The sequence below is a fragment of the Panthera tigris genome, chromosome D4, assembly GCF_018350195.1.
Source record: "Panthera tigris isolate Pti1 chromosome D4, P.tigris_Pti1_mat1.1, whole genome shotgun sequence".
NCBI lineage: Eukaryota > Metazoa > Chordata > Mammalia > Carnivora > Felidae > Panthera > Panthera tigris.
This window is the reverse complement of record NC_056672.1, coordinates 84,679,993-84,821,718: the sequence shown is the minus strand read 5'-3', so window position 1 is coordinate 84,821,718 and position 141,726 is coordinate 84,679,993. Positions and strand designations below refer to the sequence as shown.

Genomic DNA, 141,726 nt, shown 5'->3' with positions numbered 1-141,726 from the left:
GCAAGATGACTGTAAACCCGGGAAGGTAGAACCTAAGCACGGAAATCATGAGGAACTGAGAAACCCACATTATCAACGTCAAAGAAACTTCAGTTAAAGACTAAATACAGGTGCAATAGGGAGGTTAGGGATCATTCGGATCAGATTTGTCTGTTTTGAAGATGTTTGAAGCATTTTTTAATAAAGATTTTATTTTTAAGTAACCTCTACACCCAATGTGGGGCTCGAACTTACAACCCCGAGATCAAGAGTCACATGCCCCATTGATTGAGCCAGCCAGGTGCCCCAATGTTTGAAGCATTTAAGAGCACTGGAATATTAAGAGGGGTGTGATTTTTAACTAGATGTTTAAGAGGATTTGAGAAATATTATAATCAGTTTTTCAAAATTTTTATTTATTTTTGAGAGAGAGAGAGAGAGCGTGAGTGGGAGAAGGGCCGAGAGAGAGGGAGACAGAGGATCCTAAGTGGGCTCCAGGCTCTGAGCTGTCAGCACAGAGCCCAACGCGGGGCTTGAACTCACACGCCATGAGATCATGACCTGAACCAAAGTCAGATGCTTAACCGACTGAGCCACCCAGGCACCCCAAGGTCTGAGTACTTTTTTTTTTAATTTTAATTTTTTTTATTAAAAAAATTTTTTAACGTTTATTTATTATTGAGAGACAGAGCGAGACAGAGCATGAGCAGGGGAGGGGCAGAGAGAGGAGACACAGAATCGGAAACAGGCTCCAGGCTCTGAGCTGTTAGCACAGAGCCCGATGCGGGGCTCGAACCCACAAACCGCGAGATCATGACCTGAGCCAAAGTCGGATGCTTAACCGACTGAGCCACCCAGGCGCCCCGGTCTGAGTTTTTTAAGCTGGAAACTTGAAACCTGTTTCTTCCCCAAATTAATATTTCCATGCAATTACCATAAGCCAATATTGCAATAAAGGATAGTCTTTACTAAAAAGATGTATATAATTAATGAATATATATATAATAAATGAGTATAATCAAGGTTCAAGAGAATTTGATACATTTACAAGTTTTGACTGAATAGTTGCATAAAGATGTTCAAATGTTTGTGGAACTTTTGGTTAAGAAATTTACAAGTTTAATGCATTTGATCATGAAATGTATAAAGAACAAAACGACATTTATGGTCTACGTCAGGCCCTGTTCTAAGCATCTTAAATGCATGAATTCATTTATGCCTCATCACAAAAGGTATGAGGTAGGAGCTATTATTATCCCCATAATATGGATGATAAAACTGACGCACACAGAGGTTGAGAAATCCAGCCAAGGGCCTGTGGACGTACAAGTGGCAGAAACAGATACAAACCAGGCAGTCGGGTTCTGGCTGAGCCTCATGCTTAACCATGAAGCTCTGGAGGCTGCCAGATCGTAAAGACCGTGCAACACCAGCGACTAACAACCTGTTCCCCTAAGCTGGTGGGAAGTGGCTGCTCTTCTTTACAAATGAGTCTTAACTGAGACCATTGAAGTGGGTGAATGATACACAGCAACCCTCAAAACATTCACATCTTGTGCCCCTTCGAGAGGGCTTGGTGGGGGCTTCCAGCCTGGGTACCCGAAGTCAGGGGGAATATCTGAAATACTTCACAAGTGGTAGGTCGAAGGGCAGGCGAGGTCAGGACGCGTTGGTGGTGTCTCACTCCTGGCTGGCGGTGTCCTTTGAGATCTTGTGCCCTAGCACTGCCCCCCTCTTCCCATTTGGCTTTTCTCTAGTTCTCTGCCCTGATTGGCCCCTCTGCAGTGTTCAGGAACCTGGTTTCTGATGGGCAAGTGTCTGTGGCCAAAATGTGGCACCTGCTACTTGGCAGCTGTAACTCCTCTCTCCTTTCTCATTAAAATTCATTTCAATTACAGAGGAAACACATGCTCGGTGCAACTAAGTCAGACAATAACAGAAGTGTAAAAAAATAAGAGGTAAGACCCCAACGGAAGACCTACATCTTTAATAATCTTGTCTACACTTACAACACTCACTTGTTTTACAAAATTGGGATCATACTAATTTCATAATGTACAAATTCTTTATTTTTTAAAGTTTATTTATTTTGAGAGAGGGAGAGCGAGAGGGGAAGGGGCAGAGAGAGAGAGAGAGAGAGAGAGAATCCCAAGTAGGCTCTGTGCTGTCAGCACAGAACCCGACGTGGGGCTCGAACTCACAAACTGGTACATCATGACCTGAGTCGAAATCAAGTGTTGGATGCTTAACTGAGCCACCAAGCCACCCCCAAATTCTCTATTAACTTAATAATATATTGTGGGCATTTTTCCAAATGAGTAGTCACTTCCTCACTCTTTTACAGGCTTCAAAGTATCCCATCTGTGTTTAAAACAGCAAGGTCCAAAAGAAATATAATGTGAGCCATACATGCAATTTAAAATTTTCTAGTGGCTACATTGAAATAAAGGAAATGGAACAAGTGGTATTGATTTTAATACTCTGTTGTACTTAACCCAGTAGGTCCGAAATATTTTCACTTCAACATGTAAACAATATATCATCATTGAGATTTTTTTTACATTATTTAAAAATACTCTTTGAAATACAGCGTGTATTTTACACTAACAGCATGTGTGAAAAAGTCACATTTCACGTGCCGGGTAGCCACACGTGGCCAGTGGCTATCGTACTGGATGGCATAGACTTCAACCATAATTTATTTAACTGTGTGTCTGCTGATGAAGACAGAGATTGCTTCCAATGTTTGCTATTGTAAGCAATGCTACCATGAACATTCTTATGCTTATCACGTTACACACGCATGTGATTATTTCTGGTAGGATAGATTTATAGAAGCGAGGTTTCTAGGTCAGAGAGTTTATGCATTTTATAGTATAATAGATATAGCTAAATTACTCTCTAATAAGGCTAAACTAATTTATACTTCCAGCAACAGTACATAAGAATGATCATTTTCCCACATTCCTGCCAAATTGGATGGCATTCCTTTTTTAAAAATTCTCATTTCTCTCTGCCCTTTTGCATCTGTATGCTAGCACACTGCATTGCATCATGAAGGGGAGACCATTTCAAAGCTGGATTTTTTTTTTTTTCTATTGGCTGCCACTATCAGCCAGATAGAAGATGTGTCTGGCTGTGTAGGTGAAAGAAAACCCAGTATACATTGGCTCAAATAAATCATCTTTTTTTTCTCACGTAAAAAGAAGTATGGAACAAGGTGGCTGCTCGTGGTGGTTGACCCAATGATCACTGAAACCTTCAAAGTTTTTTTTCTGTCTTTCTAATTTAATATTCTTAGCTGGTGGGCTTTTCTCTCTTCGTGGTTGTCATCTTATGGTCACAAAGTGGCTGCCACCACTCCAGACGAATGTCTGTGTCCCAGGAAGGAAGGAAGGGGAGGTAGATGGCACTAGCTACTTCTTACCCAGCCACACTTGGTAGGATTCCAGACCTTCAAGAATCTGTGAGGTAAAAATGTTCTTGTTTCAAGCCCCTAAGTTTTGGGGCAACTTGTTATGCAGCAACAGATAGCTAACAGAGTGCTCTTGGAAGACCATCTCTTTCCGAGCTACCGACTCCCATCTCTGTATCATTTTCTTGCCCTTAAAAAACTCACTCCTTTTCACAGGGCAAGGGCAGCTGTGGTTGAAAGGGAAAGGTAATTTACAGCCATCCAGAGAGCAGAGAAGCCCTGGGCAAACTTTCCCCATCTTTTCACGCTTTCTGATAAGTTTCTTGGGATTTCATCTCAGAAGAGAGGCCAGGGAAGGAGATACTTTGATCTCCACATGGACTCAGGTTTCTGTGACGAACCCTCCTGGCCTCCCTCTGCACCCCTCACTGATTCTGCCCCAAGGGAGGTGAGACTCGATTGGTGCACCATGCCTCACCCAGCCTCCTCTGGGCTTTCTGGACTCCGTAGGCCTGCCTGCAGGGAGAATGCAGGGGTGGTATAGCTTCCCAGAAGCCTCTGCCCACAAACAGAAAGGGAAATTCTGATCAGAGGGAGCATATGAGACAGTCCTCTGGGTGGCTCATCTCAGCCATGCCCTCCAATTGGACTCGATGAGTAAGTGAGCTGGTTTGATCTATCTCGGTGTCTAAGTTCTCATTGGTTCCAAGTCACGAGGGAAGGAGAGGTTCTGTTTGTTGTTTCCACCTCGAATATATATATCCGAATATATGTGTGTGTGTGTGTGTGTGTGTGTGTGTGTGTGTGTGTGTGTATGAACATATATATATATATATATATATATATATATATATATATATATATGTATGTATATATTCAAAGACACTGCACTGCACTTTTTTATGAAGATATAAAACAAGTTTTATATAAGGGAAGGATCAGGCAACTGGGTCATTGTGGGTGTGTGGTGTGAGGCCGGTTGGGACAGAGGTTGCAACATGTCTTGGTTCAACCTGTGTCCCCGATATTGAGGGCAACTGAACGAGTGTGTCTACACCCATTCGTCCCTCTGATGTATCAAGGACAGTGAATCCTGGGTCCCCCCTTCCAGCTCATCCTTCCCTTCTCTGGGCAGATCTCCCATGGGCCTGGGGGGCTGGGCTTTGACCCCACCTCCCTTCCCTGCAGAGAGGACAAGGACTCAGTGAGGCTCTGACCCCACAGGGAGGGTCTTGACTCCTGCATAGCACCTGCCGGCCACAGCCCCGCTTGGGACCTCACGTGGAGGGTGTGGAGCAGCGTCCCCCCCACCCCCGAAGCTGCACCGGCCCCTGCTGCTTCCCGGCATCCCCGATCTCTGTTCAATGCGTGATTTTTTACGATCGATCTTATATCCGGCACAATCAGATTTATGGCTCCTGCATCTTATGAGATTACACAGATGTTGCTTCTCTCCAGGACAGTAAAAGGCAATAACATTCTTGCAGATTTCGACAGCAGGCAATTCAATAAAGGGCCATGTATATTTTATAAGTACAATAAAGACAAGGCTCTCTGCCCGCACTGCGGCCCGCCAGGACCCAGAGCTGCACTGGGCGGCCTCCCGCACCCCCCTTCCTGTCTGTTTGTCGATCAGGTCTCTCCCACTGCCACATGGGGGACCGGGGAGATTTATCCCCTTTCTGATCCATTATTTAAGTTTGGCTCCAGGGACCCTGCAATGGGGGCTGTTTAAAATTTAAAGGTGTTTGTGGAACTTAATACTTTCCTCCTCCTGATTTGCACTATAAAATTTTATCTATATTTTTGTTGCCCCATAAAACGTTTCTATCTTATCGGGATGGCTTGTCCTTTTACGGGCAAAGCCATAAATACCTGATGAGGTGAGGGTTGGTGGAAGGTCTCATAGAGGAGTCCTAGGGGGAGACAGGAGAAGACAGCCTTCCCCTGATCTGCCACAGACACCCTGGGTGGCCGGAGGCCGGGGAGGGGGCTGGGCACCATACTGTTCGGAGGCTCGATTTCTTCACCTGTACAGTAGGGAGAACCATGGCACTCACCAGATAGGGCTGTTGCAAGGATTTGGGGACACGTGGCACCAGGAGTGTTTGCTGGGTGCCGGCCACAGCGTGTGCAAAGGCCCAGAGCTGTGAAGAGTGGAGGGAAGGGGCTCCGTCTCCAGGGCAGGATTGCAAGGTGCCAGGCCAGGCTGGGAGCAAATACCTGTGGCCAGCTCAGCATTCACTCACCTCTCTGTGCCTCGGTGTCCTCATTTATACCATCAAGGTCCCTGCCTCACGGCAGCGCTGTGTGGATTAATGACTTCATTCCTGCAAAATGACTACCTTGGTGCCCTGCACACAGTAACCACTTGGCGAGAGTCAGGTGTGGCTTTTGGTATTTTTACAGGCAGGGCAGGCAGTGGGGCAAGGCAGGCGACATGCCCAGGTCACAAATTGCAAGGAGGCCTCGCTCTCAGAGGTGTGCAGGTGCAGGGTTAGCACCCGAGAGCGAGGCCTCCTTGCATCTCGTGCCCTACGTGCCTCCCTTGCCTGCCTTAGCCCTGGCCCTGCTACCGAGGCCTCTTCCGTGGAGGCAGGTATGCAGACATGGCTGAACGAAAGCAGAACCTGGGATGACGGTGGCGGGGGAGCAGTGTTCACTGTCAGTGGGAGCTCTAGGCCTTGCTGGAACGAGATGAACGGCTTTTGGTGTTCCCCAGGCCAAGCCAGGCTGGAGCTTTCAGCTCATACTCACCGATGCCTGCTCTGTGCCAGGTACTTGCTGGGCAAGTCAAGCCTGAACTCCACCCTCAAGGAGGACCCGGACAAGTTGTAGGGACGGACACAGACAGGCGTGGGCAGGGATCAGGGGCTGCGGTAGGCACATGGGAGCGAAGGGGCTTCTTTGGGTGAGGATGTGAGATGAGTCAGGAGAGGCTTCTCAAAGGAGGTCTCCTGAGCTGGACCAAGAAGGACGAGGAGGAGTTCGCCAAAGCGAGAAGGGCACTCCTCCCGGGGAGGGCAACGCGAGCCCAGGCTCGGAGTGTGAAATGCGTGATTGATAGGTACCAAGATGGGAGGTCAGTGTCTGGGTGGGGAACCTTGTTCCTTGAAACTTCTGGTTACAACAGAGACCTCAGCTGACATCAGCAGGAGTTCTGGAGCCGGGATGGCCCCCAGAGCCACTCCAGGCAGAGGCAAGGAGGCCAGACCTTGTACTTCTGTGCTAAGCAGTCACTGGACCGCCATCCCAAGGCGAGGAGTTAGGTCCATCAGCCAATGGTGATTTCGGGGCATGAGTTTAGTGCGAGCCGTCAGCAGGCAACACTCCTAGCAGCTGAGGGAGTGGACGCCCTGGTCCTGGGGGGATCTCAGGAGCTCATCACAGCCTCCAGGACACCAGCCTCACCCTGTCAGGGGAAAGGGCTGGGTGCCCGTCCCAACAGAAATACAGACAGACCTGCCACATCATATTCACTGGGATGTCTGCTATCCATAAAACCAGAAAAATAGCATGCATGGCTGAGGGTGTGGAGAAGCGGTGGTAAAATACACACAGCATAAGCTTTATCATCTCAACAATTTCTAAAGCACACAGTTCAGTGACGTTAAGTACATTCATAGTGCAAACGGGTTGTAGTTGGTGGGAATGCAAAGCGCTGCGGCTCCTCAAAGAATTAGAATAGAATTACCACGTGATCCAGCCATCCCGCTTCCGGGTATACGTCCAAGTGGATCGAAAGCAGAGACTCCGAGAGATAATTGTACGTCATGTTCATAGTAGCATTACTCACAGTAACCAGAAGGTGGGAGCTATCCACGTGTCTACTGATGGATGAATGGATACATATATATAATAGGATATCATTCAACCTTAGAAAGGCAAGGAAGGGGCGCCCGGGGGCTCAGTCGGTTAAGTGTCCGACTTCAGCTCAGGTCATGATCTCGTGGTTTGTGAGTTTGAGCCCCGTGTCGGGCTCTCTGCCATCAGCCCAGAGCCCCCTTCAGATCCTCTGTCTCCCCCGCTCTCTCTCTGCCCCTTCCCTGCTCACGTGTGCACTCTCTCTCTCTCTTTCAAAAACAAACATTAAAAAAATAAAATTAATAAATTTTTAAAAATTCCACAGGCATCTTGGTGGCTCAATTAAGCATCTGACTTTTGATTTCGACTCCGGTCATGATTTCACAGTTCATGGGTTCAAGCCCTGCTTTGGACTCTGCTTATGATTCTCTCTCTCTCTCTCTCTCTCTCTCTCTCTCTCTCTCTCTGTCTCTCTCTCTGCCCCTCCCCTGCTTATGCACACTCTCTCTTTCAAAATAAATAAACTTTAAAAATTAAAAAAAAGAATTCCAGAACTAGAGGTTATAGGACAAGGAGTGCCCTGGGCCATCCCTCTTCTGGGCATGCAGTCTTTGTGAGAGCTGCTATTTTGTGCAAGGTCATCCTAACCCCTGGAGCTCAGAGAATGGCCAACAGGCGGGTGCTGTGTCACTTGGGTCCTCAGGGAAGCAGGAGCTGAGAGGGTTAGGAATGCAAATGGTCCTTTGGGGAGTAAGCCCCGGGAAGGGAGCCGGGAGGAGGAAGCAGGCATGGGAAGGGGACCACTGATTGTGGTTTGGGCCTGACATAGGCTGTGTCCCCAGCCAAAAGCTCTGGGACAAAGGCTGTCAGTTGAAGGAGTCCCATGTTGGATCCTTCTACCACAATCTTGCGGGCCGCCGTCGTTGGCTGCTGCCACCTCAAGAAGAACATGACCTCGGCTCAAAAGCTGAGGCAGACTTGAAAGAATTAACAGCTGGAGGCTGGCAGCTGACTTCCTTCCCCCCAGCTGGGCAGTGAGTTCTTCCTTGAAGGGAATTTCTGAGCAGGGCATCTCCACGTCCTCACAGCTGTCTACCCACTCTGAACCGGTGAGTCCTATCCTAGGACTTAGGATCTCGGATCCTAAGTCAGGCTCTCTGGACAGCCAGAGCTGTGACACGGCCAACTCTGGAGCCCTTGGTGGCCACGTTCTGTCATGTGGACCGTAAGGGTTGAGGGCAGGGGAGGCAGGTTTGTGGAGGGAGAGGGGGTGAAGCAGGGGTGCAGAGAGAAGAAACAACGAGATGGAGAGAGAAGCCCACAGCACTCATTTCCTGGTGCCAATTTTAAGGCTTAGCTGCCCTGCCCCCACCCCCCCAGCCTGGTAGTTCACCATGTTCTTTCCCAAGATTCTGCTGTCCCTCCTTTTGTTTAAACCAGTCATTAAAATTTTTTTAAGGTTTTATTTTGTGTTTGAGAGAGAGACAGAGAGAGACAGAGAGACAGAGTGTAAGCAGGGGAGGGGCAGAGAGAGAGAGGGAGACACAGAAGCCCAAGCATGCTCCAGGCTCTAAGCTATCCGCACAGAGCCCAATGCGGGGCTCGAACTCACGAACCGCAAGATCATGACCTGAGCCAAAGTCGGACGCTCAACTGACTGAGCCACCCAGGCGCCCCTAATGTTTATTATTTCTGAGAGAGAGAGAAACAGCGTGAGCAGGAGAGGGGCAGAGAGAGAGGGATTCCGAAGCAGGCTCCAGGCTCCAAGCCATCAGCACAGAGCCTGACGCGGGGCTCGAACTCACGAACCATGAGATCATGACCTGAGGCGAAGTCGGACGCTTAACTGACTGAGCCAACGAGGCGCTCCTAAACCAGGCATTTAAGAAAAATCACTATAACCCAGACCTTTAGCCAATCCAGGGAGGATTTGCCAGGGCTGGAGGAAGGGGAGGAGGAAGAGAGTCAAGAGGAGAATACAGAAGAGCTGTGGCTGATGGCTGTCCTGCCCCTCCACAGGCATCTCTGGGGATTCATTGCGACCTTTCTCAGACTGTGGATGATCCTTCCCAGATTCTGGGTGCTGACAAGTGAAGACACAGATCGGACTGTCCCAGAGCCTTTCCAGGGCTCCCCGACTTGAGCCATTAGGGTCACATTGTTGCTGCATTCTCACTGGTCAGTGGGCCAGGAGGCCTGTTTCTTTGGCAGAAACTAACTGGGCACTGAAACTCACCATCCCTCATCAACCCCTGGAGATGACAGAATAGGATTTATAAAATTGAAAAAGAAGAGTACTCGAAAGCAATGAAGAGAATGTTCTGAGCCATGGAACCCAAGGACTGTCACCCAGCTGGATTCCATTGGCCAGAGCCCGTCATCAGGCCAGCCCAAGGCCAGCAGCCACAAGGATGGGGAATGAGGCTCTGCTTCTTGATGGAAGGAGCTGCAGGGTCACATGCAAGAGATTTCTGCCCTCGTATTTTTTCTTTTCCATTTACCGTGCCGTGGCAGATTGCAAACACAGTAGATTGCCCACCTTAGATGCCTGCCTCTTCTTATCCCCATGCTACAGATGAGGAAACTGAGAGTCAGAGAGTTTCAGTGATTTCCTCAGGGTCCCACTGCCAGCAAAGAAGTGAGTAAGGATGTGGGACTGGAACGTAGTCTAATTTCAAAACTCTTGTGTCCTCAATGTTAGCAAAAGGCGAGAGGTGGAGAATCACTCCGCCCCTTTGAGGTGGGTCACTCACTGGCAAAGGCTGTGGCCCTCACAGGGAGCGGGAACGCAGAATTCCAGGGGAACTTGACCCTTTCTAGGCCCCTGCGTTTTCTTAGTGGGCACTTAATTTCCAAAGGAAATCTCTTGAGGAAAATCCTAACTTTGTGTTAGATGAACTCAAAGGCAAGGAGCTTTTGCTTCATACAGAGAACATGTGGGGCTTTGAGAGGTCCAGGACAGACGAATGCAAGAGGGCAGGAGGACCAGAGTGTGTGGGACAGAGAAAAGGAAGTAGGAGGGGAGACCGAGGTGTCGGAAGAAGGGTGATTTTGAGAGAGAAAGAAAGGTAGCTTGGTGACAGACAGATAGATAGATACGGATGTAGAGTCACAGAGAAGCATTTAAGTGAAGATGGAAATTGTGCAAAGGATAGAGTGTGAATTGAGAGAGAAAACAGAAAAGCAAAGTGAGAAGAGAAAATCATTAAGAAACAGAGGCACAGAAATATAGAAAACAGCAATCGATGGACGGAGAGAAGGAATTTAACATAAAGGCACAGAGCCGAATGCAAGAGAGAGACATCAAGAAAGGAGGAGAGAGAGAGAGATGGGGGAGAAAGAAAGAAAATGTCACAATAAGAAAGAACAGAACAGGTGGAGACCAAAAGTAATGAAGACATAGGCAGAGAGAGGGAGGGAGGGAGGAAGAGAGAGAGAGAGAGAGAGAGAGAGAGAGAGAGAGAGAGACAGGAATGACAGGAGGGGGCAAGGAGACAGACAGGAGGGAAAGAAGGCTGCCCAAGGAGGAGGCGGATGCTGGGAATTGCCCTCCCTCTGCTGTCTGCAGGGAGGCTGACACCAAGGGGCGGCGACTCCCCCTCCACTGGGGACGACCCGCCCCTGCCACTGCAGCCCGGAAGCCCCCTACCCCCACCCCCGCGGTACCAAGAAATCAAAGACAGGAGGTATTTGGGTGCAAGTATCCCTCATTCTGAACAGAACCATTAATGTATTCTAAAAAGCTTTTTAGCTGTGGCCTGCTCTGCATGTTATTAATTTCTTTATTACAGATCTTGTTATTTTCAGAGGTCCCCGGGGACCCATTAACAACAGGTTTTTATGGGAAAGAAGTCGGTTAAAGTGGTGGGAATAACTGCTCCTCAGCCCTGAGTCAGTAATCGGAGTTGCACCGAGGATAATGTAGGCTGTTTTAATTTCCAAAATAGCAACAGTTCAGACATTTAATTGCAGTTTTATGCCCCTTTTTCATGCTGCCGAGTGTAAAATATGTGACCAGTAATATATAACGGCTAACCACTGCGCCCCAGCCTGCCCCAGCTTCCTGGTCTCTCCTGGAGAGGGACGCAGGGAGGAAGGAAAGAAAGAAGGGAAGTGGGAGGAAAGGAGGGGGAAAGAGCGAAAAAAGTCCCTCGGTGGCTTTGCCGGAGCTCGAACCACTATACGGATTCAGTTCTGCCTCTCCCCTCACATCCTCCCCGACCCTTTCTCCAGCTCAGTGCCCTTGACTCGAAAACTTCATATTCCACCACCCCTCCCCCATTTTTTCTCTGCCGTTTCTACCTTCCCCACAGGTTGTGAGCACCTGGCCCAGGTGACCACAGGGGACCAAGTGCGACAGGGTGATAGGGTTGGCCTCTGTCACAAGTTCCCCTTCCTGCCCTCCCCCAACCCGTGACCTACAAACTCCCAAGGAAACGCACCAATGAAAGTGCATGGATGGCACGCACCAGTGACATTCCTTTGCGCCTTTTCCTGGGCAGGCCACCCTGACCCCCAGTAAAGGCACGGGCCACCCATCCTTGCTGTCCTGACTCCCCACCTGCTTGGTTGGGCCCGCTGCCCTGGGCTTTGTCTCTCTAGGACCCGTGGGGTCCTAGTGTCTTACACTCTGTTTTCCTGAGCCTCTCCTGTGTCCCCTCTTGCGGCCACACCCAACTGACCATCCCCTAAAAGAACACAGAACAATCTCTTAATGTGGCAACAGACGGGAAGCCTTTTCTGAGTGAACCGCGCGAGTGTGTCGGGGGCTGATGTACGGAGACCAGGCAGCTGGCTCAGCGATGAGCACCCCGCTGGCCACTGTGAGGTCTGGACAGTTGAAAAGCTGCTTGTCTGGTGGGTGACACCAGCCCGCGTTTCTTCTCTGATCCCTTCCTCCCTTGGGGGCCAGGAAAACCTAGTCGCGCGTGAGCTCCGGGAAAGCTGACATGGCACTAGAGGGCAAAGCCCAAAGCAGGTGGGGCACGTGGTGCAAATTTATTGAGCCAACGACAAGGATTTCCCTTTCCCCCTTTAGTTCCTGCCATCCTGGCACCCACAAGTGGAGTGTGAGCTTCCCTCCTTGGATACCGCTTTACTCTCTCTGCGAACAAGGTGCCTCATGTGAGCAACAGGCAATTCATCAAAGTTCTTGATTTTACACAACCCCAGCTGTGGGGGTTCGTGCCTCGGCTTTGCGTTAACTCTCTTCTCTGAGAACTGCCCCTGGATTTCCAGGGGAGGGCATCCAGCTGTGTTTTACCAGGAGACTCGTGTCCCTTGGGCATAGCTAACTGGACCAGGTGTGGACACGTGACCCAAGGTGAGATTTTCACAGAGCAAAGGAGTCTCAATCGATGGCTGAAATTATACCTTGCTTAAATTTTTTTAACGTTTATTTATTTTTGAGAGAGAGAAAGAGAGAGAGCGAGCAGGGGAGGGGCAGAGAGAGAGGGAGACACAGAATCAAAGCAGGCTCCAGGCTCTGAGCTGTCAGCACAGAGCCCAACGCGGGGCTCGAACTCTTCAACCGCAAGATCATGACCTGAGCCGAAGTCGGACGCTCAACTGACTGAGCCACTCAGACGCCCCTGGAATTATAACTTCGACACTGTAAACCGTAAACTTAGAAACTGTAGAACCATAATATTGCTTGTGCTGGAATGTTCTATTGTTAACTTGGGTAAGCTACGAACTACCTCTCCCAGAATCTCTTTCCAGAGTAGAGTTGTCCGAAAGAGGAATTTGGAAGTGGAAATGCAGTAGCTGCTGTTGTTCTATGATGGTCTTTGTGGTCAAATATAGTGATGACAGATGCTGAGGTGTCCGGGTGATCATGTTACTTTTGTCCTATAGTCTATTAACATGGAGTATAACATTGATTGATTTTCATATGTTGAACCAACCTGTATTCCTACAATAAATCCCACTTGGTCATGGCACATAATGTTTCAGTTGATGAATTTTTAAGTTGATGAATTTGGTTTCCTAGTATTTTGTTAAGGATTTTTACACATATGTGCCTAATGGATATTGGTCGATAGTTTTTCTTTTCATGTGATGTTTGTTTGCTTTTGGTATCATGATAATTACTAGCTTCACAGAAAGAGTGAGAAACACTTTCTCCTTTTCTATTTTTTGAAAGAGTTTGTGAAGGATCTGTGTTAATTCTTTAAAAGTTCAGTAGAATACACCGGTGAAGCCATCTGCTTCTAGGCTTTTCTTTGTGGAAAGTTTTTGATTACTAATGGTTACTGGTGACAAGTCTATTAAGTTATTCAACTTGAAAAACAAAAAAGCCAGTGTCAATAGTTCGTCTTCCTAGATGTGTGTCCATTTCATTTAGGAATTATTTAATTTGTTCATAGTATTCCTTTATAATCTTTTTTATTTCTACAAGGTCAATAGGGCTATCTCCTCTTTAACTTCTGATTTTTGTAATGTGAGTCTTCTCTGGGAATGAGACTTTGAAGGACACCCACCCATTCTGCCCCTTCTAACGGCTGCCAGCTTTTTACAGTAGTCACAGTAAAAGGGCTAATGCAGAGCCAGGAAGAGGGGAGATGAGAAGAGCGAACGTTAAAATGCCATAAAGCTTGCTGTTCCTACTGAGGTGCAGCTATTGGCTTGAAAAAAATAATAATAAATGCTTCCCAGATTGCTGCAAACCTTTGGTTAATTTCCCGAGTTCTGAAAAAGTTGTTTCTGACAATTCTTGCCAGTGTTTTCATTACTTTTATGGCAGAGGGAATTTTCAGAGGTCCTTACACTGCCATTTTTGCTGACGTCATTCCTCCTTTTTCTTAGAGGTACCTAAAATAATAGTGTTTCTTACAATTGTTGACATCTTAGATTTGATAAAATATGGTAAGCCTTAGCTGTAAAACACAGCTAATGAACTAATGGGAGAGTTAAGGATAAGGTGACACTAAATGCTACACAATAAAAAAAATAGGGGGTGGGGTTGATATATAAATTAAATGTCTTAGTCCTTACATTGTTGTGGAAAATAATAGAGATACTGATTATTAACCGATAAAAAGGAAAACAGAAAAAAGGCAGGAAGAAAGAACAAAGAAAAGCCAAGTGAAGAGACACATACAGACACAAAATAGATGTTATAAATAATTACAAATAAAATAATAATCACAATAAATGTAAATAAATTAAATTCATCCATTAAAAGATATTTTAATTTTTCAGATTGGTTTAAAAATTCAGCCGTCTACCCTATTTATAAGAGACACACCTAAAAAAGTGAAGTAGGTTGTAGTAAATGTATAGATAGAAATACACAGTAAGTTATGAGTAAATACTAACCAGAAAGGAGCTGGTATAACAATGTTGATACTAAACCAAGTAAGCTTTAAAGAGCAATATTAAGAAAAGTGGGTGATATTTATAATGAAAAGAACAACTTTCTAGGAAAAGATAACACTGAACTTGATACAGCCTAGAATTCATTAAGCAAAAATTGACAAGTCCCCAGTTATAGTAGGAGACTTAAACACATTTGAGATGGAAGAAGGAGAAAAAAAAAACTAGTAAGAATAAAGAAGATATAGAAGGGGCACCTGGGTGGCTCAGTCGGTTGAGCATCTGACTTCAGCTCAGGTCATGTTCTCACTGTTCGTAAGTTCAATCCCCACATCGCTCACTGCTGTTGGCCTGTCAGTGAAGAGCCCACTTCCGATCCCCTGTCCCCCTTTCTCTGCACCTCCCCCATTTGTGTTCTCCCCAAAATAAATAAATATTAAAAAAAAGAAGATATAGAAGACTAGAAAACAGCATTGATAAGCTTGATATAAAGAACCCCTGTAGAATACTGAATGTAGCAAATGGAGATATATAGTCTCTTCATGTATATGAGGAATGTTTATAAATATCAACCCATTCTAGTACATAAAATTGTTATTTCACAAAAAATAACAGAGAAACACTATCACACAGACCTCATAAAATTAGAATTTAATAATAAAGGCTAGCTAAAGTGGAGAAACATCTCTAAATAGTTATGGATTAAAGAAGAGATTATAACACCAACTACAAATATTTATAACTGGACAATTTTTTAAAAACATTTTTAATGTTTCTTTCTGAGAAAGAGAGACAGACAGAGTGTGAGTGGGGAGGGGAGGAGCAGAGAGAGAGAGAGAGAGAGAGAGAGAGAGAGAGAGAGAATCTGAAGCAAGCTCCAGGCTCTGAGTTGTCAGCACAGAGCCTGACATGGGGCTTGAACCCATGAACCATGAGATCATGACATGAGCTGAAGTTGGAAGCTTAACTGACTGAGCCACCTAGGCGCCCCTAACTGAGCAATTAAAACTCTACACATCAAAACTTGTAGGTTGTGTTAAAGTGGAAATTAGAAAATTATAGCCTTAAGATAACTTGAACCAAATTTTCAACGCAAGAAGATTAAAAGAAACTAGAACAAAGAAGCAACAAAAGTTAGCAACAAAATCAAATGTTGATTCTTTGAAAGGACTAATAAAACAGATAACCTCTGGTAAGGTTAATGAAGAGAAAAAAGAATTTTTTTTTAAATTTTTTTTTTAACATGTATTTATTTTTGAGACAGAGAGAGACACAGCATGAACGGGGGAGGGGCAGAGAGAGAGGGAAACACAGAATCGGAAGCAGGCTCCAGGCTCTGAGCCATCAGCCCAGAGCCCGACGCGGGGCTCGAACTCGCGGACCGCGAGAGCGTGACCTGAGCCGAAGCCGGACGCTTAACCGACTGAGCCACCCAGGTGCCCCAAGAAATTGTTAAAAAAGGGACATAAGTACAGACACAATAGAGATGAAAAGGATCATAAGGCAATGCTTTGAATAACTCTATGCTAATACATTTAAAAACGTATATGGAATAGATATCTGTTTTATATATCTAAAATTGATCAATATTAGCTTCAGAAAAAAATAGAAAGCACAAATAGATCTATAACCACTTAAGAATTTGACTACAATGAAAACATCAGAACTTGGACATTTTTTCAGATGAATTTTACCAAAATTTCAAGAAATAGGTAATGCCTGTCTTGAACTGTTTCATGAACAGAAAGGGAATAAAGCTTCATTTCCATCTCCTTTTCTGTGGCTGAGATGACCTTGAAGTCAGAATTGGAAAAAATAGTATACAGAAAGAAAAACAATAGGCCAGTCTCACTTAAGAACCTAGATGTAAAAATCCTTTTAAAAAGTTAGTAAAATGAAGGGTGCCTGGGTGGCTCAGTCAGTTAAGCCTATGACTCTTGATTTTGGTTCAGGTCATGATCTCACGGTTCGTGAGTTCAAGCCCCACATTGGGCTCTGTGCTGAAAGTGTGGATCTTGTTTGGTTCTCCTCTCTCTCTCTCTCTCTCTCTCTCTCTCTCTCTCTCTCCCTACCCCTCCCCACTTTTCTTTCTCTCTCAAAATAAATAAACTTTTTAAAAAGTTATCAAAATGAATCCTAAGTTTTACACTAAAAACACACCAAGATGAAATTAAATTTATTATAGGAAGACAATGATGGTTTAGTATTAGTAAATCTATTGGTGCAGTTCACCACACTAACAGATTAAAAATAAAATCATTTTAAATTTCAATAGATGGAAACAAACCATTTGAAATAATAGTAAAATAATTAAACTCTTAGAAAGCTATTAATATAAGAATTTTTTTAAATTTTTTAATGTTTATTTACTATTGAGAGACAGAGAGAGACAGAACATGAGCAGGGGAGGAGCAGAGAGAGGAGGAGACACAGAATCCGAAGCAGGCTCCAGGCTCCAAGCTGTCAGCACAGAGCCCGACACGGGGCTCGAACTCATGAGATCATGACCTGAGCTGAAGTCGGACGCTCAACTGACTGAGCCACCCAGGCGTGCCAAGGAAAAAATTTTTAACCTACCTTTGAAATATTAGAGGCAATCCCTTTACTTTTGTACTGAAGAGAAACATGTGCAACACCAATTATATCATCCATAAAAAAAATCATTGATAAGCTGTACTTCATTAAAATTGAAAACTGCTCTATGAAAGACAAAAATCAAGAGAATTGTAAAAACATACCACAGGTTGGGAGAAAACATTTACAAGAGAAGTATTTGATAAAGACTGTTATCCAAAATATACAAATAACTCTTAAAACTCAACAATAAGAAGACAAACATCCCAATTTAAAGAATGGGCAGAAGACCCGAAGAGATACTTCGCTAAAGAAGATACCTAGATGTCCAATCAACATATGAAAAGATGTCCCACATTATATATCATCAGGGAAATGCAAATTCAAACAACAATGTGCTATCACTACACGCCCATAAAAATGGCAAACATCCTGAACACCGACAACATAAAGTGCTGACGAGGATATTGAGCAACAGGAACTAATTCGTTGCTGGTGGGAATGCAAAATAATACAGCAACTTTGGAAGACAGTTTGGCAGTTTCTTAAGAGAACTAAACATACTCTTACCACATGACTGAGCAATCACACTCCTTGGTATTTACTCAAAGGAGCTGAAAACTTATGTCCACACAAAAACCTGCACAGGGATGTTTGTAGCAGCTTTATTCATAATTGCTAAAACACGGAAGCAACCAAAATGTATTTCGGTAGGTGAATGGATAAATCAACTAAGGTACATCCAGGCAATGGAATAGTATCCAGTGCTAAAAAGAAATGAACCATCAAACCATGAAAAGTCATGGAAGAACCCTAAGTGCACATTGCTAGGTGAAAGAAGCCAGTCTGAAAAGGCTACATGCTGTATGTTTTCAACCATATGATGTTCTAGAAAAGGGAAACTATGGAGACAATAAAAAGAAGAGTGGTTTCCAGGCGTGCAGAGAAGGAGAGATTTTTAGGGCAGTGAAAATAGTCTGTATGCTATTGTCGTGATGATAATAGGTCTGAACCCACAGAATGTCTGTATAACACGAAGAGTGAACTAGCCTAAGGTAAGTTATTGACTTTGGATGATTATGATGTGTCAATGTAGCTTCATCTTTGGTTAAAAAAAAAAAGTTCCATTCTGGTGAATAAATGTTGACAATGGGGAGGCTATCCATATGCTGGGACAAGGAATATAAGGGAAATCTCTGTACCTTACTCCTAATTTTGTTGTAAAGGCAAAACTGCTCTAAAAAAAAATTGTTTAAAAAAATTGTTTTTTTAAAAAAAGAAATACGTGGGAAAAAGAAAATAAAGAAAGACACTGAACTTGATACAGCCTAAAATGGTAAAGGTAATATAGGTAATGGTAAAGGTAATAAGAAAGGTAAGAATACATTCAACATTATTCATGAAAAAAATACATATATCTATTAAGCTAAGCACTGGACGATACAGAAGCAAGGAAAACAAAGTTCCTGTTCTTAGAGAGCTTACATTCTAGTGGAAGGAGGCAGACAAAAGCAAACCAATAATGTGTAATATGTTAATCCTAAAAAGAGAAATAATGTAGGGTAAAGGGGATAAAGAAAACTGTGTGTATATGCATGTGTGTGTTATTTTAATAGGGATGGGGAAGGCCTCACTGATTCCATGCTAGTTTAAAAAGACCTGAACTTCATGAAGGAGTGAACCAGGTTGGATAAAGTAGCTCTAGTCAGTGGGAATAGCAAGTAAAAACATCTTTTATATGATTTTTTATGTAGAAAATTCAAAAAAATATACACCATTAGAACTAATAAGAGAATTTAGCAAGGTTGCCAGATACAAGATAAATATATTCAAAAACCACTTGGGTTTCTATGCAATAGCAGCTACCATTTAAGACACAGAATGTGAAAAAGCAAAAGACTTCATTTACAACAGCAACAAAATCAGCATAACTATGACTAAATGTAACAGAAGATGCATAAGACCTATGTAAAAAAATGAATTATATACCTTTTTTGATCTAATAAAATTGAATCAAATAACATCTAATATCATCTAATAAAGAATATCTAAATAAATGGATCATGTTTATAAATGGAAAGACTCGGTATTGTAAAAATAGCAAGCTTCCATATATTAATGTTGAAATTAAATGGAATTCCGACCAAAGACACAGCAGTTTTTAAAGAAACTTGGTAAACTGAAGAGTGACAAGGGCATAGTGAGGTACTTAGCCATACTGCATTAGGGTGACAGTAGCTAAAACAAACTTCAATATCTTTGTTTGTTTAAATAAATCCCAAATGGATGTTTCTGATCAGTGGACATCTCTCCTACAAGCAGCAAGTTGTGGACCCTGGCTTATTCCATTTTTGGTTCCCATCTTTCACTGATGTTTCTGATCAGTGGACATCTCTCCTACAAGCAGCAAGTTGTGGACCCTGGCTTATTCCATTTTTGGTTCCCATCTTTCAAGGTCACCATGCATATTTGCATCAAGCTGGTGGAAAAGGAAAGAGAATGAGGGATGATGCAGCGAAGTTTTTGTAAGCAATGCCTAGAAATGGGGTACATTGTTTCCATTCACATCACTGGCCAGAACTCACTCATGTGGCCACACCAACTGCCAGGGAGGCTGTGAGATCGAGCCCATCTGCAGTCCCAAGAACAACAGGGAACAGGTAGGGTGAAAAGCTAGCCAGTCTCTGTCATACCTGCCATATCCAAGACTTCATATACAGACAAAATCATCGAAACTATGTGGAGTGGCATAGGGATAAACAAATAGATCAATAGAACAGGAAGCAGAGCCCAGAAACTGAATTACACATGTATGGAAAATCTCTTCATGACAGTGACAGTTTCACAAATCAGTGGGAAAGTGAGGAGCCATGTCATAAATGGTGCTGGGACAACTGGCCATCTGGACAAGAGCCAATATAAAATAATATATATGGAAGGCCAGACATAAAAACCTAGGTGACTTGAGATCCTAAACATAAAAGAGCAAAGACTTTAAAATAATTAGAAGAAAGTATCAGAGAATATCTTATGGTTTCATTTAGGTAAAGATTTCTTGAACATGGGAAAGACAGAGAGGGAGGGGAGGAAACATCGACCACGAAGGAAAAGACTGGTAAATTTGACTCTCCTTTCTGCTTCATTGTTTTACTTGTTTATTACTGAGCCCAGACCACTAACATCCTCAGTATAACATTTTTTGAACCACAAGTAAGAGAAAACATTCTCAAAGTAAAAAACTGTAAAGGGTTATATTCAGGTTACATACAGAACTTCAACAAGATGAAGGCAAATGGCCAGCAGAAGAGTAGAAAAAGGACAACTAATATGCAAAGGAGAAGATGGAATTTCCTATAAAAAAAAAAGGCACGGATGGGGGTGCCTGGGTGGCTCAGTCGGTTAAGCGTCCGACTTAAGCTCAGGTCATGATCTCACACTCCGTGAGTTCGGGCCCCGCTTTGGGCTCTGTGCTGACAGCTCGGAGCCTGGAGCCTGCTTCGGATTCTGTGACTCCTTCTCTCTCTGCCCCTCCGCCTCTCACTCTGTCTCTCTTTCAAAAATAAATAAACATTAAAAAAAATTAAAAAAAAAAAAAAGGAACAGATGCCCAACTTCACTGATAATTATGGAAACACACAAGAAAGATCAACAATAAGATACCCAAACACATCAATCAAGTGGGCAAACATTTTAAAGTCTGGCAGTATGAAGCATTAGTAGGAAAGACGTGGGGAAATGGAGGCTCTTGTGCCCTGCTGGTGGGAAGGCAAATTGGTGCAAACACTTTGGAAAACAATTTGGAAATACAGCCTGACAATAGACACACCCTGGGGCCTGGCGATTCTTCTCTTTGGCATGTGCACCAGAGACATTTTGCTCTTAGACACAAAGAGACACGCATGAGGATATTCATGGGAGGATTGTCTACAGTTGCAACAAAATCAAGAAACAATCTGTCTACGAATAGCGGAATAGAGAAATCACAGTGTTTTCCTACGATGGGCTTCTCTTCCTCAGGTAAAATGAACGAACAAAGGCTACGTATAACAACGTGAACAAACCTTGGGAAAATAACGCTGGATGCAGGCAAGTGGAGAATGATTCCTTTCATATAAATATGTACACAGTGGCATGTAACAGCTGATATAAAAATTAAAAATACACCAAATAATACTATGTTTTTTATGGACAGCTACATAGTGAAAGTATAAAAATGTGGATGGGCAGGATACACACCAATTTAGAGTTACCTATGAGTCAGTGCCGGTGAAGAGGGTGTGGAAAGGAATCAGGATGAGGGTAAAATCATATAGAAGTAATATGGCAGGGGCGCCTGGGTGGCTCAGCCGGTTAAGTGTCCAACTTCGGCTCAGGTCATGATCTCGTGGTCCACGAGTTCGAGCCCCGCGTCGGGCTCTGTGCTGACAGCTCAGAGCCTGGAGCCTGCTTCCGATTCTGTGTCTCCCTCTCTCTCTCTGACCCTCCCCCCATTCATGCTCTGTCTCTCTCTGTGTCAAAAATAAATAAACGTTAAAAAAAAATTTAAAAAAAAAGAAGTAATATGGCAAAATGTTAATGGTTGCTAAATATGGGTGATGAACAGAAGGGTTTTGTTATATTACTCCCTATTCTTCCACGTGTGAAATATTTTGTGTTTAAAATTTTATTAAAAAAATTTTTTTTAATGTTTATTTATTTTGAGGGGGGAGGTAGGCAGAGAGGGGAGAGAGAGAATCCCAAGCAGGTTCCGCGACATCAGCTCAGAGCCCGATGTGGGGCTTAAATAGACAAACTGCAAGATCATGACCTGAACTGAAATCAAGTGCCAGATGCTTAACCAACTGAGCCACTCAGGCGCCCCCTTGTGTTTAGAATTTTAATAAAATAATTTCTAAAAATCTTAGGGAAGGATTCCAGTTGGCCTATCCTGAGTCACGCCCATTTCTGAACCAATCAACTGGAAGAAAACGGCGGCTCTTGCTATAGCGACATATACGTAGGTTCTGTGGATGTGGATAGTGTTACTGAGAAGGAAGAGAGGTAGCACAGAAGGTACCCAAGTTGCCTACTCTGTGCTGGTCCCAGGACATAAACAGTGAAGATATCTTGGAAAGGAACTAGGGAGCACATTGGAATCCCCAAGGAGCTTCTTTCAGGAATCAAACCCCAGCCTGCTGAGTCAGAATTTTCCAGGCATTCACATTTCAAAAAAGCCTTCCATCTGGTTCTGATGGGAAGCCCTAGTGAAAGAATAGTCACATAAGGTCTTGGGTTCAAAGCAGTGTTGAATCCCTGGCTCAGGTGAGCAGGGCCCAAGCCTTTACCCACCCGCCATGTGTCCGGGTAGGGACCCCTCCCCTTTGAGAGACAGCCTGTGGACAAAGGAGAGAGGACGCACACAGGTGGACTGGTTTCTAGGAATGTCCCATTTCCAGATTTCATCCTCCAGTGATACCCTTGGCCTTAACCACCCACTCTGGTTCCTCTGGGGTTTGGCGTTAGGAGGTAGATTAGGGAGAGAGGAACTTGAGCTCCCCCTAGAGGCCAAAAGTGTTATTGTTGGAGATTCTCCAAAGCTCTTTTGCGTGGTTAAAAATAATCGTAAGTAAAACAATGGCTTCCCCCACCCTTAGTAAATGCCAGACAGTGTGCAGAAATGATGTGCCCAAAGTCCTTAAGCTAGGGCGTGGCACATCGGGGATTCAAACCCAGGTCTGTCAGACTACCAGAGCCATACCATGGGGAATCTTGGGTCTTTAAAGATCCTCCATAGCGTGGCAGCAACCGGCCACCTCTCCCTAGGCCTGCCCACGATGACACCTCAGAGTCTACTCTTCTCCAAGTACACGGAGCACCACGTGGTGGTGGTGATGCTGTTCATGCCTCCATGCCCTTCTTATCGCTGCCCTCCCTGCCTGGTGTCCCCTGTGTATCCTTTCTACCAAAACACCTATGTGGCAAGTCCTACTTGTTCCTCAAGGCTCCGCAGCATGTGCAAGAGCGATGGTTGTCCGCCTGTCTCCCCCGTTCCGCTGTGCACTCCCCCAAAGCGGGCACCGATTTACTCATCTCTGTATCGCCAGCTGATGACAGAGTGAGGGGACGAACGAACACACCAACAAGTGAACGAACGTATGGCAATGGCGATGGCAAGCAAATGGTAGCGATTGCGGAGGAGGGATGCCTGTAGCCATAGTAACGGTGATGTTGCTGTGTGATAGTGCTAGGGGATGGTAACCATGGCGACACTGACGGTGAGGCCTGTTTGGACAGTCCTAGCGCTGTCCACTGTCCCTGTCCATGCTAAGCCTGACCTAATCGGTGGCCAAAGGAGACGAGCGCAAGCAGCAGCTGTTGTCCTGGTCTCCAAGACCCCCGCCCAGGGCTGAGTTTCACAGTGGTCGGATCCCCTGAATGGTCTCTGAGACTCTAGGAACACCGTGTTGGGGACGAGGGGGTAGAGTCTACCTGGACGTGTGTGTATCTGTGCAGGCAAGAGGCAGTTGGACGCGCAGACGTGTAAGGTGGAGTTTGCGCCGAGGCTAGTCTTGTTGTTGTGAGTGCCAGGCAAGGGTCTGTGGCCAGTGTATTGGGGGGAAAGGGACAGCCCCCTATATGAGGGTGGGTACCACCAGATGCGTGGGGTGTTGCGGGGAGGGTATCAGTCTGCCACGAGAGTGGCCTCAGAGCTGTGTTTCTGGGAGGGGCGGTGTGTGTGTGTGTGTGTGTGTGTGTGTGTGTGTGTGTGTGCGCGCGCGTGTGTCCACGTGTGTGCGCGTGCGCGCTTGTGAGAGCGTGTGCGCGCGCGCCCGATCGCTGTCATAGGGGGCGGGGTCCCAGGGCTGCGGGGCGGGGACCCTTGGCCGCACAGCTTGCGCGACCGGGAGGGGGGGGGGTGTGCTCCTCCCCATCCATCACCCGGAGCGCAGCGAGCGAGGCGGATATCACGGTGTCACGGGCGACTCGGCTCGCAGATCTTATCCTCTTCATTTCCGCCCGAGCCCAGCCCGCCCGCGCTGGCTCCCTGAAGGCTCCATCCATCACGGGGGAACGCGGGGGGCTGCAAGGGGTGGGGGGGGGTACTCTCAGACGGCGCGGAGAGGGAGGGGCGGCAGGAACCAGAAGCACCGTCCGACACCCGAGGAAGGACAAGTGGGGGCTGGGGGGCTTCTGAGTGCGCTGTTCCACGTGGGGGAGGGGACGCTCTCTGCCCTGGAGCGGACGAGGGACAGAGGCCAGGCGCGGCCCTAGCCTGGGACACTCGGCAGGTTGCTGAGGCCCGGATCCCTGGGCGCCTGGCCTCTCTCTCTCTCTCCCACGCTGGGGGGCAGCTTGGGGAGCGTATCTGTGCCCCAGGCCTGGGAGGGGGTGCCGAGCGCCGGGCCCGCACCTGGACCCTGCGGGGCGACCCGGGGCCCGGGCCCGCGGCGCGGGCGGGGGCGAGCGCCCCGAAGGGAGGCCTTATTTCATTTCCCCGCGCTGCTGAGGTTTCTGCGCAGTGTCTCTCTCACCTCTTTAAATTTTACGGCGCTTGGCTTGTGGCCGCCGGCCCCGCCCTGGGGAGGAAGCGGGTGCTGGGTCTGGGATCCTACACCGGCCGAGGGGTGGCCCCACCAGGCAGGGCGCGGGTCAGGCCCGGGGCGCCCGGACTCTGCGGGGCGCCCGGCCTGCGAACCCCTCTATGGTTCTTCCCTGGGACCTTCCAGGAAGGTGGTGTGGGCCGTCCTGGGCCAGGGGGCGGGGTTTGCCTCGGAGAGACTCAGGTCAGGCCCCGCCCCCTATCCCGACTCCAAGGCTGGACACGCCTCCCTACTCTCCCAGAGAGTATTGGGGGGTGTGTGGTGGTGGGGACCGCTGGAAGAGGGCATAAGAGGAGCAGAAATCGATGCCAGCCTTGGGTCCCCTTTGCGGTGCCAAATCCACCCCACCCCAAGCTTCCCCTGGGGCAGGATGGTACCCCCAAAGTCCAGAGGCGGGGTCAAGTACTCAGGCCAGGCAAACTCTGGTCGCTGATGGCCAGGCCCAGCACCTGCCTGGAGATCAGGTTGGGGGGCTGGAGATGATGAGAGAGGGGTGAAGAGGCCCCCGGCCCCCACATGATTCCCTCAGGAGCCTGAGATTCCCTCAGGAGCCTACCGGGGTCAGTCTGGGGTAAGGGTAAGGGGTGTGGCCCTTCCTGGAGAGGGGTGAGGGAGAAGAGGGGAGCATGAACAACAGACACCTGTGAACATGACAGAGGGAGTGAGGGAGGAGAGACGTGTGAGCAGGATATGTGAGGATATGGAGTATCTGTGGATCTCATTAAGTGGGGGAGACGCTGCCCATAGACACAGCCGTTAGGGTAGAGTCAGGATTCGCACACAGTTCTGACTCCAGAGCTACCTTCTTAGATTTGCAATCATCACCTTGACTTCTCTACAATTCACCTTTTTTGGTTGTTGTTTATTTATTTTTGAGAGAGAGAGAGAGAGAATAAACAAGCATTGGAGGGGCAGAGAGAGAGGGAGACACAGAATCTGAAGCAGGCTCCAGGCTCTGAGCTGTCAGCACAGAGCCCGATGCATGGCTTGAACCCACGAACGGGAGATCATGACCTGAGCCGAAGTCAGACGCTTAACCCACTGAGCCACCCAGGTGCCCCTCTATAGTTCACTTATTAATACAGCCCCAGGCTGCACAATCGAGCAGCCACCCACGTCGCTGTGACAAGTACGTAACCAGAAGAGAACAAGGCACAAAACAGAAATTTGGCTCCTCTGGCCTCCAAGATGGGACCATCGGCCCAGCAGTGGGAGACACCAGCCGCCCAGGATGCCCCTTGCAGGGGTTCGGGGGAACACCAGGGCTGGTGCAGTTCAGAGCAGGGGTGTGGGGGCAGTTCTGGGGGGCAAAACTGTAGCTGGAACGGCCCACCTGGTGGTTGAAGGCTGCTGGAAGCCTCTAGGCTGAAGAAGGCTCTAAAACATTTTTTTTCTCCATTGACCTGGAGAGGAAATGTCCTGGATATCACACTCTAGGGAGCTCAACCACCGGCATCTTTATGAGGAGAACTGGTCACCTCCACATGACCCAGCAAGGGCCTGATACGGCCGCCCCTCCTCTATTCCCACTCCTGCTCCTGCGGTCTGTCTCCTGGTTAATGCGCCCATCTTTTTCACGCTCCTCACGTACAATCTCTCGCCACGTCCTGTTGATTTGCTCTTCTCCACATCTCTCAAATCTGTCCCCTTCTCTCTTATCCCTGCCACTAGTCATCGTCCCCGGGTCTTATCCATCCTCCAGACTGTGATGACAGTAGGGCCGTGTCATCCCCTCGTAAAACTCTTTAAGGGCTGCCTGCTGCTCCCAGGATAAAGCCCGAGTTCACAGCATCACGTTCAAGGCCTTTAAGCTCTGGTCTGACTCCCCTCTGCGGCCGCCTTTCCTGTGTCCTTAAGTCGCTTCACTCTTGCATGCTTCTGAACCCATTGCAGATAATTTCCTCTGCCTGTAATGTCCTTCCCTCCCTTCTCTACAGGGCTCGCTTCTTGTCACACTTTGAGGCCCAGCTCAAATGTATCTGTCTGCTTAGGGAAGCCTTTCTGGAGAGAAACAGTTCTCCGTACTCTCATGAACTCTCTGCTTCCTTGTCCCCTGGTTAGGAGATGTCTGGCTCTTGTATGAGACTGCCCACCGAGGGCAGGGGTCCTCGTTCATCACAGGAGCCCAAGGACCTGGCAGAAAGAGGCATGAGGGAATTGCTACTGAATGAGAAAGGGGAACCTGGTTTAGTTTGGGACCTAATACCAGGCTGCCTCCAGCCTGTTTCTAGACTTCTTGGACCTGGGACGCTGAGGCCCCCATAATTGGGGTATGGGTGAGGAAAAAGGAGCCGGTGAGTGGCTTGTGTGAACATTACCGCATCACACAAATTCTCTTTCCTCTGAGCCTCCCTCACACCGCCCCCCAAGGCTGCAGAAGACCTACCTGTAATGAGGACTCAAGATTCAGACTCACTGCCTGTGGCTTTTGCATCTCATAGGATGCCTGGTTGCCATGGAAACGTGCGTGCAGGAAGTGCCTGTTGGCTCCCTTCCCAGGGTGGGAGCAGCAGGCTGAGTGCCCTGTACAGGCTCTGCTTGAGCCAGTTTGAGATGGTGCTAGATGGCTGGGGGCCTGCCCACTCTGGGCCAGACTGGGTCTCCTCCTTCTTCTCCCAAGAGAAGCTTGTGGGTTCATCCGAGTGTCGGCCTGGCCTGCCCCACATACTCTGGGGCTGCAACCCTGTAAATACGTTTCTTTTCCTTTGGGAACCAGCAACCCACGGGTTAAATACTCATGCTTGGGCTCTGGGGTCAGACCGAATGTCTTGACTCTGCCACTGGACGGCTATGTAGTCTTGAGCAAGACATTTGATTTTCTGAGCCTCAGTTTCCTCATCTATAAAATAGGGATGATAGAAATTGGGCAGAGGGAGAGGGAGACAGAGGATCTGAAGCAAGCTCTGTTGACAGCAGAGAGCCTGGCACAGGGCTCGAACCCACAAACTGTGAGATTGTGACCTGAGCTGCAGTTGGATGCTTAACAAACTAAGCCACCTAGTCGCCCCTGGGATTTCTACTTTTGGCAAGATGGTGAACTACTGCTCTGAAAGGCCCTCCCACTAAAATTCAAGTCGATTCTGCATGAATTACAAAAACAAAACAAAACACCCAGCATTTTTATGCTTTGCTGGGATTGTTAGAAAGTACGGGGGATCTCCAGAGCGTGTTTACTCCCTGCCAACAAAAATACAACAAGACAATGGGGAACTGAAACTGAAGCATTGGAGTGGTGAATAACAGGTTAACAGGAAAGTTAGGCTAAATGGTGAAATATGTGCTGTGATAGGCAAAGTAAGTCAAGAGCAGAGGCAAGGTGAGAGAACTTAGCAGGAGACTCTGGCACTGAGCCAGGGTCTCTTAACGGTGGTTGAAGTAACTCCAGGTTAATAGCAGCCCCTGACTCTTGGCAGAAACGAATGCACCTCAGGAGGAAGGCACCGTCAGCTCAGGCCCCCAGGATTCTCACAGATTAAAATCAACAGAACATGAGCTCACCACCAGTGATCACCAAACTACAAGGAAACAAGCCACAATGAGTGAGAGTCAGCAACACAATAAACACTATACTTGGATACCTTTTCCTAAATACTTTGGCTATTGGAATGACTAAAGACCGAATGTAGAAGAATCATGTGTAAAAGGTTCAAAGAAATACAAGATGGAACACAAAACAATGATTGACCTAAGACTTATGTACTCCTCTCTTTTGAAAACTATCTTTTGAAAATGATACCAAAATAAAGCCATTTTTACATGCACAAAACCTGAGGGAATTCACCACTGTTAGACTTTCAGTAAAGGAAAATAATCTCAAAAGGAAGAAGAAATCATTAGTAAAGAAGTGGTAAACACGTAGGTAAATATAAACAAAAAATGTATGAAATGGGAGTGCCTGAGTGTCTCAGTTGGTTAAGCATCCGATTTGATTTTGGCTCAGATCAGGATTTCACCATTCATGGGATGGGGAGCTCTGCATCAAGATCTGTGCTGTCAGCACAGAGCCTGCTTGGGATTCTCTCTCCCTTTCTCTCTGCCCCTCCCCTGCTCACATGCTTGCTCTCTCTAAATTAAAACAATATTTTTTCCAGTGTGATTTTTTTCTAATTTACAAATGTATGGCAATTTTTTTACTCATTTTATTATTGACTTTTAACCTGCTTGCGTTGTAGGTTACAGAAACATGATTCGTATGATGCCAGTTATTATAATTTGTTGAGAATTGCAGTATATTCTAGTATGTGGTCACTTTTTATAAATTTCTCATGTGTGCATGAAAACGTGTGTGTTCTCTAATGTTGGAGCTGGGATTTTATCTATAGCCACTGGTTCAGGTTTTGTTAATTGTGTCGTTTAAATTCTCTATGTCTTAATTTTTTTCTTTGCTAGACATATCAATAATTACAAGAGATACGTTGAAATCTTTCATAATAATCATGGATTTATCGATTTTTCTCTGTAGTTCTTCCATTCTTGCTTTGTATATGTTGAGGCTGTTTTATTCATTCAATTGTTTTATCCTCTAGATGCACTAAAACCTTTATTATTATTAGAAGCTTTATCTCTTACAATAATATTTAACTTAATCTCTATTTTTTAAATATTTTAAATTTATTTTTATGTTTTTTATTTGAGAGAGAGAGAGAGAGAGAGAGAGAGAGAGAGAGAGAGAGAGAATATGCCCGTGAGCAGGGGAGGGGCATAGGGAGAGAGACAGTCTCAAGCAGGCTCCATGCTCAGTGTGGAGCCAGACATGGGGCTCAATCCCATGACCTTGGGATCATGAGTGAGCTGAGATCAAGAGTCAGACACTCAACTGACTGAGCCACCCAGGTGCCCCTTACTCTCTATTTTTTTGATACTAATAAAACCCCTGCAACTTTCCTTTGGTTAATATTTTTCTGATATATTTAACGTATACCATTATTTTCAGCCTTTCAGGGTCCTTACGTTTTAGGAGTGGTTCTTACAGGCCACATATATCTGGTTTAAAAAAAAAAAATTGTATCTGATCATCTCTGTCTTTTGCCGAGAGAGTTTAGCACACTTGCATTTTTTTTTTAAAGATTAGTGATAAATTTGGACTTGCATCTGCCATCTAATTTTGTGCTTCTTTTTGACCCACCATCTTTCCCATGGTTCTCGTTTCTCCTTTTTCACTTTTTAAAAACTTGAGGGTTTGGGGGGTACCTGGGTGGCTCCGTCAGCTAAGTACCCAACTTCAGCTCAGGTCATGATCTCACAGCTCGTGAGTTTGAGCTCCACATCGGGCTCTGTGCTGACAGCTCAGAGCCTGGACCCTGCTTCGAATTCTGTGTCTCCCTCGCTCTCTGCACCTCCCCCACTCGTGCTCTGACTCTGTCTCTGTCTCTCCCTCTATCTCTCTCTCTCAAAAATAAAGAAACATTAAAAAAGAATAAAAAAGAAACTTGAGGGTCTTCCATTTCTTTTGCACTGCAGTTGGTAATCGCATCCTCCTTTTCTATTCTTTTAGTAATTACCCTTAAAGTTATATCTTTCAAACTTAAAAAAGTCTAAAGTTAATAATTATTTTATTTCACCACCTCCAAAATAATCCAAGGAGCTTCAACCACATTAACTCCAATCACCCCTCCAACTTGTGTACAATTGATGTCCAGTATTTGAGGTCTGCCCTTTTTCTTGCCCACAAAGTAGACATTATTACTATTGATACTATTTTATACATTTTTTAAAGAGTATTTTTATTAAGTTTATTTATTTATTTTGAGAGAACAGCTCCACGCTGAGCGTGGAGCCTGACACGGGGCTTGATCCCAGAACCCTGGGATCATGACCTGAGCCGAAATCAAGAGTCAGACGCTCAATGGACTGAGCCACTTAGGCACCCCCACTGGAAAATGTTAAAGCACTTAAACTGAATGCAAATATTACATATCCAAACTTGTGGAATGCAGTAAAAATGGTAGCTGGAAGGAAATGTAGAGCCTTAAATACTTATATTAAGGGAAAAAAAGGGCCGACAACTAATGAGCTAAGCATCCGTCTCATAATATTAGGAAAAGAACAATAGAACTCAGTGAAAGTAGAAGAAAGGATACCATAAGTTAATAAAGTAGAAAAATAAAAATACACAGAATCAACAAGGACAAAACTGGTTTTTTCGAAAGGTCTGATAAAACGGATAAGTATCGCCAAAGTTTAAAGAGTAAAACGACACGGGCATAAACCAATAATATTAAGAATGAGAAAGAAAATACTGCTACAGGCAGAGAAGAGACTTAAATGATAAAAAAGAGGGGCACCTGGCCATCTCAGTGGGAAGAGCCTGCAACTCTTGCTCTCCCAGTTGTGAGTTTGAGCCCCGTGTTGGGTGTGGAGATTAAATAAATTTAACTTTTATAAAAAGATAAAAAAGAGAATGTCCTATACAGCTTTGCATTAATAAATTGTAACACAAGCAAAATGCACAAATTCCTTGAAACACATGACTTCTCAAAACTGACTCAAGAAGAAATAAAAATCCCAAATAGTCTCAAAACTACTAAACATAATTGAATACATAGCTGAAATAGTTCCACATAGAAAATATCAAGCCCAAATGATTCCAAACATCCAAAGAACAGATATTACAATTTTATACAAACTCATCCAGAGGATAGAAAAGAGGAAGCCCTCATCTCATTTTGAGAAGCCAGCATAACTTTAATACCCAAACCTGGACAACCTCACGCATGTACCTGCATACAAAAATCAAGAAAGAATAGGAGAAAACCGAAGCCAACGAAATATTTAAAATCACAGATAGCTTGGGGAGCCTGGGTGGCTCAGTCAGTTAAGTGTCCGACTTTGGCTCAGGTCATGATCTCACGGTTGGTGGGTTCGAGCCCCGAGTCAGGCTCTGGGCTGACAGCTCGGAGCCTGGAGCCTGTTTGGGATTCTGTGTCTCCCTCTCTCTCTGCCCCTCCCCCACTTGCACTCTGTCTCTCTCTTAAAAATAAATAAACATTAAAAAAAATTTTTTTTAAACCCCAACATTAAAAAAAACAAAAACAAAATCACAGATAGCTTTGTATAATAACAGGAATAAAGAAGAAAAAATATAGGGACACCAGAGTGGCTCAGTCAGTTGAGCATCCGACTCTTGATTTCAGCTCAGGTCATGATCCCAGGGTTGTGGGATCAAGCCCTGTGTCAGGCTCTGCATTGAGCATGGGTTCTGCTTAAGATTCCCCCCCACCCTTCTCTCTCTCTCTCTCTCTCTCTCTCTCAATCCTCTGTGCCTTTCCCTCACTCACGTGTGCATGCACTCTCTCTCTAAAAAAAAATGAGAAAAAAAAATATTTAAAATCATTACCAAGCTGGCTTTATACCATGGGTGTAAGGGTAGTTAAACATGAAAATATATATGAATATAATACAGTATAATTAGTATAAATTATAATACCATGCATAATAATTGTATATCTATATATTATGTCACATATTAGAATATCATATATCATATATTATACATTAGAAAGAAACAAAATGATCATTTCCAGATATGATTATCTACATTCAAAAACCAAAATAATATACTGAGAGATTATTAGAATTGATAAGAGTTTATCAAGGTGGCAGGATATATGATAATATTTAAAACTAAATTACATTTCATAATACTTATAAAACAGCTCAGAACAAGACAACATTTAGGAACTTGAAAGTAAGCACTCTAAAAATAAAGCTAATAAAAGATGTATACGACCTGATGCAGAAAATCCTACAACTCTGCTGAAAGATACTAAGAAGGAACTAAATAAACAGGGAGCCTCGATCCTTCCGATCCTGTTCGAGGAGGGAAAGCCTCGTCAGCCATGTTTTATCAATTCTCCCCATATTGATCTATAGAGGGATTAGAATTCTGATCAAAATCCCCACAGGACATTGAAAAGTATTCACAAGCTGATTCTAAAATCTATGTGGAAGAGCAAAAGGCCAAGACTAGCCATACAATCCTGAAGAAGAAATGGGGGGAAACATGCCTTCAATGCAATCAAGACTTACATAAAGTCTTTGTAGTTAAGACAGTGCGATTCTGGCACAGGTTTAGCCCAACAGACCAATGCAACAGTAGTAAATGCTCAGATGCATGAAAACCTGACATACATACATACATACACACAGACAATAGAACCGGTTTTCCAGGGAAAGGATTAATTATTCAATGCAAGGTGCCTTAATAACTGCTTACCCATATGAAAAAATATGAAATTGGATCTTGATCTCGCCTGTGCCAATCTCTTTTTTTAGAGACTTTATTTTTAAGTAATCTCTACACCCAACATGCGGCTGAGATCAAGAGTCTTATTATGCTCCACTGACCGAGCCAGCCAGGTGCCTCCCCCAAATAAATTCTTAATGGCTTAAAAATTTTAAATGAGAAAGTCAAAACATCAAAATGTAAGAAGAAGTATATAAGAGAATATCTTTATGGCTCCGGTAAGGAAGGAATTTATAAACAAAACAAAACAAAAAAGTCAAACCATAAAATGTAGAATAAATTAGTCTACCTTAGATAGAAGAACTTCTAGGGCCACGTGGGTGGCTCAGTCAGTGGACTCTTCATGTCCACTCAGGTCTTGATCTCAAGGTTTGTGAGACTGAGCTCCATGTTGGGCTCTGGGCTGACAGTACAGAGCCTGCCTGGGATTCTCACTCTCCCTCTCTCTCTGCCCCTCTCCCATTCTCTCTCAAAATGAATAAAACTTTTTCAAAAATTAAAAAAAAAAATTGGGGCGCCTGGGTGGCTCAGTCAGTTAAGCGGCCGACTTCGGCTCGGGTCATGATCTCAGTTTGTGAGTTCAAGCCCCACGTCGGGCCCTGTGCTGACAGCTCAGAGCCTGGAGCCTGCTTCGGATTCTGTGTCTCCCTTTCTCTCTGTCCCTCCCCCACTCACACTCTGTCTCTCTCTCTCTCTCTCAAAAATAAATAAACATTAAAAAAATCCATAAATAGAAGAACATCTATTCTACAAACTGGGAGAAACTCCTTACTTATAACACATATAACTAGCAAAGAATTTGTATCCAGAATATACTAAAAAAACAACCAAACGAACAACCCTAGAAGTCAATAAGAAAAAGACAAACAATCCAAAAGAAAATTGAGCAAAAGACACAAATGAGCCTTTCACAAAAGAGAAAACACAAGCGGAGGATATCCATAGGAAAAGACGCTCAGCCTCATTAGCAGTAAGGTAGTATAGGTCGCAAATTCAGATCGTTTGGGGCAGGTCAACATTGGGAAGTACCGTGAAGGATGTGGAGTGACAGGAACTCTTATTTATCGCCAAACCACTTTGGAAAACCGACTTGGTCTTACGGAGCCGACCCTGTGCCTATCCTGGCAACCCAGCAGTGCCCCTACCAGCGTCTGGTCTGGAAAGACTGTCCGGTGTCTGTGCATTAAGAGCCTTGTAGCTGGAGACTCATGGCAGCATTGTTCATTCTCGTGAAAAGCTGGAAAAATCCAAATAGCTGCAGTAGGAGAATTCATAAATAAACGGAATGTTATACCGAAACAAACAATGGCTGCGTCCAACAATGTGGGGGAAAGCTGGCAACAGTACTGATTTTTTAAAAGGAACCAGTAGAATCTGTGATATCCTTTGTAAAAAAAAGAAAAAGCTCAAAAACAAGCAAAATTGAATGATATCTAATGGGTGGGATTAGGATTTTTTCTTAAGTCACAACAGTGATAAACACCAAATATAAGATAGTGGTTATCTTTAGGAGTGAGGGAGGGGGAGGGAGGGGGTGGAACACAGAGGAAGGTTCAATGGTTTGGGTAATGTTTCAGTTCTTATATATGGCCCATGTTCAGAGGCGTTCTTCTTATGCTTCAAAGCTCATCTCAGTTATATATTTGCCTGGCGTATGTATCGAATATAATGAAAATAAAAATGAACCCCACCGGTACACTTAAAAAAACAAACAAACAAGAAATAACCAAAAAAGGACAGAGCGGAAAAAAAGGGTCCGGACAAAGATAAAGATAGTAGGTCAAGGCAAACAAAACAGGATGTAGGCGTGCCAGTGTTGCCATCGAAGGAGAATTCAAGGCTAAAAGCATTACACGGGACAGAGAGGAACGCGATTGAACGATGGAAACGTAGAACAATCATAAACCTTTTGTGCCCAACAACAAAGCAGCCGCCTCTAATAAAGCAAAAACTCCAGGAAAAACACAATCACAGCAGCTTGCCTGAATACTCCCCCAGCGTGGTGGTCGGTGGTCCGAGAGTCCTTCCTTCAGTGGTGCTGAGAGCTGGGCCCACTCTTGAGCAGGGCCCTGGCTTGGGGGGGTGGGGGCGTCGCCACTAGGACGGGGGGCCCACCCTCTCGGTGATCTGGAAATGGCTCAGGGAGTGTGGCCAGGCTCCTGGGGGTCCCAGACTGACTGGTCCAGACTCCCAGCCCCACGTCCTGCAACTGCTCCTATATCCAGCCTCCCCGTGGACGAGCTTTTTTCGTCTCCTTCCCCGCATGCTTGTCCACCAACTTTCTAGGTTCCCAATCTACAGGATTTCTTCTCCGGGTAATTCTGGTGGTGGGTGGGTGGGTTGGGGTGGGATGTGATAGGGCTGAGGGGGCTTTAATCTGTAAAATGAACCCATTCTCCTCCCTCCCCTTTCCCACGTTCCTGTTCCCATCTGTGCTGATCAGCTGTGTGAACTTAGCAAGCTGCTGACCACTCCGAGCTCTGCCTTTCCCCTCCAGACCGAGAAAGGCAATGATGTAAGGGGCACAGGTCGTTCCTGCAATAGGGCCCGGCTGGCTCAGGAGGGGGAGGGTGGCTTTCTGGCCTCCAGTCTCCCTTACTCCTCCCTGCCTCTCACGTCCTGAGAAACGGACTTGCTGGCCTGGGAAGCAGCTTAGAATGGGCCACACCCCTCAGCCCTGCCTTTGAATCTTCACCCCTGTTTCCCTGGGAAGAGGCCTCCTCGTTCGTCCCTCAGGCCATTCCAACTCACTCCTTGGCCTGGAGCCTGGTCTGGTGAAGCCCGCTCCACCCCTTGGAAGGGCAGAGTTGCAAAAAATTGGGAGCTTTACCTGTCTATCCCGGCCTTCCCTCTGGGTAGAACTGCTTGTTTACACAGGTAACCTGCTCTCGGGATCTGCCGCTCACTCAACAAGCTCCTTTACCCCTCAGAGCCTCAGCGTTCTCACCTGTAGAATGGGGATAATCGTAATACTTTGAGGAACAATGAAATAAGACCACACCTGGAGGCACCGGCCCGTGCTAAGTCCCTGGGACGTAGCAGCCGTTATTACCGTCATGGCCGTCACGGTTATGACCACATTTCTAGATGTTGGCAGGGCATTTTATAAACGAAAAGGTCATTTGCAGTGAGTTGACCTCTTGTGCAGCTGCAGCTTGACTGTTTTACAGAGAATGACTCCAGTTTTCTGCCCTTGTCACAGTCGCTCTGTTGGTGGACATTTTTGCGATGGGTGTAACCTGATTATTTGCTCATTAGCAACTCAGCACCAGTAATTCACTTTTTCAACCGAACTCTGTTGCTTATGAAGTACCCCACTGCCTGGGCCTATGGCACAGCCTCCAAGTTCCAGCTGTGGGTGAACTAGAGGGGTTCCCCCTCTGTGTGGGGGGGCGAGCCTGAGGGGACCCCGCACCAGGCAGGTGCTCATGGCCACCAGAGCTCTGACGGCAGGCACTGCTCCTGGCAGGGACGATGTATGCATTTTACTATTGTATGAAACTATTGTTTCCATTCGTTCTCAGGAATCTCTGACAATATCCGGTTGAATGGGATCCACAGGAAAAAATGTCCCCCAAACAATGTCTCTTCTTAAATGCCAGCTTGAAATCTGTGTCCCTGTTAGGTAGAGCTTTCACAAACTGTATTTGTAGAAACAAAGTGGGGTGATGTTGCAAAACCGGGGGCGGGGGAGGTCCATGGGTTGTTATTGTGTCCTGTTGAGAATCAGCTACTTTTTTTTTTTTTTTTTTTTTTGGAACACTGATTTTTATGTCAGTGACTTGGAAATATTATCTCATTTATTTACCCAATAATCCTGTGAGATGGGTATGGGTTTTAGTCACGACTCTTTGGTGGCAAGTGACAGAGACTTAACTCTAACTAGCTTAAGCAATAAAGGGCTTTATCAGCCATTTATTCGTTAGCTTCTTAATGGCTCCACAAACCGAAGCCTTGGTCTGCCTCCCTGTCCGTTTGACCACGGTCTCTAGGGCTCCCCCCTGTGGTACAAAGCATAACTGCCGGCATTCCGGCAACGGGATCTCGGAAGGTGCCCGGACATCGCCCTTGGGCCAATCACAGGTAATGGAGTGCTCTGGCCAGGAGGCGAAGGCCGCAAGATTCAGGCTGACTGGCAGGGCCAAACTCCCACTGCCCATGCCTCGATGCCTCCTCTGGCATGGCCCCTGAGGTCATGTGAGGGCCGGGAGTCTGTCAGCCTCAGAGCGTAGGGAAAGGAAGGCTGGCATCTCATGAAACACAGCTCCTGGAAGCTTCCCTGGCCTATAGGGGTGGGGGGAGCTCTGCCATTGCCAGTGTCAAGGACAACCCCAAACGCTCCGTCCCGCGCCTTTGGGCTCCTCTTGGCTCGGTGTTCTGGGCTGAGAGTTAGCTTCCCGGGTAGGCAGAAGCGAGGGGCACCCACAAATGATCTTAGCCCTGTTGTCTGAGTGGTTTTGGCAGGACCCTGTGTCTGGCTCACTTACTCATGTGACCCTCATGATGGCTCTGTGCTCACACCTCAGTTTATAGAGAAACCAAGGCTTGGGATGATTAAGTGACTTGTGCAGGGTTACATGGCCAGTGAAGGGCAGAGCCAGGGCTGGAGCTTGGTAACACTGCTCTGTATATTTCCCAAAGCTGGAGGGAGGGCGGTGCAGAGTCCCCCAATCCCCAGAGGAGTCCCAGCGACGGAAATGATCAGAATGAAACACTGACCTCTGATCGGGGGCTTCCAGCTATGACTTGAATCCCCTGTTCTGGAAGCATCTACAGGGGTCTGTGCTCTATGGGGGCAGACCTGGATCTTGCTCCCGTGAGGGAGCATCCCTCATGTGCCTGGGGAAGCTGAGGCTACCCTGGGTCATGGGCGGGGCGGGGCCTGAGCCCGCTATCCCTCTTTGAGGAGCAGGGGAAGAGAAGGGGCCAGGGTATGTATATGTGTGTTGGGGCAGGGGTGGGGGTGGGGGGGCTACTCAGTTCGCCCTGGTGGTCCTCCCTCTGGGTTCAGGGAGGCCTGATTCCCCAGGAGCCAGAGCACTGATAATAAGTAGCCTCTCTCTGGCTTTTAGCCTCGTCGAGCCTTAGTTTCCCTATCCATAAAATGGGGGTCGTGGCAGTACCGGCCTCACAGGTCAGTGTGAGGAGTCAGTGAGATGGGCAGAATAAGGCTGGGGTTGCAATTTCTACTCCTCTTCCACCTCCCCTTGTTTTCCTCCTCCTGTGTCTTCGTCACTGCCCCAGCTCTGGTTCAGATCCCAGATCTGTCGTTTCCTAGCTGTGTGGCCTCAGGCAGGTTACCTAACCTCTCTGAGCCCACATTCCTGTTTCTGTAAGATGGGAATGCTCACACCTGCTTCTCAGGGTTGTGATGAGGAAACGGTATCATCCCTGTAAAGCGCCCACACAGGGCCTGGGGCTCAGAAGCCTCTGCAGAGGCGGATTTCTTCCCTCCTTTCTTCTCTGACCATAATCGGAAGCCATCCCCACATCACCTCTGAGCCCAGCCGCTGCGTCGGCTCTCACCTTCCTGACTCCCGATCGCCACCTCGTGGCCTGACAGGTAACTGCAGGTACTGAAGTGAAATTCCACCTAGCTTCTGGTCTGTCTCCAGGATTGAGCAGCAAAGCACCCCAAGGTTTGTTAAGGGGAGCACTGCTCATAGAAGGCTCCTGGGCATTCTGCGCAGAGGATAGACGCACAAGGGGCTGCCTACCATTGAGCCCATTCCCACTAGATTCTGTGCTAAGAACTTGCTGTGCATCACTTTGTTACTGATTTGCCGCTGATTTGGATCAGAGTTTTCCAAAGGAACAAATGAAAGCTCCCGGAATCATGGTGGGGCACATCAAGGGTTCCAAGGCCTTGAGATGTATGTTTTTCTTTATCTGTGGAGTGGGTCTAGGGGTTTTTGTTTATTATTCCTCTTCAGGCCACAAATAGATACATCACGATACTCTTGTGTATTATTCAAAATCTCATAGTGTGCTGACTTTATCTCCAACTAAATCAGAGAACGGTTTGTGCCAGGTGCCCTTCCAGTGCCAAGGGCCTGAATGGCTCCTGGCGTGTTCAGCATGGGTACTGGCAGCGCCAGGGACCTTACCTCCTGCCACCTCTGGCCTTTGGGTCCTGAATTCCACCCAGGCGCGCCCCACGCCACTGGTGCCCTGCCGCTGAGCATTTGCTCTGGCTGTTACTCCTCCAGAAGGCTTTCCCTAAATTTCCGGGCACAGCTGACAAGCTTTGCCACTTCGAGTCCTTTATGCCTCTCTCGTAGCTCCTGCTTCAGCTCCGTCAGGCGGGCATGCGTCCTGAGAGGTCTGCCGGGCAAGAGGTGAAGATCAGGGGGAATGGGCAATCGGGGGCTATCTCTGTTCTCCAGTCAAGCCCCAGGGGTTGCTCTGACGTCAAAGCCATAAATAGAGCCCCCCTGTCTGCCTGTCAGCGCCCGGGGTCAGAATCTGCCTGGTACGGGGTCCCAGGACACTAGAGGCAAAGAGGACATCTGAGGCACAGCGGCGCTGGCTGTAGGAGGGGAACTCCTGGGAGGGAAATGGGAGAGCGGGGTCTTCGCCTGCCGGGTGGACGTCACAGCCCTTCCTGCCTCACGGGGCTGCGAGGAGTAAGTGGAACGAACCGTGCAAGGCTCAGCACAGTGCGCGGGGCACGGACAGTCGCACAGGCAGCCGCCGGAGAGCAGGCCGGCATCACTGCCTGGCCCTGGGGGCGTGTTCCCATCATGGCAGGGGGCTGCAGGGCTGGGTGCGGTCGCCCTCCTTCTGGCCATCCTCCTAATGCCCGTGGGACCACTGTCTCCCTGGCCATCGGTCCAGGCGGATGTTCGTTCTGCGTGCCGTGCACATCCCTCACCTTCTCTGGTCCGGGACTCCCGCTGGGCAGGTTTCTTGGGCCAAGCAGGGGGACGGCAGCACAGGGGGCGTTCCGGGGGCAGGACCGCGCTGTGGGCAGGACCAAGGGGCAGGACCCCCCTTGAGGACCCAAGGTTTGTAGGGTAGGCTCAGAATCGCATTCCTCTCCTGGGACCCCCGCCTTCTCAACTCCCACGGGATCCCCGGCCTGGACCCTCTCCAACCCCAAGTTCCCGAGAGGAATCACCCTGGAGCAAGTTACTTCTCTCCAAGCTTCCTTTGTTGTTGTTGTTTGTTTGTTTGTGTTTTTTTTTGTTTTTCATCTGTGCAACGGGATAAGGAAGAGCTGTTCTGGGTTGTTGTGAAGGTCGGTGGGCTGAGGTCGTTCTGTTCCCGGCTGCCTCCGGGGCGGGGGTTGGGCGGGAGGGAGACCTCCTCCCACGCCCTCTGTGTCTCCAGGGACTCAGCCTGTGTCTCCCACCCCTCCTGTGCCTTCACCTTCTGGGCTGGGGAGAGAAGACAGGGGAGCGCTGGATTAGCACGGCCCCTCCTCTCCACCCCCCCCCCCCCCCCCCCCCGCCACATTTTTTAGTGACAGGATTTTAAACGGTTGCTGTAGGCAAGAGAGTTTGCAGCCCACTGCTGGGGGTGGCAGGCAGAGCTTGGAGGCCCCTCTTTTTTTATTTTTAAATTTTGTAATTTTTTTTTGAGGGAGAGAGAGAGAGTGCAAGTGGGGGAGAGGGAGAGAGAGAGAGAGAGAGAGAGAGAGAGAGAGAGAGAGAGAGAATCCCAAGCAGGCTCCACACTCAGCATGGCCGACTCAGAGCTAGATCCCGACCCTGGGGTCATGACCTGAGCCGAAATCAAGAGTGGGATGTTTAACTGGCTAAGCCACCCAGGCGCCCCCTGGAGGTCCCTCTTGCAGGAACCTGGGCCTGGGGCTTGGACGTGAGGACCCGGATTAGTCCTGTCTCTGTGCTGTGCCGCTGGGCTGTGACTTAATTTCTCTGGGCCTCAGTGAGGCCACTCTGAGTGTAGGAGAGTTTCCTTGGTCCCCAGGTCCCTGAGCCTGACCTTGGAGGACCACAGGCTTGAGGGGACAGCTGGGGTGCCGGTGAGGCCATGGATGTGCAGCCAAACCTGATTTGGAACCCTGGTTCTGCTGCCCCTTGTTAGCTTTGTCATATCGAGCCGATCACTACCTCCTTCTGAGCCTCGGATTCCCTTCTGAAAAATGGGACCTTAATACTTGCTGTTCCGGGTGTTGTGGGGTGCAAAGGAGGAAATGAACCGGAGTGCTTCCACTTATCTAGGTTTTTGGCTGTGAGAATTACCCAGAGGCTGAAGAGGGAGAGGGGGTGGGATGTGCCCCCTAGGGGGCGCTGGTGTCCGCGGGCGGAGGGAGAGTAGCTAGAAGGGGCTTCCAGGTAACCGTGGCCACAGCAGCGGGGACAGAAGGCTGAGAAGGAGGAAGCAGAGAGGTGGGGGGAAGGGGAGAACATTAGGACATCAGATCCGTGGACGTGAGGCCCAGAGGCCTCCAGGATGCACAGAGGTATGAAGACGCACAATGATACACCCACGTGTGGACACGCGAACATCTTCACCAACACACAGAAACACGGCCGAGACTCTGCCCGGATCTGGACAGCCTTGCTGGTAGACATCGCTGCACAGGATACACTGATACCTGGCGGACATGTAGCTTCATGCGCAGTATATCCAGACCAATCGACCCCCAGAGCTGTTTCCACGGACACGCACATACACCCACCTACATGCACACTGATAGTCCCCAAACTACTCTGAGGAAGTTTGAGAGTCTCTGTGCCTCTGAGTCTCTCTGCCCACCCTCCCATCTCTCCTGGATCCCACAGTCATGTCCCATCCCAAGTCCTCATGATTACTCCGGGATCTGGCCTCAGCTTCTTCATTCTCCCCCTGGGTGAGTTCACCCACCTTGTGCCTTGTGACCGTCTGTCTGGCTCTTGAACACCTGGGTGCTCCTTCTCTGATCTTTTCGAGGCCCCCAGCTCTGCTCCCAGACACCTCCGCTTGGATGCCCCAGAGACCCTCAGCTCCGCGTGTCCCAGACCAGAGTGCTCCAGGAACCCCCATCTCGGGGATCTAGCCGTTGCCTTGACTGCCCTTCTCGGTTATCTCTAGGATCTGTCCCCTTCATTCTCCCCACTGTTCTCCCCCCTAGTCAAAACCATCGTCACCTGTCACCTAGGTGACCCAACCAACCTCCGTGCCTCTATCCAGTCCTCCCAACCCAATCGGATCTATTCTTCACTCGTCATCAAGACCCTGGGTAGTCTGGCCCTGCCTCCAGTCTCATCATTTCTCATTCCCCCCCCCCCCGCTCCCCCCACCCCCGCAAACTTAGCTATTCTTCTAGTTTAGGAGATTTACAAGATTTTGCCTGACCCTGAGATTTTGCACAAGCCCAAAGCACTGGCAGACTCCCCACCTAGTCTCCTCCACGCTGGCTAACTTCTGCTTGCAGCTTAATATGTAGCTTCCTCCAGGAAGCCTTCCATGATGCTTCACATATCCAGATGAGGTTGAATACACTGTAACAAGGCCTCTCCATCCCTCAACTGAGCGTGTGTCACAACCTACCTCCTTGAGGCACAGACTACTGATCCCTGGTTCTCAGACTGGTAGCTGGCACTTAAAGGACGCTTCACGTCGGTTGGGTGAATGAATGAATGAATGAATGAAGAGTGCTGCAGAATGGGAGAGAGTGGGATGGGATGGAAACGTTTAAGCATGGAGGTGATTCAGGGTTGGGACAGGCCCAGGATTAGGGAGACGGTGATTATGGGATGGGACAAGGAATGGGTCAGGGTGAGAACAGGGCCCGGAGGCCTGCCTCCTCCTTGATCTGCTGTCCCTGGTGCCCCTGGAGAAATCCCTCACGCTCTGGAGGGCCCGGCCCCGCCCCACCCCACCCCTCCCCTCCCCCCAAGGAGAGGCGGCACAGGCGTGTACAGGTTGGTTTATTTACAAATATACTGATGTCTCGTCTTTTGTTGTTTCCATTTTCTGCTTTTGTGGGAAGAGGCAGAAGGTGAGCGTGGAGGGCAGGGTGGGGGTGGTGATGTGGTAAACGCTAATAAATAATTTAACAATGACAAGTTATTAAATAAAATGTGTCTGGGGATGGCGGGTGGGCAGTGAGTCTGTACAAGGAAAACAGGAATGGCCGGCGGCCGGTCCCCACGCCCAGCTGGGCTGGGGGCACCAGCAGACAGGCTCATTGCAAACTGCACCTTCCAAGGGCCAAATGTTGGAGGGTCTTTCCTGCTCCCCCAGCCCTCAGGCCTCGTGCACCCGGAGTGTGGGTCTGTGAGCCTCCGTGCGCGTCCGGGTGTGAGTGTGTGTCTGTGCGCGCGCGTGTGTGAGTGCGGATCCTCTCCTCCCCCAGGGCGGAGGGAGCCCCAGAGCTGCAGGTTCCCCGGACAGGAGGGGAAGTCCTCAGCCCAGGTGGCGCCCAGAGCTCTGGCCAGGCAGGGGTCAGCCAGTTCTCCTTCCTCCAGGCTCCCCGTGCGCGTGCGCGGAGCGCGAGGGGCCCTGGCTCCACGTGGGTGGGTGGCGCAGCCTCACTGCCAAGCGGCAGCTGAGCCCCCTAAGGGAGAAGAGGCTACCCGGACCCTGTGATGGGGGCCTGACCGTGCTCGGGCCCCGCTTGCCCGGAGGCAGTGGGCTCCTCCCCTCCCCCTCCCGGGAGCCCACAACATGCCCAGCCCGCTTGCAGGGACCGCTTCTCCTGCGGCTCTGCGGTCTGATCTTTGGAACCATAGTGGCCCGCGTCTGTGTGGCCCCCTCCGGGAGGCTCCACGGGGCAGGCAGATGAGGCTCTGGCTGGGGGCAGGACCCCGCCGTCTCGTCTCTCCTCTGCCTCATTTGCGGTGTCAGTTGGGGCCGATTCCTTCCTCCCTCTGAGCCTCACCTTCGCCAGCAGGGAAACGAATTCCGACTTGGTTTTATCCTGACACTCCCCCTGCCCACCTCACACTTCCTGCCTCTTCCTTGGGGCCAGACCTTTACCTCCCTCTTCTCTTGGGCTTCCCATCCCAGCCACCACTGATGATGAGGGGGGGGGAGTGCCCCTGACTACTCACTCTGCCCCCCAAGTCAAGGCTGCACTTCCCCCCACAAGAAGCAAGAAGAGCCTGTTCACGGCAGCTCACCCTGGGTTCCAGCGAGCCTGCGAGCCTCTGCGTGCTTCTGCTGGGTCGCCCTGAACATTTGCTTCCTTTCTCTGAGCCTCAGGTTCCTCACCGGAGAAATGGATCCCCACTAATGTTTGGACAGGGCTAGGTCTGAGTGTGAATGGCTCTCCTTCTAGAAGAAAGCCCCTCCAGGGTGGGCCCCACATCTTGTTCATCTGTGTCTCCACACCCAGTCCAGGGCTGGGCAGAGCGGGCCTCAGTGTCTGGGGGCGCCTGAGGGAACTGGGGGCAGTGAGCTGTAGCATACGGCAAGTTCCTAATCACGACTGATCGGGTGTCTGTGGCCCACGGGGCTCTCTAAGGTTCCCTTGGCTGTGGCCATCCATGGGACAGCAGTGTGTGGGGGGTGTCTCTGTGCCAGCTCCTCATAAGGAGCCACTAGTGCACAGGGGGGACAGAGCCGTGGCTGGACTTGGGAGGTTGGGAGGCCCCCAAATGGGAAGAGATGCCCTCCAGGGGCTGGCAAAGTTTCCCAAGACAAGTCATGTCCCTCTGACCTGGAGGCCGTTCACCAGAGGAAGAGGACGAGGAACTGACATGGTGCCCCTGCTCCCTCCCCTCTCCCAGCCCAGCCCTTCCAGCTGCAGGGTCAAGGGAGTGGACCAGATGACCGTTCCTGAGGTTCCTTCCAACCGAAAGAGTCTGGGAGAAAAGGACCAGGGCTCCTGGGGGTTGGGGGCAGGGGCCGCCCCAAGTGCCCTCAGCACGATTTGGACCATGTGAGCACAAGAGAAGGAAGAGAGCATCTCTCAAGAAACCAGCATGGCTGTCTTAAGGGACCGCGGGTGGCCCAGGACGAGAGAGGGCACAGCTGGACTAAGCTACAGAGAACAGAGGACAGCGGCCAAGGTCCCTGTGGCAGCCTGTGTGGAACGAGGAACGCACGGAACGGCCAGGCTGGCTGCCCAGCCCGAGGGGGGCTGCTGAGAGTCCTGCCCCCACGACAGCTCTGGTGAAAAGCACAGGACACTCCGGAGAAGCTGAGGCCTCCCCACTGGACAGAGGAGCAAAATCACAGGGCAGGTTGGCGAACTTGGAGGATCCCAGAGGGAGTCAGGTGGGGGGCCCAAAGGCAGAGAGAGACACCCATCGTTCTATTAGCTCAAAGCCTGGACTGGGCAGATCTCAGGGTGGCGGCCTAGGGCTTGATGTTAGAATTAAAGGCAGGGCCGTGAGCACCTAGCCGAGGACACAGTGGCCACCAGGGGCCAGCGAGGGGGTCACTGAGAACAGGGCCCTCACGTCCTCTTTCGACAGGGTTAGAGCTGAGTGGATCCAGGGTGGGGTGGGGTGGGGGGGGGGTGCAGATCTGGCTTCCGGCAGGGCGTTTGACAAAACAGGGCTGGAAGCGCACTGGAAAGCATCATCCGAGGACGACTGACCGGTTCACGGCCAATGCCAGACGGGGAGGGGCCCTGAAGGTTCACATGCCTTCGGTAAGAAGCACAGGGCTGACCCCTGACACGGGCAGATGTGCTCAGGAGGGACAGCAAACGAGTGGTCACAGAGTTGGGGGTGCAGAGAAACTCCACAGGCTGGACTGAATCAAATAAGAAGAAATGTAAGAAGTCAAAAAGTCAAGGTCCTTCACTGGATCTAAATAAGAAATGCCCCCTCCCCCACTTACACACAGAAGAGAGATGTGGCTTAGCTGCCACATGTGTGACGGCCAGGAGATTCAGTTACAGAAGGGAAGGGAGAGTTTCTAGGTTATGTGGCCTAAACTGTGCACTGGATTTGGGGCCACATTAACAGAGGCAGGGTGCCTAAAGCAGGGGAGGTGGCTGGCTGATGTCAGTGGGAAGACAGGGTTATATCTACTCCACCTTTAGAGGGAAAGCTGGAGCCCAGCTGAGGGTACAGTTTTAAGAGGAAGAGCTGGAGAAACTGGAAAAGTCTGGCTTTGAGAAGTGAAGACTCAGGGCTGAAAAAGGCAGAGGCGAAATCAGCACAAAACGGCAGCTGACTCGGGGCCCCGATGAAGTAGCGGGCTCCCTGCCACCGGAGGGACGCGAGGAGAGGCAGAGGGAGCCACACCTCAGATGATGAGCCGAGTGGGTGACTTTTGAAGTTGCTTTCCTGCCTGGAGGTTCTGCCATACGTCCTCCCTGGTTCTGGGGGCTCTGTCTCTGCCCGTGGAGCTGGTCGCGTCTGGGGCCGCCCCGCCAGCTCAGGCAGCACCTACTTAGGCTGAGGCTGGGATACATCTGGGTCTGCATGTTTCAAGCCCCAAACTCCCCCCTCCCTCCCTCTCCTCCTTCCTTCTCTCCTATTGCTGTCAGAAGGGGGGTCCCCGCCCCCGTCTGGCCTCTTTCCCCTTCCTGACACGGCCAGGCTGGCCCACAGAGCGCCTCTGCGTCTCTTTTAGCTTATCCACCTATCTGTGTGCGTATCACACGGGTGTGCCTTCGAGTGTGCGTGTTTGCAGGAGAGGCTCAGTCTACCCTCCCCAGGGACTCCCCCTCAGGGCTGTGCCTCAGTGGGCCTGGCACACCTGCCAAGCTCTTCCCCACTTCTGTTCCAGGCTCGGGCTGGGACAGGTGAACCCAGGCTGGCAGGCCTGCCCTTGGAGGTGGGGGAGGTGGGCACCAGCCCAGGGCGCAGGGTCCTACGCTCCTCGCGGGTGACGGGTGCCGCGCGCAGCATCCCTGTCCCGGGGCACGCGCGGGGGCCTTGCCTTGGCCTAGGCCCGGCCTGTGGAGGTTGGCTGGACACAGAGAGGACGTTTAAAAAAATAGAGAGAATTTAAGCTTCCCAAAAAAGAGATGGGTAGGGAGAAGGAGGTGATGGAGGCCGAGGTGGGGCTGGGAGGCGAGTGGCTTTCCGAGACTCTGGGTCCCTGGGGTGACACGGTCTCTGCGGGCAGGATACAGCCCTGCCCAGGCTGCGCCCATCTGCCTGCCCGGCTGGCCCAGGAAAGGGCACCGTATGGCTGTGTGTAGAGTCTGTGCGGGCGGTGGGGCTGGCTGCGGCGGCCGCAGGCCCACCCCAGGACCCTGGCCCAAGCGTCCATGCAGCCAGCTGGCTCTCAGGAGGCGAAGTAGGAACTCTGCATGGAGTAGAGCCGGTCGATGGGGTTCCCCACGCGGGCCTGCAGGGAGCCCACGTCCGAGGAGCCCAAGAAGCAGTCGCTGAGGCTGGTTAAGGAGGTATCGCTGTCGATGTCATGGAAGATGGAGTCGTTCCCTGAGGGTAGAGGGGGCGTCAGGAGCCAGTGCAGGCTGGGGCTCCTGGGGGCCCTGTTGGCCCTGCAGGCTGTGTGGCCAGAGGTGAGGAGGGACAGGATGGCCTGTGGCGGCAGCGCGGGACCAGAGGTGCTGAGGGCCATGGGTGGGGTCGCGAGGGCGCCCCTGGCGTCAGGAGGAGGCAGGTGGGCTGTGTTGGCAGGGCCTGCCTGGGCCCGGGGGTGGGAGGTGGCTGTCATGGCCCCAGGCCTGCCAGGTCAGGCAGCGGGCGGGGGTGGTGCTGGGGCGGGCAGGGGCTGGGGGCGGCTTACCATAGGGGTTCATGTGGTCACCTGGCATTTGGGGCGGCGTGAGGCCCTGCTGGAAGGGGTCGCTGCTGCCGTAGGGGCTCTGCTCCATGGCCACGATCTGCTGTTGTGGGGGGGCCAGCGGCGTGTAGGAGGCCATCATGCCCTCCATGCGACTCGACAGGACCTCTGGGGACAGAGCACACCTTCACCGACCAGCCCTGTCCACCTGATCCTGGAGGTCCCCCCACCCCGGGAGCCCTCACAGATGTACCTTGGGAGTACATCTGTTTACCCATGGACCTCCCTCCCACACAATCCCCCAGTCCAGGGTGCCCACACCGTCCCTCTGACCTCCTCCAGACTTCCCCAGGCTGCTTATGGCCTCCCAGGGCCCGTGAGCCCAGGTATCTGACCCCTGGCCCCTTCCCCAGACACACACTGTAGTTTCCTCTTCAAAAATCAGTTTATCGAAAGCCACAGACCTCCCCATCCCACCTCCTCCCTTCCTCCAGTGGCCTTGCCCTCCAGGAGCTCACCACCTGGCAGAGACAGACATTAAGCAGCCAGTAATCATTCAACATGTGGGTGCAATGAGCTCCCCGCATGTGGGGGCATTAAGGTGGGGCCCATGCCCGGGCCAAAGAGCTTCAGGGAAGGCTTCCTGGAGGAGGCCTACCTCCATATGACTTAAGGAAGCAGCAGGGGTCCAACCATGCTAGGGGGCAGGCATGCCAGGTTGAAGGGCAGCAAAGGCAGGGAGGGGAGAAACTGCTGGGTCAGAGCAGGGAGCCTGGTGCACAGGGCTCCACTGTTGAGAACGAGAGAAGGCCAGGGGTGGGAAGGAAGATGGCTCCTTCGGGGGCCCAAGCTGAGTGTGGGTTTTCCCTGAGGCTCTAGGAAGTCAGGGAAGGGTCTCAGCCAGGGAGGGGCAGGCTGGAGGCCGGAGGCAGAGACCACTGAGGAAGTGGAGGGAGGGTCTGGGGTCCCTGTAAGGTGAATGTAGGAATGACAACCCCTGGGAGGAGCATGAGGGACATGGGACAAGAAAACCACCGCCTTACTTGGCAACCGAGCAGATACAGCAAATGGAGGACAGGAAGGTCAGAGGTGACTCCCGGTTACTGGCGTGGCCACCGGGTACGGAGTGGTGCCATTTGCTGAGATGGGGTGGGGAGGAGGAGGGGGTGTTGTGCGGATGGGGTGGCAGGGTGCTGTGTGGAGTACAGTATGGGCTGTGATGAGCTCAAGGCGGACTGTGGAACATTCTCCGGGAGGCTACATCTCAGGGGCAGCTGGGAACACTGAAAGGTGTGACATAGCTCAGGAGGTGGCTGGGAGACCAGAGACAGTGGCTATAGCCCCAGGAGGCCAGGCTGTCTTGGGAAAGGCGGCAGAGGCGGCAGAGGAATAACAGGGCTCCAAGGCTCAGATGCAGCCGGGGACACTGGCCTGGCCCTGAGTCCTGAGTAGGAGGGGCCGCCCCCTAGTACCCTAGCATCTGCCCTGGAGTCCCAGTCTCACCTGGGAACAGGCAGCTCTAGGGCCCCGACTCTACTAGGGCAGTCCCAGGAAGATCTCCGTGCCCTCCCTTCAAGGCTCTGTGTCCCCGTGGGGCTTGGGAAGCCAGCCCCGGCCCAAGAAATGGACACGGCATTTTGGCAAAGCCCAGTGTTCAGGGGCCTGGCCACTGCCCTCAAACTAGCTCCTCGTCACTCAGCAGGAGCCCACCCCCAACTCCTCAATGGCTTGCGGAAGCTCTCTGGAGATTTCTCCGGAGACTTCTGCTAAATTGTAGCATGGGCAGTGGGGTGTATGGTCATGTTAAAGGGGCCGGCTTTGCCCCTTACGAACTGAGAGAACCCAGCAAGTCCCTTGGTCTCGCTGAGCATTGGCGAGCATCGCCGTGACAATGCCCTTCCCCTCGTGGGTCTGTGGGAGTGAAGTGAGGCAGAGCGTGGCCAGAGGTGAGAAAGGTGCCTGGCACAGCGTGAAGGTGAGAGATGGTTGCAGATTTGTGGTTGTTTTTTCTGTTTGTTTTTTTAAGTAAGCACTATGCCCAACGTGGGGCTTGAACTCACGACCCTGAGATTGAGAGTCGCGTGCTCTACCAACTGAGCCAGCCAGGCATCTCAGATGGCTGCAGTTTTGACTTTGAAAATTCTGCCACCCCTGTGGGCCGCCCACCCTGCCATCCCTCCTCCTGCATTCTGCCCGTGGTCCCCACCGCCTCTCTTGATCTCACCAGGTTCCAAGGTAGCAGTTCCCTGAGCCCTGATCGCCACCACCACCCCACCCCCCCGCCCCCGGAAGGTGTCGGCTGGGGGGCTGGGGGGATCTCATTACCAGAGGCTGAGCCTGGGCCCCAGTGCCCTGGCCCCGGCTCACCTTGGCCCAGCCGCTGGGAGTTCTGCTGTTCCTGCTGCTGCTGGTGCCGCCGCGCCAACTTCTTCATCTGCGGGGAACACAGGTCGTGCCAGTCCCTGCCCCCCTGCCCCCCCCCTCCGTTCATTCCCAGCACCTCCCATCAGGACCCTGTCTTCTGCCCGCACCCCTGCTCCATCCCTGCCCAGCGGGGGTAAGCGGCCTCTCACCTTGGCTCTTTGGTTCTGAAACCAGACCTGGACCACACGCACGCTGAGGCCCGTCTCCGCCGCCAGAGTCTCTCGGACCTGCCCGGATGGACGGACACAGATCAGGCCGGGGGTGGGGGTGGGGCGCATGGGGCTTGGGGAACTGTGGGTTGGCGGGGAGGTTCAGGGAGGTCCCCGTCCCCAGCAAGAGCGGTAGGGGCATTGTCTGGGAGGGCAGCGGGTGTGGGGTGTCAGCCCCGCCCCACCCCGGGGGCCCCTCACCTTTCGGCAGGGCTTGGAGGACACCTCAAAGGAGGCCTTGAAGGCTCTTCGCTGCTGCGTGGTGAGGATGGTCCGGGGTCGCTTGGGCCTCCGGGGGTCCTTCCCGTCGTCCCCACTGCCCTTGCTCTGGCTGCCCTGCCCCTTGGCTGGCTTCATGTCTCCATCCTCGTCCTCACTCTTCACTGTGGTGGACATACCCGGCCCGTCAGCTTTGTACAAGGGTCTCAGCCTTGTACCCGTAGGCAATCTGTTGCCTGGCGGGATCCCATTACTTCCAGCCAACACCCGCCAGGGCTGGCTCCAGGGACTCCGGAGACCCCAGCCCAGCATGTCAGCCTTACAGAAAACTCGTTCCCACTGCCCTCGCCCAAGGCCAGCGGGCCCCAGGACCCAGGGAGAAAACTCTGGGGAACCTTCTTCCTTGAAGCTTCTAGGGACTAAGAGATGTCAGGTGATGACATACCCCAGACATTCTCACACAGGAGTATTCATGACCACAGAATACATACCCCCCCCCATGGAGTTACACACTCAACCACCTGCATATGTGCACGCACACTGGCACGTGGGCCCACGGAGACCTGGGTGCATGCAACTCGAAGACATATTCACACACACACACACACACACACGCACACACACACACACATACACAGGTGCATGCTCATAGGTGGACACATACAGGCATGCACACACCTGAACAGGCACACACACACACACGCAGAGGCACGTGTATTCACCCAGAGACACACCCGCACCCACCATGCACACGCGGCCCCTTCCATGCCCCAGAGTTGTGGGCCTCGGAGATGCCAGCCCCAGATGGACACCACGTGCTTCCTGCTGCCCCTGAGTCTGAACTGGCCTCCTTTTCCCAGGCCCATCTTCCTCAGAGCATGAGCCCCTGTGGAGGGGGTGGATCTCTTTCCTCCAAGAGCCCCTCCCAGGCCTGATAGGAATGGGTCCATGGCACCCGGTCAGTGTCTGGTCTGCCATGAGTCCAGGCAGCCTCCACGGTGCCCTGCCCATGGGTGGACAGAGGGACAGACAGATAGGGGGCTCACTACTTCCTCCAAGGGCCCCCACAGTAACAAAGCGAGATGGGCAGGTCTTGTGACCGTGGGCTCTAGGTCACCCTAGGTTGCCCCGGCTCAGCAGCCCAGGGTATCTCCTCTCCAAGCCCTCTGTTCCAATCCTCCCCCACTACCCTGGAATGACACAGCACCAGCCTTCTCCCTAGCTTTTCCCTTCCAAGACTCATTCCTCCTTTCCCGTACCTGCCCTTCTGCCAGGAGGGCTCTAAGCTGGCACAGTCCTTTTGGAGGCTGGAGCAGAGTAGAGGGGTGCCTTCATCCTGGGAAACAGGGTCTTTCCCTGCACCACCGAGGGACCCCACCCAGCTGGGAAATGACAGCTCAGGCTGCTGCTCCCCACTGATGAAGGACGCACCAGGTCCCTGCCTCTCGGCCACCACCAGCCTGCAGGCCTGGTGCTGGCAGAGACGCCTGTGGTGCTGTGCCATGGCGGGGGCCACGGCAAGGACAAGAGAGGGTGAGGGCGGTGGGCCGGAGAGCAGGGTATGTGCGTGTGTGTGCAGGTGTGTAAACCGCAATACAGTGAGCAGGTGGATAAACGGGTGTGTGGCCACACGCAGAGCTGCTCAGTGTGCGTGTGATGTGCGTGCTGGGTCATGCGTGTGCATGTATGCGTGTTTAAGTGGACATGCACGTGTGTGTTCCTGAGTGTGGGCTTGTGCGTGTGTGGGCATCTAAGCACATGTGTCCATATATATATACTCCTGGGCCTGGGTATCCACACATGCATTTTATGTGCTTTGTGTGTGTGTGTGTGTGTGTGTGTGTGTGTGTGTGTGGTCATACGCACATACACCGGTGCACAACACACGTGGTAGTGTCCATATGTGCATCTGTGCGCCCGGGGACATGCACACACATTAGTGGCAGGTAACGGCATGCGGTCACGTCAGTGCCACGTGCACCGGATGTGGGTGCACCGTCTGTGTAGCTCAGGTCCTTTGCCGGCAGGGGCCCCTCCCTGCCGCCTGCCCCCCAGCTCCAGCCGTGGCTCACCGGAGTCGGACTCGTCGGGGCTCACGGAGCTGAGCAGGTCCTTCTCCTTCTCGTAGTCACCCTTGCACAGCAGCTGGCCCTCCTTGAGCACAAACTCGTCGCCCTTGCGGAGCTGCCGCTCACACACACAGCAGCAGAAGCAGCCCAGGTGGTACACACACTCCAGTGCCCGCATCACAAACTCCGTGGGGGCGATCTTCTCCATGCAGCCGCTGCACTTGGCTGCGAAGAGCCTGCAGGGGTACAATGTGGGCGCATTGGCTAGGCTCGGGGGTCCCTCCCGGAGGCCACTGCCCATCCAGGGCTGGCCTCTCCCTCCTGCCACCCTGGCCTTCCACCCCAGGCAGGAGAGGCCCACCCTGGGCACAGAGCCAGACAGCGGGAGGCCCTGCAGCCCTCCTCCACTGGCTCCCAGGGCCCTGGTGGCCCCAGGGTGGGCGCTGGGCATCCTGCCCAGAGATGCGCTCCCTAGGTGTGTCAGCTCAGGGTCTTTCCTGCTCAGAGACACAGTGGCCACTAGAGGGCAGAGCATAAGGTCGGTCTCAACCTTCTCCGAGAGCCAGGTGGTTCCTGCCCTGAAAAGGGCAGGCTGGTCTACCCTCACCCCAGAACCTGCTCCGCTTCCTCCTTGCTTGCCCCTCTCTCCCACATCCAAGCAACCAACTCACCACCCAAGTGAGGCCCCTCCTCTCCTGCCTGAGCAGCTGCCCTAGTCCCCATCCTGGGCTCCTGGCCCCTCTGACCCTTCAAACTCACCCCCCAGGATAAGAGCCAGAGGGAGCTGTCTGCAACACACATCTGCTCATGCTGTTTCCCTGCTCCACGCTCTTCCATGACTCCCTGGTGCCTCAAGGCCCTTTACATCCTGCCTCTCTCTCTGTCTTTGCTCCCCCAGGCCATGGCCCCGTGCAACAGCCTGCAATTTCTCCAGGCCACCTTCACACTGGCCTTTCAACATGTTCTTTCTCTGCCCCTCAGCTGAGCTGACACCTGCTTATGCCTCATTTCAGCTTAAGTATCTTTATCACACGCAGAAATTCACTGAGCATGTACAGTGTGCCAGCCGCTGTTCTCAGCACTCTGTAGGCAGAAATGCATTTAATCTTTGCAACAACGCTGTGAGACAGGAGCGAACACGGATCCCATCTTAGAGATAGGGAAACTGAGGTGCCGAGAGGCGGAGTCACTTGCTCAGGGTCCCATGGTAGTAAGTGATGGGGCCGACTCGGAGCCCGGGCCTGATCCAGCCCCTCCATGACGAAGCGGACCCATCTTCCATCTCTGGAGACAAAGCCAGGCGGGGGTCTCCATGCCTCCAGCCAGCGTGGGCAGAAAGGTCTGAGCAGCATGGCCCCTCCCCTGCCCTCACCTACTGACCGCTCCTCCCGGCTCCCTCCTCCCCGTCACGTGCCCTGCTCTGTGGGAACTCAGCCTCAACAACACTTTGATGGAAAAATTTATGAAGAATCAAATTATTGCTGCTGGGAGGGAATTAAAACCATTTTTCATTCCCCACGTCCCTGGGCCACGTCTGCGGGCGCCACCCTGGGAGCGCTGTGCACATCCCATCCCTCTTTATGGCCCGCCATCACAGGCACGGATTACAGCTGCAATTCTCTACTAATCGGTTCTGGAACAGAAACGGCCATAAATGCAAGGCACTCGGCCTGCCTCCCTTCCCGGGGCTGCCATCAGCACCGCCCACGACGAGCGAGTGGGGCGCGGTGGACGGGGCCAATCCGAGGTCTGCCTGCTGCCCTGGCACTGGCCAGGGCACTCAAATTGGGGGCATCCCCAGCAACCCCGTGCCACCCGCCTCTGTGCTACTGAGCGGGCTCCTACTCATCCTGCAGTGCCCAACTCCAAGGCCACCTCCTCTGGGAAGCCTTCTTTGATGTCCCAGTCAGGGAAAGTAGCCTCCTGTGTGCTCACATGAGATTCCCTCAGGCCTCAGTTCCCTCTACTGTGAAACAGAGATGTCAACAGGACCTCCCTCAAAGGGCTGTTGTCAGGAGTCAATGATACTGAGCGTGTAACTTGGTAAATGAATATCACATCACAGTGACTGCACGTGTCAGCTTCCAACTCTTATAGGGGTTCCAAAGGCAGGACCTGGTTCTACATGATCCTCAAGGAGGGCTCGGTGAGTGTTTGCAAAGCAGGTGAGTGAAGGCTTGGGGTGGGCTGAGGCTCAGGCCAGGCTGTCAGCTGCAGGCAGCTGGGGCCCCACTAGCCCACACAGTACGTGGCTTTGCAAGGGGAACATGAGCTGGATTTCAGCTCCGATTTGGCTCTTTGGCTGGATTCCTTTGTTCAGGGTACAACCTACCCAACTGTCCATGGCAGCCTCAAGCAGAGGCCCCTAGTAATCTGGCTGGGTGTCCAGCTCTGCCAAGGTGCTGGGGAAGGAGCCACGTTTCCACAACCTGATGCTCTGATGTGGACGATGCTTCTGCCCTGCCCCCCTCACTGTCCCTCAGTCCCCTCCCCACACTTCGACCTCCTGATCTAGGTGCCATGTTAAGTTCTGCAGCCTGGCCCCAGTGGCCTATGAGCAGACAGGCACCGGCTGCATCTCTGTGCCGGCATGGCAGGGCCGGGGTCCCAGGCCAGGGTCGGCACACCTCGGGCGTCTCCCAGACGGGAGGCCCTCTTAGGTAGGGGAGGAGGGCAGCAGGAGAGGTGACCCGCATTTGCAGGCACTGCCACCATGCAAGCTGCATTCAGAACATCCGTGCTAATGCCTTGGCAGCAGGGGGTCGATTGCTACTTTCTCCAAACTCATCAACACAATCTATTATTAATACTTCTCCAAAGGCTCAGTGCCGCCATTACGGAGGCAGCGCCAGCCACTCGGGGCATCATCTGTTATCTAGATTGCAAAAACTCGGGATATAAAACAAACTGCGCACACTTTATAAACGGAATGTGCCATCCTTTTGGTCTCCAAGCATCTCTCCACCCAATAAAACATCAGGGGGGGATGCATGAAATACTCGCTCCCAATTATGGGGCTGCCTTTGTCTACGGGAGCCGGAGTGAGTGCTAAGAACGCATGTGTGGGAGGGGTTGGGGGCACCAGCGGGGTCCCCTCCTCTCTGTGAGCCTCCCTCCTGCCCTCGACCCCTCCCGTCATGAAGGGCCGGTGGAACGGGCCATTGAGAAGCGGTCCCAGCCACAGGCCAGTGGCAGGGGCATTGGATGGACTTGGTTTCAACGCTCAGTTCCACCACTTCCTGACTAGTGACTGCACAAGTAATTTCTGCTCTCTGAGCCTCAGTTTACTGATCTGTATAATGGGCTCAACAACACTGCCCGCTTCTCCATGTGAAGATGCAGCGAGTTTTCAGTGTAAAAGCCGTGAACATAGAGGGAGAGGTCAGTGAGCTGAGCAGGCCTTTTGAGGCCAGGAGTGGGCCTCTCCAGGAATGCCGCACAGAGGCTGCAAATACCGACAGAGATAGAGTTGCTCTGGCTGAGAAGCTCTGAGCCTTCCTGCCCCACAGGGGCCCTGAAGCCTGATGCAAAAGAAAGGCCCTGCCAGCACCCAAGGCACTAGATCTGGAGCCCAGGTCATGATCTCAATCCCGACTCAGCCACTCACCGTCTCTGTGACCTGGGGCAAGTCTGGGTCTGTGTCCTCACCTGCAAGACGGGGACAATAGTTCTCACTCCCCAGAACTGTGCAGGGGGTTCCAGATGGGTGTACTTCTGTTACCACACTTGGGCCAACAGGCTAGGATGGGGCAGGCCTGGGGGTGTGAGGGGATGGTGGGGGTGCCACGGAGAGGCTCCGAAGCTCTGGTTCCACCTGTGGCTTCCCCTCCAGCTGTCTGGCCCTCTTGGTGCCAATCCCCTGGCCCAGGCTCCTCCCCCAGTCTAGAAGCTCCAAATCCAGAGGGCACCTTTATGACCACACCACAGACACACAGGCTCACTGGCAACCCACAACCCCATTGTCCATGTAAACTGCCAATCCTTTCCTCCTGCTGTCCCTAGTGTCTAGAACACCATTCCTCCCACTCCCGACCTCTGACAACCAAACATCTGTGTATTCTGAAGGATTTAGCTTAGATATCCCTTCCTCCAGGAAGCCCCCCTTCTTCTCTCCAGTCTCAGATATCCACCTCACTGAGCTGCTCATCCTCACACCCCCTCCCCATTGTAGTATTTATCCTGAGGACTCCACTTGATCAGTTTCCCGGTCCACTTTCCCCAGGATCACCTGTCTTCCGGGCTGAGCACAAGGCCCCGTGTACACTAAGGTGAGCAAATGTTTGTGGAATGAACACTGAACCAACCAATACAGTCTGGTCCCACCTGTGAGGTAGGGCAACTTGGTCCCCAGCCCCAACCCAGTCCGATGGGGGCACCCACCACCTGCCCTGGGAAGACAGTGTTTGTGCTGGGGGTGGGGGGGCGGGGAGGGCACTGCTGGGGCGGGCAGCCCAGGGTTCTACCCTGGCTCCGTAACTTCTTCCCAGTGTGAATTTGATCAAGACATTTAACCTCTCTGAGCCTCAGTTTCTTCATTTAAGAAACGGGAATGGTGGTACCTACCTACAGGGTTGTGAGAAGGCCCTACTGCACGTAAAGCCCTTGGCCCTATGCCAGCATGAAGAAGGCACCCCACAGAACAGCCATCTGCCTTTCTCTTGTTCCTTATTGTCCTTATTGTCGCCCTCACCGGGTCTCCGCCACTCCTGGGAGCAGCTTTCCTGACACCAGGTTTACAGGTCCCAACCAAACCTCCCTGTCATGACCACCCTGGGTTCTGGGGCCTTCTAGCTTCTGTCTGGCCTGAGCTGGACAGAGCACTCCCGGCTCAGTTCTCTGTGTGCCTGTCTCACCAATGTGAATGAACTCAATTACCATCACCTGCATCACCTCATTAAGTCCTTGAAGAACCCTAAAAGGAAGACACTGTTTCCATTCCCGTTTTACAGAAGAGTACACGAAAGTGCAGAGGGCAGGTTCAAGGTCACACGAGTCACAAGGTCACAAGCACCACCATACACTCCCTCCATGCTTTGTGCATTCAAGTATACTCAAGTGCATTCAAGTGCATTCTGCCCATCATTCACCCTTGTCCTTTGCTGGGGGTGCCATTCCCATGTCTGTCTGCCCTCAGGGCTCTGAATGCCCCAAGTTCTTATTACTCAGCATTGGCCCAGCACCCAGCAGGTGCAGCCGAGTGGGTTTCTCTTAAACCAAACCGAACATCTCCCCGTCACAAACACATCCTCCCTCCGCCAGGATCATCTGTGATTTCGGAGTAAGAAATTCCCTTTTTAGGGACGTCCTTCCCTTGAAGAGTCCCTGGCTGTGAGAACACATCTCCATCTCCTCTGAGTTTTTATTGGTTTATTTGTTTAACGCTCAATTTATTAAATTCATGAAGCTAATAAAACTCCGAAAACCAATTTTTTTCTGGAGCATTTAAACATGGATTACAAATCTGATTAATTAATTTCTCTTAAGCCACTGACAACTGCAGAGAGGCAATGCAGTATATCTGATTCTTTTACCTCCAATAAAACTGGCTTCCTAACGTCCTGGGGACCCTCCAGCCTCTCCTGGCAGGTTTTCAGCCCCAGGTCTCAGACTCCAGAAGCATGTGCATTAGGCTTGGAATCTTGGCTCTGTCACTTCCCAGCACAGGAACCACACACAAGCCTCTTCTCTCTGAGCCTCAGTGGTCCCATCTGTTCAATGGGGATAATGGCTGGGCACCGTGAGGCAGGCACCTCATCATTTCTTCAAGACTTCTGGCATCTGCTCACCACCCTCGAGGAATGGAGGCCCCTCTGTCTCCTCCTCACTATCCTGCCATTCCCATACCCCATCGCTGCATTCTACAGTTTATGCAGCCCCTCACTGGGTCCTCAGTCTCAGAGTGCCCAACAATTTCAGGGTAAGTCCAAAGGCCTCATCAAGGCACTCAAGGCCCTACTCCAGCCCCGTCACACCTGGCTTCAGATCCTCTACTCCAGCTGCCAGGGTTCTTGTTGCTCCCTGAAAACAACAAGTCCTTCCTGCCTCCTGAACACTTAAAATTCCATCTGCCCCCAAAGCCTGTCTTCTTTCTGCCTTTTGCTTCTTGTTGAACTTCTCTTCATCCTTCAAGACCCAATTCCAGGCTGGAAGACCCATCCTTCCTCTGTGAAGCCTTCCCTGAGACCCAGATATTTGTGTGTCTGAAGCCCTCACTGACCCAGAAATCAGAAACTGGGTCTAATTCACATGCACCCATCCCACACTGGGTTCTGGCATTGAGGACGTGACTAGGGAGTGTTTGTTGAATGAACGAATAACCTTATGAGTAATGAAATGGGCAGCGCAGGTAGGACATGAGAACATTGGATACTCTGCTTCCAGAAGTTTGAGAATGCCACCAGGTAGCAAGACAAGTGAACTCACTGCTCTCTCGTCCCATGACCCCCTATACAGCCCGGAGTCCAAAATCCGAACTTCTATGTTGGTTAAGTTTTTTACACACCTCCTGTTGGGCTGGAGTCCAACTGTGCCCTCGTCCCTAGTATACAGGGAAAGCCCTGGGGTGGGAGGGCCATGCCAGTATTAAATGACTCCCCTGACCATAAGTGACCGGGCAAGGCCTGGACACCTAGCTCAAGGTGGGCCAATCCGTTCTCTGTCCCGCGTCCCTATCTCCTGCTCAGCAAGAGCTTTCTGGCTGCCCCCCTGGGCTTAGAGGTGCACTTTCCACATCTCTGGCACCAGCTAAGCGGCCCTGGGCCACTCACATCCCTTTTTTGAGATTCAGTTTCCTCTTCTGTGAAAAGGGGGTATTGATCCTTCCCTCACCTGGTCATTGAGAATCGGTGAGTTTTAACCTGTGTGAGAGGGTCTAGCCCGGTGCCTGGCACAGAGGGCATTTTGGCAAGTGTGCCTCTCACTCCTTCCCCAGTCTGAGTCTCACGATGGTGCTGGGACACGGGCTCTGGAACCTTCTCTTCCTCACCTCCAATTTCATCACGAAGCCCTCAATCACATCATTGGGTCCCTGCTCTCCCCATGTGTCTGTGCCTCTAAGGTGTGTAGGCTTCTGTCAGATCCTTACCGAGGGCCACACTGGGGACCAGGCAGATTTGGGCCTGGTTTGCTTTAGGGTCTCTCCAGGCCCAAATCCCACAGTGCCTGGAAACTCTCCCTCCATGGGGAGGGAACCATAGCCCTCTGGCCCACTGGCTATTCCTTCTCACGTTCACCCAGCAAACACCCAGGGAGGCTGACTTTGAAGCTCTGAGCTCTCAAGCTCATGCGAGATGCTTGAGGAAAGAGGCCAAATCTGGTCCCATGGGGGCTGACACAGCATGACAAGTGCCTTGACAGGGTACACGTGGCAAGCTGGGGGGCACAGAAAGTCATGATGGTTAACCTGGAAGAGGTCTGAGGACTTTCTGGAAAAGCTGGCATGACACACTCGTTCTGAAGGCAGAAGGAATAGTCTGAAGAGTCTGAATCCCAGCTGTGTCACTTACTGTCTGACCTCGGGGCAGGGACCACGGTCCCCGCCTTACAGGCAATCACTAGGATGTGTTTAGCCTCTAGGTGCCACAGGTCCTTCAGAGGCTCGTGGGGAGGATCCCAGGATGGAGTGGTCGCAGAGCGCTCAGGGCAGGCTCGTCTGCAGTAAGCGTTCCAATAGGGGGCCGGCATCATTATTGCTCTAGGGCTGTGATGTCCATGATGATGCCCGTTAAGAGACGAGCTGGAGTTCCGGGGGGGAGTGCCCAGGGGACAGGACCCTAGACACCCCTGGGGGCCCAGCTGCGGCCGCCAGAGTTTGCCTGTCACTTGGAGGAGCCGATGGGGTGAGAGCAGGCAGAGGGAGCCGCCGGGCCTCCTCCCTCCCGACTCGTTGACATCTCCCCCACGTGCCTGCCGCGTCCTTATCATTCCGGGCGTAGCTGTTTTTTATTTTGAGACAAAAAGGGGCCTGTTGATGGGGATCCAACTCAAACCAGCTGCAAACATCTGCTTTGATGCGGCGGCGGCGGCGGGCCAGGCGGGCGGCGGGAGCCGCAGGCAGGGGCCCCGGTGCGCGCGTCAATCACGCGGCTGGAATGCGCGGCGTGGCCGGGCGCTCGGACCGACGGCGGCCGCCGGAGCGCGGGCCTCGCAGGGCCTCTCCGCAGCCTCGCCGCGCCGGGGCCGGGCCTGCAGCGAGGGCTGCCCCGGAGCTTCCTGCGGGCGCGCAGACCCAGCTGTGCCGGCCGCCGGCTCTGAGGCCCTTTGATCCGGGCCTCGGGCACTGTCGGGAGCACACCCCCTCCCCCGCCCCCCTCCCTGGCCGGGGCTGGAGGTCACGGGCCAGGGGCAGGGAGGGACGCGCGCACAGCCGGGAGCCCCCAGGTACCATCCAGGGGCCAGCCTGGCCAGGCAGACACACATTCGGTGAGTGCACACACATTTATGTAATGCCTACTGTGTGCCAGGGACTGTCTAGAGGCTGGAGATAGGGCAGTGAACCAAATGCACTGTTCTTCCCACCCCGATCCCCACTCCCAGCTTCCATTCTAATGGGTGAGGGGACAGGCAACAGATAAACCCGTAGCACTCAGAGTGTAATAACTGGTGACAATATGATGAAGAAAAATGAGCGGGGAGCGCAAAGAGGATGGCCAGGGCTTTTAGGAAGGACAGTCAGAGGCCTTGCTGAGATACCTGGGCCGGGATGGGGGTGGGGGAGTTTCCCAACAGAGGAAACAGCAAATGCAAAGGCCCTGAGGCTGAGTGTATCAGGTGTTGGAGAAGTGACAAGAAGGCCCTCATGGCTAAAGCAGGTGAGTGACAGGAATGGTGGGGGGGGGGGGGGGCGGGGGGGCACTAAGATGTGCAGGTAGAAGCAGGGGGCATATCTTATGGGCCTTTGACTTTGTGGGAGGGTTCTGAGCAGAGGGGGTATGAGATCTGGCTGACATTTGAACCAGATTCCTCAGGCAGCTGTGTGGAGGAGGGGGTGGGAGCAGGGGGATGAGTTGGGAGGTTATCTCAATAATCTGGGCAAGAGATATTGTGTGCTCAGACCCAGGGAGGTGCTGAGAAGCAGTCCGACGTGGGATGCGTTTTGCAGGTAGGCAGGGACACCAGAGGATGGGCAGAGAAAGGATGGACACATGACTTGGGGGCCTGTACAATGGGGAAGGATGGAGTTGCCATTAAATGAAATGGAGACGGAGACCAGGTGGAGGAGGGGAGAATGAGGAGGGTAGTTCCGGACACATTGTGTGTGAGCTGCCTTCTAACAGCCACGTGGATGCATCTAGGGGGCAGCTGCATATATGAGTCTGGAGCTCAGAGAGCGGCCCCGGCTGGAGATACTGTTTGAGAGTTGCCAAGACAGACAGACAGGCGCGCGCGCACACACACACACACACAGACACACACACACACTCCTAAGAGTCAGTTGCTGTGTGCACACGGCTTGGCACCTGATAACTGGCCTCACCTTTGGGGCTATGACCCCTGCAGTGGGTAGAAGCAAGGCCCAGCCTCTGCCTCAGGAGGCTATTTTCCATCCGGGGTACTGGAGCTTCTCTGGGGATCAGACCTCTCCTAGTGACTTCAGGGAGAGACAACGTTGCCAGGCAGGGCAGGTGGAAGGCAGGGCATCATCCCATCCCTCTGGCCATCCTTCCACATGCCCCTTCCTGCCCTGTAGCCTGGGCCAACAGTAGTCAGAGGGTCTGTGGGCTCCAGGCCAGGCCCCAAGCTAAGGGCTTTACCTGTGTTACTTTTATTAACCTTTGACTTGAAGGAGTTGAAGCTCCTCCCTCTTTTTGCTGCCCTTCACTGATGAATTCAATTCACTGATGATTCTTTTCATCATTCTTCCACCTAACATTCGTTGAGCACCTACTATGAGCCAGGCCCTGTGCTGAGCTCACAGTAGGAGCCTTCTCCTCCCACTGGCTCATCAGACCCCTCTAGGCTGATCTCGGGTTCCCTTCACCGAGTCAACGGCTCCTGGGTGCCAAACCCAGCAGTCATAGTCACTGTTATTACTTACTAAAATTTACTATTTCCTACATGCCAGGCCCTGTGCCTTATTTGCACTGACCCATCCCCCATTAGACCCCTTACAGGCAGGCCCTGCCACTCTCTTTCCACAAAGGAGGGAAGTGGTGCTCAGAGAGGGTAACACAGCCGCTCAGCATCAGAGCTGGGATCGAAGCTGGGCAGTGGGGCTCAGGGCTCTTGCTCATTCTCCCGGCATCATTGCATGGCTTCCTGGACCTCCCTGTGCTTGAGTCCCTATCCTGCCTCGGCCTCCACCTCCCTGCCCACCACTCGGAATGGCTGTGCACTTGCTCTGTTAGCTCAGAGCTGCTGGGCCCATGACCTGGGCTGGGAGGTTACAGAGGCCAGGGGCTCACATGCAGGCGGAAGAGGAGAGACTACACCACGGGACGCAGAGGCCTTTGGATTTCTCTCCAGGGTCCCGAGTGGTCAGAATAGACCAGGCCCACAGCCATGTACCCAGCCATGTACCCATGTACCCAGGGCTGCCAGATCCAGGGCAGGGCCTGATGGAAGTGCAACACTGAGGGAGTGGTGGGGGTGGAGAGAGGGAGGGGGCAGGGCTGGAGTCATGGAAGGCTTCCTGGAGGAAGTGGCAATAAGGAATGCAAAGGATAGAAAGGGAGAAGTGGTCAGGCTGGGTTGGGAACAGCAGTGTGCCTGATTCCAGAGTCTGAACTCTGCCCCCTAAACAGGGGCAGAGAAGCAGGGAGACAATTCTGCAAAGGAGAGGTTGAAAAAAAGCAAAGGTATGAAGAAAATGGAGGCCATTTCCAGGGTTAAGGAGACAGTGGGTCAGCCATGTTGGAAGTGAGAAAGAAGGGTCAGGCTGCTAGCCTTAAACGTGGGGCTAAAGAGAACAGGTCAGGTTTCTTTTGTTCCCACTTATCCATCCATCCATCCACCCACTCACTCACATAGTCACTCAGCCTGCTATCCATCCATCTATCCAAGCATCCACCCATCCATCCACCCACCCACCCGCCCAACTATCCACCCATCTCCCACCCAACCACCCTCTCAGTCCATCCAGCCACTGCACCCATGTACGCAATCAACCAGCCAACACATATCCGGGCCCTTGCTCTGTGCCAAATCTCTTCTTGAGAGCAGAAACTGCCTTCTAAGGCTTTTGCTGTAAGACTCGTTGATTCTGTAAGCACTGACCAGACGCGCTGTGCTAGGTGATGAGGAATCAGTGGGGAACAAGACACAGGGGCACTTTTCCTCAGTGAGCTCCTGGTGTAACGGGGAAGAGGGTTTTCCAAGGGAAAGGAGGTCTCAGAAGGAGAAGCCCAAGGAACCACTGGGCAGCCTAACGCTGACTAGCTGACGTTTTGGCCCCATCATTCTGACCCCAAGGATTTGGACCTTCTGGATGCAGCCCACAGCATTTTAATTAGGATTATAACGACATTGATAAACTTCCTTTGAGAAAGTGTTTTCTGGAACGAACTCCATTAAGACAATTTAATTTTTTGATCAATTTTCTTTCCAGCGCCGTTAAATAATTTACAACTTTTTCCTTTGCCATTTTTATTTTCCTGAACTTATTTTCATTGAGATAAATTATTTCCCATGAAGAATTTTCAATAAAGTTTTGCTTTACCATCAGGTCTGTGCTACAACTGCATCTTCCTGATTGGCAAGATCTGACTCTGGTGAATCTGTAGCCGGTGACGCGGATTACCATGGGTGGTGTCACCGTTGCCAGCTGTATTTAGTGCTGGTTAATTTACCTACTCAACACATCCCCCAGGCTCAGGTAGGGTGGTTTTCCACGTTACCAACAAAATGACCAAAGTTTACGATCACACGTTTTATCAGGCCGCCAATGAAAACACACTCAGGGTCAAAACCATGGGGTCAAGACAGACTTGTGGGTGTCAATGTTGGGTGCAAATGTCCAGCTTCAGCTGGGACCCCATAGAATGAGTGTGCTCCTTCTTGCCCTTCAGAGACTCAAAGACAGTGACCCCTCCCTTGACATCTCCTTCTCCAGGTTAACCCCTCTGCCCACGTTCCACACTCTGGTCATGAGCTTGAGTTTGTCCAAATAGCCCTTAAAGCCTAGCAGCCAGCTACTTGGTCCTCCAGGGGCAAGAAGAACCATAGCCTCCCTATACTCCTCTTAATGTAGCCAGAGATGTAACATTAACTTTGTCAGCCCAGTCAATGAGGGCCTCACTGCCCAGTCTCTCTCATGAGCTCTGGACTAAGTCCTGCCACACCCCACAACCAACCCGTGCTCTTGCAGTCAAGTTTTTGACCCCCTACCCTAGCTAGCTCTACCCTAGCTACTAAATGTCAAACTCACAGGAACCAGACCAGCCCTGTGCTCAGAGCTTCATATGTAGCCCACCCCCTAAGGTAGGGGCCTCCCATGTAGGTGGACCTCACGGCCACCCTGGCAGGTAAGAGTCCCTTGCTTACACAGGTCACCCAGCTGATCAGGTAGAGCCATGGCCTCATCTCAGGTTAGTCTGGCTGGTAACCACCACATTGGTACCTTCCTGGAGGCTGGGAAGGTGGTTGGGGACAGGGGAGCAAATGCCCCAGCGGGTTGGGAGCCTGAGACCTGTGTGTGCCAGGACAGAATCACAGTGTGTGGGCAGAACATGTTCCCCAGTTGAGGGCCCTGGGAGATTAACCTGAGAAGTGGGTGCCCCAAGGCAGCAGGACTCAAGGCTGGTGGGCGGCAGGAGGAGAAATTCTTCTGTAAGAGGAAGCCCTTGGAGGTGTGGCTGGCGTTATTTCGTACCCACAGCCCGACGCTTCGATAGGGAGTAAGGGGAGGCTCTGGGAGAACGCCTCCTTGGGTCTCTGAGCTCCGGAGCTCCCGGCGGGTCAGGGCCGAGCGCCTGGGCTGGGCACCGCCAAGCATGGCCGCTTGCGGGGTGCCCGCCCGCCCGTCCGTTTAGTGGGTAACTGATCGCCCCGCGCCCCGCCCCAGCCGCCCGCCGCCCGCCCGAGCTGCTTAATCACCGCCCGCCCGGCCGCATTAGCATAGTAATGGCCTTTAAATTGAGCCTCTTTGTTTTTTAATTAAGCTCCCAGCAGGTACAGAGAAGAGCGATTATTGAGGAAGCTGCCAGCGCTAATCGCCCGCAGTCATTTGACAATTAAAAAGCGCCCGGCTTTAACCCTTTCCCCGCGCCCGCAGCAGTTCCCCCGGCATTTATCCGGCACCAACTGTGTGCGCGCCTTCCCGGTGGGATTCGGGGACCCTGCCCCTAGTAACTCCGAGAGGTCTCTGCCAATGACTCCATTTTTCTGAGAAGCAAACCGAGGCGCAGAGAAGAGAGGTAATTTGCCCAAGACCGCAGCTAGAGCAGGGGGCAGGAGGGATTGGCAGACAGATTGCTGGAGAAATACAGCTGCTTGGGCTCGTTTGGAGCACCGTCCACCTTGTGAATCTCGCAAAAGCCTTCTTGCTCTTCAAGGCCTGGGGGGGCACTCCCCACCCCATGGCAACAGCCCCCTCCTCGGAGTTCTCAGGGCAGCCTCTCCTCCCTGCTGGTTCACCCATTCCCCAGACACCGTGTGTCAGGCTCAGTGCTGGGCACTGGGGACAGCTATGACCACGAGGAGGGAGACAGGAAACAGGAAAGAAAGGCACAACCAAGGGGCGCCTGGGTGGCTCAACCAAGGGGCGCCTGGGTGGCTCAGTCGGTTGAGCGTCCGACTTCAGCTCGGGCCATGATCTCTCAGTCTGTGGGTTCAAGCCCCGCGTCGGGCACTGTGCTGACAGAGCCCGGAGCCTGCTTCAGATTCTGTGTCTCCCTCTCTCTCTCTCTGCCCCTTCCCTGCTCCCGTTCTGTCCCTCCTTCTCAAAAAGAGATAAACATTAAAAAAATTTTAAAGAAAAAGAGACAATTGTTCCTGATCCAGTCCAGCCTGGGAGGCGGGGGCGCATCAGAGAAGACTTTCCTGAAGACAGGTTTGGGCATAGACAGAGGAGGGAGAAGCAGCCTGGCCAGGATGGGAAGCGATGGACAGACCAGGTAGCAGAGGAAACAGTGAATGCAAGGGCCCAGAGACACGACCAGAATTAACCAGAAATAAACAGTGCAGAGGGTGCGTGTGGAACCCGAGGAAGCTGAAGAGCGGCAGGAGCCAGTCTGGGGTGCAGGCCTTCTTACACCACTTACAAAATGTGTTCTTTAAAGACACAATTGAATTTATTTTTGAATAGGTAACGCATCGCGTGGTTTAATATTCAAATGTACAAAAACGTGTCGGCTGAGGTCTCCTCCGCCCCATCAGGTCTCCTACCCAGAGGCAACCAAAGTCTACCATTCAAGTCCCCTTCTGAAAATTATGCAAGAATAGGTAACACATACATAAACCCGTGTGTATACCGTGTTCCCCTCCCTCAACTTTTTTTAGTGAGGACTGGTTGGGGGTTTGCCCACTTTTCCTTTTCTTTTTCTCCCTTCCTTCCTTCCTTCTTTCCTTCCTTCCTTCCTTCCTTCCTTCCTTCCTTCCTTCCTTCCTTCCTTCCTTCCGTCCTTCGCATAAACACCAATTAAAACTGTTCCTCATGCACCCACCCTCCCACTCATGGTTGGTGAGGATTCCATGTCTGGCCTGGAGCACCTCCTTTTACAGCATCCGGCAGTTCTATTGTATGGGCAAACCCTAATTTATTTAACCCGTGTCCTGTTGATGGCCTTGTGGGCCATTTAAAGGATTTTTGTCTTAATCTCAAGAGCCACGGGAAGCCATTGAAACGTTTTAAGTGGGGAGTAGCTTGAGCGATTTACATTTTTAAAAGATCACTTTGGCTGCGGAGCAGGGACCAAGGGTGGGGGAAGCGCAGAGTGGAATCGGGAAGAGCAGCCAAGAGGATCGCTGTCGCTGTCGGTGCCCTGCAGGTGAGAGGCGCAGGGGGGCCTGGGAGGGGCTGCAGGAGTGGGAGAGCTCGATGCCGCATGTGAAAGGGACTGGGCATTGGGGTGGGTGGGAGGAGCCCTGGGTGGCTCCCTCAACCCTGTCACCCTGCCGGGTGCGTGCTGGATGGATGAGCAGTGACTGAGATGGGGACACATGGTAGCGGACGGGGGACCACGTGAAGATGCCAGGTCCAAAGTCACTCGGTCTCATCGTGCTTCAGCCTCCACAGTGTCCAATTCATCACTGGGGCTGGGATCTTCCTGCCCCGCCCCCCCCCCCACCCGCCCCACCGCCAAGTCAGGCTCTCTGGATCTGAGCCTTGTTCTGCCCCAGCCAGCCCCAAGCCCCGTCTCTGCCTGTTCACTCTTCAGAGGGGCCTGCTCCTAGTGGCCCTGAGCCCCCCTTCCTCCACTCCAGGCTGAGCTGGCGTTTGGGAAGAGGGGGCAGCCCTGAGAAACACTGGCAGCTGGCCTTTTAAAACACACAGACGAGGCTCCCTGGGGCATGGGTGTGGCGGTGAGGAGGAGGGCTCTGGACAGAGGGTCAGATTTTGCGCCTGGTCACCACAGGAAGAGATGCCCTTCATGGCTCTTGGCTCCCTGGTGGGGCTGGGGGGCAGACTGTCCGTTCCCTGGAGCTCCCCTCACCTTGTCGCTTTGCCACCATCCCTGGCTCAGAGCTAAAGGTGTCCCCCAAGAGAGGAGCTGGGGTGGGGGCAGCCAGGACCACCCTCCGACTCCGCTGCAGGCCAGAGGAGGCAGTGCGCATAGGGCAATGCAGGCAGTGAGGGGTTAACAGCCCGCGCACCCCCATCTATCAGCCAGCATCTCCCAAACAGACGGACAGACAAGGCAGCTGTCCAAACAGGCCTGTGTACCTGGCCACAGCCGCAGAGAGGACAGGGCAGTGGCTGTTTACTCTGCTCCCCTCCCCCACAGTCACACACTCACACGCCCTGGCAGGGCATTTCCATGCAATCTCGCCTTGGGGATGCACCCGCCACTCCTGAGCGAGAAGGTTCCTAAATGCTCCTCTCTGAGGTTAGGAAATGTCCTTGCTCAGGGCTCCAGGCTGGGAAGGGGGGCGGTGTCTCTAAGAGTTGGTGGCTGAGATGGCTGGTTGGCCCAACTGGGCCAGAGTCACCCTGTGCTGCGGGTAGTGCCTCCCAAAGCGCGCACTTTCTGCCAAGAGCAAAAACGGAGTGTCTTGAAGCCTGGGGACCTGGTGAAATTGGGGCGCCTGGAGCATCGCCATCTCAGATCACTTCTGGGCAATATGTCTGCTCTGGGTGGACATGGCTCTCAATAGGGACTACCCGGCTTCTAGGGCCCCATGTCAGGCCCCCTGGGCAGCTCCATTCCGCTGTCCCAGGACTCCTCACTCAGGAGAAGCTGACCTCACTGACTGTCCTCCAGACCGGTGTCCTCTCCTTGGTCTCCATCTGCCTGAGGCCACCAATAACCACCCTCACCTCTGCCTGAGTGACACCTGGGTGGGTCCTCCCTCTCCCTCAACAGCTGTCCCCACATTTGACCCATCGTCAGGCTCCTAAGTGGCTCTCAGATCTGCCCCTCCCCACCGGTGCTGAGCTGTGTGTGGGTCTGGGGTGTGTTAGGTGTGCACAGTGCCCAGAGACCAGCATGCCACGCCCTCCCCCTTTATCCGCTTCCCCACTTACTTCCCCAGCTTCCTTCAAATGCCCCTTCCCTTGGGAGATCCCCCTGTGATGCCAGGCTCCCCACCTGCCCCAGCATTGTGTATTGAGCACGTCCTGTGTGCCTGGCTCTGGGGGGAGCTTATACACTATTTATCCCTTTTCCCTTCAGCCCTGTAAAGCAGGGGAAATGACCAGCCACTTCACAGATGAGAAAACTGAGGCTCAGAGAGACACCAGGCCTTGTACCATGCCTTACAACTACAAAGTGTCAGAACCTCAAATAAGAGAGAAGGGCAGTGTGATTTGGTAAAGGAAAAGAGCCTCTTGCTTATATGTGAGCCGAGTTCCTAGTGCGGTGCCTGGCACAGGTGGGCAGTGAGAGGGGCACAATTTTGACCAAGTCTCTGTGGCAAAGTGCCCATGGATCTCCGGACCTCACCACTACCAGGCCATCACCTGTCTCACAGCTGGTAGTGGGGACTCCCGCATCCCTGGAGCTTTCTGTGTCCGGCTTTACCGAGGGGCACTGAGGCTCAGAGAGGGAAGCTCTTGTCCACACTCATCCGGCTGGGACACAGTGCAGCCAGGATTCTGTCCCAGGCTGCGTATCACTCCCCCCCCCCCGCCCCCAGGGAGGCCAGGTCCTGGACCTCTCCTCAGCAACCCCCACCCAATGTGACATCTTTACGGCACATGCTGGGTCTGCGAAGGCCTGGATGGGGTGAGGGGGAGGCAGGACACCTCTCAAGTAACGGATTGTAAATTCCTGGGCCCCGGCTTTCCATCCCTAACAACCTCCTCCAGGGGCTCACAGCGCCTGTCCCTTCGCAGCCAATTTAAATGAGGGGTCCCAGACCCTGGGCGTAAAGCATTCCAGACTTGGGAGAGGGGGCAACTATTGTTTCTCTGGGAAAAAATAAAATAAAATAAAATAAACCGGGTCTCTGCAGCTTCTAATCACTCTCACATGTGCTGTGTGGTTCCCACTGAGGACAGCCCTCTACAGTGTAGGAGCCCCTTGTGGGCACAAACCCTGCTTCTCCCCACAGCCTGGGAAGGAGGTCCTGGACCCCCATTATACAGTGAAAGAAACTGAGGCTGGGGGGGGGGTAGAGAATACAGAGCTACACGTGCTGGGCCCCCATCCATTTCATGCCAGACTCAGGGTCTCATTTAATCCCCCAATAATCTCACACTGACTGACGGTCCCCATTTCACAGAGGAGACAAGTGAGCACCTTGCTCATGGTCCTCGGCCAGGATCTCCTTGGGCAGACAGGCCCTTTGGAATCTGAACCTCGGCCCTTCTGACTCCAGAGCAGGAGACCTTTGCCCTATGCAGTGTGGCCTCCCCAGGTGAGGAGCATCCGATGCTCCTTGGAAGGTCCCAGCAGCCCTACCCTGGGCAGGTCCCCCCACAGCCACAGCTGGGGCCTGAGAGCACCAAGGCTGGTTTTTAATAAGGAAGATGAATTTTCTTGGAAGCCCCAGGTTTGGGGCGGGGGAAGGGCAGCAGAGGCTGGCGACTGAGGCTCTCTCTGCCCTTCTGGTGGGAGGGGAGTAGAGGCCTGGCCCAGTGGCCTCTCTGCTGGCTGCTGGGGGCCTGGGCTGTGGGGGGCCACCGCCCGGGGCCTGGAGGGAGCTGGCTCTGCACGGCCCGCGCTCTCTCCCCGCGTAAGCCCACAGGATATTACACTGCCTTTGTGTGCCTGGTGACCCAGCTGCTGGTTATTGAAAAATTCCACCGCTCGGTGCAGGGCAGGCCCGCTGACCCCTCATCCCGGGACGCGCCTATCTTTCAAAAGATACGGGATTAGAGAGCCAGACCCGACCTGGAGCAAAGCCCCGTCTGGGGTGTCTGTGTTTTCCTGGCCTCTCGGGATACTGGCTGGAGTGGGCTCTTGGCGCAGGATTTAATTAGTTGGAATCAGCCTGTGATTACCGCGACGACTATTTACCCAGCCACTCTGCAGTCTGAGCCCTGCTTGGAACAAAGATGGGCCCCTCGGCCCCACTGGCCAGGCCAGGGGCCCCAGCTGAGCCTGGGCCCAGCTGCTGGGAGGGGAGGGCGGCGGGCCCGGCCAGGCCTTCTGCTGGCGCACCTCATTTAACCAATATTTGTGGGTTTTTGCAATGCAAAGCATCTACGTGGGGCTTTTAAAAAATTAAAGCATCTCAAGAAATTTATGGCCGATTTCCGAGCCGGGGCCCCTCCCCCCAGCTCACGGCTGGCGGTGGTGGCCGAGCAGAGCTGGGTTTACTGGGAGGAACTGAATCCCGAGGACAGGCGTGGGTGAACCGGGTGTGGGGGCTGTGCCTGGGATGCCAAGCTCTGAGACAGCGGAGGAGGTACCCTCGCCCCATGCTCCCCTTGCCCCCCACCTGCCACCTCCCATGCCCTCTGGCTGTAGTCTGTCCTGCGCGCCCCTCCAGGAAACCACGGTGGCAGCAGCTAGCTTGGTGAGTGAGAAGAGGTCTGTGTGTGTGCCAGCCTCCTGATCCTCATGCCTACTCACCACCCATGTGAGTTCGCTCGTGACACAGACTTCCACCACGGTTCACAGGACTCCACACGTACACGTACCTCTCTGTACACACGCATATGCGCACACCTGGACTGCACACGCCGGTGGTCTATAGGCTCCACCCATATCCACCTACACGCGCCTGCCAACACTTGTGTGCGGTTCGGCACTACATGTGGACGTCCCCGTACACACACGTGTATAGCCACTCACACCTACCTGTCTGTTTTGCCCTACTTCGCTGCTGACACATACACAAACACGAGGGTCTGCACCCATGTGCACACACATACTCACGTGTGCGCACTAACACGTGCACATACGTACAACTCTATCTACAGGCTAATTTCGAGCAAGCTCCCACGTTCAGGCACAGGTACAACTGTTTATACGCCTGTGGGCACACGCAGATGCACATACGCTTCCATTGGTGGGGAGATCCATTGCCTCTCCTCACGTAGGCGTGGATCTGGCCATGGGAGGCTGCTGGGGCCTTTCAGGGACTGCCCCTTAGAGGGGTGTCACCTAGATCCGGGGTCAGGTGACTGCTCTAGGAACCCAGTCCTGCTGGCCTACATTATGGAAGGTTGAGGCACAGGCCATAGATACTCTTGGGAATTCAGATTTGGGAGAGCTCTCAGGGCCCAGTTTCTAGAAGAGCCACCAGGCTGAGGTCCGGGGCAGGGCTGGCCTGGCCCCTGTTCCTCAGGCAGGTCCTGCCCACAGATGTCATCAATCCCTGGCCCAGGAGCCCTGCCTTCAGCTTCCTCTGAAGGTGCCATCCCTCCCCCAACCTCGGCCATGGTCACAGTGGTTCTTGTCCTGCTTTGTGGTCCGGGATGCTTGGGGGTCATCCCGGGGGGGGGGGGGGGCGGGGAGCAAGGACAGGGAAGTGGGATGCCTAGATTTGAAGGGACTTTGGGTTCCTATGACCTCCCTTTTCCACCCTGCCCTAAATACAACTGACCCCCAGCCCCAGAGCCACGTGGCCTCACAAGTACATAGACGTGCCTATAACACATGTATATACCTATGGACACAGGTATATACACCAAGGTGACCGGAATGCCATCTACTTACCCAGGGCACATACAGGCACATACACTGTCATGTATCCACCCTTTACTCCTTGGCTCTGCAGCCTGGAATGCCCTCCGATCTTCTCTGCCAGTGCAAACCAGACTCCTCCTCCCTGCCCTTCTTCTTCTCTCGTTGTTGGGGCCAGGGCTGCTCAGAGCTCAAGTGCCCAGAGAGCCCCTCGACTGGGCTGCACCCAGGCCTGTCACAGTCTCCGTGTCCATTTCTAAATGGCAAATAAGTCTGATGGCAATCTGGGTGTCTCTACCCAGTAAAGCATCTGTGGTGGTTTAACAAAGGAAGAAAACAAGCAAATGCTTTCCCCATATTGTGAGCAAAAGGAACTAGCAACCTGGGGGCTTTTTTCTCCCTGTTTAGGAGCCCCAAGAGGACCACCCCAAGAGGGCCTGGGCGGGGTGAGAGCTGGGGCACAGAGTCGTGGGGCTTCTCTGGAGTCTGGAAGAAGTGAATTCATCTCAGAGCTGTGACCTTGGGCCTGTGACTTCACCTCCAGAGCCTGAGTTTCCTCATCTATAAAATGGGAGGTTATAATCTGCCTTTGCAGGGTTCTGGTGAAGATACAGTGAGATGGTGAATGCTGAGAGCCCAGGACAGTACCCAGGAGGTGACTCCCATACCCCTTCCAAAGCCTGACCATCTCCCAATACTGAGGTCCCTGCAGGCCCCTGGCCTCAGTAAGAGTTCCTGTCCCTGAACCTCAAACATGAAAGTATTCCCTCAGTGTCCCTTACTCGCCCTCTGTCCTCTATCCTGCCAGGACACTAAGCTCCCTTTCACCTCTCCAACCAGCCCACCCTACCTCTTGGCCAGCCATGCTCTGAGGAGACTGTGTCCTTACCCACTGATGCCAAGTGTCCACCTGTGTTTCCTTCCTCAGTAACTTGGTTGCAGCTTCCTTCGCTTTCCCAAACCATCTTTCAGCTGAAAGTACCCACCTTCCAGACCCAAGGGTCCCCTCTCTCCCTCCCTCCCTCCCTCCCTTCCTCCCTTCCTTCCTTCTTCCCTCCCTCCCTTCCTTCCTTCCCTCCTTCCTTCCACCAGTCAATGTTTATCAAGCAGCTACTATGTACCATGACTGTTTAAGGGGCTGGACATTGAAGCTTATACCCTCCTCTGCCATTTGCCACATTTAGCCATCCCTTCTGGAAACCATGCAGGTATATGGCCTTGGCCTCTCCCCTGACACATTTGCAAGTTCCTGGTTCTCCATGTCTCTCTCTTTTTTAAAAATGTTTATTTAATTTTGAGAGAGAGAGAAAGCACCAGCAGGGGAGGGTCAGAGAGAGAGGAAGACAGAGGATCCAAAGCAGACTGTGTTGACAGCAGAGAGCCCGATGCGGAGCTCGAACTCACAAACTGTGAGACCATGACCCGAGCCAAAGTCAGACACTTAACCAGCTGAGCCACCCAGGCGCCCCTGGTTCTCCATCTCTTAAATGCCAGGACCCCCAGGGCTCTGTCTTCTTATGGCTTTACCACTTTGATGCCAAAAGCTCTCAAGCCACCACCTCCAGTTCTGTAGCATCGACCCATCCTTCAAGCCCCCCTCTTCTTCCCCTGGGCTCCAGACCCCCTTTACCCACCTGCTTCCTGGGCTGCTCTGAGTGAGTGCCCCCAGGGCACCAATGTGCTTACACACAGCCCAATGTGTTTACATCCTAGTTCCCGTCATGCAGCACATGTGCACAAAGATATATGTACGAGGACGTCTGCTGATATATTGTGTGTGTGTGACAGCGAAGCCCTGGCTATAGCCCAAAGGCCTGTCAATGGTGGGGGGGGGGGCGGTGGGTTGGGGCGGAAGGGTTAATAAATCACAGCTCACCCATTCCCTGGACTGTTACATCGTGGTTGCAGAGACAGAGGTAAATCTACGTGCACTGACATGGGCAGATGTCCTCAGCATGTGGCTAAGTGAGCGAGTGCAGGGCAGGGCAGTGCTGAGAAAATACGGATCCCGTAAAAAGGAAAACCAAGTGCATGTGCACAGAACATGCTCGCACACATGTAGGAAAGGCCTGGAATGTTACCCATCAGTCAACTGACTGCCTCTGGGAAGGAGTTAGGGGAAGGGGTGAGGACTGTCCCATTTTGCTTGCCTTACTTCTGCTTTTCTGAAAAAAAAAATTTTTTTTAAGCTTATTTATTTTGAGAGAGAGTGAGAGAGAGAGAGAGAGGGAGATAGCGAGCAGGGGAGGGGCAGAGAGAGAGAGGGAGGGAGAGAAACACAAGCAGGCTCTGAATCGCCAGCACAGAGCCCAATGCAGGGTGGAACTCATGAACTGCGAGATCATGACCTGAGCTGAAACCAGGAATCAGATGCTCAACGGACTGAGCCACCCCGGTGCCTCTGCTTTGTTTGAATTAATTTTACAATGAACAGCAGTGACTTCTATAATATAAAAAAGAGAGAAAATGCCCCACCCTGGTTTCTCACTTCCCCTGGGCTCTGCTCCTTCTGACCAGCTCTTCTGGAGGTGACATCCCCATCTGTGCTCCCAGGTTAAGGTGCAGGCCTGCTCACACACGACTCCTCTTCCCCGGTGGCACCCCTCATCCCTGTACACCCACCCTGCTGGCCCTTACTCTGGCTTCCTGGCCCTTCTGCCTGCCTCCTGGCTCTCTGGGAATGAAAATCAAACCATGTCACAACCTGCTCAGAAGTCTTCACGGCATCTCCACTCGGCAACAGAGCAGAGCATCCCTGACATCTACGTCTACGTCTAGGTGCGTCCTCACCGTCCTCCTCAGCCAGCCAGAGCCTCCTTTCCACATCTCATGCCCAGAGCTCCGAGCTGGTGCCAGCCAGGGGAGGGACCGCAGACACATCAGGCCGTCATCACTGCTGGTACCTTGGCAACTCCCTCCCGCCTCCCTACTTCCTCTTACCCTTTCTTTCTTTGCCCTCGATTCCCCCCACCTACCCTCTCTTGCTGCCTCCCCTTCTTCCTTCCAGAGGTGGATTTGAGGCTCCAGCCACACAAAGGCAGGCTCCCCCTGATCTGCCCCCCCCTCGCTTGATCGGTGGTCTCACGCAAGGGCTCAGCTACTCTGCGAGCTGAAACCCTCGCCCCTACCTCTGGCCTCCCCCCCACCCCACCCCTCCTCCTGGCCTGCCTGCTGCTCCCTCAGGGCTGTCTGTGAATGCTTTCCCTCCTTCAAGAGCTAGATTCAACGTGTGCTTCCTCCACAGAGGCCGCCTGTGCCCGGCATCCTCCTGTGGGCTGACATTTGTGACGCCCTGGGCCCCTGGAAGGTGGGGAGCTGCGCAGCCAGACCTGGGTTCAGATCAAGTCCGTCAAACCTCAGTTTTCCCATCTGTAAAACAGAGCAAGTACGGTTGCTGCCTCATAGGTTGTTACAGGATTGCTGAGCTCTGAAGCACAGCACCTCAGCACAGAGACAGGCACGGGTGCCCTGAAAATGACTCCTCCTCTCTTTGTTTCAGGGGCACACTGCAGCCTCTCAGTGCAAGTTCTTCCCGGGTTTTGGTCAGCTTTTGCACTAACCCTGGAGACAACGGTGCAGCCTTCAGGGAGGGCCTGTACTGCCGTCCTTGGTGGTGGTGATAGCGGGAGGGGGTCTCTGTGCGGGGGGACACAGCTGAGATGCCCCAGGCTGGCATCCCGGGGGCGGGGGGCAGCTGGTGCCTGCTCTGTTCAAAGGCCAGCGATTCTCCACGGCTGGCGAAGGGCGGGTGGGGGGTCAAACGGGGGCCCCTCCTCCTGAACACTCCCCAACCCAGGGGAGGGAGGTGGTCCGATCAGAGACTCAGTGACCCCACCCCCGCAGCCCAGCACCGGGGTCGCTGGAGGGGCCTTTGTTTCTCCGGAAAAGAGGGGCTGCCTGTCTTTGCCAGAGGAACCCTCCTGGAGCAGCCCCGCTGGCCGCCGGCCACCGCGAGCCCCACGCTGGACGAGCCTTTTCGCCAACACTCAGTAAATACGCAATACTGCATTAAAGCAATAAATAGTCATTTTAAGGAAACCGAGACTCAATTTAGCCACCAGAGTCAGGAGCAGTGGTTAGCAGGGCTGCGGAATGTCACCGCACAGCTGGCAGCCCCGCCCCCATGGCCCCAGCCCCAGCTCCAAGGGGGAGGCCGAACAAAGGGCCATGCCAGGCTGTACCACCCCTCCCCCCAAATCAGGTTACCGGTTTGGGGGCGGGTAGCTGGGCTCAGCCAGCAGCTCCCTGGAGCTAGAGGAAGCCAGAGAGACAGGCAGGCATGGTGGGAACACCCCACCCCCACCTGGGGACAATGACAACAATGACAACTATAACAATAGCAACCCTAGCAGGAAGGAGGACGCAATCCCCACTGAATGGGCACTTGCTTGGCGCCTAACACTGGGCCAAGTACTGGACGCGCGTGGTTGTACCGAAGGCTTCGCCCCCTCTCGTGAGGTACAGCCCTTAAACCCCATTTGCAGGCGGAGAAGCTGAGGATCAGGAGGGCGTTACTTTGGTCAAGGACAGGGAAGATTTTGTGCAACTTGGGCATTTACTAAGCACCTAGCACAAGGCCGCATCACTGTTCCAGCTCGGCTCCTTGACGGACGGCCCCTCCACCTGGTCCTGACAAGGGCGAGTATGTCGCTCCCTGCCCTGAGCCTGTCCATCTGATCGGGTCGGGGAGCGGGCTGGGCTGCGTGGGGGGCTTGGGGGGCCGGGGCCTGTGACTTGGTCTCCGGAGTTATGCGGGCAAAACAAACAAGGCTCCTCTGTGAAGGGCTGGGGGATTTGTGCTCATTGCCATGGAAACCACACAGAGCGTGGGGGTGGGGGGGTGGGGAGGGAGGCTGGCGCTAGGCTCCCCTTCACAGATGTAAGACCCCCTCAGCCTCAGACCTGGGGCCGGCTGTGGGTGGCCTGGAGGCCGCTGGAGGCAAATGAGGGGTGGCTGAACTGCTGTCTCCCTAGGCTGGGGTGGGAGATAAGACCCTGGTGCAGAACTCAGGCCAGGCTCCGTGGGCTGCCCGCACGGGACAGCAGAGGAGTCTGTCAGTCAGGATATGCCAAAAATACCAGGCAGAGATAAGAGCGGTAGCTGTATCCACCAGGCTAAAAATAGCCCCACGCTGGGAGGCAGAGAGGCCAGGGAGGGGGATTCCCCACGGACGGCCTGGCCCACTGCCCCTGCGCCATGGGTGGCCTTGTCTGGGATGAGCCCATTTCACTGGCAGGGCAACCGAGGCCAAAGGCAGGGCGAGGGCCTTGACGTGCTGTCTCAGAAAAGGCACTCTCGAGTAGGAGGGCCGGCTCCGTGCCAGGTGCTGCTTGGCACGTGATCAGCAGGTTCCATTTCTTCCACAACAGATCAGGATGGGGATGATGACAGTAACAATAGCTGTAGTCGTTAACGGTTATTGCAACTCGTTATCTGCCGGGTACCACTCCGAACACCTATGTATTTCACCTCATTTCAGAAATGAGGAAAAAATTATTCTTGTCCCCACTTCAAAGATGAGGAAACTGAGGCTCACAGAGGTCCCTTGCCGAAGTTACACAGCTGTGGGAAAGTGGCAGAGCTGGGGTTTGAACTCAAGTCTCTTCGACTCCAGAGTTTTTAAACCTTAGACTGTTTAGCTGAGATCAGCAAGGCCCAGAGAGGCATATTCACCTGCCCCAGGTCACACAGCAACAGAGCTAGGACTAGAACCCAGGGTTTCCTGGCTTCCGGGTCCTAGGTGAGTCATCACAGCCAAGGCCATCCTCCTTGCCAGCAGTGTCTGGACTGTGTCCTTTTGTTCCTTCCACTTGGTAGCCCTGCCCCCACTCCAGCCTCATCTGTCTGTCTGAGCTGAGGGTACCAGCCTCCCTGCCTGTCCCCTGTGGCACAGCCCCACCCAGAGGAAGGCCAGGCCAGGGCCCGGGGCTGCCCTGTCTAGACACTTCTCGAAACTCGGCAGCAGTGGCCGCTCTCAAGGGCCCGGCCTGGCTGGGCCCAGCAACAATGGGCCCTCTGTGCCCAGCTCGGGGCCTGCTTCAACAGGCCGCCCACCGGTTCCCAGCCCAGCCCCACACACTTCCGCCATACCTCCCCAGGCCCCTGTGCCCACCCTGGGAGCAGGCATCCTTCCCCTTGAGGGCAGGGCGTGGGAGTCGCACGCGGCTAGACCAGGGAACTGGTTCTGCCGAATTCCCTGGGCTGCGCTCCCAGGCTGGGAGCCAAGAGGTCTCCAGGGGCAGGAACCGGGCCGGACGCCACTCACAGGCTGTGACATTTCAGTCTCCACCACCACCCTCAAGTAAAGAGGCTCCTGGCCCCATTTTACAGCGAGGGCAACTGAGGCTGAAAGGGAATTCCCAGGCTTCCGTGTACTGAGCAGTCACTTGTGCCAGGCCCACGCTAAGCACTGCACGTGGGCCATGTCTCAGTCCGCACAACCTCCAGACCCCCCATTTGTTCGGATGAGAAAAACACAAGCTGAGGGAGGTCAAGGGACTTTCGTAAGGCCACACCGCTGGTAAGTGGCAAAGCAAGGGCTGGCAGTGGCGGTCAGGTCCATCTGACTCCAGGTTTCTTTAACCCTCAGGGTGCTAGGGCTGTGAACCTGTGGGAGGAGGAGGGGGCAGGGGGCTCTGCTGCTCCGCAGGTGCCCTCTGTGCCCGGTGGGCCCAGCGCTGGGAGAAAGGCCCACTCCGGAGCCATTCCGCCTCCACAATCCCCGCATTGTTGATTCATTAGGTAATTTCCCTGGAAGCACCAGCTGTTCGGAGGGTGGGGAGATGACTGATTGAGGCGGCCGGGGGCTGTGGGGGCCACTGGGCGGGGTGGGGGGGGTGAGCTGCAGCCAGCCCGGGCTGGGGCAAAGGTCATGCCTGGCCAGGTGTCCTCCCTTCCCACTGTGGCGGCCACACCTTGCAGGGACCCCTGGGGGCTCCGAGGACAGTGAGGGGCAGGCCCAGCCCTTCCACCAGGGCCTGGCATTTCCAGGTGCCTGCCCGATGCCAGGCCATGGCCCCACCGCAGGCTGGTGGGCGGGGAGCAGCAGGCGGGGACCCCACCAGGCCCCACAGAGCCCCAGGCTCCTGGCTTGCCCAGCTGAGCTGCAGCAGTTGGGAGGTGTGGGAGGGGCCTCCCTCATCTACGGCTCCGCTGAGCCTCTCCATGGCCTCGGGCTGGCCCATTAAACCTGCTCCGCTGCCCAATAAACAGACAGCAACCATGTGCTTCGGCTCAGCTTCAGTGCCCCCCGCTCTCGCCAGCCCTCCGCCCACCATGCCGTGCAGCTGCCCTGGGGAGGTCTGCCTGCCCTGCCCAGGAACCTACCCTGGCCCGACTGCAGTTCCTGGTGAGGGACCAATGGGGCCTTGAAGGCACTGCTGCAACCGGGTGTCCACACTGGCCCCAGAGGTCGCCCTGCATCAGGGTGTGCACACCGGCTTCAGAGGTCACTCTGCATGGGGTGTCCACACTGGCCTCAGATCACCTTGCATGGGATGTCCACACTGGCTTCAGGGGTGGCCCTGCGTGGGGTGTCCACCACTGTGTCAGGGTATCTATAATGGCCTCAGAGGGTCTGTGTGCAGAAGTTCTTCCACTCTTCTTCCCCAGGCTACCCCTTTCCCATCCCAGATCGAAGATCTTGCTGTTCTGGGGCCACCTTCTGTGGGTTAAGCACTCTGGCTCTGACTCTCCAGCAGCTGCCTGCGCATGTCCCTCATTGTGACAAAGGCCCTGACACTGTCCGTTTCGCCGTTTGTGTCCTCAGTCCATGCAAAGGACCACAGTAGCCACGGCCTGGGGCTGGCTCGGGTACAGGTGCTCGGGAACAACGGTGTTAGATGAAGGAAGGGACAGACAGATACAATTAAGGGATCATCACCCAAAAAGTCTCACTGCAGCCCTGCAAGCAAGCTGACCCACTGTATTCGAGCGCTTCTACGGCTCTTAGTGTGTTCTAGGCTTTGACACCTGTACTTTGCCCCTACCACCTCAGTTACCCTTCACAGCGTTGTGTGAAGGTAGCTATTGTCCCCACCCCTAGCTTCCAGATGAGAAAACTGAGGTACAGAGAGGTTACATAACTTGCCCAAAGTCTCGGTGGTCAAGCTGGGGTTTGACTCAGGCCACCTGTCTCCAATGTCCTCACTAATTGCTACACTATTACGCTGGCCTCAGAAATTACTTCTCGGGCAATGCCAAGAGCACTTTCACTGACCACAGAAAGCTTATATTGCCTTGGCCACACCAGGACAACCTCTAAGAATAGTGTAGACACACAAAGGACAGCCTCTGAAGCTAGCATAGACGACCCCACACAGGATAACCTCTGCAGCCAATATAAATAGCCCCTGGCCACACCAGGCAACCTCTAAGGTCAGTGTAGACATACGGGACAATCTCTGAAACCAGGCCAGTGTCCACAGCCAGGAGACGGAGCAGAGTCCCTGCCCTGACCTGAATGCGGAGGAGGCTGGATGAGCCCGGGGCCAGCCCTGCTGGGTGAGGGGGGATGGGGGTGGTAAGCGCCTGCAGGGCTGGCCCAACCCTGGCCCAGCTGGGACACAGGAGGGCCTCCTGGGGGTGGCGTGAAATTGTCATTCTCTACTGAATGGCTGCTGGAAGGAGGCTTCCGGGCCCAGCTGGGAGGAGGGGGGGGTCAGTGGGCGCCCCTGGACACGTTCCGCCCAGGCCCAGGACCCTCCTCACCACCTGCCCAGCACTGGTGGCCAGGACAGGAACCAGACAAGCCTGGGGCATGAGTTGCCTGAAGCTGTCATGCTCTGTGGGGCAGGGGGTCCATTCAGGCCTGTGACAGGGCCCTTCTGGAGCCAGACAAAAGGCACCAGCTCCCAGCAACAGAGGAAGTAGTGTGCCTGTGTGTGTGTGTGTGTGTGTGCATGTGTTTGCATGATCTCTGTGTGTCTGTCTGCCTTTATGTGTATCTGTGTGTACATGAGGCCCTAGCAAACCCACCCCCAAACATGCTGGCCCCGGCCCTGGAAAAGCACAGCCTCTTAGCCCCGGGAAAGGTCTTCCTCATCCTGCACCCTAGCCCCAGGTCTGGCCTGGCCCATCCCATGGTGAGGCTTTTGAATGTCTTTAGCCCCCAGTACAGACTTCCTGCCTCCACCAAGAAGTCCTCCTCACCCACCAAACTAGACCTGAGATGGGAAAGGGGCTCTCTGGTTTGGGATGCCTGGCCTCTCCTGCTGCAATTAATGCAAATGACTTTCCAAGGTTTTGGCTTGATAATTTGATTATTTGTTCTGCATTTATCTCAAGCAAAGTGGATGACAAATAACTGCAAACTAATGTGATAAAAACCATTTATAAAGCTGCCTCGTTCGGGGGCCTTCTCCTAACTATTTATGACAAGGTAATAATGCTGCCGTGTGCGTCCGCCTGACTTTAAATTGGTTACTTAGAGGCATGATGGATGAGGGGCGAGGCCACCTTCTTCTGAGGAGAGCTCCTGATTTCTGATCTCATTTTTGAGGATAATGAATTATATCTAATTAGACCTTCCCAAATCTAATCAGGAGGTGGGAATGTGGACCAGAGGGAGGGGCTGGCAGGCGGCAGGGAGGGCAGAGGGTCAGAAGGTGGGGTGCCCCCAGACCCCTGGAGGCCTGGCTGCCTGGGGGAGGGAGCAGCCCAAACTGAAAGACTGGCTTGCTTCCAGCCCACTCCCTGTGCTCTGGCCAAAGATCTCGAGCTGACAGGTCCCTCCCTGGCTGTGGGCCCTTCCTGACTCTCTTCCCCCAAACTCCAAACCTGGCATTTAGCACCCTTTGCAGGCTCAACCTCTCCTGCCCCGCTGGCCTCATCTCTTAACCTTCCCCCAGTGCCTACAACCCAGCCACCACTCTCCCCAAACACCGTGTCCTTATTCATGCCTCCTTGAGAGTTCCCTCTCTGTCCTCCACATCCAGGAATCTCCAACTTGGCTATCATGTTCCTTAGCCCCTCTTTTGAGAAGATTTCTCCCATATTACTGCTACTTCCCCCAAGCGAAGCCCCACGGCCCCTTGTTCATCCCCTCACCAGACTGCTAGCCCATGCTGGCCCTTGATGCTAAATGAAGACAGCACCCCTTCTTCTGGCTAGACATAGCTCTGTACCAAGTGAACAAAGTACAAGACGGATTTCAGTCTCCTACTCACTTTCTTGGCTGGGTGCCCTTGTGCAGTGAACAACCTGAACAATAATACACAAACAGTCTTAGGTGCCCTCACCAAACTGGGAGCTCCCTGGGGTTCCCTTACTCATCTTTGTATGTTCCACGCCCGATATGGTGGCTGGCACACAGCACATCGTCACTATTTGCTTCCTGAATTGAATGGACAAAAGCATCAAGATCGTCCCACTTTAAAACCTCCAGCCCAGGAGCTGCCAAGACTATCCATGTCCCTGTAGAGGTGGCAAGGTCTCTGCAGTGAGGATGCCCTGCCATCCTCCCTCTGAGGCCTCTGGGGTCCAAAGCCCATGGGTCTTGCCCTCTCCCCTACTCCCAGTGCAGGTGGGCAGCCCTGCTTCTATGCATAAGGTGAACCTGGAAATAAGTCACTTTTGGGTAGCAACTTACACGTTGTAAGCGGAGTTCTGTTTGCAGAGAACTAAAAGTATGCTCAGATTCCCAAGTGCACTTTGCCTGTTCTGTGTATTTTGTGGGTCACAGAAAACACCTTCCCAGTTTTTAAAAATGCTCTCTGGTGCTTTCTGTGCACTACCATGTTCATGCTCTCCAATTCCCTTATTCTCCTTCCCAGAGACGGTCACATGTCCACTTTGTCAAGCTGGCGATGCCTACCTCTGTGAGAAACCTCTTTCATTCTAGAGCCTTTATCCTGTCGATTTCCCACTTGCTTTACTTTTTTAAGAGCTCAGAATAAAATGTAATAAGACACTGAGAAAAATACATGCATGTTGCTTACAAGGTAGCAAATGGGCCAGGTGAGTGGCTGGGAGGTGCCAGTGCCAACTCAGAAGAACGGGATTCCTCCTTTCACTGGGTGATGGGCAAATGCTGGCTCCAGGATGGAGGGCAGTCTGGGGGTATTGGTGCACAACATCTCCAAATATGGCTACGCTAAGTGTAACATCAGAATACCTGGTGTTCCCCCAGTGCACTGGTTCTCATCCAGGGATGATTCTGCAGATTCTGCAATCCCCCTACTACCCCCCTCCCTGCCCAGGGAATTTCCGCAGTATCTGAAGGCATTTTTGAGTGTCATGACTGCAGGTGTGGTGCTGGTGGCATTTGTAGGTAGAGGCTGAGATGTTCTCAGTGCGTAGGCCAGCCCCCCCCATCCCCACCGGCCCCTGCCACCAGGAAAGGATGACCTGGGCCAGGTCAAGAGCGCCTGGACTGAACAACACTGCCATCTCACTGTGGTGCAGACTCTCACTAGAGCTCAGTTCTAACCAGACGAAGGCACAGAGACCTGAGGGACGGACAGCAGCAATGTGCCACCTCCCTCCTGTTGGGCTCCCAAGTTCTACCTGCTCCTGTGTCCCTCAAGTTCCCTGGAGCATCACATCCTTCCTTCCTTGGCATATTACCCTAGAAATGCCTTCTCCGAGCTGCTTCTGAGCCCTTCGTCCTTGTCTTTTTGAAACCATGAGCTAGGGGATGCAGCCTCTGTTGATGATACACTATTTGACTTCATGGAAAGGTTTAATGAGAGCCTCTGATGGGCAGGCACCACGCAAGGGTTTGGGATTGGACACCCGTCCATTTCCCATTCCTCACATAAGACACCTGCAAAAAATGAATCTGGTAACAGGAGGAAAAAAAAAAATCTCTGCTGCCGTAGTCAACAGCCTTCTGTGGCCAGACAATGGGAATTTTCTGCTCTGTCCTATTTCCTCTTCTGTCTTGGCTGCTGGGATGCTCAGAGCTTTTAATCCCCATTCTGGTAAGATGTCAGCTTGGGTACTTGATTTACTACCCCTGTACTCGCCACAAATTTGACCCACTGTTTTTATTTGAAGAATCTTGGGAGCTGCTAATGCCCTTTCGGGAAGTACCAGGTACATACCATACACGGCGAACACATCACCATCCCCCGAGCAGCGTGAGCCAGTCCCTTTGAGAATCGCTTGCCCCACACTGTCACTTTCAATGACCAAAACAGCGGCATTCCACCTTGGGAATATGCTAAAAACCAATGGACCGTACACTTTGAAACAGTGAATTTTACATGACGTTTTGTTACGTGAATTATAGCTAAAACAACACAACAACATTATACTCCCATTTCCAACTGAGGCTTAAGTAGCGAAAGGACCTGTCCAAGGTTGATTGGGTCATTCAACAAATATTTCTTGGGCAGCAACTGTGTGCCAAATACTGCTCTGCCCAAGATACATGGGTAAACAAAACAGCAAAGACCTCTGGCTGCCTATGCTTATGCTGTGGGGAGCTTCTCAGCAGGCAGGAGGCAGAGCCAGGATTCCACCTGGGGGTGCCAGTCAATCTGGCTCCCCTTTCCGTCTGCCTGCCTGTCTTCCCTCTTGGGAGAGAGCAACTCTGTGCTGGGCAGGACCCCCAACTTCTCGCGCTCTGGCCGGCTCCCTCAGCCTCACCCATTGGGCTTGTCCCCACTCTCTTGCACAGGGAGGGCACTTAGATGTTCTCATCCAAGGGCACTGCCACAGGAGAGCTGAAAGGCAGAGCCAGCAGGCCTTCCTGGCTTCAGCCCCCAGCCAGGGCACCTTTGAGGGCCTCCCCCCAAGTGAATTATCCCACAACAAAAGCATGGTTTTACGACTCTCACACCTCCTGCTTCCCTGTCTCCTCTTAGGAAATGCACGTGGAAGACACGGTCATCACCTCCCCATTTCACAGGGTAAAGGGACTTGTCCAAGGTCACACACCTGCCAAAAGCAGCATTGTGTCACAAGTGTCCCTACTCTTCCCATTGGCCCACCCTGTTCCCTGTGGCAAGCTCTAGGCCTCGCATTCAGAAGGCACTCAATAGTTGTTCCTTTATTTCCTTCTCTAGAGTCAGCTGCTCCGCCTTTGGCACTCAGGTCACAGGGGAGAAGGCAGAGGTCACAGGGGGAAGGCTCTATTCTGGGACGTGTGGCTGCAGTTTGGTAAGAACGAAGGAAATCTCTTCCTCCACTGGCCTTAACCCCTGACTGGCTGTCTCCACCCCAAGTGGCTACACCAGGCCAACCTGCGTACCTAGCGCCCGCCCACCCATGTGTTCATCATTCATGCAAACTGGATTTGGGCGCCTACTCCCTGCCATGTAGACACAAGGCTCACAGTGCTGAACCAGACACAGCCCCTGCCTTCGAGTTATTTGCTGTCTCTGGGGAAGACTAGCGAGTAAACAGACCATGACAATACATGGGATCGGGGCTGGGATGGGGGAAGCACGGTGGGCTGTGGGAGCCCAGCCAAGGGGCGGCAAATGCAGACAGAGTGTTGGGGAAGGCTCCCTGGATATTGTAGTCCAGCTGAGACTGGCAAGAGGGGCAGGAATTACCCAAGAGAAAGAGGCAGGGGTGCGTGCTGCACGCCAGCAGCGGGGACACATCCCAGGGCCGGCACGTAGCATAGAATGGCTGGAACGCAGAGTGGAAGCAGGTGGAGGCTGAGGAGGTGGGCACGGCAGAGCTTACAGTGTGTCCCTCTCTTAACACTGGAGCTGGGAGACATCTGGGGTCTGCAGTGATGTGGCTAATGCTGCATTTGAGAAGGTTCCAGCACCTTCTCAACCCTGGGTGGGTTGGCCGGGCCAGGCCTGGAAGGGGAGAGCCCAGGTAAAATGGACACATGAGCCAGGGCAGTGATGGGCGGGTAGAGAGGAGAGAGTTCCAGAACTGATTCGGTAGGTGAATGGCCAGGCATTGAAGACTTGATGCATGTGGGCGAGAAATAGAGGTGGGATTTTCAGCTTGGGAGCCTGGCAGATAGAGGTGCCATTCACTAAAATTAAAACAAAAAACCCAGGGGGTTAGGGATGGGGAGTGAGGGGGAGAGGGGTGTGGCTATAACAGCACAACAGGAGGAATCTTTGTGAGAGAACTAACTGTTCGGTATCACATCTGTGGTGGTGGATACAGGAACCTACCTGAGATAAAATCACACAGACCTCCAGGCACACACAGAAACATGAATGCATATGTGTAAAGCGGAAGAAATCTGCATGAGATGGGTGCATTGGATTGATGTCAATGTCCTAATTGTGATATCATACTATAGTCCATACAAGACATTTCCACTGGGAGAAACTGGGTAAAAGGTACAGGGGGATCTTTTTGTATTTTCCCTTACGATCGCACATGAATCTATTATTATCTCAAAATAAAAAGATTAGGGGTGCCTGGGTGGCTCAGTTAGTTGAGAGTCTGATTCTTGATTTTGGCTCACGTCATGATCTCAGGGTCATGGGACTGAGCCTCAAGTCGGGCTCCACACTGAGCAAAGAGCCTGCTGAGATTCTCTCTCTGCCCCTCTCCCCTGCTTGCACACGCGTGCACTCTCTCTTTAAAAAAAAAAAAAAAAGTTTAATTAAGAAACACGTACTTGAAAAAACAGTGCAGAGGAGCATGGGTTTGGGGTGGGGGGGAGGGTTTCAAGCTAAGTCAACTCCTAGAACAAAAAGAGCCAGGCCCCATGGCTCTGTCCCTGGCCCTCTAGCTGGTATCCCTCTTCAGCTTGCCCGGCCCTGGGCTGGACCAGCCCTGCTCACCCGATTTGGCCTCTCCCAAGGGTTCTTTCTTCCCTATTGACATCACCAGGGCCACACCTCAGCATCATGTCCCTCTCTCCTCCCCTGTCCCTGCTATACCCACGAGTGACCTGTGACACCCTTGTTCCCACAGGGAAGTGCTGGATTCAGGGACCAGCATCACCAGGCCAGGTCTGGGCCCCTTCCTCTTGTCCCCTGCACAGAGCATGTCTGTTTTGTGCCCACCCAAAAGCACAGAGTCGTGCATGTGTAAGAGATGCATGTGGACAGACACACACGGCACACAGGCCATGGATGTGAGTAAAGATGTGTGCACACCAACAGATCTGGAGCCCCAGACCTGCCCTGGCTGCCTCCCCCGCCCCCCACCTGCAGGAAGGCTTCCCCGCCAGGTGCAGCTATCACGCCCCAAACAAATCCCAGCTGATAAGGACACTGCCTTTGAACCGGAGCCCTTCCCTCTGCTGCGATCAGATAAGCAGGCAGGGAAGAAAGAGAAAATCCCCGCTTTTTCTCCTCCTCAGACTCCTGCTGTGCTGCTGCGCCACGCAGAGGGGCTGCCTGGGGGCCTGCACCCCGCCCCGCCCCACCGCGCCCCCTTTCAATCATGCCGCGGATCACAGGCACAGTGACAGGCCGCTCCTCCGGTTTGAGTTTCAACCCGGGGGAGCTGCAGCCGCAGGCAGCAAGCTGGGGCCCCTACACCTGGGTCTGATGGGCCACTGGGGGGCCTCTGTTGTGGGGACCCTGCCTCAAAGATCCCTGAGCCTCATGGGGTATCTACCTAAGGGACCTCCCCCTCCCACCTCAGGCACCCTGGCTTGTGGTTTTTCGTCTCAATAGCCCTGGCATGTAGGGCCACCTAGCTCGAGAACCCCAATTTATAGGATTCCCCTATTCTGTGGGATGACCTAAGCACAAACCTTGATTGTGAGGCTCCCATTTGAACCAGTATGTCGGAAACTCCATCTAAGATTCCGGCTTGTAGGTCCCCATCCCCCTCAAGGGCATTGGTTTATTGGATCTGTGAGTGCACGTCCCTGCTTGTTAAACCCCCAGCTCAGGGCTTGGCTTCTGGGGATCCTCATCCCCAGACCCTGATGACCTGGGTCCTATTTTCAGAGGTTCTAATCTCTGATCCCTCTATATTGCAGAATCCAGGTCTTCAGGATTCCTTTCCTCCCTGAAGAGCCAGGCGCTGAGACCCAGGAGGCCTCAGGAGAGGGACCTGGGACCTGGGGGAGAGGGGTCAGGCGGGTAGGTTAAAGGGGCAGCGTTCCCACGGCCCTGCCTGGGGCTGAGGCATAATTAGAGGTCTCAGGTGTGTGTGTTGTGGGGTGGGGGTGGGCTCAGAGGGCCTTCGTTTTGTTTATCCTTCACAAAGACCCCCAACAGGAGGCCACCACCGTCTCCCCCCTTGAGAGAGCTCTGCATCTCAGCTCTAGGCTGCCCCAGTTCCCTGCACCCTGCCCCCGCCTTGCACCTGCCAGCTGCCTGCCAGGAGGACAGCAGCCCTCAGGGGTCTAGAGACCTGCATGGGGTCTGTAGCCGACAGGCCAGGCCGCCCTGGAGCCTAGTGCGGGTCGGAACCCCCTCCAGCTCCTCCCGGCCCTCCTTCCAGGTGCCTCCCCCCACTCAGCTGACTCGACAGAAAACCCCATGATTTATTTATGCCCAGGAGCAGACGGAGGAGGATCCATTCAGCCCCAGAGAAGAGAGGGAGGTGAGGGAGGTGAGGGAGAGGGGAGAGAGACGAACACGCAGAGTGAGAGGGAAGCCCATCTCCACCCTGGAGCCCCATGCAGGCCCCTGTCCCCACATCCCCACATCCAACTGCATCTTTCCCCATCACTGCCTCATCTGGGCCTTAGCAGACCCAATTACTTATAATAAACAATTCCGTTTATCTTTATCAGAATCATTATCTAAATTGGCTACATGACACATACTGTTCTCTAAGTGCGCCCCGGGGAGGAGGGGCCATAAAAGCCGGGTTCTGCACTCCGTAATTATCCCTCTATGGGCCATAAACCATTACACTGGTGTTTAAAATAGGTATGGCGAGCAGTTTCCCCGGCCTGCCGAGGGCCGCCCAGGGCACCCACGGAAAGGATGCGCTGGAAGTTTTGCTGTGGCCAACAACTTCCAGCTGCACGGCGACTCCTAACGGGGCTTCCTGCGAGGCCCTGGCCCCGAAGAAGGGCAGCGCAGGGCGTGCGGGGCCAGGCCTGAGAGCGGACAGCCAGAAAGGAGGCCGCGGGGCCATCACGGGGCTCTCTCCACCGCCTGTCCTGGCATAAGGAATGTTCTCTTTCCAGGACCGCTGCCCCCCGCCCCCCAGCCGCTGCTGACTTGGGCTTTCCTCACTGTTTGCAGAAACGCCTCCACCGCCCGTGGGGCTGGTCTCCCCCTCGTCATCCCCAGGGAGGCCCACGTCAGCATCTCACTCGTGATTAAAACAAAACACCCAGCTGCCCCCTCGGAGCCCCGCCTGTCTTTCAGCTGACCGCTCAGAGCTGCCCTGCTCTTGTCTTCCCAGAGGCCTCCGCTCCCTCTGGCCTCCAGGAAGGCTGACCGAGTCTGCATCCCTACAAACGGCCCATGCCCCTGGCAGTCAGACCCCATGCTTGATGGGCCAGGACAAGCTGCCCAGACACTTGGGCAGGGCAGAAAGCCCTCTGAGGCTTGCCTGAGCAGCCTTCCGTGGCTGGGCATGGAGACTCGGAGGTGGTCACACAAGAGTTCTCACCTGTGCAGAACCAACAGGGACAAAAGGGCACTGTAACAGAGGGGCTCCTGGTGAGCCACCGCCTGGGGATACGGGGAGACAATGAACAGGAGTTCACCAGGTTGAGAAAAGAAAGGAAGAACACATTCTTAGCAGATACAGCAGGTGCAAAGCTTTGGAGACAGGGATAAAACTGATGTTTGAGAACAGTAAGACATTTTGTGTGCTTAGAATAATGGTTCTCAAGGTGAGGTTCCCCAGAATAGTGGCTTCAGCATCAACCAGATGTCTTCCTAGAAATGCAGATTCTCAGGCCCTACCCCAGGTTTACTCTGGGCAAGTGGAAGTAGCAATCTGTAGTTTAATAAGCCCTCTAGAGATTCCAGTGGCTGCTTGGGTTTGAGAACTCTGGTGCTAGAGCATACACGAGGCGGGGAGGCTTTGAAGACGCAGGGAATTCAGTAAGGGAGCTGCCTCTGGGAAGCTCCTAGAAGGTCTTGGATTCCTGGAAGGGTGCTGAAGAGCATGGAAGGCTTTTTTTTTTTTTTTTTTAAGTTTATTTATTTATTTTCAGAGACAGAAGAGTGTGAGCAGGGGAGGGGCAGAGAGAGAGAGTCCCAAGCAGGTTCTGCAGGGTCAGCACAGAGCCAGATGTGGGGCTCCAAGTCACGAAACTGTGAGATCATGACCTGAGCCGAAATCAAGAGTAGGATGCTTAACTGACTGAGCCACTCAGGCGCCCCGAGCATGGAAAGCTTTTAAGCAAGAAAGTGACGAGGTCAGATTGACATTTTAAGAAGTGCACTCTAGGGGCACCTGGGTGGCTCTGTCGGTTAAGCAGCCGACTTCGGCTCGGGTCATGATCTCACGGTCCGTGAGTTCGAGCCCCGCGTCGGGCTCTGTGCTGACCACTCAGAGCCTGGAGCCTGCTTCAGATTCTGTGTCTCCCTCTCTCTCTGCCCCTCCCCTGTTCATGCTCTGTCTCTCTCTGTCTCAAAAATAAATAAATGTTAAGAAGTGCACTCTGACTTTAGGGTGTAGTGGTGGCTGGCAGGCAGGGAGGCTGAGAAGATGCCCTTGCAGTTGTTCAGGGGAAGGATGGGAAGGCCTGGGCTGGGGGATGGCTGAAGGTACAGAAAGAAGGGGACACAAGATTTGAGTGTCAGTCAAGGGGTCAAACGGCCAGGATGTAGGTAGGAGGTGAGGGAGTGACAGGCATCAGGAATCTGACCTAAACACCCAGGAGGATGATGGGTGCTTCTCACCAAGTAAGAACCAGGGATCTGGATGGGTGAGGACCAGGACTTCAGGTCAGCAGAGCCCTTGCAGCGGCCAAGTCAAGACGTACAGCAGTTGATGCCCCATCCAGGGGGAGCTCTGAGTCTGGAAGCTGCTCATGTGTCCACAGGGCTGGAATCATCGCCTCCCTCCACCCAGTTACTTGGCCCCAATTTGGGGTTCCTACAGTGGCGGCCTCCTCAGTCCTGGTGACCCTTATTGTCCTGGGCAGCCTGTTACTCATTCCTAATGCCTCCAACTGGTAGCCCAGCATCCATCTGCCCGATTCCAGCCACCATCCATCCACTCAGGTGTCTGTGTGTTCACCTATCCCTCTGGCTTGCTGAGTCACCACTGTGCCGACCCCTGTGCTCCTTGCTTTATATTCGTTCTTTCTTCCAGTATTTCCACACTCCCTAGGCAAGGGATGGTTAGCACCCTTGTACAGATGAGAAAGCTAAGACTGAGAGAGGCCAAGTCACCTGCCCAAGGTAACACAGCACAGCAAGTGGGAGGGGTTGAGATCCGAACCCTAGTCCTGCCCCCACCACCACTCTGCCAGGATGGCACCTGTGTTTTCCTCCAGCTGCAGGGCTCCAGCCCAGCCGGGTTCTCCCAGGGCAGGAAGGGGCTTGTGCCCCTGGCAGGCAGACCCAAGGGGCTGGGAACCTGCCTCGAGGCCTCCTTAATGTGCCCATAACTCATTCCCTGGGTTCACTAATGTTCCCTGCTATTAGTGCCGAGCACAGCTAAGCAAACTACAAAATATTCCTCCGACTCAACAATCAATTTCCATATTGTTACAAATGGAGTCCACGCCCGCCAGGGTTCATTTTTCTTCAGAGACCTTTTTTTTTTTTTTCTTTCCTTCTCTTTCCCCACTACAGTGAGGAAGTCATTACTGAGTGTTATGAATTTCACAACGTGCTGAAAAAATATAAAGGCGTACCACATAGAGTCAGGGCCACATGCTGGAGAGCTGCCTTTTCCCCCTCCCCCTAGAGCTGTGAGCCTCCCCACAGCGTGCCTTCCCACAAGGGCCGCCCGGAGCCACTGACCATTCCCAGGCAGAGGCTGGGCATTCGCATCTGCTGTCTTCTGCCAGTGCCTTTCCCCTCAGGTCCATCCAGCGGGCTCCCAATCCTCATCCTAACCCAGTTCTTGCACGTGTGTGCAAAGCCGTTGTGCAAGGCTGTTCACCGTGGAAGTAGGTGTGATGCTCAAAATCAGGTCAACCCCCCACCCCCACCCCTGTCCATCGCTCGGGAACTGGGCCAGCTGACGCGCTGACATGAAGGGCACTGCCCTGGAACTACAAGTCGCCAAATGGCCTGTGCAGCATCATCCTGTTCTATACAAAAGTTATGCGCATGGAACAGAAAGTAAATGTGTAGAACAATGTCTGCAGGGATGTATCCCACCTTCTTCAGGAGTCTATCTCCAGAGACTGGTCCTGGTTGGGGGAGGGGGAGGAAATTATTTCCCATCAAAAAAAAATTTTTATGTTTATTTTTGAGACAGAGCGTGAGTAAGGAAGAGGCAGAGAAAGAGAGGGAGACACAGAACCTGAAGCAGGCTCCACGCTCTGAGCTGTCAGCACAGAGCCTGACGCGGGGCTCAAGCCGATAAGCAGCGAGATCATGACCTGAGCCAAAGTTGGTTGCCTACCCAACTGAGCCACCCAGGGGCCCCTCCCATTTTTGTTTATACATTTTATATTCTATATGATCTGAATTTTCCTAGCATGTATTGCATTGGTAATAATAAGAAAAGGATATTTATTTAAAATAGTGAGTTTATTTGTTGCCTCTTACCTAAAGAAGACCTTCCCTGATCCACCAAAGCAAAATGTATTAGTCCTTCCTTTTAGCAAACTCCTGAACCTTGACGCTAGAGTGTTTAGGGCACATATCAAGTTCTGACTGTATCTCTTCCCTCCCTTCCTTTTAGGCCATGACTTTGCTCAGTTCACCTCAGCAACTCTAAAGCCAGCACACAATGTGAGCCACACCCTGCCCCTGCCCCCCCCCCACAACCCCTCCCCGGTCCAGGGCAAGGACCTTGCCTCAGTGGCCCAACACTAGAACAGGGTCTGGCATGGGAGAAGCTCAAGAAAGACATGTGAACTGGACCAAGAGTCTGGTTCCGGGAACACTGTCTCTAAGAGCTAGACTCTGCTCATCTCCCAGAAATGGAACCCAGGGGCTTGTCTCACAGATGTACAAACTGGCCCTGGTGTCACTGGAGTGAAGTGTGCTGCACCTGGATATCTGACTACTTGTCTGTCTCCTGCGCTGTGAGCCCACGAGGGCAGGCTACATCTGTATGTTTCACTGTTATGTCTTCATTTGTCTGACACGGGGTCTGGTATGGAGTAGACCCTGGTGACGATGGGTGGGTGGTTGATCAGATGGATGGGTGGATAAATGGATGGGCAAATGAAGGACAGATGGGTTAGATGGATAGGTGGTAGAGAGACGGATGGATGGGTGGATGGATGAGTAGATGAACAGATGGACGGGTGGATAAATGAGTGGGTGGACCAACGGATGGCTAGATAAGTGGATGGGTGGATGGAAAGGGTGAGGTAGATGGAGAAACAAGGTAAGAGGGATCAGCACACCTTCCTGCTTTTCTAGGCACTCAGACATTCCTTTTGTCATTCACATTCTACTCTGGGGCATTACCCCATGTCACAGGGGAGCAACCTGAGGGTCTCTTTCTCTTCTCAAAAGGAAGAACCGAGTTTAGCCCAATGTTTTGCCCCTGGTTAAGAAGCCACGGATCCCGGGTCTCAAATGAGGAGAACTGAGCCAAAATTCTAACCTTCCCGCCCCCCCCCCACCCCGGGTTAATAATCAACTCAGGAACTATGTATTGAGCGTCTATTGGGCACCTGGTACTGTACTAAGCATGCTGAACAAGCCGGGGCAGGCACTACCTTCACTGGTCTTCCATCCCAGAGTACAGTGGGGCTGTTTCCCTAAACCTCCTCCCTCATCAGCTTCTCCCCACCAACCGACCCTCCAAGCAGCAGCTGGGTGCCATTGCTCCCTTGCTGAAAGCCCCTCTGTCCCTTTGGACACTAGCGTCGCCTCAAAACTCTTAAACATGGCATCTGGGAATTCTGAGGACAAGGCCCACTTCCTTTCTAGCGCTGCTTAGAGTCATTCTCCAGTGACATCATCCCCGGCCCTCTCTCCTTCCTCGTGTGCTCACGGGCCCCCGCAGGACGGATCTCCCACCTGCAGCCTTGTGAGCACCATCTCTGACTTAGAGGGTCACTCTAAGTCAGTCTTCTAATTGTCTTCTCCTCCATGGATCTTGCCTCCTTCCAGGCTGCCCTATATGGTTGTGTAGATTTTTCACTGAACAAGATGCTTCTCAGAGGGGTAAGTAGGTTGAAATTCAGTCCATGCTCAGCTTGCCAAGCCACGCACCCTGTCGGGAGGGCTGAGTTAGAGGTGGTTCTGCTCCCTGCCTGGCCCGAGGACGTCCCTCAAGCACAGTAGGGATCACCCTGGGTTTGGCATGGCTGGTGTCCGTATCTGTCTCCCCTATCAGACTGAGTGCTCAGTAAGGGCGGGGTCCAGGTGTGAACCCTCCCTGTGCCCTTCCCCAGGACTGACTGACCAAGAGGAGGTGTCAAGAAGGATCTGCTGAGAGTCAAGTGCAGAGTTCTGGGGAAAGGGCCCCACTTGATGTGGTGGAAGGAGGTCTATTTGAGAAGTGGGCTTCCTGGTCTAAGGAAGGCTCCTCACCGGTGACCTCCCACGGGGTACAGGCACCCCAGCCAGATGAACACGAATGAGGAGCTGGAAGAACGCAGAGACGTAGGACGCCTGCTGCTGCTGAGACCAGGTGGGAGAGGGGAGCAGAGGGCCTCTCTGGGGTAAGACTGACAGCAGGCGGGCTGGGAGGGCAGGAGAAGCCCTCAGGGCCCCCCGGAGCCTGTCAGCTCTTGGCAGGGATTCTGAGGAACTCGGCATAATCGCTGAGAGGGCCTGTCTTGCTCCAGAGAATCCCAAGTGAAACATGCCCGTCTCCATCCGCACCTGACTCAGAAAGGAGCATCCCGAACTTCTCTGTGTCAAGACCAGCCAAGCGGAAATCTGAGTCTCCTCGAACCCTGCAAAGTGTTTCGAAGGCCCCTTTTGCAGAGTTAAGCTCAGGGAGAGGCAGTCACTGGCCCAAGCTGCCATGGCTAGGAAGTGGCAGGGTAAGCGATCGGCTCCGTTCTGCTGGGGGAGCAAGGCTGCTGACCTCCCCCCACCGCTTCTTCAAGGGCACCACACTGCATTTCAGACCACAATCTCACCATGCAGGAGGTGGAGACTGGGAGCTTCAGATTTAGGGAACAGCTGATCCCCAAAGAATTGTCCTAAGGCTGCAGGGGCAGTGCTCCCAGGGAAGGGGAGGGGACTGCCATGGGAGGCCCAAGCAAGTTATTCTGGGAGGGCAATAGGCTGGAGGTGGTGTGTGTGTGTGTGACATTTTCCCTCTCCCTTTTCTGTGCCTGACCTCCCAATCCTCTGTTGGCCATTAAGCTTAAATGGTGATTTGGGAGAAGCCTTCCAGTCAATCAATAGCTCACCCAACAAACAGGTTTTTCAAAACCGCAGTTTATGGATTTCTCTCCCCATCTCATTCTTTAATACTGACAGCTGCTGAGCTGATCGGGGAGACTCTCCATCCTGGGAGACCAACTCTGCAGATGGCCTGCTGGTGGGATGCAGGACACCAAAGGCCCAGGGCCTGAATGCCCAAGAGCCAGCAGCCCGGTTAGCTGGCAGGGAGGTGGCTCCCACCTGGCCTCCTCTCCTCTGTACGGCTGGCTGGGACAGAAGGCCTGACCTGCTCTGGTGGGGAAGTGGGCAGTGTGGTCCAGCAGGTACATCTCCTGCTTTCGGGCCTCAGTTCTGCCCCTTCCCGGTTGTGAGATCTTGGCAAGTCCCCTGTCCCCTGTGAGCCTGGGTCCTCATCTGTGAAGTGGGTGTAAAAGCTATTGTACAATTCCACGAGGAAACAAGGTGCCTGGTGTGCAGCGAAAGTGCTCCATAAATGTTACACTGTATTGTTCCTGGTCAATCCCTTTTTAAGGCCCCAGAAGCCGTTGTCTACCAACAAGCACTGTGGAAAGATAACAGGGCACCCATGACACGCCTTGTCATACCTGTTCATGACCTGCAGACAGGTGACTGTAGATCCCAGGATGCCTTGGACAGTCCTGGTTTATACCTGTGGTCCCAGACTAATTATTAATAACATCCCCTTTCACTCTGAAACCATCCTGGTTTGGACAGTGAATAACACAGTCACCTAATTTGCTGAGCTGCCCAGCTGTGTTAGGGACAAATGAGATGTCACTAAACCTTGTCAACACTCCAGGAGTAGGGGTTATGCTCCCCACTTACAGAGTAGGCAACTGAGGTTCAGAGAGGGTATGTGACTTGCCCAAGGGCACACAGCAGGCAAGGGACTGAGCGAGGTGCAGGCTAATCCCAGGTCTGCGTGGCCCCGCTGTACTGCCCACATTATCCGTTCTCCTGAGCTCTATTGGGACATGTAGGAGAAGGCTCAAGGATTGAAAGTTGGTGCTCCTGGGGGCAGACAGAGGCCTTGGGACAAAAGTCCCTCCTGCAGCTGTCTATACATGTACACACAGCCCCTCACCTCTCCACAGGGAGGTTACAGAGAGCAGACCCAGCTACCTGGAGAGCTTCCCCCAGCCATGCACGCAAGTCAGCCTGACCCAGGATAACAAGCTGTGAAGATCTTATCAGGCCCCTGATGGCTGATGCTGATGTTAGCAGGCTGTCCCCTGCCCACCATGGCCGCCTCCTCCTCCTCCCAGGCTGGGGGATCCTGTTTTCTTTCCTAAGTGGAACATCAGATTACTCAGGTCTGATTTCACTGCTGATTGTGGGTGGGAGGAATGGGGGGGGGGTGGTGGGAGGAACACTTAACACCCAGACAGTTCTCAGGACAGGGTGAGGCCGCCGGAGGGGGCTGCCTATCCATCACCTGTTGACAGTGGCCCGTCCACACTTGGGACCATGGTTTCACTCCATTGTCCCTTCCACCCCAGGGAGGGAGTTTCTGAGTAAGCAAAAGACCAATTTGTCTCCAACTTTCAGGATGGACAGGGGAGTTACCTGAGAGGACCAAGAGAAGTATTCTCCTCGTTTCCTTCTTTCACTCATTCACCCATTCAACAGATCCACCCCAGCATCTGTCTATAATGGGATAGCCTCGCCTCAAAGTATTGCCAGGGCAGTGGTGGGGATGGTAACAAATCAGTGTGATGAGGGCTGGGGCATATGGGGAGTACCTGGAGGAGGCAGGGCGGGCCCTGCAGAGGTCAACAGTCCAGGAGTAGGGGTTATGCTCCCCACTTACGGGGCAGGGCAATGGCAGAGGTTTCCAGGGGGATGACCACAGAGCTGGGTCTTACAGGATGAGCACAGTTTTTCTGACAAAGGGGAGGGAAAGCTATTCTTTCTCGGTGGAGGGGAACGTGTGGACAGGGGCATAGAGGCAAGAATGAGAGTTGAGTGTCCAGGGAAAGTGAGAATTGGGAGTGAGAACCGGGCATCTGGGGATGGGGCCTGAGGGGTATGTGGGAAGAAAGCCGTGAACAACCTTGGCACCTGGCATCCAGACTGGCATCTCTCCTGAAGGTGCCAGAAGATCTTAGAATGGCTGTGAGGAGAGGTCTGAGCATGGCCTTTGGGGCTTCACTCACTCATGCACTCATTTGTTCAATAGTCTTTCTGGGATCCAGGGTGTTCCAGGCCCCGTTGCAGCAGGAGACAGACTATGAGCAGGACAGTCGTAGTCCCTGCACTGTCGGGCCCTCTGGGCTGGCTGGGGACACACATATGAACATAAACTGCCATGGCATTAGGTGGCATGAGGGGTAATACAACTGTTCTAGTTGTGGGGGAATGTCAAGGGGAAGCTTTGAGTGTCACTATGACCCTAGCAGGAATGTGTGCACCGAGTCTCAGCTTCCACATCTGGAAAACGGGGACGGCCAAGCTCCCTACCTCATGGAGTTGTGAGAGCATGTGTGTCAAGTGGCCTGGCCTGGGAGCGTGAGCCGTTACCACAACTACTCATATTTGAGTCGGTAAGGAGCTGCTGGGACAGGTCCTGAGAACAGCAGCCATGTGGAAAGTGGATTGGACACAGCAGAAACCTGGGAAACATGGTGGGGTGAGAATCCCCCAGAAGATGGAAAGGCTGGCCATTCCTTTCCAAAAGATGCAAAATTCCCTTCAAAACAGAAGCCAGCCACTGTCGGTAAGCCAGCAGCCTGGTAGGTTATGTGGTGGACTGGCCCGGGGACAGAAGCTGGGGCCAATGACACTGAGGAAGGGGAGGGCAAGGGAAGGAGAGGGTGTCCCAGCTCAGGATTGACTGTCTCTCCCTGGGCAGGCAAGCCCAGTCCCGCCCTGGGAAGACCATACTGTCAGGCACCACGGTTAAGAGCAGGGCCTCTGAAGCTATAAACACCGTCATTCAAGGCCTGGCCCTCCGTTAGCCATGACCCGAGGCACCTGTTGTGAAACTCTCAGAGCCTCAGTCTGTGACACAGGGATGATGATGTACCTATGCTTCCTGACGATGCAACAAGATAATGTGTACAAGGCGTTTAGCATGCTGCCGAGCTCAGGGTGAGCGTCCAGCAAAGGGCACTTTGAATTACTTCTGCATCCCCAGAGTCCTGGACTCCAGGCTCCATTGTGTTCAGGAGGGGCGAACTTCCAAACCAGAACTCGGCGCCTGTAGGCCCTGGGGAGCCTGGACAGACCCTCCCCGGAAGGCCTGAAGAGGAGCTCCCTCTTGCACCCCACGCCAGGCTGTCTGGGGGAGCCCTGGGGTTCAGGACAGCGGGGTCCAGTCTGCCTGCCTTAAACCATTTTCCCCGCTCACTTCCAGGTAGGCGACTTGGAAGAGTTTCCTGAGTCTTTCCGGACTCCTCTCCCCAGAAGATGTTCTAGAAAATCCACAACAACTGCTGGTAGTTGGGCCCAAACTGTCTTGCCGTGGGCGGGCAGGTCCCGAGAGCAGGCTCTCCAAGTGTCCCCTGTGTCCCCACCCTGCTAACCAAGGGTGGAGACCACTCCCAATTGGCCGCCTGGCCTGTTCTTCCACGCTCAGGGAAGAAGGTGGCCCAGCTCAGCGGAGCTGCCCTAAGGAGGTGGGGGACCTCCACCTTGCTCTGTGGACTTTGGCTCCCTCTCTGCTCTAGTCTAGCCTAGAAATGCACCAGCACAGCCTCTAGAAATCCAGGTCTGGGATACAGAGCAGCCACGGCCTGTCCTGGTCATGCCCCCACACTTAGGCTTTCCAAGTAGGCCAGAAAGGGCAGGAGAGGTACAGGCAGAGGAGCAGTGGGGACATCCCCGACCTGAGAGTGGACACATTTGGTGAATGTGGCGGAGGCCCCACAAGGACTCGTCACAGATGACAGGCATGTCACCCCCAGTCTCAAAGGCCCAAAACTGATGTGGCCCCTGCCCTCAGATGCAGGCAACGAAACCCAGTGGCAGTGCAAATGCTGGCCTCCCTGATTCTGCAGCTGCTCAAAACAGGACAGGGCAGTGACCTAAAAGCCACTTGAAGACGTCCTGTGACAAGGCCTACAGGCCACAGAGCTCAAGACTGTGGGAGGAAAGGACTGTCTGCTGGCTTCTCTGCCTAGTGCCCTGGCTCCCACAATCAGCTTCCTCACACCTCGGCCCTAGCTCCTACCCCAACCCGGAGGCGGGAAGGCAGGCACCTGGGCTCCACAGCTCAGAGGAAGATCTCCCTTCAATGGACATCTCCTTAAATTTGTACAAGGGTGTGTTCTTTTTCCTCCCTTCTTCTTTCTATATGTTGGGTTCTAAAATCTGGGCCATCCCACCACCCACATTAACTGCGTTAAGGAGGAATTATAAAAAGAAATCAAATTTCCCATAGCATTTGAACGCCATTAAAATGCCAAACAATAAACTACCAGGCTGCAAATTAGATCAGTGGAAATATCAAACACATTGAGGTATAAAATCCATAATTGCATTTAGTGGCAGCCGTCCCTGGAGAGGCCCTGCTAAAGATCATCACAGCCCCACATATGAGAAGCTATTGACAGAGGAATAAAAATCGACAGGCCAACCAAATAAACCGTGCAGGCTTCATTAAATATTCAGCAACGGAAATTTGACTATCCCAGGCCTCTCCCCTTGGTCCCATCCTGAGCCCTTCTCTGCCCAGCTGGGGGCTCAGTCTCTGGCCCTCCCCAGCCACCGACAGCTTGCATAGGCAGGACCAGAGGAGAGGGTCAGGCAACGGTGGTGGGAATGGGGGGGGGGGGGACAAGGCTGCCGCAATAACAGGGGGGCTCCACTGGGTTATTATTGTTGGGCGGGTGTTATTAGCTTTCACCCTGGAGTAGGTGGCCCTGAAGTCTTTAATTAGGTCATTACGGGGGTAATTTCCAGGGAGGTTTTAACTCCTTAACAGCTGAAGAGCCTCCAGCCAGAGACCAGATGCCCGGTGGGGCTAGGGCCTGGCCTGGTGGGCCGGTAAAGGGGCCAGGAATGGTCCCTAAGCAGGGGGAGGGGGGCAAGGCTTTGTTGGAGGCCCCTGCCCACCCCACAACCCACCCCCCCACCCCCCACCCCCCCGCAAGGATCAGGCATCAGGCTCACCTGCCCCAGGACGATGATGACAATGATGGAGGGGCAGGCTGGCCCCCATTCAGTGCAACCCCAGCCCATGGGTATCTCACTCTATGCAGGGTAGCTGCTGGCTCTGGTCCCTTGCCCCACCCAGCTGGCCCCCTGCTCATCCCTAAGCTCCTTTCCTTGTCCCCCCCCCCCCCCATTCCTTTCCTCTCCAGTTCTCCTTCCCACCTCTTCCCCTCCCTTCCCTCCCCTCCCTCCTCACCTAGGAGCCCCGCTGCCATGTATAATGCATGCAGTGGAAGCACCCAATAGGATTAGGCACCTCCGCCCGTCTTTGCGAGAGAAAGTTTATGTAAATGACTGATGACAGCACTATTGTGTGAGGAATATCAATGGAGTAATTACAGTTACATCGGGCGCCCGCGCCGCCGGCCCGTGTTAATTTTTCACCGGCTCCCCCGGGAGAGATCGGAGCGCGCTCCGAAGAGCACAGCTAATAATGGGAGCTCGGAGCCGCCGCTGCGCCACGCGCCCCGAGGTCTTTCTGAGCAGACTGCTAAGCACTGGCTGTCTCCCCGGAGAGCCGAGAACAGAGATAAAATGATTAAAAACTGCCAAGCGGGCCTGGCAATCACTCGCTCCGCTGTCAGCCCGAGACAAGACAAATCTCTGCGATTTTTCTCTTCCCTCCTCTCTCTTTGTGAGCCCCCAAGCTGGGACGTAGGGGGCCAGGTGGGGTCAAGGTCAGCTCCCCAGGGTGGCAGGGCCCCCTGGCAGGGCAGCAGTGGTGGCGGGAGGGCCCTGGCCTCCGGGCTGGGGGGTGAGTGCAGTCTGCAGGGAGCCCTCAGAAACCCTGGAGGCCCAGCCACTCACCCCTGTCGGGCTCAGCGAGCCAGCTCTATTCATTCCTCCCAGAAAAACTGGCACACCTGTTGGGGGCTGTGGGTTGAGGCACACCTGTGAGGTCGCACCAGCCAGGGCACACCCACTGGAGCACACCTGTCCTGACCCACCTGCCAGGGACACCAGCAGGGGCTCACCTGGGCTGTGGTCTCCTCGGGCTTCCAGGAACCTGCCCCCTGACCCAGCAATGTGTCCTCTTGGCCCCTCTCCGTGAGCTTTCAGGCCCTGAGACCCCAGCCTGGGCACCCTGGTGAGGCTCCTGGACCACAGGCCCGAAGTAGACCCCCTTCGTAGCGGTCACGGAAGAGGAGGGGGAGTGTCTGTCTCCTCCCAGGGTCTGGATAAAGCTGGGGGGGACAGCATCCTAAGTATACACACCTTTGGCCTTAAAACTAAGCCTGGGCCCAGCACCTTGGAAGACAGAGAGGAGGAAGAGGAGGGGGTAGAGAAGGGAAGAGGGGAAGGGAGGGACAGGGAGGGGAGGGGAGCAGCTGTCGCCTGCTCCTACGTCTGAGAGAGAATGGGGAGGGGGCTGGCCTGCCTGCTGCCGCCCCACCCCAGAGCAGCCTCCTTCATGCCACCCCACCCTCCATCTACCACTCCAAGGAAGGTGAGAGGAAATTCCTGCTGGGTTCTTGGAGCTGTGGCCACAGATGTCACAGTCCAGGGAGAGCCATGTGCAACTCCACTCGTCCTACCCAACCCCATGTCCACACACACGTAGCATGCCTTCCCACGCTGACACGCACAGATCCAGGCAGACGGGTACAAACATGCGTGTGCGCTGAGACACAAACTCACTGACAAGCAGGTGCACTCTGTCTTAGGCACGGAGGACGCTGTGTGGACAAAGACGCACCCACAGTGCAGCACGCCCAGGCACGCAGCAGCACATGCAGGGACACACGCACGGACACGGGCACCGTCCCTCCCCACCACCAGCCCTCTAACGTCTGCACTGGCATTCAAATGCACGAGGATGAGCCATGGTCCCCCAAGGAGGCGCCAAACCTGCCTCTCCAGATGCTGCCTGTTCCACAGCGCTGTGCCGACCACCCGCCTGCCATCAGCTCAGCCGCAGTGAGCTGGGCAGGTACCGCGGCGATTAAAGTGTTGGGGACGATTTACAGCAGTGATAACCCCCTGACAGCATGGCACGAAAGCTAGGCAGAGGCGGGGATGGCAGCCTCCGGCTGTGGATGGGGTGTCAGGACCAGGTGGTATCTACGCCAGATTGGGCTGGTCCAGCTGAGGCCAGCGGCTTCCTGCCCTCTTGCCCAAGGCTCCTTGGGCTTCTCCTGGGCAGCACAGCTGTGGACAGAGAGCTGTCATCTCGTACCTTGCCATGTGTACACGTGTGCACACGTGCGCGCATGCACACACACACACACACACTCTTGAAAACACAGAGGCACATAGGGACACAGCACCATCACTGATGGACACACACAAAGATGCGTGCTCACGTGCTCACACAGAGACACAGACGTGGACGCCTGGTGAGCACTGACATGAGACCCATACATATTCACCGAGTCCCCACATTGGCTGGGCCCTCGCAGAGCTCAGGTCTGTTGACACCCACTCCCGATACGCATGCGATACACATGTACTTATAGATATCTGCCCTCGGATGCACACACCTCAACATGGCCTTGCAGGACCCCTTCCTCTCTGGTCCTGTCCTGCTTCCCCTGCAATCTGCCCAGCTAAGTGAATTTCATGCTCAAAACTGACCTTAACAGTCTCCTCCTTAGAATCTTTCCATGGCTTCCAGTGGCCTCTAGAATAAAGGCCAGACTCCCCAGCACAGCCTTCAAGGCCCTGTATGATCTGACCTCTCCTCGCACCCCCCCACGGCCCACTTCCAGGCCTTGCACATGCCGGTCCCTCTGCCCAAAAGCTGCTCCACTCCCTTTTCACCGGGATAATCCCTCTGTCCTCAGCGTGGACAGCTCTTCCTCCAGGAAGTCCTCCTCCACGCCACTCAGGCTGGGAGAGGAGCCCCGTTCCTGGGGTCTACAATGCTCCATGCTTCCTCCATCAGAGCCTTTACCAAATACTGCCAGGCACATGCCTCTCTGGACAGTGAGCGCTTTGGGGACAGGGCTTGTCTGACTTGTGTCCTTAGTACCTGAGACAAGGACACAGTGGTCTCACAGTAAACACCAGAAAGAAGGGAGGAACCCCCAAGTGTGATCCTAGCTTCTATGTGAGACCGAGGCCTGAGAAGGGCTGGGGGGTGAAAGGAGTGCTGGAGAAAGTGCTGGCAAGAAGGACACCCAGAGACTCCTGTGGCCGTCATCAGGCTGCCCCCACCGTCCATCATTGAAGAGCTGGCAGCCCACAGGGCAGGCTCTGGCTCAGACTCCCTGGGTTCAGATCAGGCCTCGGGCTCTCCCCTCCTTTCCCCTAGGAGGCAGCAGCCCACGACACCAAATGATTCAGCGCCTGAGCAGTGGGGCCTGAGTCTAAACCTGCCACTTCCCAGCTGAGTGACCTCAGAGGAGCCTCTCTGTGCTCCAGTGTCCTCAGACACAATCTCATTAGACTTCAATAACAGTGATAGCAAAAATAACAAGTGGCAGCTTCCATTTCTTCATTTGCTGGCAATCTTGATTTGGGTTTTTAGGCCGCCCAATTTATAGGTGAAGAAATCGAGGTTAAGTGGCAGAAAGTGAAAGAAACAAGTTTGGGACCACCAGCCTCTGAGTCACACACTTATTCCTTTGAACCTCCAAGGTCATGGGCGTGACTGCGTTTTGTCACCAGTCACGTGTAGAGAATTACTAGGACCGCTGGGCTCGTCAGCCTCTAAGCCTGGAGCAATCTGGCCACAGCATCTCCTCCCATTACAAATGGTTTTCAAAATCTTCTCATGCCCACCTCCTCTTTGTACACGTGCCCAGTCTCCCCAGGCCCCAGCAGTCCACCCCTCTTGCCTGTGTGTGAGCCCCAGGAGGCTCTGCCCGCTCCCCATGTGACATGTGGGCAATGGGCTAGTGGGTGACAAGCAGTTGCCTGAAAGGGGAGTGTGGGGGCACTGGAGAGGGACCGGGGCTACAGTCAGACCTGGCTGTGATGTGCTGTGTGGCCTTGGGCAAGTTGCCTCCCACTTCTGAGCCTCAGTCTCGTACCTGGAAATGGGAATGATAATCACATCTACCTCTCAGGCTTGTCATGGGGCTTCACACGGTGCGGTGTGTGTGACAAGCTTAGCCAGAGCCTGGCATGTAGCAGGTGCCAGGACTCTGAATAAGTCTGCTGAACTGCAGTGACCTGAGGAGAGTACAGCCGGGGCCAGAGCTGGGAGGGGAGGGAATACTGTTCCTCTGAGCAGGCCACTGTCTTCCATGTCTCTGGGCCTAGTCTACACCCTCCTTCTCACCTTCCCCAACCCTGTCCAAACATCCTACCTGGTGGAAGCTTTTCTGCCTTCCCAGGCAGCCTTCAATACCCCTTCCTCCAGGAAGCCCTCCCTAAGACTCTTCCCTCCATCACAGCCCTCCACCCACAGGATTATCCTCACCACTCCTGCCTTTCTCTGCTTCTGTTCACTGTGAGGCTAGAGCTCCAGCAAGATAGGACCAGCTGCATCACCTCTGTTCCCTGCTCCCTGTAAAGTGGGTGGAGGAGGGGGCAGAGGTGGGGGCTGGCCCCAAGGAGGTGGGTGAGAGGGGAGAGAAGGGGGCAAGTCAGGCTGTGGAGGCCCAGAGGGGGTCGAATGGCCTTCCTAGGGTTTATTCTGTTAGAATTCTTTCCAATAACAAAAATACTAATGACCGCTACAGTAACGATAGCTGTATGGGACACATTTCTTTCCCTTGCTTTCTCTGTATTCTGAGCAACGAGCTTTGTGCTAAATGCTTTATACCCTCCTACCGTTAATCCTTCCAATGACCTGGAGAGGAGAAACAGTTGTACCCATTTTACAGATGAGGAAACTGAGAATCAAAGAGGTCAAGGGACTCATCCAAGACAGCAGCTCACAGACATGGCATTAGGGTGGGATGAGCCCGCACTCTGGGGTGCTGATGAACAAGGGACTGCTACAGTAGGTGGGCAGCTGGAGATTGTGATGGGGATAGTCCCTGAGCCCCTACTAGGTGCCTGCTCCTGGCATCTGTCTTCCCTTGGCTAGACCCCATGCAGCTCAGCACCCCGGGGCCCATGTGGTTGGGTCTCCTCCACACCGCCTGCCCCCTTCATCATGAGCTCCAAGGGTAAGGCCCAATCCACCTTGTTCCCCAGGCCTCCCTAATGCCCGCACAGGACCCAACATGCAGGGGGCTCCACACATAACTCTGGAACGCCACCTTCGGAGACTGGCTCATCTAGGCTTCTCGACAGAACTCCATCACCACTGGGCAAGGAGGCATTCCTGGACTCCACCATGGAACTTTCTGGATGCCCCTTCACAGTCCATTCTGCCAGGGTCAGCAGCTTCTCCTCTGAGGTCCCCTGCCTGCTCTTCATCCCCAGACACACAGGGCTGTGACAGTCCTGTTCACTTTGGCCTCTCAGTGGCAGCCCAACGTGCTTGGAGAAGGGGTCCTTCTGGTTGCATGGGTGGGCTGGGCTTCCTTCTTCCCTCCCTCCCTGCCTTCAGCACTTATTGAACACTTACTTACCTGCGGCATTGTGAGCAGGAGCCACGGGAGGATAAGCATCTCGGAGGCCAGGGAGTGGAGTGGTCGAGCTAAGCTATGTGACCTTGGACAGCTGATTTCCCTTTCTGTGCCTCACTTCCCACATCTCTGTAACGGGGATAATAACAGAGCCTGCCTGGCCGACTTGTATGGGCTTAATGAGATCATTCCAGTCCTTAACTCAGTGCCTACACAGTACAAAGAAATAAAAAATAAAACCCTTTACTTCCATCATGCTATTGTAATTGTGTGCAGGGAGGACCACATTGGGAGCAGGCAGCCCTTTAGGAGCAGAGGGAACGAGGGAAAGCGCTGGAGGGAAAATGTGCCGGTGGACCCCCACGACCTTTGCCCACTTCCTGCCTCCCAGAGGGTACTAGTTTTGCCCCCCATCCCTCATTCTGGCCCCCATCGTAGACAGCCCAACCCCTACATCCTGGGGGTTCAGGGAGAGAAGAATCCTGGCCCAGCCACAGTCCACGCATGCTGTAATCCTGCCATCCATCCAGTAACCTCCCCCCCTCCCCCTGATGCCACTCCATGCCAGACAAAGTGCCAGGCTGCAGGAAGGCTGCGTGTGTCAAGACCGACAGACAGACAACCACAGCTCATTCATTCATTCAGTATGTGCATGCCGAGCACCAACCAAGTACAAGGGCCTGTTCCAGTCCTGGGTGTACCCTGGGCAGAAGCTCTCAGACCTCAGTGTATACAGATACCCCTGGAGGGGGGCAGCTAGGAATGAGGATTCATAGGCTTCACCCTAAGAGTTTGAGTCCTTCCACAGAGCTAGGAATCTGCATGTTTAATAAGCATTGCAAGACAGACTCAGGCTGGGAGGGGTGTGTAGTGGGGGAATACAGAACCAGAGAGATTTCATGAAACTGATGACTCTTATGCCAAACTTCAGAGGAAGAAGACTTTTCCAGAAGAAAGGATGATGGCATCCTGCGAATACATCCTGCACAACTGCCACGGCCTGAATAAGACCCAGACGTGGACAAATGTCTGAGCGTGTGGGGAACAGCAGATGAGCTGGTGTCTGAGCACAGAGGACAAGGAGGCAGGGCCTGACTGAGGAAGCCCTGGAAGACCAAGCTGAGAGCCAGGAGAAAGAAGCCATTTGAGAACAAGCCTCCAGCCAATGGTAGAGGGGGGAGGTCTCCTTAGCCCAGCAGGCCTGGTTCTAGCTTCCTGGTTCTAGCTTAAGGCACCCAGGCCTCCGTTCCAAGCCCAGGCCCAGAGCCAGAGACTCAGGGACTGGAGATGGCTACATGATTTGCAGGGCCCAGCACAAAATGAAAATGCAGGGTACTTGTTCAGACCATATTAAGAATTTCAAGAGGGCAACAGCCGAGTATTAAATGAAGCACAGGGCCCTCCTGAGTGTGCAGTCCTCTGGGAATGCACAGATCTCATGCCCATGAAACGAGACCTGTCAACCATCCAGCCAAGGGGATCACCTTTGCTGGGACCAGCCCAGAGTGCTCAGGACCTCAAGGCCTTAGCCAGTCACCCCAGCTCCAATCCCCAGGTCTCTTGGACTCTCCCTTTGCCCCATCCCCTCCCCTCAACCCTCAGAAAACTGCTTCCTAACATTGCCTTGAGCCTGTCCCCTCCCAGCCCCTCCACTGCCCTCACCTCTGAGGAGGCAGCAGGTGGACCCTCCTGCCAGTCTCCAGTCCCCAATCCCACACATGTGCTGCCACTTTCAGTTCCATAAAGTGCCTCTCCTGTCCTGTCACCCACCTGTACAATAATCTTCGATGGCTCCCTTCTGCCCACAGGATAAAAGACAAACCCTGTTGCATAGCTACCAGCCCCTGCCCCCCTCTGCAACCCTGTATCCCAGCAGCCCCTAGGCAGCCTCTCCAGCCAGAATCACTGTCCCAGCCCACTTTCTCAGCCCACCAATTTAACCCCTAATATTCCTGCTTCCTGTGCCCTTACCTGGAATGCCCTCCCAAATCCTCTCAGCTCCCACCGCCCATCTCACAGACACCTGCCCAGGGAAACTCAGCACAGATTCTTGATGTTCTGTGTTATTAACCAGATCCCTACCCACTGCCCTTCCTGCTAACAACAACAGCTCACACCGACTGGTATGGCCCTTGTTCATGCCCTGTTTCATTTAATCCTCAGGACAACCCTAGAAGCTAGGTTCTTTGAGTACCTCTGTTTTACCAATGAGGGAACAGAGGCTCAGAGAGGCCGAGGAACTTGCAAAGGGTTGCCCAGCTAGACAGAGGCTGAACCTGGTGTCTAGCCCAGCCAGTTGAGCCCCTCAGCTATTTCTCTACACTTTTCTTTCAATACTAAGCAAGCACCTATGAGGTATCATGCCCTGTCCTGGCCAAGGCATGGCTCAAACACAGAACTCTAGCAAAGGTTCTGCCTGGCACATACAACCAAAGCCAGACACAGGCTCAAGCCCAACACAAAGGACTACGGGAGCATCCACAACAGCAGCGGCAAGAACCAAATACCTAATCTGAAGACATTACATCTGCTTTCTCTTTTCAATTCCAGCATTGCCCTGAGGCTGTTGTTGCTCGTCAACAGCCTTTGAGAGAAGTGTGGTACAGAGAGGTAAAGCATCAAACCCAGGGTCACACAGCCAGATCAAACTCTGAACCCTGAGGTTCCAAAGCACCGGCATCTTTTCTCTGTCTACCTGGCTAAGAATCTTGGCCTCCCAAGCGATCAGTTCTTGGGCCACAAAATCAGAAAAGAGGTCAGCATATTCCAGACATGGGGACTGAGCAGGCTTGATTTCTACTTAACTGTGCCCCCTCCCCCCACCTGCTTCCCCCAGGGGCTCTCTGAGGACAGGGTGGGCCTACCCCTTCCTAGCCCAGCTTAGCCAGGACCTGGCTGAGCAACTCCAAGTTCCCCAGCTGGGTTTCTGGTAATTAGCTGCTCAGAGATGCACCAGTCTCTTACCCAACACCCCTCGTGACCCCCTGCCATGAGCACTCACCAAGTAGAGCACAGGCTTGGTTCCATGGTACTCCCTACGCCCCAGGGCAAGTTGCTTCCATTTACAAGTTCTTGTTATTACTATCCTTGCTATCATTACTGTTATTTTAATTTAAATCTTCCACATTCAGGGAGATGTTTCTCTGCAGCCACGAGGGCATGTCTGTGGGAGGCTGGCACTTTGGTGACGGGCCTGAACTCTTGCCACGTGGGACGGCAGGACCAGTGGGCGGCCAGCTCCATCCTCCTTCAGGGGTCTGCCGCTGCTCACTTATCAGGCTGACATCCCACAGGGGGGCCGCCGCCCTGCCCGCCCCTCCGGCTCCAGGCCTGCCGACTGGAACCAGACCTGGACGGGTGGGCGGGCAGGGGCCTGTGGGAGGGGGCCAAGCCCTCACCACAGGCCCCTTTGCAGTTCAAAGTGACACACTGAGGCGCTGTCCCCTTCAAAGGGCAGACAGCGCCTGCCCTGAGCTGCTGTACCCGCAGGGCAGGGGTAAAGGTGGCCCTGTGAGGGCTGGTGAACTCCCATCTACGGGTTGGGTCTGCTTCCCTGTGCCCTGTCCTGAGTAGGACACATACCAGCAGTATGCAATTGGGGGTGGGGGGAATCTCGTTCCCTCTCTGAACTTCCCTGCTGTCACTGTGTATTTGCAAAGCACTCAGAAGGCACTTGGGGACGGTCATGCACGATGCCGACAATGCCGAAGATAGAGATGATGATTCAGTCTGAGAAACAACACCTCAAAGCCAGAACACCTGAGCGTGATTCCCATCAGCTGCTCGCTAGCTGTGTGACCCAGGGCAAGTCACTTAAGTTCTCTGTGCTTTGGTTTCCCTACCTATAAAACAGGGTTAGGAGGGGAGGCTGCCTCGTGCCAAGTAGCCACAGGCACACTCATCCCCTCGATGCCAAAGTATGCCCACCTGCTGTCAGGATAGTTGTTCGGCCCAAGCGAGAGCCACGGAGAAGGTGATGGCATGGTTCAGGTGCTCCCCACCACCACCCCCGCTCCCAGGCTGAGGCTGAGAAGTCCTCAAGAGGACAAGTCTTCCCACCTACAGATGACAGCTCCGTGCTAGAGCAGCTCCCCCCACTAGCTGTGTGACTCTGGGTGTGTGGCTTTACCTCTCTGAGCCCCAGTTCTGTCACCTGGAAACCTAGGTAAACAATGGTCCTTTTGGGAGCACTCACTGCGATCCGGAATGCCAAGGGCTTAGCCCTGAGCCTAACCAAACTTGTGCCCAATAGATGGTAGCTCTTATCATTGCTATCTTAAGCTATGTGACCTTGGGGAAATCAGGGCACGTCTCAGGTCAAGTTTCAATGCTGCAAAATGGGAAATGATACTAATAATGCCTGCCCCAGGGCAGTGAGAAAATTCAATGAGATAATTCCCATCAAACCCATAGGCAGTGTGCAATAAACACTGGCCATGAATTATGAGGCATTCATTCAACAAATAACATTCAGCTCTGGTGCCTGGCCACCACAGGACCCCAAACCCAGAAAGGGGCTAAAATCTGCCCTCTTAAAGGATTGCTGGAAGTTTTCTCCTGACAGAATGCCTGGGCCCCAACTCTGGTTCCACTTACTAGCTGTGTGCCCTTGGGCAAGTCACTCAACTTCTCTGTGCCTCTGCTTCTCATCTAAGTAAATAATCACAACATCCATGTCACAGCGCCTTTAAAACCTGCGAAGTGCTGGGGATGCCTGGGTGGCTCAAGTCGGTTAAGCATCCGACTTCTGCTCAGGTCAAGATCTCAGGGTTGGTGGGTTCGAGCCCGGCATCGGGCTCTGTGCTGACGGTGTGGAACCTGCTTCGGATTCTGTGTCTCCCTCTCTCTGCCCCTCTACCTCTTGCGCTCTGCCTCTCCCTCTCAAAAGTAAATAAACATTAAAAAAAAAAACATTAAAAAAATTGTGAAGTGCTTAGAGCGGTGCCTGACAAATCATGAGCACTCAACGAGCATCAGCTGTGGTTATTATTGCCGCTGCTGCTGTTGTGTGCTCTCTGGGCCAGGCCTGCCCATCAGCAAGCCCCCTGCAGCCGGGCCCCCTTCTGCAGCTCAGAAACTCGGGAAGTGTTAGCTCCTGCGAGGCCGCCCGAGTATCCTGCAGAACGGAGGCTTCTGTGGGCTTCCTCTCTGGTCTGTTTCCCCAGCAGCTGGAACACTCAGAAAAAAGCTTCCAGCCTGCTGGGCTTGTCAAAGCAGGGCCAGCTTTACTAGAACCAGCTTTGGACGGTAATTTTGCGGTCATAACAACTATTTTCTTTACATACTGCTATAGAAAGGGGAACCCCCTGCTTTTTTTTTTTTTTAACCTAATTGAAGACACCATCAAGCGTAAATATGCTGGAGTTTTTAATAAAAAACATGATGGAGGAAAACATTCAAAGCTCAATAATCAGAAGCCAGTCGAGTAGAGATGTCGCTCCCTCTCCCTACCCCCTTGGCTGTGCTCTGTGTGGGACTGGCTTTGGGGCTGGCAACTTTTAGACCTATGGCAAAAATAATGAACAGCAGTGAGGCTTGGAGATAGCCTGAAAAATATCCTGGAAAAGAAAAACATATGCCAAAGAGTGTGGTGTAAAAGTCATATTTCATGCCTGACTTTAGAGAATGTTAATAAGGATTAGAACCATACTCCAACAGAGCAACTATCAGTCAAGGCGGGGTAATTAATTTTGCTTCAGATCTCTGCTTGGGAAAATGAAAGCAGTAAGTGTTGTTTCACAGCACAGAGATTCCATCACACTAGAACAACCCAAAGAACTTCCAAAGCTGTGTCCTGATCCCAGCTGAAAGAAACCTGGCTGTTGCTGGCAGCCTCTGCTGGTCTGTCGCCGTGTAGATTTGGGGATCTTTTCCCAATGTTGACAATACCAAACTCTTTTTTTTTTTTAAATTTCAGGATTGGCTAATAAATATGATTAAGATAACACATCCCAAACCACATGTCCTCTGCTCAGCCTCCAACATGTGCAGTACAGATGTGTCTTCCGTGTACAGATGACCCAGCCGGTTGCTCCCCTGAGGCAGGGACCCTGGGAGACAGAACCCCGAGGGTCCTGGCAGCCCACTGGCCCTCTCTGGCCCTGGCCAGGCTGCTGGCCTCCCCGTGACCCACTTTAGAGAGGAAGGGCTGAGCCCAGGGTGTCTGGAAGTCAGACACTAGAAGGACAGAGGAATGGATGGTGGGATGTGGCACTGTGCTCACCTGGCTCTTGTCCCTGCATGTCCCAATTTAGAAGATAAAATTCCCAAATTCTGCTATCCAGAAAGCTTCCCAACTCATTCCATCATGGAGACATGCCTGTTACCCCCCTCAGGAACCAGGGTTGAAGGGCCTTCCCCTCCCAGTGACCTCAGACTAGGGAAAAAAGAGTAAGCCAGTGGCAAAGCCAGAGTCTGGCAGAGGGTTCTAGAAAGAATTGTGGAGTTGCCACACAGACCCCCTAACTTGGCAGTGGGCAGACTGGGGTTCCCGTCCCCCATTGTGCCACAACTGTGTGAGCTTTGAGGCAAATACTAGCCACACCTGGGCCTCAGTTTTCCCCTTTCTACAGGGATCCTGAAGAGCTCTTCATCTGGCACATGCTAAAGCAGTGCAAAGTATGGGTGGTGGGTATGTTCCTGGTGCGCCCACTCTGTGGTCACTGAGGAGGGCTCTTGGAGGTGGCAGAGAAAGCCAGGCCCTTGAAACACGGCAGGGAAGCCTGGGCCTGTTTGTGTCGACAGCCAGCCAGTCTCCACCTCTCGGGAGAGGGGGCAGCAGTCTCAGACACAAGAGCCCCTCCCAGCCTGACCAAGCAGGGCCCTGGGTTAAGTAGGAGTGAGCCTCCTTCTTAGCTTTCCCCTGGGGCTAGGAGGAAGAAAGGAGTCCCTCAGAGTTAGCCAGGCCAGGCAGAAGGGCTCAAGTGGGCGGAGAAGGGAAGGGCATTCTACCACAGTGGTAGAATGAATGTATGAATGAATGAATGAATGAATGTAAGAGGGAGGTAGGGGTCTCCCACTTCCCATACAGCAGGCAGGCTAGGGGTAGGGCACATCCCTGAGAAGAAGGTCACTAGGGGTCCCTGGAAGAGGGGTACTATGACCTGGCTGAGCCCCAGCTGCCTGCAGGGCAGAGGCTGGAGGGTCTCCTTTCTGGACCAGAGGCTACTCAGGGTAGACACGGAGGGTCAGGCTCCTCCTAAGCTGGGTGGGGTCAGGACCACCTAGTGGAGGAACTCTGTCACCAGCCCCTCACCTCCTTTCAGCTGAGATCGGCTGAGCATTGACTGCCGCATTTCTGGCCCCCTGTTAAAGCTCAGGCACTGGTCTCCCCGGAATACCCCAGGCTTCTTCCCTGCCTAGCAGCCCAGGCCGGTGGGCCCAGGGCTCGGCCAGGCCGGGCTGATATGAACCATCTGCGTTGTCTTAGGCCGCCCCTCTGCCCACTGTCCCTCTGAACTCGGCCGGTTCCCGCGGGCCGTTTGATGCCTCGTAGGGTCACAGACCCCCGCACACAAATCACCGCCGAGGGGCTGGGGGTGGGGTGGAGGCGCTGAAACCTAATCCGCAAAGTTTGCTCTGCCGCCGGCTCGCTCCTTCCCTCGCTCACTCGACCACCCCCCCTTTCCAAACAAGGCTTATTTTTCTTGCCAAAAAACCAAAGTTGGTATCAAGTGTTTCCAGGGAGAAAGTGTCTCCCCCGCCCCAGCTCGGGAGGAAGGGCCGGAGCTGATGGCTGAGCACGGGATTGCAGAGGGCTTCGGGAGGGAACCCTCAGGAGGTGAGGTCCCAGCTCCCGGGTCTGTCAGTCCCCATGCTTAATGGTCACAGACCCGACTGTCTCTGACCCTGCCCTGTCCCCTTGGTCCCCCTCCCAGATACTACTCTCTCCTTCGTGGCTCTCCATCCCTGCGCGGCCAGAGATGGAAGCATCACTTCCTGCCCCTTCTCCCTCCCCATAAAACAGCCCTTGCCTGTCGCTTTTACGAGGTGACACCCTGCTTTCAGCCCGATCCTCCCGCACCGGAGCCTGGGCTCGGGAGGGAGGAGACTGTGAGCAGTCAGGCGTCTCCAGAGAGCTCCCAGGGCACACTGGGGTCCTTGCGTGACTGCCCCAGAGCACAGACTAAGAGCTTTAAAAGGAGGCCAAGGAGCTGGGTATGTTAGAGACAAATTCCTCCAAAGTCTCCTCTCCAGCTCCATTGACTCTGGGGCCTTCGATCTGAGATGCTAGAAAACTGGCCAGGAGGTAGCCGGCCTGGTCCTCTGGAGGGGTGCAGAGCGGAGCCCCGGGAGCACACAGGTTTCGTTTGCTGGGTGGTTTTGCTTTTGGTTTTTTCAGCCGGTGCAGCGACCCGGAACCACGCCCGGGCCGTTTCTCCGACGCCCGCAGCTTCCGACTGTGCCCGGAGGTGGATGCCGGCGGCTAAAGTCCGCGCCCCGTGGCGCCCGCTGTGCGGACTGGAGTTCTAGTTGTCGGAGCAGGCAGCCCGGTCGGGGCAAGGCAGAGACGTCGAGGGGGCCGGTCGGCACACCCTACTGGGTCTGTGCGGCCCGGGGCCGGGGGTGGGGGGTGGGGGCACAGGAAAGGTCTGTACACTGTGGGACAGGGGTGGCGGCAGCAGCAGTGGCAAGAATAAAGGCGCCACGGGCCCGGCGGAGAAGCGGGTTTCCGCGGGGGTCGAACAAAGGAATTCGCCCTCAGAAGAAAGGGGCCGAGCGAGCAGCCGGGAATGGTCAACCCCGGATACTCTCGCAGGAGTAAGAGCGTCTCGACATCAGTCCCAGGGATCCAACGAAATCCGCCCCGCGCAGGACCCCAGCCTGGCATCTCCATTCGGCCTCTCCCTTCTTGTCAATCCCGCTTTCATGGGGATGGTGGGTGTGCACCCCCCAGCGCCACCTTTCCTGGGAAGAGGGGACAGAGTGGCCCGTGCTTTCCGTCAGTGGAGGCAAAAAGTCTCCCCCCTCCCAATCGGCATCTTCTGGTCGCGGCGCCGTTGCCCCCATTTTCCAGAAGCTGACAATTGAGGCTCCCAAAAAGCAACCCCTTCCCCCAACCCTATTGCAATGCCTGGCCGGCTCGGGAGACCCAAGCGCCCTCGGAAACGAAAGTCGCCCCTGGGGCGACAGGCCGGAGCTCCCCTCCTCCCGCAGCCCTCGGAAGGGGTGGAGGGCACACGGTTGTAAGGTGCTCGGCTTCTTTTCTCTGCTTGACATGAATAAGGGGATTAGGACGGCAAGTTTCCGTCGTTCACTCCGTCGGACAAAGGGCCCCGCGGTCAGAGCGGCGCAGCCTCTGATTAAACAGACAGAGCCCTGTCACTCAGCAGCATCCTAGGTACTTGTGTTCGTGACATAATCTTATTAGAAGATAAAACCAGCGAAATCCTTTTCATAATGAAAAGTTACATTTAATGGCTGGACTCACCCCCCAACCCCTCCCGACCCTTCCCCCCTCTTCCCGTTGCTGTTGGATATGGCTCGCCTGTAATTGGCATTTAAAGCACCAAGTCCGAGAGAAAAACGGGGTTTAGGGTTTTTGTAATCCCCCTAAACTGTCTTTGTTCGAAATCTCCACAGATACAAGTCTGTTAAGAGTAAATATTTGTGGATTGATACAACCACATTTCCCCCCCTACAAACCAAATCTGAAAAACCTCTGCCCTCCCGCCGCGCACGAAGGCCAGGGCGCAGGAGGGAGGGGGCTGGGCTCGGCCGGAGCGTCTGTATCGGGAACTCTGCGTTTGGGGTCGCCTCGCTGCCTCCAGGAGCTGAGGGACTTTGCACATTTCTCAGGCGGGAGAAAGGTCTTAGATTCTTTTTTCAATTTTCTGTGCTCTCGATAAACAAACCTCCCGAACCCGCTGCTTTTGGGCCTGCCCGAGGGGGTCGGCGGGAGGGCTTGGGGAGGGGCGAGGGCTTTGCTCAAATCCGAAAGAAAATGCAAACTCTCTCCACCGGCCTCGCTCCCTTCCAGCGGGTTTTAAGTGGCTCCGAGAGGACTCGCTCCTCCTGGGTTGTGGAAGACCCCACCCGGCACGGCGCCCCAAGTCCAGCCTAGGAAAGCACCGGGAGCCACCAAGGGCCCCCGAAACACGAAGGAGTCCGAAGGTTGCAGCAGGGGCCCGGGTTCCCGGCTCCAGCCCAGCCCGTCCCAGGATCGGATTCCTTCATAAATCAGCGGCTGGGTGAAAGGGCTGCGCTTTAGAAAGGGCAGGACCGTGTGCGCGTATTAGAGCGCGCGGTTCCCAAATCCGGGCTAAACCCCTGGTGACACCGAAATTCATCAACCGCTGCTGGCGCCCGCGGCTCAGCTGAGGAGCCCCAGAGCCTAGGAGCTTGTGCACCGCGCTGCCCGACTTGGGGAATGAGAAGAACGAGGAGCAGGAACCCTCCAAGAGGTGGGCCTGGAGGAGGGCACGGGTGGAGACCTCGGGAAGCCGCCCCGCCCGTGCGCGCCTCTGGCGGGGAAGGAAGCTCACCACCGGGGAAAGGCAGTTATTCTAACCTTTTTCCTTCTCTGGCAAGGGCTGGCCCTACACGGACATTCTAGTGCGAAGAGGGCAGTGACCCCCAACCCCAAGCCCTTCCAACCCTGCGGCAGTAACCGCCCCCACCCCCACACCTTTCAGGCTGGGTGCTCTAAGGAGAATCACAGTTGCCCAGAGCAGAATCTGGGGCTTCAGGGAGAGTAGAACTTGAGGACTTAGGGATGCCATCAGCTTTGGGAGTTAGACCCACCTGGGAAAATTGTGCTACAGAGAAACTCTGGACCTGAGAGAAGTTACAACTCTCTCCACCTCGGTCTTCTCACCTATCCAGGGACCTAGAGCAATAAAGGTCAGTACACATCGCAGCACTCAAGAAATGTCCGTTCCTTTTCTTTCTAGATATACTACTTCAGCCTGCCCCTCTGAGGTCAAGAAGGCTCTGCTCCTGGGAGTTCACAGCTACACTGGCCATGTTCAAGAGTAGGCTGGCTAAAGGCAGGACCTATGTGCCTCAGTAGCAATGGGGAGCCATCCAGAGGCTGCTGCCTGCCTGCCTGCCTGCCTGCCTCCAAGGACCAGTTTCTGACAGCCAGACCTGTCCCATTACCTTTTCAAGGGAAAAATTCAAACCACAGGCCACAGACCTGGGTAAGGAGCAGGAGGAGGGTGGGCTAGGCCACTCTGGGAGGCCTGTTTAGGAGGCTACACTCTCTGGGCCTGCTCTGAAAGGCAGACAATGCATTCCTGCCAGGCAGGGCGTCTCCAGCTCACTTCCCAGGCAGGCAGGCAGGCAGGAAGGAAATATACATTGACTGAGTGCCCAATGCAGGCTGGCACCTTTGGGTTTGTTTCACTTTATCCCCAGAGGTTGACTCCCTTTATCCTGTGAGATTGTAATTATCACCCCTGTTTCACAGAGGAGGAAACTGAGGCTCAAGAAGAGCCTTACCTAAAGGTCTTTGGCTTGTGTCACAAGAACCAGAGACATTCTGGATCCCCGACCTGGACTTGCAATTTTGTACTTTCCTTTGAGAAAGTGTGAGAAAATGTGCCCCACCCAGGAGGCTCTCCATTCTCAGGAGGTGGCTCCCAGAGCACCTTGGTCCTCTCCATCTCCACAGGCTCGGGCAGCTCCAGGCCTGGGCGGGCGCCCAGACCCCGACAGCCCCGTAACTATGGCGATTCAGGAATCACATGACAACAGTCACGGAGTCCCGGAGGAAACCAGGAGGTGGGAGAAGGGGGAAGAGCAGTCACACCCAGCTTGTCCTGACCCACGGCTCCTGCTTCTCTCCCGTCACTGCTTCGCCAGCACCCAACAGAGGTGCCCGGGGGCTGGGGTAAGGGGAATCCTGGGCATCGGCGGTCCAGCATGCTATCTCACCTTTCTGCATCTAGCTGGCAGCTCGGGGGTCTCCTCACGCCTGCCAGCCCCGGTGGGCACCTCTGTTGCTCCCAGCAGCCCTCAGAACCCTCCCCGGCTGGCAGCCACCTCACAGTTCCCAGGGAAACCTCTTAAGCACGGGCCGCCAGGAAGCAAACATCTTTGTTTCTTCTGGAACCAAACTCCAGGAACTAGGTTTTTCCTTCAGCAACACTTCCCCCAGTTCACCAAGTGCAGGGCCAGCCAGGTGCTCTGCCATCAGCCAGCACACTCGGTCCGGGGACCAGTCTGAGCCAGGCTCCCGATGGAGACAAAGCCCCCCCCCCCCCCATGTACTCACATATCCCCCGGACCCCTGTACTCCCCACAACCCCCCTTCAGGGCCCCAGGGTTGACAGGGCAGGTCCAGTGGCTGCCAGTCAAGAAGCTGAACAGAAATGGATACAATATTGCCGCGGGAATAACAAAGGAAGGGCCCTCGCAGAAATTTATTTGTTCTGATCAGGCGAAGCAAAGGTAAAGGGCAGTGAGGAAGTGCTGTCAGCCAGGCCTGAAACCCAAGAAAGTTGCCATTCTGAGCACAGTGGCCCCTTATACCCCACTACTCCACAAGGCAGCAGTAGTTAAAGCAAACACAGGCCCTTCACTGCCCCGTCAGTTACACCTTCCCCCCAAAATTACACAAACCTTGAAAGATTTTTCTGAGAGAAGATGGATGCTTCGGGAGACTTGAGGTCAAGGCTAGGCTGTTTAAAGTATATTATTAACAAATAAACATTTACTGCAAAAAAAAAGAGAAAAACCCTATAGGCCACCGGGGAACCAAATCATGTTGCTTTTGGCTTCAAATGACAGGAGACATTTATGACATGAATGGAGAACACCAGCCGGTCGATGAAATGGCAAACGTCTGCCACTTTGCTTCCTCTGCCTTCGTGAATCAACTTTTTCAAATATGGTTTTCAGCCTTACCCTCCCCTCACTACCACCGCCTCCCCACTTCTGACTGCAGTAGCAATAAATATATATAATTTTGGTTTTGCTCTCTGCTGCCATCAGCACAGAATCTGGGAGATGGAGAGGGCTGGGTCAGCCAGAAAGCCAAGAGTTTTGGGTCCTCCTGCACCCTCAACTGACTGACAGCTCACACGGGCTCCTTGGATGAGTGGACCATCCCTTTCTTCCTCCCTCCCTTGAAGCTGAGGCCTGATTGCGGTGTCCAACGAATTGGAAGTTATAACTCATGTCGCTGAGTGTATCCTCCAGTCCTCAGCCTAACTAATGCCAAAGGAGGACTGGGATTTTTTCCCTCCTATTCTGTTTTAAAACCCTCATGGCCACAGGACAGAGGAAATTCCCTGGGCAAGAACTGCCAGCCCATCATGGACAGAACAGACCTCTGTGGGCTGGAGGATCCTTCTGACCACCTGAGCTGGTGTTTCTCTACCTTTTAAACCTCATCTTCTCTCTGAGAAAGGTACAGATCCCTAGATCTCTTCCCCTCACGTCCCCCCCCACCCTGCCTTCTGAATCTCCCCCTCATCCTCAGAGATGTCAGCCCCCCCCCCTTGCCATTTGAATCACAAAAAAACAGTAAGCACAAAGGGTTTTCCAAGTATGAAATTAGACTTCCATGTAGGATTTTCCAAGCTGTACTCAGACTCTAGAGATTCCAGTTGCTCCCCAGTGGAAAGATCTTCGCTCTGGACCAACTTCCACTCCCTCTCACGCACCCCTGCCCCAAAGAGAAACAGGCCAGAACACCAGGCCCATCCTGATACCTGCCATTCCCGATCATGCACAGGTGGCATTTGTTCTGATCTCTACAATCAGTTTTTCTGCCTCTCTGGAGGTCATGACGACAATACTGGATCCCACGGAGTTTGGAACACTTACTGCAGCCTCACCAGATACCTCATGCTATCCTTGCAACCACCCCGGGGTGTTGTATCATCACTCCTAATTTGCTGATGGAGAACCTGGGGCTCAGAGACAGGTCGTCACTTGGCTGAGATCACACGGCTGCTGAATGGTGGGGCTGGGAGGTGAATCCAGTTCTGTCTCAGAACCTAGAGTTCTCTTCATCACTGAAGGAGTGCTGGCCCTCACAGCGCCCCACTCAGGCAAAGGGAGCGATTTTCCCAGGGGTGCTCCTCATCTTCCCTGCACAGAGAGGTTCACGGCAAGCCTACCATGCCAGCTGCACCTTTCTCTGGCATGGAACGCAGAGGCAGTTTGGTATGTCTTCGGCGACAAGACATTCTGGCCACGCTGATGGTGATAATAGCGACAACAATAATTTCCAGAGTATTAACAACATGCCAGGCAAGATGCCAGGTCCTTTGGGGCATGTTATCTCGAATCCTTATTAGAATCCTTTCTCCCAGGTGGATATGTCCCCATTTTACAGAAGTGGCTCAGGTAGATGCCAGGACTGTGTGGCCCTAAGCCTGGCTCCAAGGGGCAGGACGGGAGGGAGCTGAGGGTCGACAGTCACATACCCCAGAGGAAATCCTCACAGCCTTCTTCTCCTACTCAAGAAAAATCCTGCAAATAAATTAGGCTGCGTTAGCCCAGAGCCTGGGGAATACAGGGTGAGCCAGGAGTCAGCTATGAATAATGCCTCCGTTCAGCAGCAGATGACCGCAGCTTCAGGAAGCCCTTTGCTTACTCTTTTACCTGCAGTCAGGGTGCTGGCGGGGGTGGGGGGTGGGGTGGGGGGGGGGTTAAGTGGGGGGTGCCTTCCCAAGGGCCAGAGGGTCCCCACACTCGGGCTGACACGGTGAGCCCTTCGGCCCTTGAAGCCCCAGGAAGGACAGTACGGAGGCCTTTTTATAAGGCAAAGTGCTGGCTTTGCCTTCCGAGCAGACCCATTTCCAGGACAGGACCTCTATCTCAGGGTGTGGGCTGGGATGTCTGCCGCTCCGGGTTAGATGCGTGGGGGCCATGCCAGCTGGGATGCCTACTGGTAGAGGAGGTGCTGCTGGTAACTGGCACCCCGTAGTAAGGCCTATAGGAGTCCTTCCAAGCAGGGAGAAAGAGCAGGCAGAAAAGGCTGGAGCCTGACTTTGCTCTCCCTGGGCTGTGCCACACCCCTACTGTGCCAGTGCTGGGGCTCCGAGGAGAGGTGAGCCTCCCTGGAAGGCCTTTCCCGGTGTAAACACTTCCAAGGAGAGGAATGCGCTGGGAAGAGCCAGGTTGGGCCACTGGAGCTGCAGCCAGCTGGGGTGGATTTACCAAAAAACAAAACAAGACAAAACAACCCACCCCAGGACTCAGTTTTTTCTGAAACTCCAAGTCTCGCTGCTCCCCCTTCCGCGGGTGGGCGCATCCTACCTGGGCAGGGGAGCCCAAGGGGACCCTCGCAGGCTCAGCGGAGCCCTGTAACTCTGCGTGCCGAGAGGCGAGGCCGCCCGGGCAGGCCCGGCCGGCGGAAGGGCGCCGCCAGCCCAGGACGCCGAGGCGGGAGCGTGGCCCGAGCAGGAGCACCGCGTCCTCCGGCGCGCGCAGGCTCCCGCTCGCACACCAACGAATCTCGGGTCGCCTGGCCTGGGAGCTGTCTTACAAGCGATTAGACTCCATTTTGTGACAGATTTTTGGACTCTCCCACCGACCCTCCCCCCTTCCGGAGCCTCCTCCAGGAATTCGCCACCTCCTCAGGATAGAAACGCTTTCCAGACGAGCGACAGACGGCAAGAAAGGGGACTTACATAATTCTACTTGGCCAAAGCCACCAAGAAAAAAAAATGGGGCGCGGGGGGGCATTATGTTGTCATTAAAAAAAATTTTTTTCATGTGTTCTCAGGAGGAGGAAGGAGAGAGAGGTGTCCGTGATTTTGCGTTTGGAGGCCCCGTTTCCTCCCGGCTTCTAACCTGGTTTTCTGTCGGAGAAGGAGCTCCGGCTGCCGAGGGGCCAGAGCCTCGGGCGCAAAACGATCCGACGCCTCCCCCCCGCCCTTTTTAAAAGAAGGAGCCCTCCAGAAAACACGTACGGAGAAAAAGTAAACTTTTCGAGTTACGCGTGAAATTGCCCAAATGCCGTGGCCCGCGCGCTCTGTTGCATCCGTCCAGGACGTGCGGGTGGATTTTAGCAAATAGTATTAAATGTGCCCGAACGTCAATTAATCACCCCCGTGGTGCGTAAAATAACGTTGCGCTTCTGGGTGTCTCGGATCTTGAAAACAAATCGAAAGGAAGAAGAGACGCTTAATAAAAATAGCAACCTCTTTCTAAGGACCGAACCCCGCAGCTCCTCACGGGGCGAGGACATATTTTTCAAAAGTTACTGGGGGGCGGGGGATGGTGTGTTAATTTCCCTATACGGCTGACACACAGGCTGCACAAAATCGAGAAGGCACGTTTCTGCGCCCACTTTGCCTGGATTCTTGTCTTAAAAGCATTTACGCACAGATGCAATAAATACGCATCTGCGATCCTCAAAGGAAAAAAATAAATCGTGAAACACACTTTTATTGTGCAAAGAACATCGCTTCCCCAGTGAGCCCCTGCCTGCCTCGCTGCACTGGCTCTCCCTGAGAAACGCTGAGGCGAGACCCGCCCGGGGTATTTGTCCACGGGATTGTCTTGATAACAACCCCTCCTCAGCCCCCAACTGGCCGGCCTAGTGCAGATACCTAATTGGCCTTATTGGAAGAAAGAGGGGGCGAGGGAGGAGGAAGGCACCGTGAGGGGCGTGAATAATGCCCGCCTGGAGGCTGCCGCCTAGCTGGACCCAGGCTCGGAACTCCGGACCTGAGATTCGCCCAGCACCAAAATTCCCTGGCAAACACATCCCGACTGCATTGAAGCATCGAGCTCTAGGGCGCCTTGTTTCTTTTTTAAACAAATATACTTTCAACAAAGCCATTGCAACTGTTTAATTGTTTTGTAAAATTAGGAGGTGGACCGCTCTGCTCTAAGGGAACATCCTGCTCAAATCTTGTGACTTTAGAGTTCTGTGCTCCGAAAAACCAGGGGGCATCATCTCCTTGTTTTAAACACAAGCTCCATAAAGGATTGAGGGGGAGCGGAAGAGACCTGGCAGATACGTATAAGAGGCTGGAAAGGGTCCTTCCAGTATGTTAAAAAAAAAAAAAAAATTCCCCCAAATCTGCACAAATGCCTCGGAGGGCCATTTCCAGTTTCCTCAGCCTCCTGCCCCCACATGTTGAGTCATCCAGGCCGGTGGCGAAGCTGGAAGCAGCACTGCCAGAGCTGAGCTAAGGGTCAGGTAGGAAGAGGTGCAGGCCAGCAGGACATGGGTAGGCTGGAGGCTGGTGAGCCCTGCCCCTCGGCCAGACCAAAGCCCCCAACCGTATCCACCTCAAACTACTTCCCCATTTTATTTGTGCTGCTCTATGCCTGCCTGTGGTAGAGCTGACTGGCGGCCACACTTTCTCCCGGAACTGGAATCCTATCAGTCCAGGCACAGCACAAACCCGACCAACGGCAATGCGCCTGATTTGGGGTGCTCCAGACAGAGAGAGAGAGAGGTCTCGGCTGGACTCTGGGATCAGCAAAAAAAAGTTGCCTCTCTGAAATGTACCCCAATTCCTGTCGGCAGAGCCCCCAGTGGACAAGAAGAGCAAGGTGCAAAGAGCAGGTCCTCTTGGACCTCCAGACCAGGGGAGCACAGCCAGGCTAGGCACTGCTGTGGGACTCAGCCAGAACCTTTCAGAGTAAGAACCTAATACCTTCTTCAGGGCTCTGGCTTGCAGCCCGCTATTTCTAGGTCTCAGCCAAGCAGCTAGAGAGATGGAGAAGGGGCACCCCAGCCTCTCCACTTCCCATCGGGGCCTGGAATTAGGAACAGTCCTTGGGCAGCTAGGGAGGCTGCAATCATCACAGGCATTGGTTAGCCTAACCTTTTCCTGGAGGCTTGGGCACACACAGCCCCCTCTGAGCCCCGAACCATCTGAGAGCCTACCCATCCTGCACGCCCATCTAAAAGGGTCTTCCAGGCCTCACTAGAAAGTTCTCGAAGGCACCCACACTGGTCTCCACAATGCCTCCCTGGGGATCCCCACACCCCCTTTTCGTCTGTTGCTCCTCTCTGCCTCCCTCCTAATCACACTGCCAGGCACAAAAACCAGAGGGTCAAAAGAAAAAGCCTGCTTTTACTCTTAACTGTCCCAGCACCTTGCGAGTCAAACCCACAGTCTCAGCTAAAAACAAAAGTCAGTAGGTAGGGCTCAACCCATAGTCTCTGGACTCAACCCCGAGGCTTAGGCTATGCCAGGGCAGAGCAGACCACCCCCTTCTCCAACACAAACACTCTGCAAGAAAGAAGGCCTGCTGGGGAAGGCTGACTTGGGCAGTCCTTCACCATCTGCCCCCCCCCATCCCCGACCTTCCAGGAGCCCCAGATTGTGGTTTGCCACCTCTTGAGGTCCTCTTCCCAGACAGCTTCTTCAGCCAGCAGAAATTTTAAGTGAAAAATTCCCGCATGGAACGGTTTGAAGAGAATGGACACCCTTTTCTATCAGGAACTAAAAGTACACCAGGCAGCAAGGTAGGAAGGAGGCATCCCCAGCTGCTCGGGGAGTTCAGCACCCCCCTTCCCAACTCCACTTGCTTGCTCCAGGAATCCGAACCCCCCCTAAAACCCTACTTTTGGGAACCATACCGCCAAGGCCTGGCTCCCTAAAGCACTGTTTTCGTTTGGAAATCAATTCTTGGTCCCCAATTTAGGCCTTGGTGGGGTCAGGCCCTGTCCCTGGACGGAGGGATTGGTATCCCCTAGTTGGCCAAGGGCCTTGTCCTGTACCCCAACCAGTACAGGTTTCCGGACAAAAGATGGCAACTAGGGACCGCCGCAAGCTCCCGGCCACCCCACCAGTGGCGGCCAGGCTGGGACCGTTCGTCCCTGCCGGGAGACGCGCAGCCCGCACAGCCCTCGGAGCTGACGGGCCCAGCGGCGCGCAGAGCCAGCAGTTGGGCTGACACGGGCCGGGCCTGGCCTGGCAGTGGGGGCGGCCGGGCTCGAGTGCCGGGCGGCGGCGGGGGGAAGGAGGAGGACGAGAGGCGCTTACTGTTGGTAGTCTTGTTTGCAGTACAGTTTCCGATCCCGGAAGTAGCAGCTGGTGGTGAGGGCTTGCTGACACGCCGCGCACTGCAAACACTCCTCGTGCCAGGACGATTCGTTGACTCGCATCAGGAAGCGGTCGGAGATGGGCCGCTGGCAGCCCTCGCAGACGGCGGGATGCGGGCAGTCGGAGCCTGCAGCGCACAGGGCAAGAGCCGGGCCGTCAGCGCCGACCAGCCTGGCGTCCCGGCCGCGCGGTGCCCACAGCCAGGGCCCCAAGCGCGAAGGCAACCCGGGAGCGCCGCCCGCCGCCTGCGCTCCCCCGGCCGCCGCACCAGGGGCCGGGCAGCCTCCGCTGGTTCGTCCCAGCCCGCGGACTCCCTCGCGGAGAGGCCGCGGGTCTCGAGCCTTGGCTCGGCGCTGCAACTCTCCCTTCCTCCGGAGATCCAGCGCTTGGTGTTACTACATACGAGAACCCGGCAAGGCGCGGGGTAGCCGGCTGGGACCGAGGCAGGCGAAGTGAGGTTGGGGCGCTTGCTGGCTGACACGCCCCACGGTGGCATTCACGGTCTTCTGACCCCAATCTCCCCAAAACCCAGGTGGCCCAAGGGACATTTTTCTTTTAGAGGCGCCTTCCATCAAGCAGCCTGGCACCACTCCCAAGCTTGCTAAGGTGACTACTTGGGTCTTCCATCACCCTTGCCGTCCGCCTCCTGCCCCCTCGGGAGTGGCAGCTCCAGCACCAAGGCCCAGTGAGGATGGTGGGTGGCAGCTGGAGCTGTCCTGGCCTCCCTCCTCCTAGGTGGTGCTCCTGCAAATCTCTGTCCCTCCAGCATGCCTGTTTAGGGGTGCCTGTTGCCCCTCTAGCGATCACTGCAGGAGTCTAGTCTGTGTCCCCCGCACCCCTATGTCCTGCAAAACATTTCCTTATTCCGTTGGTCTAGACGCCTGTGTCCACCTCGGGAGGATGCCCCTGTCCCCTGCCCATGACCACTCGGGCGTTCTGACCCCGCACTCACCCAGCAGCACCCCCAGAGTGGCGGGCCCGGGGCGCAGGGCGTGCTCCTCCATCTTGATGCCGTCCAGCATCTTGGCGCAGTCCGTCTGCCCGCGGGGGAAGCACCTCTCCAGCGACTCGGGACCTGTTGCTATATCCATGGGACGCGGGGCGCGCCGCGGGCCCCGCCGGCCAGGGTGCTCGCCGGCCCGCCCGCCTGCCCGCTCGCCGCCGCCGCCGCGGCCCCGGAGCCGGGGAGGCGCGGCCCCCGCGGGGTTGGGGCTGCGGCTGGGGCCGCCGGCCGCCCCCGGCGAGCGTGGAGCGCCGACGCGCTGGCCCCGGGCCCCGGCGTCGTGCGGGCGGGCCCGGGCGGCTGCAGTCCGCGCCGCGTTCTCCCGGGCACTCGCAGCCACGCGCGCCGGCTCCTCTGTCACCTGCTTGTCAGCCCCGGAGCCGGGCTGCGGCGGCGGCGGCAGACGGAGCCGCGGGGAGGAGACGGCGGCGGCGGCGGCGGCGGCGGCGGAGGCGGCGGGCGGGGGAGGGGGCGGGGGTGCAGGGGCGGCCCCGCGGGTTGGGGGGGCGCGGGCGGCGCAGCGGGGTCCCGGGCGGGGCGCAGCGGGCCGCGGGGCTCCAGGCGCGCTCCCCGCACTACTCCAGTGCCATGGTGCGCCCGAGGAGCCGCTGGGTTTAGAGCTGGGGCAGGCGGCGGAGGGATACTACGGCCGGGAGCCGCCTCACCCCTCCTCAAACTTCCTGACATTTGAACTCATTGGTGCGCCTCGTATCCCTGCGCCGGGATGAGCCGGCGGCTCCACGTCAAATAGTGCCGTCGCCGCCCCCCCACCCCCCGCGGGAGGGCTCCCCGCGCCCCCAGCTTGCGCCCCGCTCCGCGCCTGGCCTGGAGCGCGGGCCCCCGGCGCCCCAGCCAGGCCGAGCGCCCGCTGGCCTTTTGCAGAAGTTTGGGTCACCTTCGAAACGAATCCTTCTGCCCCACCCCTTTGAAAAATTGATTTGGGAGTTGGGGAATGAAGGCTTTCTTTTTTTCTTTCTCGCTTTCTTTATTATTAATATTTTGTAAAGCTTCAGCGCTAAGCGGAGTGGCCCCATGCGAGGCCAGACTGCGCGGACGGCGGGGAGCGCAGCGGCTCCACCAGGGGAAGGCGCCGGCCGGGAGTGGCCGCCTGGGGACCCCGTCTGTCGGCCGAGGTAGGTCGCTCCGGGCTGAGTTGGCGTCCCCTGGGCGGCGGCGCCTTCCCAGGGCCGTTTTGGTCCGCGGAGGGGCTGGCTGCAGGATTGAGGGACGGAGACCGACAAGAGGGAAGGGCTGCTGGCCCAGGACTGACCAAACGGGGGTCCTGGCCCAGGGAGAGGGGGATTGGGTCCCGGATTGGGGGTTGGGGGTGAGGGGTCCGGAAAAGATTCAGGCGTGGCAGGGATTGGGTGGAGGGGTAAGCCAAGGTCCTGAAAGTGTCCCGGAATCAAGGATGGGGAACACTGGGCAGGCGAGGAGGGTCAGGCCCGGGTTCAGGCAGGGAGAGTTTAGAGGACGATTAGGTCTGAGAGAGGGGTCCCGGGCAGAGGCGGGGGCATTAATGAGAACCTGGCCTCGCGGGATTTCTAGTTGCACGGGTAGAGGGTGGTGGCCCGGAGGTCGGTAACTGAAGGCCCAGGACGACGTGTGTTCGGTTGCTCGATGGAAACGGGATTGGCCGCTGGGATAGGTTACTTTTGGTGACGGAGGGGCCGGGCTAGGGGTCTGTAGGCCGCACCTGACAGGGACGGCGCCCTGGTCATATTGGGCAAAGTGGGCTTTGGCGCTGAGGAGTAAAAGGCCGGTAAGACCGAGCAGCCGACTCCCGCGCACGCTGGGCCTGGCACCCACCCCGCCTGGCACCGCGCTCGGTGCGCAGGCCGCTGCGTTTGGCTGCAGTGCATCGCGCCTGGGCTGGCCGTGTCTTCGGCTCCTGGGTCTCCACCAGAGGCGCGGCGCGCCCAGGAGCAAGGGGGGCAGGCGCGGGCTGACCCCTCGAGCCGCTGCGGGGCGGCCCCCGGCCCCTCCCGGAACGGAGCAGCGGTGCGGAGCGGGGCGGGGGCGGAGGGCATGGGAGGCGGGTCCCCTGACCCCGCTGGAGGCGAGAGGGCGGATCGGATTTGGAGCCTGCCAGAGGCTTGGTCAGAAGTGGCCCCCTATGCCGCGGGGCCCCGCGGAGGGGCCCGGCTTTGTGGAGGATTAGATAGCTCCCGCCCCACCCCAGTACCTGCGTGTGTGTCGGTGGGTATCTGTGTGTGTCTGTGCGTGTCGATGCTCCCGCCTCGGAGTCTGTTGCATGCCTGTGCACCGTGTCTCTGTGCAATGCAATATTTCTGTGTGCCCGAGACTTTCTGGGTTTGGAGTGTGTGAATCTGTGCATCTGGGTGTGATTCCCACGTGTGTGTGTGTGTGTGTGTGTGCGCGCGCGCATCTGCAGTTCCTAACATGCTTCTGTATCTTCTGTGTTTTTGTAGGTCTTTGTGTGTGTCCCTGGGTCGTTGTATGTGGGTGCCGACGTCTTTGTGTGTCTCTCAACCTCTGTATTGTGTCTGTGGGATACTTTTCTTTTGTGTCTTCCGGTCACCTTTGTGAGTCTGAGTGTATCTACGAGTTTCTGAATGATTCTGTGTGTTTGCTCGTATCTCAGAGTTTTGGGGTTATTTTTGCGGGGTGGGGGGGGTGGTTGTGTCCGTCTGTGTTTGCGAGCGCGGTTTCGTGTCTCCGCGTCTTTGTGTGTCTCTATCCAGCACGGTGGATGAGTGGATGTGTAGCATCTTCCGCGCTCCCTTGGTCCCTTGTTCTTGAGCAGCCCGTAAGGCCCTGCGCTCCCGAGTTTGGGCCTGGGCCTGGGCCGCCTTCCTCGGGCATCTGGGGCGGGGGCGCGGCAGCTGCGGGAGAAGCCTGGCAGGCAAAACTCGGGCGCGCAGAGCCTGGTGCAGGACAGGCAGACCGACCGGGCGCATTCTGCCCTCTGCTGGCAGCGTTACGTCCCTGCACCCGATGCCTGTAGGTGAAAAGGGTCCTGGTTCCCGGCCCAGACCCTTGCCTTCTCCTTCAGAGCACACTTGGGAATACTTTCCGGTCTCAGGCCTGGCACACTCACCCCAGAACCACACTCTGGGAGCAGTGTTCCATCCTCCTCTCCCTGTCTCCCCACCTTCCCTGTGACGGCCTCTTCCTCTGCACAGTTCTCCCCTTAGGCCAAATGGGGGCCCTTGTGGCCCCACCTCAGAGGCTTCTCTGATCCTGAGGCCGGTTCAGGAAGAGTCAGAGCCCTCGACTGCGGGGGGTGGCGTTCCCAGGGCCACCCAAAAGCCACGTCTTAGTGTAGGAGGACGCGCCAGTCGCCCAGCTCTGGCACCCCGGCTGGTCTGTCCCGGGGCGCACAGAATCTTGGCACATCACGCTGGCACGCCCGCCTGAGTCACAGCCCACACCACCGGGGCCGACATCGGAAAGGCCAGGGATTGTGCTTAGAGCCACTGTCGGCTGCCAGGGTGCAGGCCAGACCCAGGCATGGGCTGCTCTTTCCGCTCTGGCAGTGGGGCTGCTCAGTCCACAAACTGGGGTCCCTCTCCATGTCCTCCCTGCCCAGTGACTATTCATCCCCTCACCACACCCCCACAGTCTGGATCACCATGTAAGTCCTTTTCTTTGCCCTTTGTCCCTGCTCCCAGCGTCCTTCTTTCCCCCAGCTGAGTCTGCGGTCCCAGGTCCTTGGCACACAGATGCGCAGAGCACCCAGGTCTCTCTCAAGCACAGTCTCGGGGCCTGCCCTTCCCACCGCTTGCCCTGTGGAAGTGGCTAGCTGCAAGGGAGTGGCCTAGGCCCTGAGGCCGGTACTGCCCTTAGGCAGTGAGCTGCACCTCGCTCAGAGCAATGGAGCCCACTCCTTCTGGCACCCACTGACACCCCCCAGGCGGTTCAGTACTCACAACGCCCGAGGCCGCCCGCACCCAGGCGCTCCGGCTGATCCGGGATTCTCTGTGGCTTGGACTTCAGCCGTAGAAACAGCTTCGGATTTTCTCCACCTAAGGAAAGACCCAGCCGGCTGTTTGGAATCCCTTGGAAGGAAGCAAGAACCAAGAAGGAAGCTCTAGGTGGGAGTCCCAACTCCCCCAACCCTGCGGATGCTTCATCTCCACGGAGCCCTTCCTTACACCCCCTTGCTCCTCTCTTTAGGGGACTTGCACTTTCTGCGCCTGCCCGTGCTACTGGCCTTCCCCAACGCGGCCCTCTGACCACCCCCTCCCTCCCCACGGTGGAATTCTGTCTGTCCTCCTTGGACTGTGCTTCCGACCAGAACTGAGTGGAGGGAGAGGCCCCTTCCCAGTTTGCAAACCCAGCTAGAAGCAAGGGCTGGGACTCAGTACAGGGCAAAGCCGGCGGAGTGCCGCGGAGCAGGAAGGCGTGGAGGGGGGAGCTGCGCGGGATGCAGGATTCCAGCGTGCCAGGAGAGTCAGGGCTGTCCGGGAGGCCAGAGTGCTCAGACCCGTCCCACGCTGCCCCGGCACCACTGGCCCCAGCGATCCTCAGATATCCGGGAAGCACACTGGACCAGAGCCACCCCAAGACTCAGCCTGGGTTGGGGGCCCGCTATTCCCTGGCGGCAGCTGGGATCCGGAGATCCGGGAGCTCTGGAAGTGGAGCAGGACAGCAACATCAGAGGTGGAGTGGCCTGGCCTTTGGAGCCAGTGCTAACCACGCTCTCTTCTGAGCACCGCGGCATGTTTGACCCTAGGACACGTGTGGCAAAGGCTCAGGCACTTCCCGGCTAGCAGAGAGAAGAATGCGTGTAATGGGCAACTCGGTCACCTTCCCACAGCCCAGAGGAAAGTGTCTATGATCTTCCTGTGCCTGCGGAGGGCTCACGGAGCCCCTGAGCCAGGTGGAGGGCCAAAAAGAGGAATGACTGGGGGCAGGGTCAAACTGGGGTCCCCCAGACTCAGGGCTGAGAATGGGTTCTCACTCTCCCACCTGGGGTCTTCTAGGCTAGTGAGAGGGAGGTGGCAGGGGACAGGATTTTAGGCAGAGTTTGCTGGTGAGACACAGGGTGTGTGGCTCTGAGACTGTGTGCTGGTACATGCCTGCATGCAACGTAGAGGACTGTCCGAGCCCCAGCAAAGTCTTTCTGTCCTCCTGCAGCCCAGCCCCTCCTCAACCAGCTGGTGGGGCCTCTGGCCACAGACCCACGACTTTTCAGTGCAAAGTCTGGGTCATTAGTCCTGGAATTCCTCCCGGAGGGTTAGGAGATCAGGCTCGGATCTAGAGGCGTCTGTCTGTCCTCAGGGCTTGGAGAAGGACAGTGCCCTGGCCAGGTGGTCCACAGCTAAGGTCTTCTACCGGCCGGGCAGTGCTTCGGAGTGGTCAGAAGCAGGTCTCAGAGTTACCAAGGTCTGGTTCAGGATCTGGCTGTGGGACTCTGGAAAGTCCTGCCTTTTGTTTGCACCTCAGCTTCCTCATCTGTAAAGGGGGCACAGTAATAGCCTCTGTCCCACAGGAGCGTTGAGAGGATGAAATGTTAAGTTCTTACCACGGTGCCCGGCACATCGTAGGCCTCTAGAAGTATTTGGTGAATAATTGGATAAAAGGGAGTCCGCGGGACTGGGGGAAATCACAGCGGCCTCCTTCTCTCCCAACCAGGACCTGAGGGGGAAACAGACATGCTGAGCTCAGCCATTTATCTTCCTTTAGGGCAGGTGAAACTCCGATCTAGGCAGCTGTGGGCGGGGCACAGGAGATTCCGCAGGCAGTGCCCAGATGCCCAGCACAGACAGCCTTCTCCAGTTGCCCTGGCTGTGGGGCCTGGGCCCGAAGTGCCTTTGGAAGGCAACAGAATGAGGGGGTTCAGCCTAGTGCATCAAAACTGACCTGTAGGACTCTCGAGGTGCCATTTATATTTATTTTTTAAAAGGCACTTTCCTCAAGAATCTTTGCATTTCTTGCCAAATGGATGGGCTGAGTTATTTCAGCAGCCCATCTAGAACCAGGGGCTTCCCCTACCAAGGACCTGAGCCAGAACAAAGGAAAAGCCAAGGACTGAATTTGGAGCCATAAAAGCCCCATTAGGACACTAAGAATAACTTGCAGAGAAACATTTTATATGAATTGGACACAAATTCACAAAAGCAAGAAAGTTCATTGGTCTCCACCCTGAGGGTCCATGGCTGGGGAAGGGGGCTGGGTGTGATGCTGAGGCCAGCGCCCATCCTATTTGATCTTTATCTCAAATCCACTTCAAAACGCTGGGGATTGGCGGAGTTGGAGGTTTGCCCCTTCCTGTAATTATTTGGTGTCTAGTAAAGTTTTTATGAGTGTCTGTGCAAATAAATGCATTTGATGTGCATTTGTTTTGGCTAGTGCCGCTTTATATAGGAGGCGTGTGCGTCTTCTGTTGGCCCTCAGAAAAGAAAAGAATGAGAGTGAAAATAAAAATAAAGCCAAGATATCCGGACCAGGCAGAGGGGGCGGAGCGGGGGGCAGTCCCACGGCCAGCCACCGGCCCTCTCACGCAGGGGCTCGTGGGCACTGGGGCTGCTGCTTATTGGGTTTCTAGCCGTTGGGTTTGCTGCTGCTCGGGACTAGGAGCCGCTCAGGGCTGGGGGGAAGGCTCGGTGAAGTCCAGATTCTAGAAAGGTTATTTTGGAAACAGAACTCTGCCTGCCTTTTGATTACTGTCCTCTGGGTATTCTTGGTGAAATAAAATGAATAATAAATCAGGGTGTTTGGCGGGGGGCATTGCTTGATCATTTAAGTGGCAGAGTATGCCTATTTCTCTAGAATTTGAGCTCAGCAGAATCTGGCTGAGAGGCAGGATGAACAGGGATGTGGCTTCCTCCTCTCTCCAGACAGGGCAGCTGCGCTGGGGCAGGATGGGTGTTCTCCTGGGTGGCTGGGAAAGCAGGGGTTCTCCGTCAGGGTGAGGAACCAGTTCAGGGTTTTCAGGTGCCCTTGTTCAGCTGGTGCCTGGGACGCAGCCTGCAGGTGCATCCAGTTTGGCCCCCGCTGTCTCTCCGCCCAAAACCACAGCCTTGATTTATTTGTTCTAAAATTATTTTAGCGTTTTTATTGAAGTGCAATATACATATAAAGAAGCGCACAAAGCATGAGAATAGAAAGTGGACACACTTGTGTCCCCAGCACCCAGATCAAGAGATTATTTCCAGCTCTCCAGAGTCTCTCCTTCTGCTCCCTCCCAGGAAGGCCACACCCTTCTTCCCAAGGAAACCACTATCTGGGTTTCCATCACCATATGTGAGTTTTGCCACTTTTTGAATTTTGCATAAATGGAATCTTACAGCATGTATCCCTTACCATACTCTAATCCTGAGATTTTAGGTGAAAATACAGGTTTTTTTCTCCTGAAAAATCAGAGGTCTGATCATCTTGGGTGATTATTCCATTCCAGCAGGGTGACGACAATGTGGGGTTGAATTGTGTCATTCCCCCCTCCCCCTGCCACAGGACACCTGACCTCTTCTGTTTACCAGGGGGCATTCATGTTGTAACTCCCGATGTAAGCCTATATAGCTCCTTTCCCATCTTCAATTCATCCTCAAAAGGAATCGTTTTATGTATGCTGGGGAAGTACATCCAGAATCTTCTCCCGTCCCAGTCCCCCCATCTGCATCCAATACTCTCTGAGGTAGAAATCCTGAGACCTCTTAACAGGTGAGGAAATCTGCACTGCAGAGAGGTGAAGTCACTTACCCGGGGTCACACAGCATTGAAGTGTCAGATTCTGGATTCAAACCTGGACTGGCCGGACTCCAAACCCCGGGCTCTTGTCACCTCCCCACACAGCTCCCCTGGGCATCCAGGCCCAGGCGTGAACAATCCCCTCCTGCCTCCTTCCAGCAGGGAGGAAGCTGGACTTTTTCCAAAGGAAACGCTGGGAAACACAAAACCCAAAACAGAAAACAGGGCAGGGATGGTTCCCAGGCCCCAGCAGCCTAACCTCGGGTGATGCAAGTCTAGTCTGGGATGAGCTGGTCTGGACTGGTGCGGCCTCCCCAGATGCATCAAGGGAAGGCGGTGTCATGGCATCTGCTGGGAATCTACTAGATGCCGGGCACTTCCTTTGTGTTGGTCCCGAATACTCACAATGCGCCCCACTTCACAGATGAGAAAACTGAGCTTCAGAGAGGTCAAATGTCTTGCCTTAAACCGCAGGTGTACGAGTGGCCATGTTGGGTTTTGAATGCATTAATTGGGACTTCAGTGTCTTTGTCTTTGTTCTCCCCCGTTGGTCTCACTCTGCTCCTTGGCTCAGGCCTCTTATCTGAGCCACCTTTACTTTGCTGTTATGATGGAGGTATAACCTGGTGCTTCCTCTTGGGTGAGCAAAGGTTCTGGAGTCTGGCTAGCATGGTTTGGGGCTTAGTTTCAGGAGCCACAGGGTGGTTCTCAGGGCCTCAGTTTCTTCAAATGGAAAGCGGGGAATGATATTACTACTTTCCATTATGATTTGGAGGTTCAACAAGATCTGTGGGCCTTTGAATCTGGAAGAATTGGCAGTGGCCTGGTAGAGAGGGCAAGAGGGTCATTGGTGTGCAAAGATCCTGAGGCAGGAAAGAACGTGGTCCATTGGAAGCATGTGTGACTGGGTGGGAATAGGGACGTGGTTGCGGGTGCGGGCAGGAGTCTGACCACATGGCATTGTTGGTCATGATGAGGAGTATAAACTTGGACCGAGGGCAGTGGGGAGACACGGGAGGGTTAAAACAGCATGGTACCACGGTCAAGTTTGATTTCTTTTAGGAAGGTCTCTCTGGCTGTGATGAGGGGTGAGACCATAGGCAGGAGGCCGAATGACGAGGCCTTTGGGTCTCAATATCCCTTTTGTGTGGAATGAGGTTGGGCGGTCCACAGAGCAGACCTTATCCTCTGATTTCCCATAGAGGTTGTGTTTCCAGATTCAGGGTTTCATGTTACACAGTTATTCTTTCTGGAATGTGTCCCCCAAGCAACCCCGCTGGACCCTCTGTGGAAGGAGGGGCTCTCCTCAGTGCAATTTGCACATTTATGCAAAAAGAAGAGCATATCAGTCCCAGGGCTTGGCAGTATTTGGTCTGAGACAGTCCAGCAACCAACAGACAGAACAGCTTTTCAGGAATTGGGACAGGCCGCGAACATCGGTCATAACACTCATAGCAGTGACGATAGCAATTCATCCTTATCGGTGACTCACTGTACCGGGCCCTTGGTGAAGCCTGCCACACCTGTGATCTCCTGGAAGCCTAAAACAAGCCTGTGAGGCAGCTGGCATTGGTGCCCATTGTGCGGATGGGGAAAGCGAGACTCAGAGTGGGGGAAATGCCTTGCTCGAGGTCATTGAGTGGCAGAGCCAGGCCCGTAGCTACTGCCCTTATGCCCAGCAGGCGCTGGGCAGCCTTAGAAGTGTGGTGAGCTTGGCATGCTGTTGAGTTCTGTTCCAGACAGACAGCCCTAAAACTGTTCCCAGTGTACAGAAAAGCCCGAAAATTCCATCCCTGCGTCCCGGCTTCCGCCTACACTTCAGCCCACGCAATCTGCCTGGCAGAGCTATTCTCCCTGGAAGAGGTTTTCCAAACCCAGGAAAAGCTTCCAAGTCTCGAATCCTCCCAGGGGCCTCCAAGGCCTCCTGGCCTGTGTCCACTTCCCTGGCTTCATCTCTACCTCCTTCCCTGTTACTCTCTGTTACTCACCAAGCACATTGTCCTTGTTTCAGCTTCTCAAACAGCACACACCCTCTCCTGCCTGCAGGGTCTGAACAGGCTGTTCCTTTTGTCTGGAAGGCTCTCTCTGCTCCCTTTTCCTAGCTTCCTCCTGTTCACCCTTCCTGCCTCAGTGTAGACATCACCAGAAACCTTCTTTTGCTTCCTGGACCAGCTTGGGTTTGTTTACCTCTTCAATGTTTTCAGCAACATGTATTTCTCCTTCGTGGTGAGATGGAAATATCTGTCTCCCCGCCCTCCCCCCCACCCCACGCCCCCTGAAGTCGCAGGGAGAAACCCAGGAAGGGTCAGGAAGGAGTGATGCAGAGGGCACCACTCAGTGTCAAAGCAGTGGAAGCAGAGAGGGGACAAGTGCCCTTGAAATATAACATGGTTCACATTGTGCTTGCTTGGTGCTTTGGGGTCTGCCTCTCCTGTGTAGACCAGCTGAGGACTTGAGGCAAGAAATGAGTTCCCAAGGCATGGGATGAGTCTCATTGTTGGTACTGAATGATCCTCTCAGTTCCTTTGTCCCACTCACTGCCTTCCCTTCTACCCAAGAGCACTAAGGATGGGATTGGAAATGCTTGGACTCACAGCCCATGCTAAGAAGACGAAAAGGAAGACTTGGGCCTGCTAGATTCTAGGGGAGGGTGTAACAGTCTGGGGAAACTGAGGCAGCAGGGAGTTGGGGATGGAGAAGAGCTAAGAGGCCTGGGGATCAGAATGAGAGAGGGTGAGAAAAAGAGAGACTGGTCTCTGGGGATTCTTGATGACAGCCATAAAGGCAGCTCCTGGGGGCCTTGTGATGGCCTCACACAATGCAAAGCGACAAGTGGATGTGGCCAGGGGACTGGTCCCAGTCATAAGCACCCAGTGCCTGGCGGTGACTGTCAGAATCCACCCTCAAGGCCTCCTTGTCTGCCACTTATGAGCAGAGGCCCCACAGGCCAGCTTCCCATGGTAGGAGCTCATCGTGGGGCTAACTGGAAGGTGACAGCCCCAAGGGGACCCTGCAAAAGGAAAACTGTTTTCAGGGCATTGGGGTGGAGGAACAATTTTAAAAATCTGGATTTATTTCTTGGAATTTCTGTTATGTATATGTATACGTTATGTATATGTATCTTATCACAATTAAAAATAATAATAAAAAGAAAGTAATGCAAGAATTTGAAATTAAATAGTCTCAGAAATTCCAAGAAATAAATCCTAATGGGTGTGAGGAGGTATCTCACTGCAGTTTTGATTTGCATTTCCCTAATGAATAGTGACGCCGAGCATCTTTTCATGTGTTCACTGGCCATTTGTGTATCTTCTTTGGAGAAATGTCTATTCCAGTCTTTTGCCCGTGTTTGGTTCTTTGTATTGTTGAGTTGTAGGAATTCTTTGGTTTTTTTTTAATGTTTTTATTTATTTTTGAGAGAGAGAGCGTGAGCAGGGTAGGGGCTGAGAGGGGGCGGACAGAGGACCCCAAGCTCGCTCCGTGCTGACAGCAGAGAGCCCGAAGTGGGGCTCGAACTCACAAACCATGAGATCATGACCTGAGCCAAAGTTGGATGCTTAACTGACTGAGCCACCCCAGTGCCCTGAGTTGTAGGAATTCTTTATATATTCTGGATATGAACCCCTTATCAGGTATATGATTTGCAAATAATTTCTCCCATATGGTTGGGTTGCCTTTTCATTCTGTTGATTGTGCACTTTGGTGAGCAGACGTTTTAAATCTTGAAATCTGATTTATCTATTTTTTGCTTGTGTTGCCTGCGCTTTGCCTGCATTTTTGAGTCTGTGTCCATTGTCTTTACTAAGCCACTTTTAAAGATGTCCAGCACCATTTCCCAAAGCACTTGTCCCCATTGCTCTCTAAGTTGTTTGACATGCAAATTCATGTGTGGTGCTGAAATTATCTACACCACAAATACTTATTTGCCAAACATTATACCATTAGGTTATACTAGTCGGTATAAATTCATAATCCGTACAGTTTCTATAATGCTTTATTAAGTGGACCGTAAAAGGCTTGTTTGCAACAGTATCCAACCCCTGCCTATGCAAGGCCACACCCACAGGAGAAATTCCAAAGCTACACAAAATTACTTTCTCTCTTTTAGCCCATCGGTCAGGTTACTGTGATTAACATCCAGAATGAGCACGGATTGCAGCCGTTTTTTTAGGATTATGCATCTTTTCCAAATAGCATTGCATTGGTCAAAATGAAATAATTGAGCGAGTGCCCCATAGGGGCGCCTGGGTGGCTCAGTCAGTTAAGTGTCTGACTTTGACTCAGGTCATGATCTCATGGTTCATGAGTCTGAGCCCTGCATTGGCCTCTGTGCTGACAGCTTGGAGCCTGGAGCCTGGTTTGGATTCTGTGTCTCCTTCAATCCCTGCGCCTCTCCAACTCATGCTCTGTCTGTCTGTCTGTCTCTCTCAAAAATAAAATAATAAAATAAAAAAAGGAAGTGCCCCATAATACAAGCTAGTCTGTAAAGAAGCAAATATAAGGAATAATTTTGGGGGAAAGGCCCTACTTTATATTCTGGCTATGTAATAATGAACACGAAATAGTAGTAACAGCAGCGGGAGCAACGACAGCCACTGTGTGTTGAGTACCACTCCAGCCCGGCACTGAGCTCAGTGCTTCACACACATACCCTGAATCCACACAACAGCCTTATGCCGAAGGTACTCGTATTGTTCTCAGTCTACAGATGGGGAAACTGAGGCTCAGACAGATGAAGGCACATGCCGGGAGAGCTGGGATTTGAACCAATGTCTTTCAGAGCCCAGACTCTTAATCATTACATGACCCTGCTTTTATCCACCTGGCTCGTACCTGGCCGTGAGCACCCAGTGCTGCACATGACCCAGAAAGGAGCCTGTCCTGAAAGGTTGGGTTTATAATGTTCCTACTTCACTCTTGCAAAGTTTGGCTCCAGTGCTGGGGCCCAAACCCAGCTTGGTGCCCTCTACCCAGTGGTTGGCGGTTATTCCCAGGGTGCAGGCTGATGGGGGGAGAGGGCGTCACCCGGGCGCACCTCTGCTCCAGCAGGTTAGAACCAACTCATCAACAGACACTTAGAAGGAAGAAGGAGGATTGGAAAGAAAGTAGCCACTCAGGCCACAGTTAAGGTGACCACATAAAAACGTCAGAGGCACAAGAGGTCCCGCCTCTGCCTCGGTTGAGAGATGCTTTTTTATTTTTGGTATTTTTTTTGTTGTTGTTCTGGAAAATCTCAAACATATACAAAAATTGAGAGAATAATGTGCCAATGGATTGTTTGGCAAATCTTTCACTCTATAATATTTCAATCATAACTATTTTGGTATATCTTTCCGAATGATAAGGATATCTTAAAAAAAGATTGTGGTTATAATGTCATTATCACACCTGGAGAAATTGTTGTCATTTCACACATCTCATCAATGTTTACATTTCCCTGATTGTCTCATAAATGTTTTTACACCTTATTAAAAAGACCATATATGTCTCTTAAGTCTCTTTTAATCTGTAGTCTCTCTCTCTCTCTCTCTCCCTTGCCCTCTTTCTGTCCTCACATCTGTACCCTTTTCATTTATTTGTTGAAGGGACCTGGTTGTTTGTCCTGTAGGGTCCCCGCCCCCCCCCCCCCCCCCCGCAATGTGGGTTGTGCTGCTTGTGCAGTTCTCTAACGTGGTCCTCTGTCCTCTGTGTTCCCTGTAACGAGATCCAGAGGCTTTATCAGATTCAGGTTCAATTTTTGACCATAATACTTCACAGGAGGTGTTGTGTCCTTTGGTCAGGAGGCCCATAGTGTCTGTGATCTCCCTTTTTGTGACATTAGCAGTTGTTGATAGTCACTGCCTAGGGTCACTATTTCATTAGGGATGGCACAATGATGATCTTCTAATTCTATCTTCCTTCTTCATTTATTCATTGGAATGCTTGTAAAAGGGGACTTGTCACCAACACTTTCATTACCCTGAGGTACGTGACACCCTGCATATCACTCAGTGTGTACAATGCCTTGATTCTGTAATAGTTTTCAAGTAATGATTTTCTTTTATAATATCCTTGGAGTTATTTTCTTATTAAGCTTTTTAAAGTATCATTATGGACATAGGGATTCAATGTCATTTGCTCTTTTCCATCCTTTGCAATTCCTCTTCTTATTGATGCCTGAATGATCTCATGTGGCCAGAGAGAGCCTCTTGGGTTGGCCCCGAGGCCTTTTGACGTCAGAAGACTTTTTTTTTTTTTTCTTTTTAAGTAATCTCCGCATCCAGCATGGAGCCTAACTCAGGGCTTGTACCCATGACCCTGAGATCAAGACTTGAGCCGAGATCAAGAGTCAGGCGCTTAACCGACTGAGCCACCCAGGCACCCCTGACCCCAGAAGACTTTGATAACTTCCTTGCTTTTTTGGAATAGCAAGATGCCCCAGACTCATCTTGTATATTTTCCACCCGGACCAGCTATTTCTCCAAGGAGCCCCAGCTCCTTTGAATGGGGAGTGGTATTTAGACATCATAATTGTGGTTTAAGTGATGCTCATTGCTATTGGGTTGGTCATTGTTTCTGGGCATTTTTAGTGGACAGAGCTAGGAAATACGTTTTTTTAAAGATAGAATATATTTTGAGTCATAATTGGCAAACCACAAAAGCAACCAAGATTCCCTTCAGTAGGTGTACAGATAAACTGTGATACATCCATACAGTGGAATGTTAGTGCTAAAAAGAAATGAGCTATCAAGCCATGAAAAGACAGAGAGAATTAAATGCATATTGCTAGGTGAAAGAAGCCAATCTGAAAAGGCCACATACGATATGATTCCAGCTACATGACATCCTGGAAAAGGCAAAACTATGAAGATGGTAAAAAGATCAGTGACTGCCCAGAGTTGGAAAGATGGGGAAGGAGAAAGGGATGAATAAGCAGAGCACAGAGGATTTTAGGGCAATAAAACTATTCTGTGTCATGCTACAGTGGTGGCAACATGTCCTTATACATTTGTACAAACCCACAGGAGGTACAAGGCAAAGTGAAACCCGATGTAAACTGTGGACTTTAGTTAACAATAATGTATCAATATTGGCTCATTAATTGTAACAAATGTATCTCACAATGCAAGATGTTAATAAAAGGGGAACCTGGGGAGAGAGGGAGATGAAGGGGGATATGGGAACTCTCTGTACTTTCTGTAAACCTAAAACTGCTCAAAAATATATTGCTTTATTAAAAATATGTCATGCATTCATGTTGATTTTAATCTTTTAATGTTTATTTTTGAGAGAGAGAGCGCGTGCACACGTGCACAAGTCAGGGAGGGGCAGAGAGAGAGGGGGACAGAGGATCTGAAGCCGGCTCTGTGCTGACAGCAGAGAGCCTGATGTGGGGCTCAAACTCATGAATCATGAGATCATGGCCTGAGCCGAAGTCAGATGCTTAACCAACTGAGCCACCCAGGCGCCCCCATATTGATACTTCTAATTTAAATTCAGGACTACAGTGTTTCTACTTAGCCTCATTCATTTTATATCTGTATATCCTTTCTCCAGGCTGGGTGTCCTTTTCTCCAATTC

The 141,726-nt window shown here is 53.4% G+C and overlaps 1 protein-coding gene, 1 long non-coding RNA gene and 1 other non-coding gene across 4 annotated transcripts; 1 reads left to right on the top strand and 2 right to left on the bottom strand.

The window, feature by feature from the left end:
* Positions 1-46,814: 46,814 nt before the first annotated feature.
* On the bottom strand, positions 46,815-126,598 carry LMX1B (LIM homeobox transcription factor 1 beta). 2 transcript variants are annotated; one of them, XM_042964947.1, is made up of 8 exons: positions 126,460-126,598; positions 125,448-125,634; positions 52,446-52,678; positions 50,356-50,537; positions 50,095-50,172; positions 49,889-49,955; positions 47,525-47,689; positions 46,815-47,214 (listed from the first exon to the last, which is right to left on the bottom strand). In XM_042964947.1, exons 1-8 carry the CDS (start codon positions 126,596-126,598, stop codon positions 47,057-47,059), a joined length of 1,209 nt encoding a protein of 402 aa, XP_042820881.1. In that variant the 3' UTR covers positions 46,815-47,056. The 2 variants fall into 2 exon arrangements, with proteins under 2 accessions (XP_042820881.1, XP_042820882.1); XM_042964948.1 differs by having other exon boundaries at positions 47,546-47,689.
* TRNAE-CUC lies at positions 49,557-49,629 on the bottom strand. Its single transcript has one exon. It is a non-coding gene; the product is annotated as a tRNA-Glu (tRNA).
* On the top strand, positions 93,392-96,337 carry LOC122233214. The gene is made up of 5 exons (XR_006210732.1): positions 93,392-93,654; positions 94,670-94,723; positions 94,954-95,192; positions 95,350-95,550; positions 95,996-96,337. It is a non-coding gene; the product is annotated as an uncharacterized LOC122233214 (long non-coding RNA).
* Positions 126,599-141,726: the final 15,128 nt, after the last annotated feature.

What these genes read in the sequence shown, in the direction of transcription:
- LMX1B (XM_042964947.1), bottom strand. Translation starts at nt 126,598, where the DNA reads ATGGATATAGCAACAGGTCCCGAGTCGCTGGAGAGGTGCTTCCCCCGC. An exon ending in CCCCGACGAGTCCGACTCCG is followed by an intron (nt 50,538 to 52,445) that starts GTGAGCCACGGC and finishes TGTCCACCACAG; the next exon opens with TGAAGAGTGAGGACGAGGAT. An exon ending in TTCAGAACCAAAGAGCCAAG is followed by an intron (nt 49,956 to 50,094) that starts GTGAGAGGCCGC and finishes TGTTCCCCGCAG; the next exon opens with ATGAAGAAGTTGGCGCGGCG.